This window comes from Sminthopsis crassicaudata, chromosome 2, assembly GCF_048593235.1.
Source record: "Sminthopsis crassicaudata isolate SCR6 chromosome 2, ASM4859323v1, whole genome shotgun sequence".
Taxonomy (NCBI): Eukaryota; Metazoa; Chordata; class Mammalia; order Dasyuromorphia; family Dasyuridae; genus Sminthopsis; species Sminthopsis crassicaudata.
Window position 1 is genome coordinate 448,423,251 of NC_133618.1, and position 144,179 is coordinate 448,567,429.

Below are 144,179 nucleotides of genomic sequence, written 5' to 3' on the forward strand. Positions count from 1 at the left end.
AGTTTTTTTTTGAGGGGGGGGTCTATATTTTCTTTTGCAACATGATATGGAAATATGTTTTGCATTACTACATATACATACAAAAATAAAATACTATGTAAACTTTAATTAAAAAAGAAAGATAAGACGTCTTATTCTTTCCCCTTTCCTCTCCTTTCTTTCATCCATTCTTCTTTCCTTTTCTTTGCTTATCAATATGTATGATTTAGGGTGTAGGGAGGTTGGCAAGTTCTGGTAAAGTTAGCTTTCAGATAGAACGGACTTTAGGAAAAGGCAGAGTAGATAATTTTATGTATGTGTGTATGTGTATATATGTATGATTTTCACAGACAAGCAAAAGGCCCTCATGAAAAACACACAAAAAACCCCCACCCTCTTCTCTGTTCAAGAATACTACGAAATGCCTCAAAGATTAATTCCTTTTACTCAGGGCTTGTCTCTTCTTAAAATGTAAATATGCCTTAAAAAGTTAACATGTTAAGCTTTACTATTTTCAACTTAGATTAAATGAATTTATAATTCAAAGATTTGAGTTTGTCAGGATATTTGAGTTTGTCAGGATTTGACTGAAAATAGATTTTGGTCAGGGAAAAGAAGAGAATGAAAAAGGGCAGCGGATATGGAATTGGAACAAGTAAAGAAACTGAAGCTAGAAGTGCCAAAGACAAACTTTGATGGTTTTGCCAAAAACCTTGTCCTCATTACAGGGGAGGGTGCTGGGAAAGGCAACCAATGTAATAATGTTGGCAGGAAAAATGGTGTAGTTTTTTTCTAATATATCTCAGTTTTTCTTTCTCTTTTCTTATAAACTGAATCATTTCAACGGTCTCCTAATTTATATCCCCGAGTTCAGTCTCCCTTCTCTAATACATGTTCCACACATGATATATTCACTGTTTGGATCTGATCATGCCAAATATATTGCTCAAGAGCTACTGCCTTTAAGATAGAATACAAGCTCTTCTGTTAAAACCTTTCATGGTATTGTTCCAGCTTATCCAGAAGAATACTGCCAATATGGGCAACTTGCTATTACTGTCTAACTTTTGGGTTTATATCTGTAATGTTTAGCACAATTTTTAGAACATAGTGGGTACTTAATAGACACAGGTTGTTTGCTTGCTTTTAATCTTGCAATTATGCAAAACAATTACTACTTATATAGTGATTACATTACAAAAGATTCACATAAGAGAAAAGACTATACAAAATATATGATTTAATATTAAATATTTAATGTATTACAGTATATTTCAAACAATATGTGGTATAATGTTTTGTTTAGCTCAAATCACTGAACCTGAACAAAATGAAAATTCCAGAAATTTCTGTTTAGGGAATAAAGATTTTATAAGGGGTTTATTAACTCAACTCTGGTAGGGGAAAAAAAAAACACAGTTCACCTATAAAAATAATAAAAGATTTTGAAGTAAATAGATATTTCTAAAATCTCTAATGTAATTTTATTGAATATTTCTTCAATCCTTCTAATAGCTGAATAGGAGTGTTAAGTGACCCAGTGAAAATTTCAAGTAAATTTTCTACAAAAATCATATATTGAGTTCTTTCTTTCATCTTGGGATTATATAGCCTATGGTGGAGAAAAAGGCAATATTTAGTCCTGAAATTTCAAAAGTAATACCACTTAAATATAAATGAGGGGTTCTTCTGTACTACAGAAAGTTCCTTCTTCTAACCCTTTCTCCCTGGACCAGGGAGGGCAACTTGAGTTAACTAGATTGGAATCACCCATCATTGTAACTGTTAACTTGCTATGGCTTATCTAGCTGTATTATCCAACATACAGGTTTTGAACACAGGTTCAAAAGGTAGTACTTTTTCCCATTGTTTTATTCCTAACAATCTAAAGTCTGCCCTACTCTATACTAATATTCTAACTCCTCAAAGAAGTTTCAAGAAAGATGTCCTATCATTTAAGTAGAGTAGTAAATATCCCAGATCATTCAGTGCTTTTATTAAGTAAGAAAAAGACAGGGGTTTCAAAACTTCTGTGTCTTTACATGGATCTGGGCTCTCACCTGATGTTTGTGGATTCCAATATTTCTAATAGATAAATTTGAAAAACTTCCTCATTCTGCATGCTTCAGGTGTGGGCTCTGGTTCTGCACCTGCTTTCTGGACTCTGCAAAGAGCCTGACAAGCAATGATACGCACAGAAGGCTCAGGATCTTGCAGCAGAGGTCTCAGAACTAAAGAAAGAGAAAAATGCTGATTAAAGGCTTGGTCAGAGTTAGATTCTTTGATTCAAATGTGGAGCATTGGTCCCCATACAGTATAGGAGAGAATATAATATAGGGCCTCCATGTGGTTTACCTTCTACCTGGCAGCTTTAGATCTTTTTGACTTGACCCATGAAATGCACAGAGCCCATTCCACCTTCTGCCAGTTTTATGTCTATAAATACATAGGTGTCTTGGTCAATCCCCCAGCAGTTATTTGTACCCTCCTTATATGTTAAACATTCATTCCATACTTGATTCATGAGTAATAATTACATTTTCAAGAAACACTTATATTGCTAGATAATCTATTCACATAGTCTGTCTTATTAAATTATATCCTTAAGTTTAAAACAAAAAAAAAACAATGCAATTGGGGTTGTAAAGAAATATATTCATTCACTGTTGGTGGAATTGCCAACAAACAAAATATTTCTGGAGAGCAATCCATCAAATATACTGTAAAAATTATAAAAATAATCATACCCTTATTCCAATTAAATTCTCAGGAGTTCCTGGGACTATATCTTAAAAGTTTTATAAAAACAAAAAAAAAACCTTATTTGTTCAAAGATTTTCATAGCAGCATTATATGTAATTGTAGAAACAAAAAAAAAACAACTGGAAACAATCTAAATGTCCAACAATAAAAAAATAAATTTTGATATATTAATTGGATAGTATATATATATACATATATATATATATTGACAACTATGAGGAATACAAAGAAATCCCCAAAGAACTCTATTAAATAATACAAAGCAAAAAAGAAAAGAATCAGAGAATGAAATATATAATAATATCAACCAAATAAAGAAGGAGGGTGAATGAAAATGATGGATTTAGAAGTGATTGAAAAATTGTTATGATACATTTGTTTTAATAGCTTTTTATTTTTTAAATACATGCAAAGATAATTTTCAACATTCATTTTTGCAAAACTTTGTGTTCCAAATTTTTCTCCCTCCTTCCCTCCAACTCCTCCCCTAGACAGCAGACAATCCAATATAAGTTAAACAAATAAAGTGCTTCTAAACATATTTCCATATTCATCATGCTGCACAAGAAAAATTAGATCAAAAGGTGAAAAAAAACTTAAGAAAAAAAAAGCAAACAAGCAAGAACAACAAGAAGAAAGTGAAAATACTATGATTTGATCCATATTCAGTCTTCATAATTCTGGATGTAGATAGCTCTTTCCATTACAAGTCTATTAGAATAGTCTTGAATCACCTCATTGTTGAATAGAGCCAAGTTTATCACAGTTGATCATCATATAACCTTGTTGCTGTGTACAATGTTCTCTTGGTTTTACTCACTATTAGCTATTGTAAGTCTCTCCAAGTTTTTCTGAAATCACCCTACCTGTCATTTCTTATAGGACAATAATAATCCATTACATTCATATAACTTATTCAGCCATTCTCCAACTGATGGGCCTCCACTCAATTTACAATTCTTTGACATTACAAAAAGGGTTGCTCAAAAACTTTTGCACATACAGGTCCCTTTCCCTCCTTTAAGATTTCTTTGGGATATAAGCCCAGTAGCAATGCTGATGGATCAAAGGGTATACACAGTTTGATAGTCCTTTGGGCATAGTTTCAAATTGTTCTCCAGAATGGTTGGATCAATTCACAGTTCCACCAACAATGCATTAGTATTATAGTTTTCCCACATGATACATTAATTTAAATGTTAATAGATTCTAAGACAAATTGTTTTCTTATATTCACTGTAAAGATTTTATAAAACTTTTTTTAAAATTACATATTAATGATTGCCTAAGATTGATTCAAGGACCTCTCTCAAATTTTAACTTCCTTTTTCACCTGTCATTTTTCCAGGACTCAAGGCAGATAGAAGGAATCAGTGATTAATGATTAGTGAGAATGATTCTAAATGGTTCTAGATGTTTACTTTTGAAAAAGTTTGCTGCACAGAAATTATTTCTTTTACTCTCCATTTGCTCTATTAAGATGGTTTAATAAAAGAGTTGTACTTTTAATTTATTCTCAAAGAAAAAGAATGTTTAAGGTTCTAATCTGGTTTTCAGAGAAACCTTTTAAAACCATGTACGGTCTGAACCATGAGACTATGACATCTAGTGGCAGCATATTCTAATTGCAAGAAAGGTACCTAAGATCAAAATACCCAGGCTCTTTCTTGAGTGTTGAAATTGAAAAGCTATAAAATGCCCACAAAACTTCACATTAATAACTAATTTCCCTCTCTTCTTATTGGAAAGTCACCATTAATTCAGCAGATATAACAAAGCAGTCATTTAGGTTGTGAACCATTCTTTGGAAAGTCTCATCATTTTCTTACTAGAGCTACTAAGAAATGCCTCATATCTCCTAGCAGGCAAATTCTAGAAAATCCTTGAATCAGACAACAGACTAGGTTTCAGATATGCATAGATCATGCCATTATGACTACGTAATGAATGATATGAAGACTAAGAAACTTACATCGAAATGTATAGCAGTGGATGACTGTTTAGAGTTTCATCTACTCTCCTGGTCTCAATTATCACCCATGCTAATGGTAGGTGATCATCCCCTATCAGATTATATTATCACTCTCATCTCCAGAGCTCTGGTACCATATTTCTAACTGCCCACTAGATAATTTTACCTGGATATCCTATAACTATTTCAAGTATCTTTCCCTAATATCTTTCCCTCCTCCTAATATCTATATTTCTGCTATTCAGACACTCAAATTGGTAATTTCCATGTTATTTTTGACTCTTACCCTTTATTTTTATTAACTCCTATCAATTCTACCTTTACAATCAAATCAGCCCATTCTAAGTTTAATCTTAACTGCCTAGTTAAGATCTCTTCTCATTTAAACAACTATATCCTCTTAATTAGTATTGTTTCCTCCATTATCTCCCACAACTCACTCTTAATATCACTATGTTAAGAATCTTCATGTAAGATAATGTTTATAAAATGCTTTTCAAGCCTTAAAGTACTACGTAATGTCAGATGCTGCTGTTTATATTAATGCCATTTTATTCTCATCTTTTTGCCCAGGGTCACACAGCTAGAAAGTGTTAAGTGTCTGAGACCACATTTGAACTTGGGTCCTCCTGAATTCAGGGCTAGTGCTCTATGCATTATGCCATCTAGCTGACCCTATTCTCTCTTTTTTGATAGGGATCATATAGAACTGATCCAGGGACATCATTCTCTTTCTATAATTCCTCCACAGTTGAATAAAAGTATTAGGATGCTAACTCATCTTCTGTTGTCTCACTGACAGTATCTGTGATGCAACTTGAGTAGCAAACAGAAATAATATATACCTCATTTTGTTTTCCATGTGATTTTGATATGTTTTTAAGCTGAATAACTACATTTTGAAAGCTTTTGATTCCATGAAGCTTGGAGATTTGGTATGATGATATGTAGTAAAAGGACTATTCTTAAATCTTTATGACTTATTGTTATAAACAGGCAATTGTGGGCATAGGCTATCTATGATATAATATATGTTGGATTATGGCATATTACATTACATTATGTTATATTATCTATGATAATGGTCATTTATTTTATGGCCATTTTATTACATCTTATTGATTGAGTCCTTCAGGATATTTTGAAGTTGGTATTAATAGTACAGGAATTTATCATCTGTTCTTGAACAATAATGAGCTTCTGATGTATAATTCTGGCCATCAGGTCCTTTTTTGCTAAGTGTTTGAGAGGTGCTGAATCTTTATAACCCATAATGAGATAGTACAGTTCCTACTATTCCCTTGAACACTACAAAGTGATTAATAAATCAGAGCTCTTTAATGATAATCTTTCTGTAGTTTTTAATAGCAATGACCCAATTCTGAGTCACCATCATAAGCTCATTCCTCTTTCCACAAACAAATCTGCCTGACTCAACTTGTTCTGATCACCCTCTAGTTCCACTTTGCCTTTTCAGTCTTCTGTCACCTTCCCCTCCATGTATACTATGTGGAGTTCTGTGCTCTTGCCAAACTATGTTCTAGACAAAAGGGATCCTCCTCTGCTTCCCATTCTTGTTCTATCCTCTCTTATGTCCATGCCTTTACTTTTCCTTATTCCCTAATCTTGGAATAGGTTCCCTTTCCTCCCCTATCACATTGTTAAAGTTCCTCCTTTTCAGGACCTACTAAGGTGCTATCTTTTTCAAAAAGCCTTTCCTATGCTTCCAATTGCATATGATCTTTCCCTCACTCCTCAAACTTCTCAAAGAACATTGTCTGGACCTCTCCTTGTACTGACCAAATTTATCTTACATGACAGAAATTTGTGTATTTGCTTTGCTTTTCTATATTAGACTTAAAACCTTGAGCACAGGACTTTATAACATATCTATCTTTATAGCCCTAGTAGTAAGCATAGTGCATTGCAATAGCAAGTATTTAATAATTGTTTATTGAATTGAATTGGAGGCCATCAAAATGCTGCTAAATATAGTGAGGCTTATGTTATAGGAATCAAGGTTTCTCAGCTTTACCTTGCAGAACATCTGCAGTACATTAAACCAACTATATATTTCTATCTAGTCCAAGTGTCCCAGTCATAGTCTCAATCAACTTCAAAAATATATACGAGCTCCAAACTCTCCAAAGTTATCACTTACCATCCTCTATCCACTCGGTCCCCTTCATACGGAGTTCATTGTGGTCCATGTACTTTGCTAACAACCCTAGATATAGAAAAACAAAGAAGCAAACAGAAAATCCAAAGAATCACTTATTTGGCTTTATACTCTTGGAAACGGATGGTAAAGCACTTCTCTCTTTTGGAAAACTAAACAGTTTACAGATAATGAAACTAAGCAGTTTAAGAAAACTAAGCAGGTTCTAAAAATCTGGTAGTTACCCAGGAAACCCACCTTCCTTTCTCTCAGATGTCTTTTCCATAGTGATTATCTTCAGGATAGTAATAACAGAATAACAATAGGGAAAGTTTGGGAGGATGCACTTTATCCTCATCTCTGCTTCTTAGAATTCCTAGTTCCCTTCAAAACATAGTTCAAGTGCTATTTCTTACATCAGGCCTCTCCTGATCTGCAACATCAGCAGTACTCTCCTTTCTATTCTAGTATTCTAGTCAGTATTTTATATTGACTAATGGTCGGTTTCCTTCCCAACCCCCAAGAAAATGGAAGCTCCTTGAAGTATGGAGCTATCTCATATCCCAACACCTATCATAGTGACATGTATAATGGATACTTAATAAATACTTGTTGAATTAATTGATGAATTAACTAGATAAATAAAATAATTGTCTAGTTACCTGTAAAAAGTATTGCTGCCCTTTTTAACTGGACTTGATGGTTTTTGATATAATTCATGGTCTGCATCATGATGTTACATTTCCCCCTACATTTTTGCTCCTAGAGGGCAAAAGGGAGGAGAAAAAAGATATAATAAACAGTGTCAATACAGAGTTGATCTTTGTAAACTTCATTACTGCTTCCTAAGGGCACAGAATATATATGTGATTAAAATGAGAGTATTTGATAAATAACAACAAATCCCTAAACATAAAATAACAGATCTCCACATCTTTGTTCATTTTGCTCTGGAATGCTCTCTGTACTTTTTTTCTACCTATCCTTGAAGGTCCTGCTAAAAGTTCTTCCTCTTGTACCACAAAGCCTTCCCATAATGACTACAGAAATTTCTCCCTTCTCTGAACTTCTGTAGTATTTTTGTTATTATTTCAGTTATATGGCATTTAATCATTTATTTGACATTCATATTTGTCTTTTTGTGAATAACAGGCAGAATTTGTGTCTTGTATTTCTTTGTATCCCTCACAGCTGCTCATTGCCACCATAGCTGAATGAAGTAATGAACGATAGCACATAGAAGATAGGTTAACTGTTCTTATGAAGCTTATAAATCAAATAAAACATTCAAACCAACTGTTTTGCACTTGCTACTATAAAAGTTGATTCTCTGCTACATTTAATACATTGTCATACTGATTTAACAGGTCAAAAGTACAATATTTCATCAAAGTACCCAAGCCAGGACTCTTCACCCTAAGCTTCTGAATGTGCCTTGGGATATGCCCTTTGGACTCCCTTCAGCATCTTATGATACTAAATAGACTATACTGGATCTAGAATAGGCTGATTAAGTTGAAGGAATTAGTAGGGTCAAACTAGCTCCAGGATCAGACCTCCTGGAATAATTCTGGGCAAAGCTATTAATGATCAATTTATGTATGTGGAACAGAAGAGTTAGGGGGCGAGAAGAAAAAGAATAAAATGTCAAAGTTCTACACTACTTTAAAGGGATGGGGCAGTCCAGAGAAGACCACTGCTATGACCATGTCACAGGGGGGAAAAGCACACTTTTGAGATAGTGTTGTTAATACCCCTTAAATTTCCCATAGGGAATACTCCTGATTATCCTTGAGTTTCCTTAAGGCTATCCTGGTCCAAGCTTGGATCTGACCGCTATCTCCAGAAACTTAAGTTTGTGGAGAGAAGATAAAGGTCTCCATATCAGGGCTGCAGGGGTCACAGCAGCAACAGTGATATTCATGTCAGGCTGAATAATTGAATAGTCTCACGTTGTCTCAGTGGTCCACACTGTTATAGCATCTTCTGTCAGCTAATGAAACAATCCACTTCATTAGATCCAGGGAACAGTTTAGAGCTGATTTCAAAGCTTTTTTTTTTCTTTCACATTTAATTCAAACCAACAAACTGAGCACCTATTGTGTGCTTAATAGTATAACTAGATAAACTAGTAGAATTAGAAATCTATTTCATAGTCTTTTTTACTTTATTTTTATTTTATTTTATTTTTAGGAAAAGTAGAAATTGGAAAATGGAAAATGTAAAGTGAAATTGAATTTAGTCACATTGAAACTACAGACCAGGGAGCAGCTAGGTAGCGCAATGGATAGAGCACCAGCCCTGAATTCAGGAGGACTTGAGGTCAAATCTGGTCTCAGACACTTAACACTTCCTAGCTGTGTGACCCTGGGCAAGTCATTTAACCCCAGCCTCAGTTAAAAAAAAAAAACAAAAAAAAAAACTACAGTGATTCAATGGTAATAACCAATGAAATAGAAAGGAGCAGGAAATGTCCTGCTAGCCCTATTTCCTTTAAGAAAAGTCATTACACCAAAAGAATTTACCACAGCACTCCTGTCCACTTACAAAGAATTTGCAGATTATTCCTATTCCAGAAGGATTGCTATGCCAAGGATCTTTATTGTACACTTCTCGTGGTAGCTTCCATTTTAAGAAATGGCCACATATAGTAAGAACTCTATTGCTTTCCTGTGAAGGGTTGAAATTGGGAACAAACATCTATTAAAAAATAAACAGGAACTACATTTGGCAATCCTATTAAAGCTACTACTAGCATCTATATCAGAATTCTGGGTTTTTTCTCAAGAAAGGTGCACCAAAATTTGGTGTTTTCAAGGGCTACATCATAGGTTAGGATGCATATCTTGGGGCAGAAATAAGCCCTAGTTTATGTTACTCAGCTCACTTTTGTGACATGTTTATTATTGTGCACAAACATGCTCTGAGTAGTCAACCTGCTCACCACCCTCCATTCCTTCCTGCCCCAAATGGCATATATTTGAATTACAGTCCTTGTAACAAAATTGGGCAAATATCCCTCTTCCTTATTAGCCCAATGGACCCAGAAAAGCCATCATGCACACAAACCTTAAGGATTTCACCTCAACATCTTATGTCAGCTGGAGTTTCTTTCTGGCTTTCCTTTTGTCTCATCTATCATCCTCATTTTGATTAACATTTTTTTCCCTCAAGCTCCATTTCATTTCTTCTCCTAGTTCTGATGCCCTGATTTCTGCCATAACCCTCTTCCCACTTCCAAAAATATCTCTTCTCACCTCAAAAGGCTTATCCTTAATCCCTGATTTGCTGAGAAATTAGTGGCAGGAGGTACTAGGACTGAAGTCCATATAGACAGCAAATCTGGACCCATGGCTTAAGACAAGTTTTCAAAATGAAAGCCTGACATTGAATGAAATCCCATAGAAATCTCTGTGATTTGCTTACTACATGGACAGGAGAAAATGGCAATGGGTCTTAACTTACCTCAACTATTGCATCATTTTCATCCTGTGTATGGAGAAGTAATGGAATCAAACTCTCTAGAATTTGGCCCTCTATGTCTTGCTTATCCTTATGTTTCACCATCTTAATGGAGTCTCCAAAAACATTCACAGCAAAAAGATGGATATTTGGTCTAACCTAGGAAGAAGGTACCCAAAAGGAGAATTATTGAAATGTACTCACTTGTTTTATGGCAATAATTTATTACTATCTCCTGCACAAATATCTTCAGTGGCTTCTTATTGTCTACTTAGTAAAGCTGAAAATATTCGTCTTATATCAAAAACCTTGTTAATCTTGTTATTTTTAACTCTTGATCCCATTTTGTAATACTTATCGTATACTTTACACTCCAATTAAACTTATCTACCTTCTGTCCCTTAAATGTGTCATGTTTTTTTCTCTTTACTCATAAAATTCCTTATCTCTAGAATGTCCTCATTTCTATTCTTCAACTCAATTTCTACCCCCATTCTTTATAAGCAGACTGAAATGCCATTTCCTTCATGAAGGTTTTCCTAAATTTTGCTCTCCACTCATTAGTAATGACCTTTCCCCTCAGACCTCACACAGTACTACTTTGCTTTGAGCCTCTCTGATGCACTTGTCATGTATTAATTTGCATTATTGTATGTATACTTTATTCTTCAACTGGGAAATAAGCTCTATTAGAGCAAGGCTCCTCTCTTATCTAAACTGTGTATCTATTACTTAGCACAGTGCTCTGTATATTCTACTAAACTGTTATTAAATAGTTCTTGAATTGGACTAAATTAGTTTGAATTAAACTGAATTCATATACATTTCTCACCTATAAAAATCATTCAATAATTCTACATAAACACCAACTTGAAGTTACTTGGCAGAAGGAAGAGAATCTAAAATTCCAATAAGATACATAGGCATATGTATCATATGTCTGCATATGAGCAGTAGAGGTTCATATGCAATTTCTCTTTCCCTTTTGTCTTACATCACTAAGTAGGGAGAAAAGGGATTTTTCTATCTGTTTTTGTCACTTTATAACTGACATGGAACAACACTACACAGGTACCCTGTTCATGTGATCTTTTTGTAAGCCAGCTTTAGTATATTCAAGTTCACTGATTAGTTTTTGAATGTAAACTCAATCTCCTTTTCAATATATCCTCCTTCCCCACCTTGTAAGGCAGCCTGTTACAGAGAGAGAACATTAGATAAGAGGCCAGAAGAACTAGGTTCTAGTGCTGGCTCTGTAAATGACTTACTCTGTGAAAGTGAGCAAATCCTTGGACTTTTTGGTGCCTCAATTTTCTAACAGGTGAAATGAAGATAATGTTTTTCCTAACAAGCTCATATGTTTATCTTTAGCATTAAATTTAGCTCTTACAAATGTAATAAATTAGTATCAGCAACTCTAATCACCATACCATATATATGTACACAAAATGTACATATACATACATATACATATACGTATATGTGTGTAAGAATGTATTATGTATATCTGTAAGCACCCCACACTTTGCAAAGTTTCCCTTTCCCTCTTTGTCTTACATCACTAAATAGGGAGAATAGGGCCTGCATGGTAGTTTTGAGTGTAGTAAAGTCCATGGTATCAAGGAGACTTCGAAGTATATTGATGGAAAATAAAACAATCCTTTCATTTGTTTCACTTAAATTGCTTAAGATGGCTGGTATCATGCCTTTGATAGCTTCCTCCTGCATGCCCAAAAAGAATTCAATTAGAACCTTACTTGCAAAAGTCAATATAATATTTCATCCCAGGTTGGTTTGGCTAAAATTATTTACCCAGTCTTTCTTTAGTGCCTGGTGGTTTGATTCCCAACAGGAAACAGTTGCAGGAATGAAGAAAAGAGTTAAAGACAAGAGTACCAGGACATATTTTAAGGCCCCTAAAGCTAATCCTAACCCAATTCATTATTTATAGCCAAGTCTGATGAGGATGGGATATATATTTCTGTATCTCCATCTCAGTGACATGATTTTAGGTTTCATGTGAGGTTCTAGGAAGTATTTAATGGTTGTTTATTATACCTGGTAATCAGAGGTTTGGGATATACTCTATATATGCTTTAAGATAAGCAATTCTATACTGTTTTGCTACAAAGGAAGGTTTGCTAGGGGGAATTGGGAAGTGACAGTGATATAAACACAATTTTTATTTTTTATTATAACTTTTTATTGACAGAACATATGCATTGGTAATTTTTCAACATTGTCCCTTTACTCACTTCTGTTCCAACTTATCCCTTCCTTCCCTCCACTCCCTCCCCTAGATGGCAGGCAGTCTCATACACATTAAACATTAAACACAAGTTTTAAAAAAAGTCTATCAGTAGTTCTGGGACCTTTCTCTCACCTTTCCTTGATGATAACAGAGAAGGCTGTCCATTCCTTTCAGGCTGAGAACTCTGAATTGCTGATTTTCATGATATAGCCATTCTTCTAATCGAGTGATAGTATATCTTTTAGGAATCCTCCTGGCTAGTGGACTCCGGAAAAGCTACATGTTGCGTGATAATAGCAAATTAATTGGAACACTTGCTATTCATTGGAGAAATTCACCTCCCCCCATCATACTCTGAGATTACAAGTATGAAGCTCACAAAGCTTCTATTGATAAATGATAATTTTTTTCTATGCCACCCCAGAAAATCCATGATAAGATGGAAAGCTCACCCAGCATTACTTCTGGGGCATATTCTGGCAGGGAACTTATAGTCTTACATCTTTACTGTATCCTACTTCTAAAGAATGATTCTTACCTCAACAAAGAAGGCTGCAGATGTAAGTCTATGTTTCTCATTCCCTCGATTAAGTAAAGGGATTAGCAAGTATAAGACCTTATGAGCAAGCATACCATGTTTTTCCAATAAAACACTGTAAAGAAGAGAATCAGTATGATAACCCTATGTCAGAATGGAGCTTGCCCAGGAGGCAATTGGAGCCATTATACAGGGACCCGATAGGTAATCTGAACTTTCTGCATGAGACAGAGGGCTACAGAGGGAAGGACAGTGGCCTGAATCCCTGAAAAATCTGACTTTGAATTATCATTACTTGCCCTGCCTGCTTTATGGAAGTTTTCCCACAGATTACATACCATTATTTTCTTTAGGAGACTAGGCTAATTTAAGTATCATGATAAATAGGACACATTAATGTCTTACTTGGCAAGAAGAGACACTCCATCAAGATGAAAATATTCCATTTCTAGAAGGTTCCATCCTTTTCTCTTTTCCATGATATGAAATTCATACCAGCATGATGTTCTTAAGAGGAGGGTCTTGGTAGCCTGTATGGCAAAGCTTAATGGAATGCAATACCAGAATGAATGGATACAACATTTTCTTCAAAGAAAAATAACATTTACACAAACTAAGCTCCCTGTTCTGGTCTCACCACTGAGGGATGAGTATAAGTCCTAACAATAACTGTGAATCAGAGCATACATAATTGTACTTTTCTTCATTCTAGCTCCCTTAACATTCCCTTAATATTTAAGAAATCTAAATGGGTAATATTGCCTGGGAAGATCTTCCATTCCTACTTCCTAGCATTTGGAAATTCAACACATTTTTTGGGGGGAGATATAGGGAAGAAGAGAAGATTGGTGCTCTGAAGGATGAACAACACTTACTGCTTTCTAAAACTGCTAAACTGTCCCACTTGTTATATGTGTAATAGGAACTTAAAATAAAATATCAGATTTGGAAAGGACATTAGAAATCATCTAGTCCAATGCCCTCATTTTTTTAGATGATGTAACTGAGGCCCAGAGAGAATTGATTTGAATCAGGTTAAATTGCCAAAAAGTGGGAGAGTCAGGGCTAGAAGAAATGTCTTCCACTCTGTCTGAATCTTTCTTAGTCAAGTGTGAACTCTGCATTACCATGCTGCTTCCACTCACAGCACCTTTCCTGAAAGAAGACAAAAAGATTTGGATACACAAAGAAATTTCCATCAGCCTTATAAATAAAAGGTTGAAAAGCCATGAGTTAAAAGTAAAAGAAAAAACTGCACCACTAAAGTAATACTGTCTATGTCTCAGTATTATTCTCAGTAAGTTTGTAAGATATTTTGCTAAATAAATTTAGGGTACCTCTTTTTAACCTTCAAAGGTCGTCACAGACAACCTGCTGCTATACATGTTCTGATGCTACTTTTGCTGTCCCACTTTTTTGTAGAGCGCTTGATATCTCTTGGTCAGGCCCAGCTACCAACAAAATACCATAGGAAGCCAACAAGTGTGTCTAGAGACCCCGTTATTTTCTCTTTGTTTTACTAACTATAAGCATGAGTTTTGTAACTGACTACCTCAAAGGGGTAGAGGTAGAAACAGCTTTGTTACTGGGACACACATCATCAGGGACAGTGATATCTGACATTGTAAGTCCAATGCTGTGATGAACCTGAATGAGGAGGGCCATGAGGAGTTGAGGAAAAAGTCGATACGTTGCTGCTTGCAGCTTATTTCCCACAAATATTTCATAAAGAGCCTCAGTGGCCTGAAAGAAACAGAAAAGATATTAATTGAGCATAATACCTGCCCAATTGCTGATTTTCCATTTTATTTTCTTTATACCAGCATATGTTACCTTAGTCCCTTGTCTTACTTGTTTAAGATAGCTTCATCAATATGAGCAAAAGAAATGAGAGAATTGCTTTTTGAGGAGGTGCCCTTGAATCCCTGCAAAATCCATGTGTTTTACTGATGACAGAGTTATGAGAATCTTGAAATATGCTTTGGTCTAGCCCCTCACTGCAGAGAAAACTAAAGGCCATCAAGAATAGAACTGTTCACAGTCAACCAGGTCTTTTCATTCTTAATTCAGTGCTCTTTCTGCTACACTACGACATTACCACAGAAAACCTCCAAGATTCATTGAACAAGATTGATGTTGTTGAGCTAAAAAGCCTTGAGGGAAAGTGGAAACAGAGAGAAGGGATGATGGAGAATGGAATAAAATGCAATCCCACCTGGCAACCTTTTTTGAGGGTTGAAATCTATCCCAATACTTTTTAGTAAATTTAAAGCATCCCAGGCTGGTACCTGAATCCAGATTTTTCCTCTCCTTTTTTTTCCCTCCCTTTTATACTACATGTATCTTATATATATATATATATATATATATATATATGTGTGTGTGTGTGTGTGTGTGTGTGTGTGTGTGTGTGTGTGTGTGTGTGTGGTTATTTACATGTTGTTTGAGAATGTGAACTTCTTAAGGACAGAGACTTCTTTTGCCTTTCTTTGTTTCCCTGGCACTTAGTATAATGCTTGAACTGATTGATTCAGTAGAAATATATATTATCGTGGCATGAGGATTACAGGTCTAAGATAGGAATAAAAAGAAGTCAAGAAGGTAGTTGTACCAAACGAGTGAGTCTTTCCCCAAACTAATCCTCTTCCTCTCTCTGCTTCTTCCTTGTTCTCCTTGCCTTCCCTCCCCCTCCCCCAAGCTTTAAGCACTCAGCACAGCACAGTGGACTCAATCCATGTGATGTAAAATCGATTAGAGCTATAAAAGGGAGTACCTACTCAATCTCTGTGCCCTGCCTGCCAGACATCATGAATGTAACGGAGAGAAGAACTGTACTGAAGATGGGAGAGGACATAAGATGAGTTACCGCCACAGCTATATATTCCATCTTTTCTTGATCCACATTGTGACACTTCTGTAGCTTCCGCAGCAGTCTCCACAGAATCCAGGTAGTGCTGGGCAAGTCAATATCAAGAGTCCTCCACAACTCAGCCAAATGCCTGAAAATATCCCAAAGCACTGAGACAGAGGGGAAACAGTGATTCAAGCATCCTAAAAAACTATCATGTTTACTAGGAAACTTCATTATGGCAAAAGTCACTAGTCTCAATTCAGTTCCCCAGCATATGAAAAAACCCAACTTGTTAGTATCCATGAGATATCTACCTTATTAGGCTTAGAGATTGAAGTTATTTCTTCATCCTAATAAGGATTTTATTAGATTTTCTCACAGAAGATCATATGGATTCAGCTTTTCCACCTCATCTGAATTAATATAGCCTTTTTTGTTTGTTTGTCTTTTTGAGTACTAGCAACTAGCTGTGGTGGGTGGGGGAAGGAGGGAGAAATCATGACCACCGAGGCATGGGAAGAACCAAGAAGGGAGTGGAAGATTCACCTTTGCAGTCATTTTAAAATATTTTCTGTAAATATGTGAGCATTTTTGTTTTCTTGGACTCTAGCTGTCCCAAAATTGTATTGTTCACTTGGCAGACTTGATTAATGCAAAAATCAGTGTATTCCTTGCCTAAACAATATTCTAAGCTATCTTAAATAGAACACGACCCTGACTACTAATGGGAAAATATGGAACAGATATCTCAAAGTGAAGAAATAACTATGGCAGGAAAAAATGCACTTCTAGAATGAAAGGAAGAAATCTCTGCTCATCATTAAGTACCTACAATGAATCAGCTTCTCTAAATTCTAGAACTATTTTTATACAGAATAAATATAATTCAAGCCATGAAGAAATGCCTTTTTTAAAAAGGCCTGTGGCTTGCCTGTCAATACGCTGAGAATGTTTCAGGAAGGCAATGGGGAAATCTACTGAAGCAGGGAAGCCTCCAGGGACTTAAGGAGGTACAGACCTTTTAAAAAACATGTAGATGAAAGTGGACACAACAGAGCTGCAGCTACCAAAAGGGCTAGAGATAGAGCTTGGAACCAATTAAACTGTAAGGAAAAACTGGCTATTAGTAGAGGAAAGAAAGGTCCTAGTGCTCAGCTTACCAACTGCTACTGTAAGCTGACTGAAAATCATGTGGTACCTTGTATAGTGAATGTGTACATATTAGTCTAGTCCAGATTGGTGAATTAAACTTCCTAATGTGCTTGACATTGCCAAAGGATATATAGACTTAGGAATAAGAATTAGACTATGATTTCATATATGGAATAAAAGGAACTTATGGATGAGGAAACTCCTTTTATTAATGAATTTATAGTCTTGGAGAGTTGCCTAGAGTATTACTAGATGAAATGATCTGCTAGGCTAGTATGTATAAGGCAGGGTTTGAGCAAAGGTTTTCCTGATTCCAAAGCTAGTTATTTATTTACTACACAATACTATCTCTCATAAGAATTATAATATTTCTACCCCCAGATATAGCATGCAATACCCAGACATGCTAATATTGAAAATAGTTGAGAATAGAGAGAAGTAGAATTCCAGAACTATCAATACACAACTATGTATATATGAGTATTTTATATATATTTATATATACACACACATGTGAATATAAGTATATAAAGTTTATCAAGGATATAGGCACAGCTAAGTTTCTTTAATAAATTGTTTCTGTTCCTACCACCCCTCAAAATCCTTAGGTGATCCTAAGAGGTCCTTGGAGAACTTTTTACCTGTCAAATGGAATTGGATAAAATAAAAGGTGGTTGAGCACTACATCCGTGTACTTGGGCCTGGAGATGAACAGGCTCACAATGTTTATGGCCTGTTGGCGGGCACTAGGCTGACTGATTATGGGCAGCCGGTCACAAATAGCTCTCATGATGTCCGGTACCTGAGATGAAAACAGCAAGCAACTAAAACCTTGGTACTATGTATAACTGCATCTTAGTATCATTCTTGTGGCCTCTAAAACTAAGAGAGTGACTTCCCAAGATAACAGAAAAGATCATAAAATGGCATATTCCTTTATTCTTTCTTTTATGCCCACAATAACTTATAAATGTGAGATTTTTTTTCTTCCAATGAGGCTATAAATTACTGAAGGGTAAAGCCTTTGTCTTCAATCTCTTTTGCCTTTCTCTCACTATGCACGTAGTAAATACTCAACAAATGCTTACTTACTGAATGAAATGATCCTGGGTGCTGTTAAAATCTGAGTACCTCTGGGCCACAGTCTCTTTAGCAAAAGCACGCTTATCTTGTGTCAAATGAAACTATAAACCTTATAATTAACTTAGGCAAATAAATAGGTTCCTCATCCTTGCTTCCAATACAGGAACTTAGTTCCCATTAATCTCTCACCTTCTCAAATCGTGTTTCAGCACTTTTGACTAATGTCACTAGCAACTCTCCTGCTGATTGTTGAGTACAAGGATGTTTCAGATTTTTCAGGCCATCCAAGGTAGTCACTATAAACTGAACAAGTTCATTTGGACTAAGAAAAACTTCAAAGACCTGAAACACATTAAGAGAAATAAATTCTCAGAGGTAAAAGAGTGTCAAATGTGTAAAAGAGCTCCAAACCAAGAGCTAGTACTCTGAGCCCCTAGCTCCATTTATCTCTGCCATTAACTAGCTACACAAAGTTGGGCAAGTCACTTCTCTCTGAACTTAAAGAGTCTTCATCTGGAAAAAAAAATTGTTAAAGATCTTCTAACTAACAGATAGCACTAAGAAGTTAACAAGTAGGTCTAAAGCATAGATTCTTAACCTAGGATCCATGGATCATAGAACACTATCTGCCCTGTGTACCTCACAGACTTATTGTGAAGATGAAATGAGATGATACATGCTTAAAGCATTCTGAAAAGCATAAACTGTGATGTAAATGAAAAGTAAAATATTTCTACATTGCTTACACAAATTTTACTAAGTACTTTTCTCACAATGACACTGGAGTAGGCATTTAATCATCATTATCCCATTAAAGGTGACAAAACTAAGGAATAGAGATGAAGTGACTTACTCACAAGTGTGACCTGAGACTCAAACTCAGATCTTCTGACTCTAATATTAGTGTTTTTTCTACTATATCTAGCTCTCTAACAAAATGCAATTATTGATTCCCTAGAGAAACATGAATTAAAGGCTTAGATTTAGCCGAAATACTATACTCAAATCCTTCTGAAGGTACCACCCCCTTTTTGCCTCAAATCATTCAAGACAAGTCATGCCAAGTCAATCCAAAAACTTTGAATCTCTTATCTTGAAAAAAAATGAGACTATTTATAGGCAAAAGGTGGTGGTGAAGAGCTTCTATAATATTCAAATAATTACTTTCTTTAGGTCAGGGGTTCTTAACCAAGTTTTATGTCATAGACCCTTTTAATGTTCTGATGAAATGAACAAACCTTTCTCAGAATATATTTTTTAAAATTTATTAATAATATTTTATTTTTCCAGATATTATTTTTAAATAACTAGAGGAAATGCTAAATTTCAGTTAGAGGTTAGTTAAAAGAAAGATATCATTTTTTTCCATTCAAGTTCTCAGACCCACTGAAATCTATTTATATATCCCTTTAAGGTCCAGGAATCCTAGGTTAAGAATTTCTGCTTTAGACCTATCTGTGAACTCTTTGCTATTATCTTTTAGGTAAATATTTCCAAGACTCAATAATATATCTATATCTATATCTATATCTATATCTATAAATATAGATATAGATATAGATATAGATATAGTAATGGAGCAGAACTAATAGATCATGACTCTGTTTAAGGAATATCTGTAATCTATTGGCTGGACTCAACATCATAATTACATAGCATTTATTCTCTAATATATAGCACTATACAAAGAGAAACTACTTACCTTCATAAACATGATCTACTTTTGATCTAATTTCAGTAGAACTTATTCTTAGAAAAAAATTCCAACAACAAAGAGCAGATATTTAGGATTGCTTAGGAGGGATTTTTATTTAGATACAAATTGGCCCAGATGGCCTGTGAAGTCTCTCTCAGCCCTGAGACCTGATTTTATGATTCTGTGATTATACTAAATCTTCCTGTTCTTTCATCCATTCTCCTAGTGACTCGGCCATGTTTTTGCCAATATCAATGACACAGCTGCCTGGGGAGAGGGTACAGTTTGTGAGATGTGCATGATTCATTTCCGTACAGTTATCCACAGGCAGGGATCCTACCTGGGATCCTGGGCTCCTTCCCATCAGTTCTAACCAACCAAGGAGACTAGGCCAGATATAAAAATGCAAAGAAAGACCAAGACCCTGCCTTCCAGAATCATGTCAATTACCTGGGCAATTTTGAAAGGGCTACTATAGAACTCTTTGATGTTGCTGATGTCTAGTAATTCTTTACATCTTTTCATTGTTTCTTTTATATTCTGACGACTCTTCCTATCAGCAGTGATACCTGAAAAATATATGGGAAATGCTATATTTTTCTTTTTGCTTCTTTTCTTAAGATTTTATAAATTAGTGTTCAGTAACTGAGATTCTTCATCTAATCCACAGAAACCACTACCTCCATGACCAATTTACAATATTTTAAAACTTTGATTTTATTTTCTCCTGAAATACATGTGATCATCTGTCAGATTCCCTTAGGTAGCCATAGATTGATAATTGGCTATCAATTGTTAATGGTGGACTAGGAGACAAACCATTTTAGTAGGAAGTTCTAAAGAGCAAAATATTAAAAAAAAATCAATTTGTTCTAATGAGCACAAATATCAAAGAAAAAATGGAGAGTTCCATATGTCTGGAGCAAAAGGAAGTTGATTTGGGAAATCTGGGGCAAGAGAAGCATAAGATGACAATATTTGGGAAGAGGAGAGCTTGCAGACAGGAGACTTGGTCTCATTTGGAAAGAGTGGACAGAACCTCTTCTGTTTCTGTCTATCCCAGTTTGGCCAACATAATCATCCAGGTTATCCTATTGATTAGCAGAAAGCCCCAGGATGTAGTGGTGCCTGTTGCCCTGCTGTGTCCACGTACATTTCAATGGCTCACCTATTGCCTCTTGGATAGAAAAAAAAAAAAATCAGAGCAGTTTAACCTTTAACAATCTGGTTCCAAACTATATGATTAGAATGATTTCACATTTTACTTCCCCTCAAACACTCTCTGTCTATAGGACCCTAGCTCATTTTCATCTTCTCACTTCCTGTGCCCCTTCTTTTGCACAGGCTCTCTCCTACACTTGTGCACTTCCTCTTCCAGGCACAGTTCCAATGCCACTTCCTATCCTGAGCTCTTATGGATCCTCACCCCTGGTATTGGTATTTCTTCCTGCCCAAGGACTTTGCAAAATTTTTTGTATGGAATCTCCATTTACTTTTTTCTGTATAGTGTAGACAGACCTTCTTCTCCTAAAACAAACAAGCTCCTTAAGAGATAAAGATTATTGATATTTGTCTTTTAATTTCCAATGCGCAGCACAGATCCTGACAATCATTTAATAATAACAATTAGCCTTTATTAAGTATCTACTATGCGCCTTGCAATATGCGAGATGCTAAGGTACACAAATATAAAGAATGAAATAATCTCAGAAAGAGCTTATACATATAGTAGGTGCTTAATATCAACTGAATTAACTAATAATAACCCATATTTCTAGAGCCCACTAAAGTATATAAAATACTTTTCTTAAAACAGCCCCAAGAGGCAAGTAAGAAAAATATTATTATTCCCATTTTACAGATGAAGAAACTGAGGCTCAGAAAGGCAAGATGATTTTTTGCTTAGGGTCAAGAAGTGCCTGATGTCCAAGCTGCGATTCAAATACATGTATTCTGACACTAAATCCAGCATTCTTTCCACTGTAACATACTGTCTTGTATGGATAGGTTTGGCCCATCGAACCATTCTGCTATCTGGTAAGAAGACAACAGCTTTTGGCAGCCTAGACTTTATCAGTTTGTAGCTGCCCTGCTGGCTCTCTACCCCACTGTTTGACTCTCCTGTCTCCTATTTCTTGTTAAAAAAAAAAAAAAAAAAAAAAAAAAAAAAAAAAAAAAAGAAGCTTTTTGCAATGGAAAGAATGAGGGTGGGGAGAAGTAGCTTGTTAGAAACCATGAAAGTCCAGCCAGGTTTTGGTGTTTTCTTACCCTTCAGCTTCAAGGTGATGTGGAGCAGGTAGTGGATGCCCTCTGCAGCCTCTTGGGCCACCTCCTCCACCGGGTCCCCACAAAGCAGGGCCATCAGAGCCACTAGGCTCCCCAGCTTTTGAAAGAGCAGAGGAGGCTAATGAGGAGGGAAAAGGGAAATGAATGAGTTATAGCACCACAGGCTCTCTTTCAACTTGCTTTGAGTTTTATACCAAGACTCCATCCCAACTGAAGGCGGGTTTTGTCCCCAGTATTCTGACTCCTATTGGACTATAATTAATATCTATGGACCCAGAGTCTCCTACACTCAGCAGACAGTATGAAAACAAGGACCTCTTGACCTGAGATGACCATTGAACTCCCTTACTAACATTACTTTGCAAACCACTTGGGCCTTGCTTGCTGGTCTAGGTTTATATTATTATTCTGCTCCTCAGCTAGGTTTGGTCAGGATGTTGGTCATAGTCATAAGAATATCCATAGGATTTAGAGTGAGAAAGGATCTTAGAAATCATTGAGTCTGATTTCCTCATTTTCCAGATAATGAAATTGAGATCCAGAGTAAATGAATAGCTTGTATAGGCTCACATAGCTAGTAAGCAACAGATCTTCCTCAAACTTTCCCAAGCCAGTGCTCTTTCCATTTCACTGTGCTGTCTCTCTCATCTGTCAGGTGGGCTTTGGGGGCTATGACCCCAGTTGGCTATTCCCATATTACTGCTTCCCACTTCCCAGAAATGTAATAATACCTCACAGGGGCTCATATCCAGGGCTCTTTTTGGGTGGTCATAGAAAAATGGGAAACATAGCTTTTTGAGAGCAATAGGAAAGAACCAAAAGCTTCAGCTGTATTTTATTTTAGCTGTATTTTATTCTATTCCCTTTGAGGCTAAGGTACTGGGTTCTAGTCTGTTTCCAAAATATACTCTTTGATAAGAAACTTTGTAGGTTCCATAAAATTGAATGGGATTAAGTGGATAGCAGAGTTTCAAGAAAGATGTTTTCCTTAAACTGCAGCTAAGATGAAAAGTAGAGAAGGCAACTCTATTCAGAAAACTCAAATACAGATTTATTAAGGGAGCTCAATTATTAGAGCCAGAAGATATAATCTAGTCACTTGAGTCCAAAGGGTCATTTATTTTTATGCTTTGGAATGGGGTGGAGGAGAAAGTGGTATAGTTTATGTATGATTTCAATGGGAAAATAAGAAAAATTAAAGAAGCTGATATAATTCTATTAAGAATTATTATTATTATATATAGTAGAATCGTACATATTTAATATATATTAGATTACTTGCTGTTTAGGGGAAGGATAGGGGAAAGGGAGGGAGAAAAATTTGGAACACAGGGTTTTACAAGGGTGAATTCTGAAAACTATCTTTGCATATATCTTGAAAGTAAAAAGCTAGTATTAAAAAAGATTTATTATATTTGCTATTAAGAAATTTTTCTCAAAGATAGAATGGTTTCTGACCTACTTTACTTCCTAATTCAAGGGCCGCTTACTTGCAAGTTGAGATGTCTAGATAAGCATCCCAACATTTGAGACATACTGATTGTAGCTCTCTCTCGCTCATGGTCTTTTGTTGATTGTAACCATGGCTCCATGTGCTGTAGGAAAACAGGAAAGCAAGTGTATAAATCTGATATGGGACATACAAGGGATTCCTCAAATTACCTTTACTCAAACATGAGAATCAACCACAACTCCCTTATGTTCTTCTGTAACTGGCATATTTTTAAATTGTATTATATTTTGCCAAAAACGTGCAAAGATAGTTTTCAACATTCACCTTTCCAAAACCTTATGTACAAATTTTCCCCTCTCTTCCCTCCTCCCTCTTCCTCAAGACAACAATTTGATAGATTAAATGTATGCAATTCTTCTAAAAATATTCCCATATTCATCAGTCATATTATTTTTTGAATAGAGAAGTTATGTAATAGAGTTTGAACAAGATATATAGCATAAAGAGCACAGGTCAGAAGGCAGGAGGTCTCAATTCTGCAATTAATTGACAGCATCACTTTGGGCAAATCACTGAATATTTGAGAGCTTCAACCAATAAAAGAGGAATAATAATAATCTCCACCTACTTCAAAGGGTCATTGTGAGGATTAGCTGAGATAATAGATGTATAAGTTTAAAAGTATTAAGTGCTGTATAAGCATAGGTTTGCATTACTGCTTTTTTCTATGGTAAGATCATTTTTTTACAAATTTGTAATCTGAATGGAAGCCAAAGTTCTTCAGTGCCTACGCTACAGAGTAAAAACTCCTAACCTCTTAACTCCTTACGTTTTCCCTCCCCAAATAATCATTTCATTTTAACTACAAAATTAGCACTCTAAAATCATTTTCACCCTAATTAACTTGAAAAAATAAAAGCTGATTTACACTCTGAATTATATAATGTTTTCTCTTTCATGTAAATCTCCAAATGTCTAGCAACTGATGGTAAAGCTATAATTTTGAACCTGTAACACATTGTTACTAGAAATTATTGTTGTATAATTTCTACAACAGAATCACAGAATTTTAAATTTGGAAGGGATCTCAGCAATCAACTAATCCAATCCATACATGCAAATAAATCCCAACTACACATGCCCAATAAGGAGCTAACCTATCTTTATTTGACTTCTCAAGTGATGGATAATTCACTACCTCCAGGGTGGGCCACTCCGCTCCTAGGGAGCTCTATCATTAGTTATTCCTTATATCAAACTTAATTTTGCCTTTTTTTTTTTGGCTTCTGTGTTTTGGGATCAAACAAATCTAGTCTCTTTCATGTAGCAGGCCTTTAAATACTTGACAATACTTATCATATTACCCCTTATGTTTTTTCCTTCATCAGGCTTGAATATCCCAGTTCTACCTTATCATCATGCCTTAAAATTTATTAAGCATTTTCATTTGTATCATAAAATCTGTGTCTTCCAACCATTCTTATAGATGATATAAATACATTGTATGGATATGTGTCCCAATGACGTGTTGATTCTCAGCAACACAATGATCCAAGACAAGTCCAACATCCATATCCAAATAAAGAACTGATGGACTCAATGCAGATCAAAGCATATTTTTTTCATTTTATTCTTTCTCATGGGTTTCCCCCCATTTTTCCTTTTGATCTGTTTCTTCTCTCACAACTGTGACTAATATAGAAATACATTTATATAATAGCGCATGTATAACCTATATAAAATTGCCTTTCATTTTTGGAAAAGGGGAGGGAAAGGAGAAAGGGAAAAATTCTTAATTCAATCTTGTGAAAATGAAAGCTAAAAATTATCTTGACATGTAATTGAGGGAAAAATAAAACATTATTTTTTAAAAAGGAGAGGTGCCAGTAAAAAAACAAAAACAAAAACAAAAACAAAAAAAAAGCACTGAAAAAACAGGGTAACATTCAAATCTGTATATTCTTTAGGATTCCAACATAAAGCAATAAGATAGAGAAGTGGTAAATGAAATTTAATTTCTCAAAATATGGCTAGAAGTAAGAACTGGGGACCTTTGATTTAGAAGAAGAGCAACTTAGGTTTTGCTCACTTTGGCTAGTCTTTTATGTGCCCATATGCAGGGCTATTGCCATGATTAAAAGAGCCTTAAATGTAGCCCAAAGTATGATTACCTAGATAATTTTATTCTAAAAGAAATAAAAGCATTTATTTTAGTTTTAGAGAACACACAGCTCTCCTTTTTTTTTCTTTTGATAAAGTAGTATAGACTCTCTCTCTCTGTATATATATATATATATATATATATATATATATATATATATATACCATATATATGTACAATATATATATACACAATATATATAGCATAGAGTCTATATATATATATATATACAATATATATAGCATAGAGAGTATATATATATACACACAGAGAGAGTCTATACTACTTTATCAAAAGAAAAAAAAAGGAGAGCTGTGTGTTCTCTAAAACTAAAATAAATGCTTTTATATATATATATATATATGTATATATATATATATATATATATATATATATATATATATATATATATATATATATATATATATGGAGAGAGAGAGAGAGAGAGAGAGAGAGAAAGAGAGAGAGAGAGAGAGAGAGAGAGAGAGAGAGAGAGAGAGAGAGAGAGAGAGAGAGAGACTAATGCAAATGTAATAGCATTAACAATTCTTTGATATGAGAGGATTCTCTTGGGAAAGTGGGATTCTGTTATTGGGAAGTGATGTCAATGTAAAAAATCAAAAAGCATACAAAGAACATTTTTCAAAGAACTCCTACCCTTGGTCAAGGGAATGCATGGTAGGTATAGGGGCAGAGAAGAATAGCAATTGAGTTGCTTATGGGGAAAAATTTTTCTGCGACAACTCAGTTCCATTCAACAAGCATTTATTACTTTCTTGTGCTGGGTACCACCATCCTATAGATTGGGAATACAAAAATGAAACCAAACGTCACCCCTTTCTAGAGGCCTTTCAAAGACAATGGAGGCAGTCTTTAGACAAGAATAAGGAACAAATAAGGACACTACAAAAGTTGCCATGATCTTTCTGGGTGGAGGCCACAAAGATGTGAATCTGGGAGACAAAAGCTATAGAAGTCATAAGAGCAAGGAGCAGTGAGGGAAGTGATCAGATTCTAGGGGAAGCAAGAAAACATTGAATGCAGAATAAGCCCACCAAAGTCTCCATCAATCCAACAATATGCAGAGTTCCCTTACTGCTTCCCATATTGCAATTGTAAACTTTTTGCAGAGACTAAGACCAAACCATTCTAGAGGATGGGTAATAATAAAAAGCCTTCACTAGGAAGTTGGACTGTGACTATATTTTATTCTCTTTTTAAATAAAGTCAATAAGAATTGTCTGAACTATTTCTTCCTCTGTTTTTTTTTTTTTTACTGTTTTAACTGTTCTAAGTGGAAATGCAGATTGGAAACTTTGCTTTCAGGGATTCTCAGGTGAGTCAAAACAAGCCAAACCTTAAGGTGCCCAGAGGAATATCTGGGTGAAAACAGAATTCATAGAAATTATTCATTAATAACTTTTAAAGTCAAACTTGAGTTTTGAGTTCAATTTGTCTAGTGAACCATATATTACCCTGAAATATATGAATTTGAACTTTTTCTTCCAGGTCCATTATTTAATCTGCATGTTTTTCAGTTCTTTGGATGATTCAGTGATTTCTGCTCCTGTTATTTTCCTCAATACCGCTATTTTTCAAAGAAGTAGACTGCTTTTAATTCATTCAGATTTTATATTATAGGCCCCATATTAAGCATTTTCTTCACTACTTTCTGAATTTGTTTTTGGCAACTTCTAATTTCAGCAAGGTTTTTTTTAATTTATTTTTTAATAATAATAGTTTTTATTTACCAGATATTTGCATGGGTAATTTTACAACATTGACAATTGCCAAAACTTTTGTTCCAATTTTTCCCCTTTTCCCCCCCACCCCAGGATGGCAGGTCAACCAATACATGTTAAATATGTTAGAGTATTAATTAAATACAATATATGTATACATAACCAAACAGTTATTTTCAGCAAAGTTTATTTTGCAAGATTTTAAACTTAATCCAAAGGAATTTTATTTTATTGTTTCACCCTCTCTGGATTTCCCAAAGGCCCAGGTGATTCAGAGAGGATAAGTATTAGGTGAGAAAGATTCTGGAACTTCCCTGTGTGGGGAGGTCACCTGCGTTCCATACTACCTACTATAAAGAACACTAAAAAGAGGATGGCTATAATTTATCATATTTGAAATTTCTTGATGAATCTGAAATAATAACAAAGTAGCCTGAGGAAGAGAAAAATGGGGAGAAGTCTGGGAGAAGGCCTGAAGACCACATCTTACCCTGGGTAATAAAGACTAGAGTGGTTGGTCCCTATGCAAGGAGAAGAGTGTGTTTGTTTTACTTTCATTTTTAACTTTCTTCATATTAAACTGTAGTTATATATATGTTGCCAATCTGAATTGGTTGGATAAAGGGAAGTAAAGGAATTATGGGAGAGAGATAATTATTCCAAGGAGTAGAATCTAAGCCAAGATAATTGAAGTAATTACTATTTTGTCATTTTAAGTATTCACATATATAAGCTGTGACGTACATAAAGGGAAAAGTCATTTTCAGTAGCCAAAATGAAAGGAAAATGAATTAACCATCACTGAAAAAAATTGTTCAAGCAAAATTTTACCTGGTAGCTAACTGACAGATTGTTCTCAATTGCTTCAAATCCCCTTGACTGAATTTTAAACCATTTGACAGCTATCTCCCTGTATACCAAAGGAGAAAATAAATTTGAAGTTCTTTCTGAAAATAGGTGGGAGCTGACTACTCTATGAAGTATGTTCCAAATTTTGATAAGGATCCCATCAAAAAGAAAAGAGCAGAGCAGCAGGGGTTGGTGGTTATCTGCTCAGAGATACCAAGGCAGCTATGTGGTAGCCTAATAACAATACAGATCTGTTGTCTTCCTGGGGTACTCTATCCAGAATATAACTTCTTAAGCCTGACCAAATCAGATGACTACTGTTCACATCTGTTAATTCACATACACACAAATGATACAACAAAAGGAACTTAAAATATATGGCCAAAGTATATGCGTTAGACAGGAAAGGGATATGGGTATTGTTTTTCAATGATGCCCATTTGCAAGTGATACAGAAGAGAAAATCTGATTTGAGATGTGAACTGATGATGTCTGATGAATCATTTGTATATCTTGGATGACAGCAAATAGGGCTGATTATACTGTAAACCAAAACTGCAGTGCACCTAACAAATATTGGTAAGAATGTATTAGTTTTATATCTTACAAATTTAATCAAAGTGATTATAAACTATAAAAAAAAAGATGTGGGAGAATGAAAACTTAAGAAATATATACACTAAGCTAAATACCACAGAAAATAGCTATAACAAGTAGAAAATAATACAAATTGAGCTACTTAGAAATTCATAACAAAATCCAAAAAAATCCATGAATTCAAATTTTCATATAAAAATTTGAAAAGTTTAATCAACAATTAAGAACTAGATATCCTAATGTAAAGAGGCAAATTGAATCTCAGAGGTATCAATGAGACTTGGCAGAATGTAACCTACTATTGAAATATGGTTCTGGATGGAAACACCTTACTCAAAAGAAGTGGTTGAGGTACAAGAAAAGTAGTGAAATAACACTGTATATTAAGAAGGCATATTCATATGAGGAAATGCAAAACCTGGAAGCAGGAAGCATTTGATCAAGATCAGTGGAGAGAGGGAGAACAGAAATGATTTTGTCAGTAGAATATTTATTAAATATACTAAGATGACATAGGCAGAAAGAGGAAAAGATAAGCAGTTCACAATAGAATTACTATATAGTAATGACTTGAAGCTTCCATCAGCTAAGACATTTTACTAGAAATAGTATTCTCTAGCAAAGTAGTTAATAACTTCTGGCTTTCACTTAATGATAATTTCATTCTTCAAATAATTGAGGACCAAACTAGGAGAAATTCATTCTGTATCCGATTTTTACTAAAATGGATTAGCTACCTGCAAGCATATCAATGAAGAAAACATTGAGGGGAAGTGACAACTCTCTCCTAGAGTTCATAACAGAGAATGAGAGGAAAACTGGGAACAGTCTGATATGTACCTAGATTTTAGAAAACAAATGTCAATGGTTTGGTGGAGAGGTGGGTAGGATTCCATGAATTAAAATTCTTCAAGGAAAGTTAGCCTAATAGGAATGAGAAACTCTTAAAATGAAATTCTGAAGCCACAAAGGGAAAGAATGTCAAAAAGTAGGGAAATTAGGAATTCTCTAAAGAAACTGATGTTGTTAAATCAGTTAAATCATCAATTTAGACTTAAAAGAGAAATATTGATGGAAAAAGAGGATAAACAAAAGGTCATAGCACAATCCTGTACAAATAGTGTCAGGAGTGTTAAAACTCAGAATGAACTCAGACTTGTTAAGGACCAAAAAAAAGTGATATAAGGGAAAACAGGAAGATCAAAGAAAATTGACGCTTGGGATAGATACAATGATGATAATGGATAACCAAGAAAAGACAGGACCATTTGATTTTTATTATGCTCCTGCTTCATATGCCAAGAATGATTTTTGTACTTGAAATGACAAACCAAAAATGGCTTACAGGGCACTAATATTCAAGCAATGTAAGGAGAGAATTAAGAGAGCATCTAATTGAATAAAATATATCTTCAAGTATATCCAACATGTGAATATCTAGTACTTCATTAAACTCATTTGTTATTAAGGGCTTTCATTTTGAGGGGTAGAAGAGATATTGAGAGTAGGGTGGAGAGGGTAGTGAAAATGACACACAAAAAAGAAAATGATCTCTTTGATAGACAGATCTAGTAGCAGTATTGCTGGATTAAAGATATGTACAGTTTGGTTGCCCTTTGGGCATAGTTCCAAATTGCTCTCCAGAATAGCTGGATCAGTTCACAACTCCAACACAGTATTAGTGACCCAATTTTCCCACATCCTCTCAAACATTTATCATTTTTCTTTTTTGTCATATTAGCTAATTGATAAGTATGAAGTAGCACCTCATAGTTGTTTTAATTTCTCGAAGCAAAAGTGATTTAGAATACTTCTTCATATGCATATAGATACCTTTGATTTCATCTGAAAATTGTCTATTCATATCTTTGACCCTGTATCAACTGGGGAATGGCTTGTATTCTTATCATTTGACTTAGTTCTCTACATATTTGAGACATTTGCTGTAAAGATGATTTCCTAGCTTTCTGCTTTCCTTCTAATCTTGGCCACAGTAGTTTTATTTTTACAAAGGTTTTTTAAATTTAATATAAATGAAATTATTTTGCATTTCATAATGCTATCTCATTTGGTCATGAATTCTTACTTTCCACATAGATCTGCCAGGTAGACTATTCTTTGCTTTTCTAATTTGCTTACAGTGACACACTTTATGTCTAAATCAAGTACCCATTTTGACCTTATCGTAGTACAGGGTATGAAATGTTGGTCTATACCTATTTTGTGTCCTATAGTTTTCCAATTGTCAAATAGTGAGTTCTTATTCCAAAAGCTGGAGTCTTTGGATTTATCAAACCACTAGGTTACAGTAGTCATTGACTACTGTGTCTTGGGTACCAAATCTATTCCAATGATATACCACTCAATTTTTTTAGCTAATTCCAGTGCAAAAATATTCGTAGCAGTCCTTTTTGTGGTGACAAAATAATGGAAATTTAGAGGATACCCATCAATTCCAGGGAATGATTGAACAAACTATGGTATATAAAAGTAACAGAATACTATTGTGCAATAAGAAATGAATAGGCAGATTTTAGAAAAGTCTGGAAAGATTTGTATGAACTGATACACCATGAAATGTACAGAAAAAGGAAATTATTGTACACAATATCAGCAACATTATGATAATCAACTATGAAAGATTCAGTTCTTCTCAGCAACATAATGATTCTAGACAAGTTGAAAGGATTCATGAAGGAAAATGCTATCCACCTCCAGATAAAGAACTTATGGATGTGGAATACAGATCAAAGCATTTTTTTTTACTCTGTTCTTTCTCATGGTTTTTCCTCCATTTCCCCCCTTTTGATCTGTTTCTTCTTTCACAACTGTGACTAATATGGAAATGTATTTTACATGAAAGCACATGTATAAACTGTCAAACTGCCTATCGTTTTCAGAAGAGGGGGAGGGAGGGAAGGAAACAAAAATTTGTAACTTAAAAGTCTTATAAAAATAAATATTAAAAATTTTCTTGGCATGGAACTGAGGAAAAATAAAACTATTTTAAAAAAACAAAAAATGAAGCATCATTTAATTGGAATTATTTTTAAAATATACAGAAGAGACTGGAAGAAAGTTCAGAAGGAGACACTGACAAGAAAATTTGCATTAGAACATTTTAAATAGGAAATATATATACTTTTGTTTTGAAAAATAAGCTGAAAATAGTAGAGATTCAGTTTCATATGCAATCCTCTTTTCCCCATTCTATTTTATATACTGATTTATCTATGTTTGTTAATGTTTGCCACATTTACAAAAAAAAATTTTGTTCATCAAAGATTTATTTCATATCAATGTAACAAAAGTTTTGTTTCATGATGAAGAATTTAAGAATATATATCAAATATTATGAACTCAAGGCTAAATAATGCAAAGTGATTATAGCAAAAAGATATAGTATATTATTAAAAATTATAAAATGCATAAGGATTATTATATACAATAACTTTTTTAAAAACATTTTTTAAAGAGAGTATCCAGCTGTCCTTGATGAGTTCATGTCACCCTGTTCAGATGAACTATGTTCTCAGGTCCTGAAAGAATTGGTGGATGTAATAATGCTTAGTTACTGTCAATGATTTTTTTAAGACTGAGGGAACAGAAGGGGTGTTGGAGGATTAGGGTAGGACAAAAACACAATTTTCAAAGAAAACAAGTCTCCCAACTACTGGGTCAGTGAACTTGACTTCTTGACTTCTTTCCAAGGGATTCTTCCAATTTTTATGAAAATTTTAGAATCGATAATTAAAGAAAGCAGCAGTGTAGTTTCATCAGGAACAAGTGAATCAATAAGCATTTATTAATACCATTACTATAGACCAGGCACCATGCTAGGCGCCAAGGATCCAAAGTCAAAAAATGGAAACAACCTCATTCTCAAAGAACTTATCTTCTATTGGGGAAAATAATGTGTACATATGTAACTCTCTATTAATTAAATATATAGAGAATATAAAGCAAATATAGAATAATTAAGTAGAATGTAGGGAAGGGAAGACAATATTAAAGTTGTATGTTTTGGGTGAGGAGGATCAGGAAAGTGGTGCTTGAGCTGTATCTTAAAAGGAAATTAAACATGTCATGAAGTAGTGTGGGAATGAATTCTAAATATGAGGTATAACTCATGCAAAAGTACAGAGATGAGTGACTAGCTTTATTTTCTTTTTTGAAAGGGTTACTAAACTAGATCAAAGGAATGAAGTAGTTTACTCAGATTTTTGCAAAGTATTTGGTAAAGAATTTTATTCTTGTGGAGAAGATAGAAATGTAGACTACAGTATAATGCATTTAGAAGTATTTTGAATGAGCTGAATCAATAATATATCAAGGAATAGTCATTTACTGTTCAATGTCAGGTTAGCAGGAGGTCTACATAGAGTAGCTTTGTGCTTAAGATTTTTTGTCAGTAACTTAAAAGTCATAAATACCATATTTGTTAAATGTAAATAACACAAAGCTAAGGATAGCTAATACACTGGATAGCATGGAATCAAAAGATCTTAAAAGGCTAGAATGCACATTGGGCTCAATCTAGTATGCAAAAATTAAACTAAGATAAATATAAAGTTTTATATTTAGGGTTCAGAAATCATTACAAGTACAAAATTTTAAAAAGGCATAATTTAATAGCAATTTGCCCAGAAAAAAAAAAAAACTAGGGGTTTTAGTAGACTTCAAGCTCAAGATAACTCAGCAGTGTGATATGGAAGCCAAAAATCTAATTTGATTTTGAATTCCATTAAGAGAGACATAGTTTCTGATATAAGGATGTGATAATCCCTTTGACCTCAACTACATCCAGACTACATCATGTGAAGCTTAGAGTTTAAGAAATACACTGAGGAGTTTCTCTAAAGGAGGGCAACAAGGATAGTGAAGAGCCTGAAGTCTAAATGGAGAACTATAAACAGGCCACAACCTAGAGAAGAGAAACCTGAGGTGATTGGTAGGTGGTACATTTGATACATGTTTTGAAGTATTTGAAAACCTGTCACATGGAAATGGGATTCACTTGTTTTATCTGGTCCCAAGGAAGAAATAGGAGCAATGGATAGCAGTTGAAAAGAAACAAATTTAATACTGAGGTCAAGAAAATAAACGACTTCCTACCAATTAAAGTTATCCAAAAATAGAATTGGAAGAGGGTTCCCACTCATTAGTGATCTTCAAGTATAAACTAGATAATCACTTGTCAGATATCATAGTCCTTTTGGGACATGGGATAGACCAGATGGTCATTGACATTCCTTCCAACTCTAAATTGTGATGCTGTGATTCTATAAAAAGGAGTCAGCACCAAAATCAAAGTTCATGTTCTTCTATTTGGTCTAGTAGATTTGGTTTTTTTTGGTTTCTTAGAGTGAATTTGAGCCCAATTTCTTCAAATGTATCATTTATCTATCTGAGATTGTCTATCAGGCAATTTTGCCTTCTTTTTCTTTTCTTTTTCTCCCTGCATTATTATCTGGACTTGAGTTCATAATAAATTGCTATGTTATATTTCATATTGTCAGACTCTTCACTCATTTTCTGTGTGAACAGATTTTTGAAGAACATTCGCCTTCTTGGTGCTTCTCTTGGTTGTTTCTCAAGGGATATGAGAGGAACCCTCTCTGCATACATATCATGCCCTAGCCATATTGCTGCCACGAGGAAGAAGCAAGCACCAGCCTTTTCCCCTGTATCTTTAATAGGGCTAAAGATAATTTTTGAATAGTTTTTAAAAAAAACAAACAAACACATAGGGTTATAAAAAAGGAATTCTTTTGGGAAAAATGAATTTTGTCTTTGGTGGATACTCTCTCATCTCCCCCTTCTGTGTCCCTACCTCCCAGTTAATCATCTAGTTTGTGAGGCATACTGACTGTCCAGATCTGTTCTCCCTGGGGAGTTTTCTCATTATTCAAAATCATCTTTCATTCATTCAGATAACTGATCAAATTTTTGTTAGGCTATATCCTGGTGTTAAGCATTGCAGAGGATGCAAATTTGAATAAAATCTGTTTTCTAACCTCAAGATATTTATAGTGAAGATACTGACATAAATACCTGCAATAAAGATTATTGATGTAGATTAGTGAGTGTTCATTTCTATCTGAATATTAAGGGTTCATTTCTAGAAAAGAGGGCATTTGAAATAGGTATTTAAAAATAGGTTAAAATGTCAAGAAATATGGGAGTGGGGGGTGGTGAGGATATTGCTGTTACAGATTCCAGGTGAAGGGAAAGGGAAGAGTAAGTCATCTAATTTGGTTGAAGTACGTATGGTATGACAGGATATATATTATATGAGAACAAAGGACTAAGCTAGTTTAAGCTATTTTTAGATGTCCTGAATTGCCAGTGTCCTTTGCTGCTCTCAACTAGAAGACAATTAATTAGATGCAGATAGGTTATATGTGAAATAATCCATTCAGAAGTATTTCCAATTTAAAAGAAGGCACTGGAAGAAAAAGATTTAATCTAATTAAACAAATGCCTAAAAACGGAATTTCAAATCTGCATCAAGCAGGTATAAGAAATGTTTTGGAAAGAGTAAGCTTTTAGTACTCTAAATCATATTTCTGGAACTATCTTTTTTGCTTATTCATAAAGGTAACTTTGCTATTATATTCCTGATAAAATCCCAACCATCCTAATGAGAAGTAATTAGATGTTTTATACTTCACTAAATAAGGACAATTTTCTACCATTTCCCCAAAATCATTTTTACCTCCAAAATTTGATCAAGATTTTCTAAATGTGGATCCTGTATCACCAAACACTGAAGCATTTCACAGAATGCCTGAAATGTTTGCCTGTAAAGAGACTGAAAAGTCACAAGGTAAGTATTACAACAGACACAAGAGGATTTCAATTTTTTGAATATGCAGTATGTAAGTATTATTTCAACATTAATTTATAAATCATACTTCATCTTAAATCAAGATACATATTCTTTAGCTTAATCATTTTAACAGATTTGGTTCTAAATGACATTTGATTGTTTCTGAAATATCAAATACAGGAGATGTCTCCATTGAGATTCAGAACAAAAGAGATAATTACCTCTGTGTCATATTGTACACTTGGCATGACTGTTTGAAGTATACTTAAAGTCTTGATGGAGGGAAGGGTTATTATGCTTTTAATGACATCACTGAACAGGTTTGATCTATCATCAGACCCAAGCAGTAAATTGATATCCTGGCAGCTAGGAAGAGAGAAACACCAGATCTGATAAGATACAGGAATAGGAAAGTGAGAATATACAATTTGAATATAATAAGTAATAATCAAAGTGATAAAAAAGTGGATAATTTGGTCTTTATTCTGATGGAAGAAATATAGAAGTGTGATGGTTTCTCCTAGTCCTCCTAAACATCTATTAAAAGGCTAAAAAGTTTCCAACTTTGCCTTTCAGAAAAAAAAAAAAAAGAGTAGAGCAGCATTTGGTTTCATTTCGCTCCTTTTTCTGTGTCCAACACTGCACGTTTATTGGATATGATCAACACCGATAGCACATTGGCTGGGGACATAATAAAAGGATCAGTGTTCCCAAGTGGCTTTGGAGCTCCACAGTATCTTTAAAATCCCAATTCCTTTGAATCAATACAGGGATACCTTAAAAGAAAACAAAGACCTATTACCAAATGAATCAATGTCTCTTCCTCTTTCTTCTATAAATAGCACCAAGCATTAAGATTACCAGTTCAAAATAATTGGCTATGGCTTTGATTCCCAAATGAAAATACACTATGAAGGAAATGTTTTACTGAGTCACCTCAGGTCAGTGATGGTTATAAAGAGTTCCTGTCGCACAGGACTGAAGAGAGAGTGAAGTGGTTCCTGCTGAACTAGAATCTGAAATGAGAGTGAAACAACTCAATTGATAATCACATCTTTGTTAAAAAAAAAACATACTACAGTATAAAATCAGCTGCTAAAAGACAGAGATTTAGAGTAGGCATTGAAACATAAATTTACTGTTACATTTTGACATATATTTCTCAAGAATTACCCAAACCACACATCCCCTCTTTCCTTATAACCAAGTATATTACAAAAATGTTAATTTATAAATTATTAAAAGAGGGATATGCCCTTTAATTTTGTTTTGTTTTTTTAACAATGACTTTGTATTTGACCAGAGTTTTATTCTTTCCATGTTGATATTATTTATACTATAGGCATGTATGTTGTTCCTTGAACTTTTAAATTCTTTTTTTTATTTTGCTGAGGCAATTGGGATAAAGTGACTTGCCCAGGGTCACACAGCTAGGAAGGATTAAGTTTCTAAGAGCAGATTTGAACTCGGGTCCTCCTGACTTCAGGGCCAGCACTCTATCCATTGCGCCATCTAACTGCCCCGAACTCTTAAATTCTTAAAAATGTATATTCTTACAGTATAATATTTCACCATATTTGTGTACTATAATTTATTAAATCATTTTCCAATTGTGGATCACAAATGTTGTTTCTTGTTTTTTGCTATCACAAATAATTGCATGCTTTAATATTAGTTTTTTGTTTTGTTTTGTTTTTTGTACATGTGTGTCATTTCTTGCTGTCAAAAATGATATGTAGTCATAGTAGAAGAATCTCTAGTTCAGAAGGTATTCAGGAACCTTTCTTGCTTACATAATTCCAAATTATTTCCCAAAGTTTATAGCTCCAGCATTGTTTTTAAAACAATTTTTTTGTTACTATATATGTATATATATATATATATATATATATTCTCTTGATTCTGCTCATTTTGCTTTTTGATATTTCGTACAAGTCTTCCCATCTTTTTCTAAAATCATTAAGCTTGTCATTTCTTATAGCACAACACTTTTCTATCATGATTATATAATCCAACTTGTTCAATCATTCCCCAATTGATAGGCAGCTCTGCAATTTCCAATACAATATTGGATGATATTGGCAATGGTGGATATCCTTGTTTCATACCAGATCTTACTAGGAAGGCTTCTAGTTTATCCCCATTACAAATAATACCTGCTGATGTTTTAAGGTAAATATTTTTTATCAATATAAGGAAAAATTCATTTATATACACATTTTCAAGTGCTATGAAAGAAATGAGTATTGTACTTTATAAAAATGTTTTTCTGCATCTATTGATATAACCATATTGTTTTTGTTAGTTTTATTATTAATAAATGATATTAACAATTTTTCTTATATTAAACCATCCCTGCATTCCTAGTATAAATCTCACTTGGTAACAATGTGTAATTTTTGTAATATATTGTTATAATCTCTTAGTTAAAATTTTATTTATGATTTCTTCATCCATGTTCATTAATGAAATTGATCTCTAATTTTCTTTCCGTTTTTACTCTTCCTAGTTTAGCTATCAATATCCTACTTGTTTCATAGAAGGAGCATGGTAGAACCCTGTCTTTGCCTATCATTCCAAAAATTTTCTTAGTATTGAAATTAGTTGGTATTTAAATGTTTGATAGAATACACTTGTAAATACTTTTGGTTCTGCTGGAGTTTTTTGGAGTTTTTTAGGAAACTCATTTATGGCCATTGAATTTATTTTTTCTAAAATGTATCTACTTAAATATTATATTTTTCTCTCTTTTAAGTTAGGCAGTTTATATTTTTGTAAATATTCTTCAATTTCACTTAAATTATTAAATTTATTAGTATATACTTGGACAAAATAACTTTATAATTGCTTTGACTTAATTCTGTTAGTGGTAATGTACCCTTTTCATTTTTAATATTAGTGATTTGGTTTTCTTTTTTTAAAAAATAATATTAACCAATGGTTTATTTTACTTTTTATAAAAGCAACTCCTAGTTTGATTTGTTATTCACACTCAATTTTATTAAACTCACCTTTAATTTTTAGGATTTCCAATCTAGTAGTTAATTGGGAATTTTTAGTTTGTTCTCTTTCTAGTTTTTAAAAATTACATACCCAATTCCTTGGTCTGCTTTTTTTCTATTTTATTGTTGTATACATTTATAGATATGAATTTTCCTTTGATACTGCTTTTGTTATATTTTATAGCTTTTGATATCCTGTCTCATCATTATCATTCTCTTTAATGAAATTATTGTTTCTATGATTTGTTTTATTTATTTGGCCTATCCCTCCTCATCCATCTGGTTTACTTTAAACCACAACCTTCCTAATTCACACCCCATACTGTTCTAAATAGCAATCTAAAAGTCCCTATATTTCTTTTACAATAGGTTGTTTAGCCTTCAGGTAGTTCTTATGTTTTCATTGTCTCTTATTAAATATAATTTTTATTTCATTGTAATCTGAAAAGCATGCATTTAATATTTCTGCTTTTCGCTATAAAATTTTCATACCCTAATATGTGGTCCATCTTTGTAAAAAGTATCACATATCACTAAGAAAAAAATATATTCCTTTCTACTCCCATTCAATTCTCTCTAGATAGCATATCTAATTTATTTGAAATTATATTTACTTCCATGACTTCTTTTTTTTTTTTTTGCTAAATTTATCTAGTTCTGAGAGAAGAATATTAAAGCCCCTTACTATTATAGTATTACTGTCTATTTCAGCCTGTAATTTATGTAAACTTTTTTTTTTAACAATTTAGATGATGTATCATTTGGTGCATGTACATTTCATATTCACATTATTTCATTATCTATGATACCTTTGATCATAACAACTTTAATTTTGTTTGAGATCATGATTGCTATTCTCTGCTTTATTTTTACATCAATTGAAGTACAACAAATTTTATTCCAGTCATTTATTTCAACTCTGTGTACATCTTTCATTTTTAAAGGGTTTTTTTTTTTTTTTGGTAAACAACATATTGTCAGATGCTGATTTTTAAATCCATTATGCTATCTGTTTCTGTTCTATGGGAGAAGTCATACCATTCACATTATAACACTATATACGTATTTTCCTTCATCCTATTTTTTTCTCACTATTGTCCTTCTCAGCCTTTCTTTCTGCCCTATCCCTCCTCATCCATCTGGTTTACTTTTAACCACAACCTCCCTAATTCACATCCCATACTGTTCTAAATAGCAATCTACACACCCTTCTAAAAGTCCCTATCCTCTCAACCACTTATACCTTTATAAATTTAAAACTTTTATATTTTCTAGATATCTTGTTCTTACTACACTAGATTCAATGAAAGTAAAATTCTGGCAATACCAGCCCTCCACTCCCACCTGCTTCCTTTCATGCTTTCAGTTCTTCCTTTCAAACTTCAGTTGTATAAGATAATTACTCCTTATTACTTTTTAATACCCAATTTTGTTTTTTTTAAATCACTCCATTAATCCAAACTTTTGGATTCTCCAAACTATTCAAGTGATAATGACCATCTCAAGAATATTGACAGCATTTGCACATATAATAAGAAAAACAATATAATCTTATTGAATCCCTTATATGTCTTTAATGTTTACCTTATATTTCTCCTTGATCTTATATGTTGAATTTTCTATTGAGTTCTAGTATTTTTTGTGACAAATACCTGAAAGTATTTCAGTTCATTAAATATCTATTTTTTGTCATTCAGGATTATACACAAATTTGCTAGATAAGTTATTTTTGGTCATAACCCTAGGTCTTTTGCTATTTGAAACATGTTTTAAAACTTATGGTCTTTTAGTTGTAGAAGCTGCTGTCTTGTGTGATGCTGATTGTAGCTCCACATATTTAAATTGGTTTTTCTTGTTGCGTGTAGTATTTTGTCCTTAATCTGGGAACCCTGAGACTTGACTATGATATTCCTTCAAGTTTTCATCCTTGATCTCTTTCAGGTAGTAATTAGATTTTTTTCTAGCACTTCAAACAATTCTCCTTAATGATTTCTTGTAATATTGTATCAGTATACTTCTGATTGTTAACTTTCAGGGAGTCTAACAGTTAATGATGTTGCCTTATCTTGATCTGTTCTCTAGACTAGCTGCTTTTCTAATGAGACATTTCACATTCTCTTCTATTTTTTCATTCTTTTGATTCTGGCTTATATTTCTTGGTGTCTTATAACATCATTCTCTTCTCTTTGCCCAATTCTAGTTTTCAAGGGGTTACTTTCTTCCTTAAATTCTTAGATCTTTTATTCCAATCAAAGGACTCTGTTCATAATTTTCTTGGATTGCTTTTATATTTTTCCCTAATTGTTCTTTATCTTCCTTATTGATTTTTGAAGTTATTTTTAAGTTCTTCCAAGAAATCTTTTTAAGCTTGTAACTGTGAAGTTCTGTCGTCTCTAAATTATAATCCTTCTCTGGGAAGAAGCTTCTTTTCTCTATAATCTGTTCCTCTGTGAGCAGGTTTCTTGGGAGGCTTCTGGAGCCTTCCCCTCCAAAAGTGTGGGATTGCTGGACTTGCAAATCCACAGGACTTCTTCTCTTTGATTCAATCTAGACTGCCGTCCAAACTCCCAGTCTAGACTGTTCTCCAGGCTCAATATTGCCTCTTTTTATCCTCCCAGAGAATGGACCTGTGAGTATTCCCAGGCGCTTGTGGGAACTCCTACAGCCAATGAATTTGCTTCTTTAAAGGTGTAAATTCCTTTAAATGTGCAAACTCCTTTTCAGAAGTCTAAAGGTGTAAACTCCTCCCAAAGTTGTGAACTAAAAGTGTGAACTCTGAGTCAGAGAACTGCCAAGCAACAACTTATCACCTACTAAGAACCTAACATATAATCAATGGATATTTTATCTTGAGGTAGAAGTGCCTTTTATCTTCCTCTGACAATGAACCCATATTTTCCCTATCCCCACAGCAGCTATCTAAAGTCAGGTTCTCTCTCCTTTCTTACTCATTTTTATTTTTATTTTTATTTTGTTAGTATCTTATTATAATAAGGCTCTAGCCCTTGGTATGGGAAATGATGTCCTGGGCTCTAGATCTGTCTTATTATTTTCTGAATTCTGTAGAGGTCCAACCTCAGGCACTTCTCTCCACCTCTAAGTCGGACTGCCTTATAAATATTCCCTGCTCCCTGTGGTTCCTACCGTGGTTGCAAACTTCAAGTTTCCCCTTTGCCTTATCATTGAAATCAAGGATTTTAAGTGTCCAACTGCAGCAAGATTCTGCTCCTCTGCTACTGCATTCACTTGACATTTGTTAGGTCCTTCTCATTTGCAGCTGTAACCCAGGACAGCTGGTCAGGACAGCTGTGCCTGGCATTCTAAGATAGCAGATCTTTCAATCTCCCCCTACTTAGTGCTCCTACTCCCTCACTTCTGTGAGGTAAAAGCTCACACATATACACATACATTTAAAGCAAAATTCATAATAGAGATATGAGGTTTCCTAAGTAATTTTTTTTCTGTTTTATGTATGCAGAAATGCTGGTATCAACTGACATTGGTTAAGTTCAGGATAAGAATTTTTTAAAATGAGTATGATATATTAAACTGTGCATATCTTTTGATCTAAAAGTCTCTCTACTGGCTCTGCATTCTAAAGAGATCATAAAAAAAGGGAAAAGGACCCACATGTGCAAAAATGTTTGAGGTCTGTGGAAACTGAATGTGGCATGCAACATAATTTTTTCATTTTCTTTTCTTTTTTTTTTTTTTGAGGCTGGGGTTAAGTGACTTGTCCAGGGTCACACAGCAAGGAAGTGTTAAGTGTTTGAGACCAGATTTGAACTCCGGTCCTCCTGAATTCAAGGCTGGTGCTCTATCCACTGCACTACCTAGCTGCCCCCAATTTTTTCATTTTTTTGTTATTTGTTTGCCTTTTGCTTTCTCATATTTTCTTCCTTTTTGAGCTTATTTTTCTTGTGCAGCATGCTAAACAATGGAAATATGTTTAGAAGAAGTGCACATATTTAACTCATATTGGATTGGTTACTCTCTATGGAAGAGGGTAAAAGGGAGGGAGGGAGAAAAATTCAGAGTATAAGGTTTTGCAAGAGTGAATGTTGAAAACTATTTGCATTAATTTGGAGAAAAAATCCATTAAATAAAGAATGTATCTGACCTATAAATTTATTATCAAAGCCTTTTCTAATTCTAGTACATACTGTATATGAAATCAGAAGCAGCATGAGCCTCAGCTCCATATGTTAAATCTTCATTCATCATATGAAGAAATGGGAGGAGAAAGACACAGGCTCCAGCACTGAAGCTGAGTCATGCTTCTGTATATATTTCATTCTTTTTTACAATGCTTTTGCCCACTTTATCATGCTAGCTTGATAAACCAATGCCATTCTTGTTATTTGGCTCACCTAAAAACTCCAGCAGAAGTAGCAGTACTACTAGTCTCCACACCAGCTCATCTGTAAAGCCACTATAAGATTCCATAGGAATATCTCACATTGCGTGTAGGTGCTATCAGTGCTCGCTCACACTTCTGGACAGCATGTTAGCTCATATCACTATTGTTGAAAAGGGCTTGAAGCCTATATTATGCAGAAGTCACAGCTAACATTTTAGTTATCATCTAATAATCTGACAAGAATTCCCATCCCTATTCCAGAAATGAGAGTAAAGGAAGGTAGTCTGCTGTTGGAGTGGAGGCAAAGAAGACACCCAAAACAAACTTGGCTTACTTCTCAGTTTTGCTTGAGGCAAATACTCATGCCCATTTACAGTCATGCCATTAAAAATCCATTTGTAGTTGAGAGAGGAAGGATGAAAGTATTAGTAAATATTAATGAGTGCTGAAAATTTTGATGGTGAAAAAATAAATCCTGGATAATTTATGAAATTTTAATAAGGTTAAAATACTCACAGTTATAGCATTCAAGATTTGTGAGAGATGCTCATGAATGAATGACTCAGTGGTTTCATCATAGGGTATAGCATGACTGAGAGTAGACAAAGATCGCAAGAACGCCAGCTTTTCGAGATCACCCTGAATTCATGGGGGAAAAAAGAATATGTAATAGCAAATTAATAAATGTTGTTTTTAAGGTTGTTTTTTTTCTAAATCAGAGAATATTAGAACTGAAAGAGACCCCAGAGATAACCAAGTCTAACTTTTGACAGATGTAGAAAGCAAGGCCCAGAGAATTTAAATGTATCCTGTGAGGGTCTGGAGAGGAACCTCACACAGTGCAATGAGGAAGTAAAAAGGCTCTGAAGCCTGAGGCACTTAAGATGTGATCTGCAGCAAGCAGGGATCACCTCATGAAGGAGAACTCTGGCTGCATTGAGAACACATCATCAACGGGAGATGTCTCCTCTTATTGGCTGTGTGTGTGACCTTATAGACCCAATATAAGTAGTGGGGACCAGGAAATAGGAGGAGTGCAAGAGTAGCATGAGTAGTTCAGGATATGAGCACGTGGAATAAAGACTTTTGAGCTTGCAAGCCGCTGTGTCTGGGCACTCTGCTGAATAAAGAACCATTGCTTGGTGAGGCAGTGGCTGGAGATTCCAAAGGTCTGGGATTAGACAAGACTGGCAATCAGTAATCTCTGAGGGGGAGGTTATAAGTGGCAGCCCAACACGGGGGCATCGCTTTCAGGATTGTCAGGCCCCACAAGGGAAGGTTCAACAGCCCCGTCAAGGGATGAAAAGGCAGGGAAGTGTAATGGGTCTGGATCTAAGTTTACCTATGATCATGCCTGATGACACACCATGCATGTAGCTCAAATATATAAGTTAGAGCACCAGACAGGTGATTCTCTACAAAGAACACCTCTGAGCAGGGGGCTTGCTCCTGGGCTCTGAGGCTTCTACCCTCAAGCCCATTGAGTATATAGCTCAGCAAGGAAAAAATAGGAGGATGTGAGCAAGTTGCTTAAACGGTTAGAACAAAAAATGCAAGAGTTCCACCTGCAGGTTGAGTTAGAGAAAAAACAAAAAGTTACTTCACAGCAGTTGAAACAAGAAGTAGATTAGAGCCAAAAAGGTGGAAGTTAGTGAAACAACTAACTGAATACAATGGGTTAAAATTGGCTTTATGGAATTCCACAAATTTTAAAACTAGGGGAGATTTTAACTTGGGCAACCAGACAAGGAAGTATAAGGAGAAAACCAAGCAGAGAGTTGGTGCTCATAGCCCCTGAGAGTATGGCACCTGGGGCAGAGCTAAAGAAGTCAGTTTTTTTTTTTTTTTTTTTTTTTTTTTAGCATTTTACTGATTTATTTTGCCTGTTACTGCTCTAGGAGATCTATAGGGTTTAGCCATTTAGTAGAGAAAAGAGTTAAGTACCATGGTGAGTTGGGCAGAAAAGGAATTAGGTACCTTAAGTACCTTGCTGAAGAGAAGGGATGTGGTCCTTTTCACATTCAAAGCTCATTTCACTTAGAATTATGCCTACTGCAGAGCTTGCACCTTAGGGTATTCCCCATCTCCTGACCCTCCTCCCTCAAATCCACCTTTGTGGGTGGGAGGAGAAGAAGAAACAGGGGGAGGAGGAATGGGAGGAGCAATGACACCATCAGCACCACCTATGATGCAGTTTTGCCCACTCCCTATATCCTCATTATAAGAGGTGGGGCTTGGCTCCAGGGCCCCAGTCAAAAAACACCTGGGGCTTGATGGCAGCTGTGTTAAACTCAGTCTTTAAAAGTTTAGTCTTCAACTTGATCAGTCAGCTGAGAAGCAACTGTGGGGGAAGGGAATTACAATTGGAGAGAATAGAACTATATGCCACAAGGACTACTGAGATATCTCCTGGAGAGCTCAAACTTGTCTTTGTCCAGCCTATGGATCCTTTGCCTCCACACACAGTCAGCTTGATGATTCCCCTTCCAGAGAGTGCTTACAAAACAGTGTCTCTCTATATACTGATTTGGGAAACTGGGGAATGTGTAGATAATATTCCACTCACTAATATAGATAGAAAATGTGTGACTTATCACCCAGGAGAAGTAGTAGCATCAGACTTCCTGATACACACTCCTGAAATGCAATTTGGTGATAATTATTCAGATTTTGACTCCCAACAACAGAATCCAGGAATATTCTACACTGAAGCCATTACAGCAGACCATCCTACGCTCACTATCTATGTAAATGGCATACCATTGAAAGGGTTGGTAGACAGGAGTGCAGTTTGTATAGTTAAGAGTTTTCAGAGGTAACAAACAACTAACCCAGTTATTGGCCAAAGATTAAAGTAAACACCCATGTATCTGGCATAGGAGGATCAATAGTGGCTGAAGTTAATTAGTGCCACCCCTTTGAGATGGAAATTTAAAGATAAGACACGAGTTTTTATTCCTTTTGTAGTTAAGAAAATGCCTATCAATCTGTGGGGAATAGATTGTTTCTATTCTATCCTTCTAAATAAGGAGGATATGAAAAGATTTGCTTTTTCAGTGTCCAGCGTTAACCTAGCTGAGCCTTATAAAAGATATGAATGGACAGTTTTGCCACAGGAAATGAAAAGCAGCCCTAATATGTGCCAAATGTATGTTGCTGCTGCTCTTACTCCAGTAAGAAAAGCATTTCCAAAAATTATATTATTATATTACATGGATGATATATTGGGATGTGCACCTTAGAAACACTAAGGAACTACAAATTGCACATAGCTCCAGAAAAAATTCAAAGACATGTTCCTTTTCAATATATAGGATATGAGGAATGTCCTAAGGTGCTTACAGTACAGAGACTTTGAGAATAGAGAAGCTGAACACCTTAAATGACTTTCAAAACTGATAGGAGATATCCAATGGATGTGTTCAGTATTAGACTTGACTATTAATTGCAACCATTGTATGACATTTTAAGGGGAGACAGTGCTTTATACTCACCACACCAGCTTACAAAAGAAGCTAAAGAAGCTTTGAGAAAAGTTGAACTGGCTTTATCCAATGTGGTTGAGTCACTCAAAAACCCTTGGAAATATCAGTTTTTGCTACAAAAGAGGAACCCACAGCAGTCCTTCATCAAGGAGACATTGTGATAGAGTGGGTGAACCTCCCAGCACAACCAGAACAAAGCCTTATTCCTTACCCAGTGCTTGTGGCTAGAATCTTATTAAAGGCCATTAATTGAGTAGTACAATTATCTGGGATAAGACCTGACAAGATATACACCTTTTATACCAATGCACAAATTAATGTATGCTGTGAAATTATTCCAGAGTGGCAAATTTTATTGGCCACAGCTCCCAGTTTTACACATGGGTCTCCATTAAAGATAACCTGGGTATTATACAATTGGCAATGGATTCTTGAAGAAAAGGTTTCTAAGATTCCTTTTTTAAGAGGTACTTTTAAGTACCAATTATCTTTACAGATGCATCCAAACATAACATTTGTATAACTATAAAGAGAATAGTTAGTTTTTCTTTTCTGTCCACTCAGCAGAATGAATTGTATGCAATCATTCTAGTTCTTACTTATTATCCAGGAGATATAAATATAATATCTAATTCAGCCTATTCAGTAGGTGTGGTACAAAAAATTGCCATAGTCCAAATAAAATTTGTAGCTTCTAATATATATCTCTTTAAGGAACTTCAAGAGCAAGTGAGAAAGTGTCCAGGTAAATATTATATCTTGCATGTCCATGGAAATTCAAAGGCAGATTGTCTTCTAACCATGTTGGCCAGTACTCCTTTATTTCAGGCAGCCCAAGAATCTTATTCTAAATATCATCAAGCTGCTCGAGCTTTACTTTTGCAATTTGAGATAACAAAAGAGGAACCTAGGAGCAAAGTAAAAGCCTGTATAGCTTGCATTCCTTTCCATGCTCCTATGCTCCCTCTGGGGAAGAACCCTCATGGTTTGAAAGCCAATGAAATTTGGCAAATCGACATCACTCATGTTAAGAAGCAGTGCATCCATGGATATACATTCTCAATTCCTCATGGCTTCACTCCATCCTGGGGAAGCAGTTAGGCATGTGATCAGCAGTCTTTATCATTGTCTTTCCATTGCAGGAGTCCCACGTGCACTTAAGACAGATAATAGACTGGCTTATACATCTTCTGCTTTCTACACTGAATTTTGCATTGCCCATTCCACTGGAATCCCATATAACCCTACTGGCCAAGCCATTACTGGACAGGCTAATTGTACCCTCAGGATGTTCCTGCCTAAACAAGAGTGTTGGAGTTCGCATAATCCTCCACCCGACTCACACAGGTTCATTTAGATGCTATAATATATTCATAAAATTACCTGCAATTTTCACATTCCTTGAATCTTACCCCAACAATGCACTTCTGGCACATGCAGAAAGCGCAGCTAAATAATAAACTATCCAACAAAGGCAAGAGCCCTCTTTCCACAGTGATGGGGAAGGGATTAGATGGCATCTGGAAGGGCCTGGTTAGGTCAGAGTTTGGGGACCTGGGTATGTTCTTCTTGTTCCAGATGCAGACTCAACAGCAGAGGAGTGGATTCCAACCAGGAACATCCATGACCTGGGGAATCAAGAAGAGAAGTACCAGACGATGACATTGTCTCCAATGATAGCCCAGAAGGATCAGCTGGATATCAGAAATCCTTCAGACACTGATGACAGCCATGTCTTTTCTGACCATGACACCAAAGATGGCGAACACAGCACCAGTGTTGCAGCTGAATTGGACTGTCCTGGTTGATGGGCAATGCTTAGAGGCTGACAAAACTGGACAATGGACTTGTGTGATTCTCCCATGGTCCCCCCACTATTTATATGGTGAGCTGGGGAGAGGTTTCGCTCCATTTTCCACTTGTAGTCAATGCCTCTAAATTAGTGGGTTGAACACTATGTTATCTTTTCTTGGTTTTGGATCCTCTTGGGCCTAGCTCTTACTATTTTATTTTTTGTTTGTCTTTGTCCTATTTTTATACACTTTGTATTCTCATTAATTAAGCGAGCTATTATTGATGTTAAAGTTAGTTTGATGTTATAAGCAGTTCCTGATAAACAAGAAAAGGGAGTTGTAAGGGTGTGGAGAGGAACCTCGCATAGTGCAACGAGGAGTTAAAAAGGCTTTGATGCCTGAGGTACCTGGATGTGATCTCTGCAGCTAGCAGGGACCGCCTTGTGAGCCAGAACTCTAGTTGCATTGAGAACACATCATCAATGGGAGACATCTCCTTCTTTTATTGGTTTATAGACCCTATATAAGTAGATAGAGTGATAGGGTGAAATAAATCTTGAGCTCGCAAGCCACTGTGTCCAAGAGTTCTGTTGAAGAAAGAACTACTGCTCCGTGAGGCAGTAGCCAGAGATTTCCGAAGGCCTGGGATCAGGCAAAATTGGCAATCAGTAATCTTTGAGGGGAGGTTACAGTAGCCACTGGTTTATAGAATTAAAATAATCAGAATGTACATACATAAGTGATTTCCTTAAAGTTATGAAGTTAAAACTGCAAAACTGCAAAAGTTAACACATAGTTTTTTCCATTATATCATGATGCCCTTAATACTTTACATGTATATAGTGTTTTTGTTATTTTTTAAATTTTGAGTTCTAAATTCCCTCCATCTAGCTCCATTTCCACGCACTGAGAAATCAAGCAATATAATGCTCATCATATATATGAAATCATGTAAAACATTTCCATTTTAACCAAGTTATAAAAAACAAAAACAAAAAAAGCCCAAGATGAATAAAGTGACAAAAAGTATGCTTTAATTTGTACTTAAAGTTCATCAGTTTGTTTCCTGGAAATGAATAGCATCTTTCATGTTGAGGTCTTCTGAATTATCTTGGATCATTGCATTGATCAGAGTAGCCACGTCTTTCAACTTTATAATGTTCTTGTTGGTTTTCTGGAGGTCTTGGAGCAGCCTTCATTTCAGCCAATTAATCACCACGAAAGTCCAAATTCTTTATTGTCTCATTCAAAATCTAGTTTTCCTTGCCTGGGGCCCAGGCTAGTTTTCTTGAGGCCTTTCAGACTGGCCTTGGTCTCAGTGGAGAAATGCAGGAGGATAGCCAGCCACCATGGTGTGTGAGATGAAGTGAATCAATCTGGTTCTGAGTCCCAGGGCTTGGCTTCAGCCTCCAACTACCACAAAGGTAGAAGATGTAATGAATCTGTCTCTCAGTTCCCACTGGCTGTTATATACTCTATTATAATTACATCATTGTAGGTGTGAATCTTGTAGAACTATATTAAGTACTAAGTACATGTACTCAACTAAAGAACTATTAATCATCACGCTAAACTAGATATCCATTGTCTCATTAATTCCCCTGAGTTAGCACCTTGTAAGAATCCTTGTTTCAAGATCAGAGTTCTGGACCATAAATCAAGTTGATCATCCTTATCTGCTGTAACTATATGCAATGTTCTCCTGATTCTGCTCACATCACTTTTTACCAGTTCACATAAGTTTTCCAAAGTTTTTCTGAACCCAATCTTCTCATCATTTCTTATGGCACAAGAGTATTTATTCATCATAATCCTATACCACAACCTGTTTAGCCATTCCCCAATTGATGGGCATTCCCTCAATTATTTGCCACTAAAAAAGAGCTGCTATAAATATTTTTGTACATATAAATCCTTTTTTTCCTTTGATTTTGGGTTACAAACCTAGGAATGATTTTGTTATAAACAGCTATATAATCCTTTAGGCATAGTTTCAAATTGTTCTCCAGAATGGCTGGACCAGTTCACAATTCCACCAATAGTGTATTAGTGTTTTTATCTTTCCACATGCCTTTCAGCATTTGCCATTTTCCTTTTCTGTAATGTTCCCAATCTGATAAATGTGATCAATATTGACTTACACCATTTTTTCATGTGACTACTGACAGCTTTGAATTATTCTGAAAATTGTCTGTTCATATTTGAATTGGAGAGTGGCTCTTATTTTTATAGCCTTGGTTTGGTTCCCTATATTTAGAGAAATAAAGTCTTTATCAAAGAAATTTGATGTAATCCTTACCCCCTCTACAATTTCCTTTTAATTTTGGCTGCATTTATTTTGTTTGTGCAAAACTTTTTAAATTTCATGCAATCAAAATAATCAATTTTTTCTCCTGTGATCCTCGCTATCTTTTGTTTGGTAATAAATCTCTTTATCTGCAAATCAAATTGTGAAGAAACTTTCCCAAATGTTTTAATATTGTAATTTCATTTGATCCAATATTGTCATATTAATTAATGTTGTAAATGTAGTTTGTTTTGTCCTAAGATTTCTGTGCTTAAATTTATGATTTTACATGCCCACAAATAAACAAACATATAATCATCAGTTCTCTCAGAAGATAGTGAATGTTTGAGAGGAAATTGCCCAGCAAGAAGAATTTTAGTGTTAAACTGGAAATAATGTAATCTCGAGATAAAATCACATTAACTCTAATATGTTAGAATCTATAACAGCCAAAAATGAGGAGTATTAGAACTAGTTTGATGAGGCACCCAGATGTCAGGAAAGCAAATTTTTAAAAGTTCAAAGAACAGGTGGGTATAAATAGACACCGTTAAAATGAAGAGGGTTCAAAAAGGAAAAGAAATTTCCAAAACCAATTCTGATAATACAATTATAAATTATCCCAATTACAAAGAAATGTAAAAGAAGGAAATGTCACTCACAAGAACCTTTTGGAATCATTCATATTTCCCCAAGGTCTCATACAAAAAGTACAGTAAACATAAAGAAGCCCTTCCAGTTAGTCTGTAGGATAAATATCAGAAAGGGTACACCCAAAATGAGAGCAGGTTTATGAAAAGTGTTATGGTGGATAAAAATAAGGAAAGCAGAACCATTTCACTTCTGTTTGTGTTCTTCACTAGCATGAACAAATATAGGAGGGAATTTAAGCTAAAGTATTGAGTGCTTATGGTCATAGACCAGGTCTTAGAAAATTAAGTATCTCTGAAAGAAGGACTATTAACTCTGATATAGGTGGTATCAATATTATTGTCCCATTTGCAGAATTAGAAGTTATGGTTGAGGGTAATTAAGTGACTCACATTTGATTGAGGAATCCAGGAGTTAAGCTAGGGCCTACCCCAAAGCAGAGGTTAAATAATGACTGTTGAACATGATTATCAAGAATTAAGAATTGGGCCCTCCTTCCTCTTAGCAAAGAAGAAATTATGGGTTCAGAATGTTGCATACACTCAGACATGATCTCTGCACTAGTTTTTAACTTTTTTTTCTTTGTCATTAGGGAGGTTTCAGGGGAAGAGGGTAGTGCAGTTGGGAAATGTTGGGGAATGAATATAGCATAAGAACAATAATTAATAAAGCTTAAAAGAAAAGGAAAAAAAAGGAATATGAAAGTATAGACATTATCAGAATCTGCTCATACCTTCCGATCACTCTTAAGGTATTCCCGAATGGAATGTATCAGCTTTTCTATCATAATCACACCTGGGGGTTCTTGAGGCTCTGGATGTCTGATATCTTTAAAACCTTTTCGAGAAGTTTCAGGAGTATGAGAAGTATTAGTATCTAATAAAAAGAAAAAGGAGGGAAAAGTTAAAACTGTGCTATGGCAAAATACTATGGTATAGTAAAAGAACACTTGCAACAAATCTGTATTAAGTTCTCTCTGTGAGGCAGTGGTACTCATATCCATTAATCTATGTTTAAAATAAAATTAGAATGAAACAGAGTAAATTAGCATAGTTTAAAGTCCATGTACAAAGTACAGGAGAATCTCCATCTGATTTCATATTTTCTTATACTTATATACTCCTATGCTTCTGATTTGTGCTATGTTTATTTCTGCATGTATCTTATCATCATTACTAGATTGTAAATCTAGTAAGATCTTACTTATCTCATTATCTCTCCTAGAACTTCAATGCAATGTATTATATATGCTTGAATGATTTTAACCTGTTTCCACATTTGTATAATGAAGCGTTTGAATTAGATGCTATTTAAGATTCTTTTTATCCATAATAATGCTCTGTTTCTATAATTACATGGGCTAAATATACAATGAGAGACAGAAGACCTGGGTTCAAGTTCCATCTTGGATACATTTGACTGTGTAATTCTGGACAAATGACTGAACCTTGGTGCCCACAGGCTACTCTTTAAGAGCATAAATAACACAAAAGGGGAAGCTTTCTCACTATAATTTCCTATCTCAGTGAAATCATAGGTTTGGGTTCAGTATTCAGTAGTCAGAAAAAAAATCACAATGGTACATTTCCTTTTTGGAGAAAGGAAGGAGATGGTTTTCTATGATTTCTAAACACACAGAAACTTCCAACTTCTGGTCAACAATGCTAGTTTCTTTAACAAGTCCTCATATGGCATAATTTTGAGTCCCCTTGATATCTGGCTCTCCCTTCTTGGGATTTGCTTTAGCATGACAATGTTACTTCTAACACATGGTGCATAGAGCTCAAACAAAATATTTCAGATTATTTTTGCCTAGTTTATAATTAGCAATATGCTGTATATAAATGTAATTCCTTTTTTTTTTCTGGATACTAAGCTTCTACTGATATAGCCTAATATACCATCTGTGCCCAGTTAGAAAAAATTTTAAATAGTAATTTACTTGGTCAAATACATCCCAATGATAGTTTACAATATTCATTTTTGTAACATTGTTCCAAATTTTTCTCCTTTAACATCAAGTAATATGATTTCAGTTAAATATGTGCAATTATTTTAAACATATTTCCATATTTGTCATGTTATACAAGAAAAATCAGACCAAAAGGGAAAAAAAACATGAGAAAGAAAAAAACAAACAATAAAGAAGGTGAAAATACTAGGTCGCAATCCATATTCAGTCTCCATCGTTCTCTATCTGGATGTGGATGGCATTTTCTAACCCAAGTCTAATGGAATTTAAACTCATTATTTAATAAAATTTGTCTCAGGGATACTCCAGGCCAAGAATTAGAGTAAATCATAATTACGTAATAATTAAAACTGTGAATAAAGAATTAAAACTGTGGGTTATTAATAACAGAGTAATAGAGATGTTGTAGGCATAAATAAGCTAATGTGTGTTGCCAATGTTGACCTGTAAACATGAAGTTGGAGAAAAGATAATATCCAAGAGATATAAAGCCAGCAAGAGAGGCAGATTGATCATATAATAAAAGCAAGGGATAAGGATCTCTGTACTGCAGTAATATCTACAAAATATTGAAACACCTTGAGGAAGGCCTCCTGTGCACAGAACTTAATGGAAGAGTTAAAACAAAGACAGAAAAGAAGGGGCCTGGATTGATCACAATCTAAAGCAGTACAGGAAAAAGCTCGACCTAAGAGATGAGAAATTCATCCAACCTTCTTGATTGCATTAGATTTTTTTGTTGCTATACCAAATTCCTCAATCAGGTTGAGTTTGCAGTCAGTTGTAGACAGTATATGGTCTATTAAATTTTATTTCATTTTTATCCACAGTGAAAGAAACCTTGAAAGTAATGCCTTTGAATCAGTGTTTTTGGATTTTAATTAAAATCTTCTTCACACAAATTGCTACCAAGCTATGTCCTATATAGCCAATTTTTTTTTTAATCTAAAGTACAGAAAACCTTATTTGTTACTTCATTTGCTAGCTTTTTTCTAGATTGCAGAGTAATCATCAAAAATACTAAATATGTTATACTATATTGTTATTTTCTTTTACTTATATATAGAAACAGGGCCACAAAAACACTGGATTAAAATCAGAAAGTCTGAATTCTAATTCTGTTTCTGCCACTTACTATTTACATGACATTGAGCAAGTCACAACTTTTCTTCATCTTATTTTCTCATCTGGAAAATGAAGAGATTATACTAAATAACCTCTAAATTCCCTTTCAGCTCTAAATTTTATAATCCATAGGTTTAAGGAACTCTAAATTTTGTAATCCTTCCTAATTTGGTTGCAAGTTCCCAGAGGACAGGGACCAGATTTTGCAAAGTGATAGGATAGTGCTTATAATCAGTTAAGTACTTGGTAGATTTCTTGACTTGACTTAAAAGCTCCTTTACCTATGAGATCAGGTTGATTTTTGTCTTCCCCTTCCAAGGTGTTTAGCTGTAAATCCACACTTTCAGCATCATTGTCAGAGCTATAGGGAGTCACTATCTCTTCAAGAGTGTTGAACCTAGGAATTAACAAAGTATTAAAAGAGAACAATTTATTTCCCTTAGAAGGGTAGAATTGTTGTTTTTTGTGAAAAATTAATGATTTGCAAGTCTGAACTATTCATCTGATCCAATAATGAATCCTGCTCATATTAGCTCAAGAGGAAAAAGATACAGGTAGCTGACTTGTGCTTATATTTTAGGAGGAAGAATTGAGTTCTAAATCTGGAGTCTCCAGGAAGACCTGAATTCAAATTTGTTATGGGAATTTACTAGCTTCCTGACCCTGGCCAAATCACTTAATCTGTTTCAATTTCTACAACTATAAAATAGGGATAATAACAATACCTACCTTGCAGGGTTGTTGTGAGGATAAAATGAGATCATTGAAAAGTACTTAGCAATGGTCAAAGGATATGAATGGACAATTTTCAGACGATGAAATTGAAACTATTTCCACTCATATGAAAGAGTGTTCCAAATCACTATTGATCAGAGAAATGCAAATTAAGACAACTCTGAGATACCACTACACACCTGTCAGATTGGCTAAGATGACAGGAACAAATAATGATCAATGTTGGAGGGGATGTGGGAAAACTGGGACACTGATGCATTGTTGGTGGAGTTGTGAAAGAATCCAACCATTCTGGAGAGCAATCTGGAATAATGCCCCAAAAGTTATCAAAGTGTGCATACCCTTTGACCCAGACATACTACTACTGGGCTTATATCCCAAGGAAATCCTAAAGAAGGGAAAGGGACTTGTATGTGCCAAAATGTTTGTGGCAGCTCTTTTTGTAGTGGCTAGAAACTGGAAGATGAATGGATGCCCATCAATTGGAGAATGGTTGGGTAAATTATGGTATATGAAGGTTATGGAATATTATTGTTCTGTAAGAAATGACCAGCAGGAGGAATACAGAGAGGCTTGGAGAGACTTACATCAACTGATGCTGAGTGAAACGAGCAAAACTAGGAGATCATTATACACTTCAGCAATGATACTGTATGAGGATGTATTCTGATGGAAGTGGATATCTTCACCTTAGAGAAGAGCTAATCCAATTCAGATTAATCAATGATGGACAGAATCAGCTACATCCAGAAAAGGAACACTGGGAAATGAGGGTAAACTGTGAGCATTGGTTTTTTTTTTTTTTTTTTTTTTTTTTGTTTTGTTTTGTTTTGTTTTGTTTTTCTTCCCAGATTATTTTTACCTTGCGAATCCAATTCTTCCTTTGCAACAACAACAACAACAAAATTCGGTTCTGTATATATATATTGTACCTAGGATATACTATAAGATATTGAATATGTATGGGAATGCCTGCCATCTAGGGGAGGGGTGGAGGAAAGGAGGGGAAAAACTCAGAACAGAAGGAAGTACAAGAGATAATGTTGTAAAAAAAAAAAAAAAAATTTACCTATGCATATGTACTGTCAAAGAAAATGTCATAATTATAAAAATTAATAAAAAAGAAAAGTACTTAGCAAACCCTAAAGGGATACATAAATACTATCATTACTTGGGTGACTTTGGGCAAATCACATTTCTGGATTTCAGTTTTGTCATCTTAAAAATAAGGGGGATGGATCTGGTCTCTACAGTCTTTTAAAGATAAATCTATAACTATGATTCTAATTATCTACTTTTTTCTTATCTAGCCCATAAGCAGATTCTTAGCGTTTCCCTAACTTCCTACCATGTTTCTAAAGTCATTTTGTAACCAAGTCTCATACAGGAGTGATTTAATAAACAAAATCTTTCCCTTAACTCTTCTTTCCCTCACTATCAGGACTTGTATAATTGAAGAGGAGATCCTGTTACTCTGAAGATCCTTGGAGAAACTCTTCAACCCTGCTTCAATAAGGGACACTGCCCTGAGTCTTCTTTTTCTTTAAATGAATTTAAGTTTTAACTGCTTAAGGGGAGAATGATGAGGAAACCCCAAAACTCTTTAAAAAAAGATAATCTCCTTGGATCCTGCCTGAGGGAAGGACTCCACCCTTAAACACAGTTTTCTTCTTTGTTTTCTGGCTCAGTCCAGAAACCCATTGAATTCTATTCAAATTCTAACCCTGGCTGAAGCCTAGCCCAGAGCCAACCTGGGACTCTACCCACAGGCCCTTCAGCTTGCAGCCAAAGCCCCCTATTATAAAAGAGGCAAGCTGAAGTCCTCTCTTTGCAGAGGTTCCACACATGGCAGCCCTATGCCTGCCCACTGGAACCACCCTGGCTCTGGTGTCCTTCTCTCTTTACCTAACAGCTTTTAACTTTACTTCCAAACCCCATAATGAACCTCTTTTATCAATCCAGGTTTTCGGGTAAATTCCTTTACAGGGGACTCCGCTACTAGACCTCATTTAACTCTGTATCCTTGCGCCGAATCCAAAGGGGTTGTAGGGGAGCTCTGACTCCCTGTACCCTGAACCTGCCACTAGACCTCAATTAATCCTAATTTCATTTAGGTATTCCTTATCTAGTTTTCATCACTACCACTAGGCCCTCATCAATAAGACTCACCAAAGAAATAAAGAAGAGAACAATCAACTAGCACCACAAATACACAGAAATGAAGAACAGTTTAGATAAAGAAAAGAAAAAAAATTAATGTCAAAAAACTTGAACACCACAATGCAAAAAATAGTACAAAAAAACTGCCCAGAACTTTTCTATACCCATTCAAAGAATTCGCAGATCACTTCCAGGAAAACAAACAAACAAACTATAAAAACCAAAAACACAAACTCCAAAACACCAAGTAATTAAATTTAACAATTCAATTCAGAAACAAGAAATTCTGCAAGTAACTGAGAAATAGACCTTCAAATATGGGGAAAAAAAATTTGAATATTACATATGTAATATATCAATAGGAGGCAGCCCAGTGGATAGAGCACTGGATGGGGAGTCAGAAAGACCTGAATTCAAATCCAGCCTCAGACAATTAGTAGCTGAGTGATCCTGACATGCTATTTAACCTGTTTTCCTTAATCCACTGCAGAAGGAAATGGCAAACCACTCTTTTTGATGAGAGAAATCCATGAATAATATGGCTTCATAGAATCATGAAGAAAGGGACACAGCTGAAATCAAACAATAATATAGGTAAATATATATAAAACTGAAATTTATGTAGCACTTTTACTGAGCACGATCTTATTTGAGCTTTAAAATAACCCTGGAAATCAGTGGTCTTCATTTTAGAGCTACAAACAGGAAACTGAGGATCAATGAGGTTAAATGATTTCCTTAGGATCCCACAGCCAATAAATATATTAGAAGGAATTTGTACACAGATCTACCTTAAATCTATGCTCTATTCAGTAAGCTTTCAAAGACTGATCCAGCAGCCGTTACTACTGGGCTTCTATCCCAAAGAGATCTTAAAGAAGGGAAAGGGAGTTGTATGTGCAACAATGTTTGTGGCAGCCCTCTTTGTGGTGGCCAGAAACTGGAAACTACGTGGATGCCCATCAACTGGAGATTGGCTGAATAAATTGTGGTATGTGAATGTTATGGAATATTATTGTTCTGTAAGAAATGACCAGCAGGATGATTTCAGAAAGGGCTGGAAAAACTTACATCAACTGATGCTGAGTGAAATGAGCAGGACCAGGACATCATTATACACTTCAACAACAATACTGTATGATGATCAGTTCTGATGGAAGTGGCCTCTTCAACAATGAGATGAACCAAATCAGCTCCAATAGAGCGGTAATGAACTAAACCAGCTACACCCAGCAAAAGAACTCTGGGAGATGACTGTGAACCACTACATAGAATTCCCAATCCCTCTCTTTTTGTCTGCCTGCATTCTGGATTTCCTTCACAGGCTAATTGTACACTATTTCAAAGTCCAATTCTTTTTATACAGCAAAATAACTGTATGGACAGGTATACATATATTGTATTTAATTTATACTCTAACATATTTAACATGTATTGGTTAACCTGCCATGGGGGGGGGGGGAGAAGGGGGGAAATTGGAACAAAAGATCTGTCAATTGTCAATGTTGTAAAATTACCCATGCATATATCTGGTAAATAAAAACTATTTAAAAAAAAAAAAAAAAAAGATTGAGCTTAATACCTGGATAAAGAAACAAAATTTCTCTATTTCCTGAACCCACATTGGGACACATTCTTTGAAAAAAAGAGTATTCCGGGTAAGAGTAAGCCTTTAAAAATCACATTTTCTGACTTGAAATTGGAACTGGTTTGAAACGTGTTAAAAAGAATGGGTGACATTTAGATATGGTTCCAAGCGCAGAGAGAAGCTTGAAAGCCTTCTAGGTGACAGAACGCCTGCATTCTTCAATTATGATTTTCCCTTAAATATCTCATAAAGTACTCGGTGCACAATCAAATAATGAAGAGTTAATGTATCCCATTATCTTTCATAGAAACTCCCTTCCCATTGGCCCGTTCACGCTCACTGGACAGTGTGGTGCAATGGGTAGGGCCCAGGCCTGGCAACCAGGTAGCAACAGGTGCTATGAGCTGAGCTCTGGGTCTTTTAAGAGTCAGTTTTCTAGTGTATAAAACAGTCCTTGTCCCGATTACATTCCAGTCAGTGGAGTCACAGGGGAAATGCTTATTTAATGGAATAAATGATTTACATTTCTGTTCATCTTTAAGGTTTGCAAACTGAGGAGCAAGAGAGTGGAGTGAATCAAATCATTAAAATAATGAGGATTACACAGCTATCTATCCTAAAGGAGGATACCAACATTTCCAGCCTCCTCAGGCCTCTCCCATTTCTTCCCACCCAAAGCCTACGCTCCCTTTAAAATGAGCTCTTCAAGGTGAGTGAGTGACAGGGACGTTGGCCAATCAGCACAAGCCCCGTTTCTGCTCTGGATCCCCGCCTCTTCTGGCCGTTTTCCTGAACCACTGGGAGCTTAACGGTTGCTAAGCGGACTGTTCCATGCAGGCGCTATTCCCGGGGGTGGACGGGCCTCCACGCACGAACTGTGTAGGCATTTCAGGACTCTGCCCGAAAGATTCACAGCAGAGCTTTATAAAAATGCACACGAGATTTTGATTAGGGATAAACCACCTGTTATTGGGATTCATATTCGCGGGGCGATACTTGTGCATCGCTTTTCCACCTCTGCCGCTTAATTGGAACCACTTCCTCGGGCGGAAGTCTGCGGCGCGCCAGGAGCTGGGCTGAAGCTCGGAGAAATGGCGGTCCCGGGTGAGACGTTGGGCACGGCCCTGGCTTGGTCTGGGGCAGGGGACCCGCGAGGGCCTGGTCTCCACAGAGGGGGGCGATGGAAGCCGAATGCGCCCTGCACTTGAGTTGGAGAGGCGTGTTCTCCCTCCGCTGCGGAACACGGTCATGTGCGCGTTCCGGTTTCGCGGGGGAGAGGACAGAGCAGGGGAGGGGAGGGAGGGAAAGATTCGCTGGAACTTTACGGGTCCTCGAGTGGCCCGCCGCTAGCTGGACGTTCTCCGGCCGGGGGTGGAGGGGGGGGCGGGAGTGGGGGCGGGGAAGCTCGCCGCGAGGGGGGTGGTGCTGTGAGGGGGCGCGCCGGCACTGACCTTGCAGTGGGGGATTGGTGTGCTGCGGCAAGCGAGTCTGGGGCCTCGGGAAAGTAACGTAGTGCTGGCCGAATGGGAACCGCCTTTTGAGGGCTGCGGAAGGCTTTTCTTGGAGCAGACCCTAGGAAGCCGGGAGTGCTTTGTGTTAACTCCTAGAAGGGGAAATCGAGGCCCAGAAGTGAAGTGACCTGTCCCGCAGCAGTAGCAAGGGCAGGGGTCTCAGGCGGTACTCTGGAAGCACTGGCCAGAAATGTGCGTGTTCATTCATTCATTCATTCAGCGTGTATTAAACGCTTGCTGTGTGCCAAACTCTGTGCTAAGTGTTCAGCATGTATTAAACGCTTGCTGTGTGTCAGACTCTGTGCTGTTAGGAACAAGCATCTTTCCCAACCGCAACCCTTTCCTGAAAGAAGTTTACACTCCAATGGGGAGAGTCCAAGGGACAAGCTCTGGGCTTAGCTCAGGAGAGAAGAACCCTCCCATTTAGCAGATGAGGAAACAGGCCCTTGGAGGGTCTATGATTTGCCCGTGGTCACACGGAGTATTAAGCAGTAGTCTGACGTTGATCCCCTCTTTCCGGGGTTTGTATGACCCCCCTTCTGGGGCCCATCAGACTGCTCCTTCTCAGGTCTTCATCTTGGCCATGCCCACTAAGGAGAGATAACGCCCCTCCTTCAGCAGCTCCCATAAGTTGCACCATTTCTAGCTCCAGATTGTCACTTCTGCTCACGGAATATAAGCCCGAACTCCTCTCTCTCACTCCTATCTCTCCTTACCCTCCCTCCTCTTTCTTGCCAGTCCCCAGGCTCACAAGCAAGGAGTCGGGCTCAGTGCCGCTTAGCCGATCCGCTGCCAGATCCTGTAATATCTACTTTTTTTAGCATCTCTTGTACGTGCCCTCTCTCCTCTGTCGCTGCCACTGCGCGCCTTTGTCATCGGACTATCCTAACTGTCTCCTGCCTGCCTGGCTTGTCCATCCACACTCCACTCGTCCTGACGATCTTCCTAAAGGGTGGCTCTACTCACAGCAGGCTGCTCAGTGACTTCTAATGATCACTGTCACCCTCAGGACCAGACAACAACAATGATTTAACTCTTACTGCATGCTAGCATTGTCCTAAACAAAAACAACCGGAAACAGGTGTTATTAATCCCCATTTTGTAATTGAGGAAACTGAGGTCCGATGACTTACCTAAGGTCGCACAGTACACAAAATGAGATTTGAACTAACTCCAAACCCATATTCTATCCACTGCCTCCTTTAGTTGCTTCTGGCTATATAAAAACTCGGACTGTATCCCACTCTTCCAGCCTTAAACCTTACTCCCCAGGATGCTGCACACTGGCCTTTTTGCTGTTCCTTAATTGAGACATTCCTATACCTTGAATGCTGTCTCATCTTTCCTCCTCCTCAGTCTTCTTTGCTGGATCTTTGTGTTGGCCATGCCCACTAAGGGGAGATGGTGCCGCTTTTTTTCTCAATTCCCAGCTAAGATTCCATCTTTATAAGAAATCTTCCATTCTCTTAATTCTGGTGTTTTATCTCTGTTCATTACTTCCAATTTATCCTGTATATAATTTGTTTGTATGGCGTTATTTGCATGTTGTGTATCAGATTGTGAAGTCCCTGAGAGTCTGAACCGACAATTATTGTTTCTTTGTTCAACACAATGTTCGGCACAGTGCCTAGTATACAATTAGGACTTAATGTGTGCTTGCTAACTGACCAAACGTCTGAGATGGTATTTGAATCCAAGTTTTCTAAGTTTTAAAGAGTCATTGCTTTTCTTATATACCACCCCATGAGATAAAAAGTGGAACTCCCTGCCCAAGGGAACTTACAAAGATCTATTGAAGGATATAGCATAGCTTGGAGGGGCCAGGGAAGGATGCTACAAAGCAGTCACTGTGGAGCCACCTGACAATAATGATAGCCTCAATTTGTCATGCTCTTTCTAATAGCTAATGTTGCTTTGATTTTTTTTTTTTTATTTTTTTAAGGCTGGGGTTAAGTGACTTGTCCAGGGTCACACAGTTAGGAAGTGTTAAGTGTCTGGGACCAGATTTGAACGTAGGTCCTCCTGAATTCAGGGCTGGTGCTCTATCCACTGCGCCACCTAGCTGCCCCTGTTGCTTTGATTTTTGCTAGTTTGAGCTAAGTGGTGCAGTGGATGGATCTCTAGGCCTGGAATCAGGAAGATGCATCTTCCTGAATTTAAATCTAGCTTGATCTTGAGTAAGTCATTTAGCTCTGCCTCAGTTTCCTTATGTGTAAAATGGGCTGGAGAAGAAAATGGAAAACGACTCCAGTATCTTTGTCAAGAAAACCCTAAGTAGGATCACCAAAAATCAGACATGAATGAAACAATTTGGCTAATGGTAGAATATGCAAAGAAGAGAATTGTAAAGAGTAGTGCCATATACTGGGAGAGCCTTGCGTATCAAACAAAGGAATTTCAGTTTTTGATAGACAAATAGAAAATTAGGGATAAGTTATGAGCAGGTCTGTTTACATAGAAAGTTAGTTTGGCAGCAGTGTGATAGAAAACACTGGAAGGGAAAGTGGAAGTGAGCAGTTCTGACTTTGGCCCTCTTTCAATTGTTAATTTGTGAAGTGACTAACCCGGTATCTAGTACTCTGCACAAATTATGTAGATATTGATTTCATTTTTGTTTTACTTATTCACTAATTATTTATGTAGCACTATCCAAAGGGCTTGTTGCTAGGTGCTATGGGGAATGGAGCTTGCTCTTTGGGAGCTTCTGGTCCGGTAATTGGAGTACAAGTATACCACTAATTAATCTATAAGATAGAATACTGTAAGTGATAACAAATGTTGGCATTAGAAGAGGGAATTTATGCTTCCTAATAGAGAAATTATGGAGGAGTTTTTTTTTTTTTTAATTTTATTATGGAGGAGTTCTTGAAAGATTAGAATTTCAAAAGCAATAATATATCTATAAATACTTTACATATAATATATGTATATTATATATATATATATTACTTATATTATATAATATATCTATAAATACTTTACATTTCTGATCTTTCTTCTGCAACAAGTCTATGGAGTAGGTGATAATGTAAGTTTTATCTCTGTTTTACAGGTGAGCAAATGGGCACAGAGAGGTTGAGTAATTTGCTTAACATTACAAAGCTAGTAAATGTTGGGGCCGAGGACTACAGCCTACCAGGAGAAAGTGGGACTGGGACTGTGGAAGAGGATATTGCACGTGGAGGAATCCCCATGTGCAAAGGGACAGAGGAAGGAATAATCATATTCAGGGAATGACTCTTGTGCAACGTGGGTGAACTAAGGATTCTAACAACTGAGGCAAACCGTTTTGGGAGTGAGGTCTAGAACAAAATTACTTTTGGGAGTGGTGGAAGTAGTCTAGAAATAGATCAAGGGAGTTGAGATTGAAGAAGTCAGGGATTGAAATAAAGAAGGGAGACTGATGGTATTAGATTTATTGAGGGAAGAGAATGACCTCTTCTCTTTATGAATAACAAGAAAAACAAAAATTTGGACAGAATGAAGAGAATTTTAAAGAAGTAGTTACTGAATGATGATTATAGAAAAAGGTCTCAAAATGTAGTGAGAAGTAAAGTTTATGTCAAGTCTTTTCATTAGTCGTATAAATTTGAGTGAGAGTGGAATAGCTTTGGACAGAGTGCCTAGAGATGATATTTTGTATGATACCACAGAATAGCAGGCAAGAGAGGAAGAGGCTTGTGAATAGTGGAGAAGCATTCAATAGGGTCCGGAGGAAAGGGAGGCTAAAGGCTGTAAGGGAATGGGATTAGACTACCTGGGACATATATAGTAGGTGCTTAATTAATGCTAGTTCATTGACTAAGAGATACTAGATTTTTCATCCAGACAAAAAGATGCTTTTACATCACAGGCATATTAGAAAAACAGCAAGAATTTGCTAATTGTAGTACATGGAGAATACCTTGAATAGAGATATTAAATTGGGCCCAAAACTCTAAATAAAATGATACTTCAAGATGCCTCTGCATTTCCTTGACTAAAGTGATGCTGCCTTGTTTATTCTCTAGATGGTAAGGTGTATGTGGATTGTTTGACCAGAAACATATTAGCTGTTACTATAGTCACTGATAAATAGAACTTTTTTTCAGTGTTTAATGTGAAGGAGACCAGAAAAAGGGTGTGAGGGAACTCTTGCCATTCAAGACAGCTTGGGAGATTGTGAGAACCTTCCTTGCTAATTTTGGCTGTCTTCTTGGCCAAGTTGTCTAGTCAAGACAGTATGGTAAGAGCTGGTGCCCTTATTTGATGTTATTGTTTGGTTTTTTGATAGGGGCAGTTTTCCCTCCAATAGGAAAACAGTCCCGTGTCCCAAGTCTAGGAAATATAAAAAGGGAATTTGTGAGAGGTGAGAGATGATGATAATAGAAATCTAAGATAGGAACAAACTGGAGGGCTCTGAATTCTGGTCTGATATTGAGGATCTGAGAGTAAAATAGAGAGATTAGGAAAATTTTTGTTTTTTGGGAAAAGCTACTTCCCTCCCCACAAAATTGTATACTCTCCACAAAAATTTTGCCTTACCTACTTGTATAATTATAGGAGTAAAAATATTAGCCTTTCCTGAATTGTTATCAGTAACTTTAAGTGGCATTGGGATAAGATACAACTTATTTAGTAGTTGTTAAAATAAACACATTTCCTTCCAGGTTCCAACACCATCTTACTCTTGGCCCTAACAATCACAATCATCCAAGCGCTAACACCCAGCCACTACCTCACTCAACGTGATATTGAGCGACTGAAATCCTCTTTGAATCAGCCATTCTCAGATTTGGAAACTGCTTTCTACTCCATTGTGGGACTCAGCAAGCTTGGTGCACAAGTGCCTGATGTAAAGGTGAGGTTAAGAATTTGGTTTTCCTATCAGTTACTAAAAAATATCTTTGCTATCTCCTTTTGATATTGTTGCTTTCTCCATTTGGAAGCACTAAGGCAAAGTTTGTGTTGGGTTGAGCTTGATGGCCCCTTGGGAATAGGAACAGAGTTATAATGGGAAACCTTGGCAGTTTACGATATTTGCTAGTAAGAAACTGGTATGGGCTCATTTGTTTATTTTTGTTCTTTGGTTTTTTAATATATAATTTTATAACTCTACTTCAATATAATTGTTTACTTTGAAACCAGAGTTTCTCTTCCCACCCTCTTAATAGTATTTTATTTTTTTCCAATGACATGTAAAGATATTTTTCAACATTTACTATCATAAGATTTCAAATTCAAATTTTTCTCCCTCCTTCAGTTCAAGACAGCAAGCAATTTGATGTTGATTATACATGTGCAGTCATATTAATCATATTTCCACATTAGTCATATTGTGAAGGAAGAATCAGAACAAAAGGGGAAAACCATGAAAAAGAAAAAACAAAAAAAAAGTGAAAATAGTATGCCTTAAGTTTCTTTTCTGACTGTGCATAGTATTTTCCATCACGATTCCCATGGAGTTATCTTAGATCATTGTATTGTTGAGAAGATTTAAATCTCTCATAGTCGATTATTGCACTATATTGCTGTTAGTTCTCCTGGTTCTGCTTATCTCATTCAGCATCAGTTCATGAAAATCCAGGTTTTTCTGAAATATGCTGGTTTATTGATTCTTACAACATAATAGTATTCCATTATATTTATATACCACACCATATTCAGTCAATTTGTATGGGCCCCTTTTAACAGAGTATTAGGGAAGTCTTATATTGATGGATTTTTGTACAGACCCAGGGTTCTTCTTTGGGCAAGACATCTTGTAAAAAAACCTTTGCCTCCTTTTATCAGTGTCTTACAAGTCATTCAGAATGTGTTATAAGTGGTATCTCAGAGAATTATCTTGCCATTAAATAAATCCAGTTTTCCTATTAGTATTAGACCTTATGTTCATGAGAATTGTGAGTAAAATATCTGGCCACTTAAAAGTTTCAGTATAAATTTTAGCTATCTTATTTAAATTGTCTTATCCTTCAATTATTCCTATAGAATCAGGGTAATATGGGCAAGGAAAACACTGAATCTGGAGTAGCTTCCAGATTTCTTTTGTTTGTCCTAAGAATATGTATCTTTGCCCTTATTAATAAGGGCATTAAAGTTAGAAATAAATTGTTATAAGAGTTTTTTGCTAATTATAACACTATATGGTTTTATGCAAGTATGACCTTTATACATCCTGAATACATAAATGAGCAATTCATATACCTTCATAGGAATAGTATTTAAATACTTAATAAATTAATTTGTACACTTATAAAAAGTCCCCACGGTGAGAATAAGTTGTTTTCTTTGCTCTTATAGACTTTCCCACATACTGGGTTTAGCAATAATACTTCTATTGGCAATAAATGCAGTATCGTTGGACCATATAGGAAAAATTTTAGAACCAGACAATTTTGGAAAAAATTGTTTCAATAAGTTTCTTCTTTTTGCTTATATGTACCAGATCTTAATGAATAGGAATAAGGTACAAGTTTAAACACAGCCATATGCCATAGGTCCTTGGGTTAGAGTTTGCCAGTCTCCAAGCATCTTTCTCAGTTTGAGACCTAATTTTGATAACAGTATCTTTAAGAGTACATCATAGGTGACCAGGGAGGGAAAAAACCCAGTACACTTGTAGCCTATGGTTCAAGAAGGTTATGCCTGGCAAAAAGCAGTAAAAGCCTGAATTGGGGTTTTGCCTCTGAATAGAGAAAGGAAGACATAGAGTTAGAAATGACGAAATTTGCCATCTTTGGATATTTCTGCAAAGTGAGATTGTAGGCTTATAATAAGTAAATCAATTTGTAATCCCAATAAATTCCCTCTTACATAGTAAGTTCCATTGCTTACAATTAAAGTAAGATAATAAATATGCATCTATATTTAGTAATTGTATACAGGTGTAGTATAATACATGCCAGCCATTAAGACTAATTTAGTAGGGTTCAGATTTCTAGTGAACTGCACTATTTTCAAGCTCTTCTTAAAATTGGCTGTCTTAAAAAAATCTCATCTGATTTGAATGAATTTGGTATCACATGAATGTTAATAAGTTAATAAGTTGTTCCATTTTCCCATTGGTAGGAGAGGATAAACAAGGCACAGAATCCATTAGGCATTTTATATAGAAGACATGTATGAATTATATAAGATCCATAAAATCTTTCCATAATTATTAATCTGAAGATTTAAAGCTCAAATCCAATTTTCCAACTCTTATTTCAAAAGACCTCTAAATGTTCACTTCTCATTTCAGTTGTTTTTAGGCTTTAAATTTATGACTTCAATTTTACACTTAGACTGAAAAGAGCTTTTGAGCCAGCAAAGCCTTGTTTTTGTTATTTACTTGTTTGTTTTTCAGTAGTGTCTGACTCTATGAGCCCTTTTGGGGTTTTCTTGGCATAGTTATTTCAGTGATTTGTCGAATTTCCAACTGCATCTCATTGTATAGATGAAGAAACTGAGAAAAACAGTATTGAAGTGACTTACCCATGGTCATACAGCTAGGCAGTGTGTGAGGTTAAATTTGAATTTAGGGCTTCCTTATCTCAATCCAGTGCCCTATTTATTCTGCCTTTCACATCATTAATTATTTCTGTTTTTTGTTTTTTGACTCCCTCATTTTTTAGGATATCTTGTTTTTTGTTTGTGCTCCCAAAACGATTATTATTTTTACTATGTTATATGCATCATAATTTAGGTTTCATTCCAAAATATTAATTGTACAGTTGTATAATACTTGCCAAAATTATAATATTTAAAAATCTAATTAAACAGAATTAAGACAATATTAATTACAATATGATATAACAATAATATATAATATAAAACAACTTACTGAAAATTATTCATTAATATTAATCCAGTTGAATACCATTTCCCGTTATGTGATTAAAAACCCTGGGCATGTGCTTCTTGATTTGACATTCTTTGTTGATTTCATCCAAACCCAGACAATCTAAATCAATAATGCAATAAATAGTAATTACTCCCAATTAATTTATGAAACCTAGTATAAAGCTAACTTAAACTGTTCAATTTTAAGTTTGTTTCATGATTTTTTAAACTTTTCTTCCCAGATTTACTTCAGGATAGCAGCATTGGTAATATTAAGCCTAAAAATCACTAGTAGTTTCCTTAACTTCTTGGAAAAGAATTTAGAGACATTCTCTTGACTTAATCAGTTTCTAATAGGGAGCAGCTTTTCTGTAAATCTGACTGTTTTTTTCCTCTTTTACTTTGATCTCATTCAGTTTTCTGAATTTTTAATAGATTAGAGATGGTTTTATTGCAAATTACTATATTTTTATTTGCATGCCTCTAACATTATACTTTAATATCTTACCATGTCTTAGAATAAGGTTTTTTTTTAAAATACCTTTTTATTTACAAGATATATGCATGGGTAATTTTTCAGCATTGACAATTGTAAAACCTTTTGTTCCAACTTTTCCCCTTCTTCCACCCACCCACTCCCCTAGATGGCAGGTTAGCCAATACATGTTAAATATGTTAAAAGTATAAGTTAAATACAATATATATATATGTGTATATATATATATGTGTATATATATATATATATATATATATATATATATATATATCCATACAGTTATTTTGCTGTACAAAAAGAATTGGACTTTGAAATCGTGTACAATTAACCTGTGAAGGAAATAAAAAATGCAGGTGGACAAAAATAGAGGCATTTTACCATAAGTTTTTTAACCTTAAACTTTTCTATTTACAAATCATATTTATACTTTATAGTGAATCATGGTTTCAAAAATATATTTCTCTTAACTTCTTTCTAGAAATGACATTTCCTAAATAATTGAATTCTATTAAATCATTTATTCAGACTAATTCCCATGAATTAAAATTTTTCCACAACAAAATAAAGCATTAATTTTTTTGAAATATTCTGTTGGAGAGTAAAAATTGAAGATGATAGTTACTGGGAGGAAAGAGATAACAGTATTGATTAATAATTCACATTGAACACATTTTTCTTTGAGATGACAAAACATAAAAACACCCTTTCCATTCTGGGGCTTAGTACCTCACTGGACATTTTGATCTTATGTGAAATAAATAAAATCATTTATAATGCCAGCATTTGGGGAAACTCCTTTATCCCATAATCTCCATGTGGGAAAATAAAATAGTAAGGCTGGTTGTAGGTAGTTAAATTTCTTAATTTCCAAATTAAGAGCAGCTTGGTGGCACGCTGATCCTACAATCAAATCTTGAGTTTAATAAATCTGCCCTCAAATACTTGACACTTACTAGACTGTAAGTCACTTAACCCCAATTGTCTCTCACTCTCTCTCTCTCACACATACATGCACACCAAATCTCCTCCCCCCCATTCTAAATTAACAATACTAATTCTAGAAAAGCTTCATCATAAGTTCTTTACAAATTCAGGTTTTTTCCTCTTATGCTCTGTAAGTTCATATTTGAAATATTAGACACTATTTCTGTAGAGTCATCAATTTAGCCTCCATATATCTTAAGAACAAAAGAGTCCTTTCTAAACTAATTCTGTTCTCATAATTGATATGATCATTTCCCATGTCCCTTGATTTGACCAGATCATGGAAAAATAGTATCTTCTGCTCAAATTGAGAAATTCTCATTTTCTTTTTTAAATGACTCTTAATTTTTATCCCTTTTCACGTATAAGAATTAATCTTGTAGATTAAAAGAGGTTAACTCTGCCCTATCAGCAAATTCTTGCTCTCAATCATAAACCAATGTTATTCCTTTCTGGAATCCTTTACAACTTTGCTCAGTCAGGCTCTTAATAAAAACCTAACCATTTGGGCTTTTCTTCTGGTTATAGTTTAAACTCTCATATTTTTTCCCCCTTTGAATCATCCCAGGTGTAAAACTTGCACCTTTCTGGAACTAGCAAGACCTTGGCTTCTACAGTATGTGCAGACAATAGGCCAGAGTGCTTATGGAGGAGGCAAGACAAGATTTAAAGTACTTCCCTTTTTGTTTCTACTGGATTCCATTTACCTCCCATTTAGTCTATATGTATAATAGAAATGAACACTGTAGCCAGTGTTGACAGGCACAGTAGCATATAAAATAGATATGGGTGGATTTCTTGCAGGAAGAGTCAGGGCTTACATGACACTCTTCAGCTCCCTGTGTGTCCTTTCCTATAACTATATCATAAATTGGAAGAATCAGCAATAATAAAACAGACAGACACAAATAGATAAAATTCTGGCAACCAAGACATTGGAGGGAAAAAAACCCCCAATAAATTTGTCCCCATAAAATCATCAGATAGTTTAACTTTTTCTTGGGAAGCTTGTGTTTTCTTGACAAAACTTAAAGAACCAGAATCGCAGGAATGGAGGACAACCTTACTTTGTCCCAACAGAATCTGGCAAAAATCTGGCAGTCACAGAAATGCCCTCTAGCCAGAAATACAACAGATCACGTACAGATGGCAGAAAGTCAACCAACCAGGGTTTTCTCTGAGACAGAAATGGCTAGCCTTCAATCCAGGGCAGCTACCAAAGCTCCAAAGCCATTCAGAAGAAATTAAACAAATATAATACATCCTGGGGATTCCTTCTTAGAAATATGTATTGGGTAAGCCATGAAGTCTGAGCCTTCTGTGTCTACCCTCTGTCCCTCTTAAGTTTCTCTCAATTAGAGTAAGCCCAAAGAAGAAACATAGAGAGTCAGTTCCTGTCACTGTCACCCCACAAAGCCAGCATACTGGATTCAGAGTTGCTACAACAAATAAGTTCAATGCCAGAACTGTCAGAGAAATATTCTATTAGTCCTCTGCCAAAACATATCATTTTCATGTGTCTTCATGGGGAAGACTCTCATCTAAAGAGTAACATTCTCTCATTCTTTGTACTAGTATCCCTAGTCTAGTTTCTTGCACAGTAACCAGACATTTAATAGACATTTGTTGATCCATCAAGAATTAGGCTTAGAGTGGGGGCAGTTAGATGGTGCAGTGGTTAGAGCACTAGTCCTGAAGTCAGAAGGATCTGAGTTCAAATTTGGCCTCAGACACTTAATATTTCCTGGCTGTATGACCCTGGGGAAGTCACTTAACCCCAATTGCCTCAGCCAAAAAAAAAAAAAAAAAAAAAAAAAAAAAGACTTAGAGTCCTGATTCTGCAGGACTAATCTAAAGAAAGTATTTAAATAAGTTGAGTGTGACAATTATATGCAGGGTAGCTTTTGGAAAGGAATAGAAACTGGAGCTACGGAAACCATTTAGACTAAACGGTCCAGAAACAAAGTAATAATTCCCATTTACAGATAGTTTTAGCCTTTGCAAAGTACTTTGGTCACTTGAACAAGATAGATATGGTAACAATGATAATAGAAATGAAGGGAAGCAAAAGACATTGAAAAAAGGCTTGTTGACAAGACTTAAAAGATTGATTTGGAGGGAGGGAGAAAGTTTTAAAGATATAGCCAAAATTTTAATCCTGAGTGATTTAAAGAATGATAGTACTGTTGACAGAAATAAGGAAGTCAGGAATTTTTTTTTTTTTTGAAGGACATGAATTTGGCTTTGACAGGTTATTAGATTTGATGGTTAAATATCTAAATAGAATTATTCAACAGGCAGTTGGAGAAGTGAGACATGCTGAGGAGAGCAGTAAGGATTCAAACTGGAGATGTAAGAATATGTTATTTACACAGATATGATCATTGTTGAGTTTGGTTCTGGACAGCAAGAATTACATGATGTGGTAAACATGCTAATATTTTGCAAATGGATTAGAACTTTTTATTCAGGAACTTAATATTCACATTTTTATTCATTGTCGTTACAGAATTGATAATTAGCTTAGAAAACAGCCTAAATATACTTTGGGACTATTGAGTATAGTATAGTATCGTATAGTCCAGAATTATACTTTTTTTTTTTTTTTTTTAACAAAATGTCTAGAAACTATACTATTAAATATATATGTGTAATAATAGGAATTTTATCAAGGCCTCAAAGCTACTGAGTTTACTTTTTTGCCGTTGTTTGGACTGGATTCATCAAATTGAGAGTTAGTTATATCCTATTTGCCCCCATTTCATTTCTTTTTTTTTCAACTGGTAAGAGAGATCTCCAAGCAGATTATTGTTTGCATTTTGAAAACAAGTACATGCACCTGCTTCAAAATGCTAGATACACACAAGAATTATAGGTGAATATTTTCTATGACATTTTTAATAAATGTTGGTAAGTGAATATGTGAATTAAAATAGAAAGATATTATAGAAAGAAAGAGCCTTGTAGAATTCATTCGAAATACAATGTAAAAAGACTTTTCTCTGCTTGTCTGTAACTTGACTGGAATTTTTCAAAGTTTAAGGCTTTTGTAAAATTTGATATGCACCTTTCTCACAGATTTCTGCTTTTATTATAACTTAAGAAGCAACAGCTTAAACTATAGACAATAGTATCTTACATTGTGGGAAATGGACACTGGCACATAGATGTTAAAAATTGCATTGCATTGCTCTCAAACTTAACAGATGAAGTAATTCTCATACTTCAGTTTTAATTATCTAAATAATTAGATGCTATGCTATGGCTTTTCCACAAGATGGAGACAAAGTACATATTTTTACATCAAACCTTGTACAAACAAGAATTGGCATATTGTGGTATTTTGTTTCTCTTTCTCCCTGAACTTAATTTACAATATTCTAAAAGGTTTTCTTGTTTCCTTCCTTTCCACAATTGATTTTTTTCCCTAGAAACTTACTTTATTCAGAATTCTTATGGGATTCCAGAGGGGTTTTTTTTTTTTTTTCTTCTTCAGTTTATTGTTATAATTGTATGGCCATTTAAAATTTTTGTTTTGGAATAACTAAAATATATATCTTTACAAACCAAAATATTTAGTGATTGTATTTGTGAAAGTACTGTCTTAGTATTTGTAACTTTAACTCAGTGTGGGTCATGAGGTAAAAAAGTTTTATTTCTTTCAATGAAAAAATAGTGATAGGATAGAATCATTTGTAACTTAGCTTTAAGGCATTGTAGAGATAATCAGTTGTTAAAGATACCTGAGGAATTTTCCCCATCCCTCTTAAAATCACTACTTAATCTTGATTTCTTTTTTTTCTTTAGCAAGCCTGTACCTTCATCAAATCCAACCTAAATCCCAATAGTCTTGACTCCCTTTTCTATGCTGCACAGTCCAGCCAGGTTCTTTCAGGTTGCGAGGTAAGTCAAAGCTCTTCAATCTAATATTACAATCATTGAACTAGAAAAACCTCTTTTGACATCTTTTACATTATTGAGGCTTAGAGGAGAAATTATTTGGGGTTTAAAAAAATGTGTTCTTTTTTTTTTCTGGAAGTTTTTTTTATAACATTAATGAGGATTCACATTTTTTTTTAATATGAAGCTTTATTTTTTTCTTAATTCTGACTTATTACAGCTTTGTCTGTCTTAGAAAACAAATGAACATTCCTTCTTGTAGTAATTTTTCTTCTTGCTGTTTAGCAAAACCATGGTTTTCTCTCATATCCCACTTCTTAAACCAAAAGAAAACTATAATGAATATGAAAAATCCTTCCTCACCAGATTTCTAGAATGTTTATATTCCTGAATTTAGGACAGCCATTGTGTAGAAAAAAATGACTATCAGATCTAGGCATCAGAAACATTAAAACATCAATGTGGGTGTGCTCACATGTTTTATGTCTATGTAGCATCAGTTTGCTTGTGGCTTGAGAGAAGAGATACTAGATTGCCTACTTGCCAGTGCCTGATCCGAAGTCCTTTGTGTTTCCACTATTTCATAGATTTCTATTTCCAACGAGACCAAAGATCTGCTCCATGCAGCTGTGAGTGAAGATTCATCAGTCTCTCAGATCTACCATGCAGTTGGAGCCCTCAATGGCTTTGGACTTCCTTTGGCATCTCAAGAAGCACTCAGTGCTCTAATTGCCCGTCTTAGTAAGGAGGAAACTGTGCTGGCGTAAGTCATTGTTAAGGTGTATTTCTTCAGCTCCTAATCTGCTATATTGTCCAAAGTTTTCCTTCTAGGAGGAAGAGAAATATGAAACCAAGACATGGATAGACAATGAGGATAGTCAAAAACACAGGAGGATAAATTAGTCTTATGGGTAAAGAATAAAACTAAGAATGAATATGTAATTGACAATTATATCAATTTACCAAATACTTTCTTCACAATAATCCTATGAGCTAGATATAGTTCAGCTTAATAATTATTATCCACATTTTGCAGAAAAGCTTCAGAGAGTTTAATTGATTTATCCAAAATCACACAGCCACTGGGTTTTAAACCTAAGTTTCCACTTTTAGGATTAAAATTCTCTCTGTGACATACATTACTTCTCAATGATTAGCCACAGGGGTTAGTTCTTTGTCTAGTGTGGCTATAGGGATATGCCAAAAAGAAATAAGCCAAAAGTTTAGGAATTCTTTAAGTGACAGAAAAGTTGATGGTAGAAAATAGAGAGAGGGAGGTGAGAAAGAAAGAGAAAGGGGTTCCATATGCCAAAAGGTTATTGCCTTGAAAAAACTATTTTCAGTAGTAGAGGAATGCATGTATGACAGAGATGAATCACATAGTTCATGTTCTGGTTTATTTAGTATATAAGATAATCTACCTTTTAAATAATTGTTTTAAATGGGCCACTTATCCTCCTTACAAAGTGGTTTGGGGAAAAAAAGGATTTGAAAGTTGTCATTGTTAAGTGTTATAAACAGATTGTTTTGTGTTACTTAAGACTCAAAAGGAAAGGAAACTGATGACTAAGGAGTATTTGATAAGACTAGTTGACAAAACTATTAATCTGTAGCTAAGCAGATTTATTTTTATTCTTAAAGTTCCTTTGAGAACTTGATTTATCATCACTGTGATTTATCCCAAAGAAGAGAAAAATTGTGTTTTAATTGAAAAATCATTTTTCTTACTTTTCTATCCTTTTTTGAGCTCTGCATCTATTATTGGCAAAAACTAGACTCTTATGTTTCATTCCCCAACTACCCATAATAGTGATCCTTAAAGATTATACTTCATATTGATTCTCATGTTTTTTTGTTTGTTTATTAACTATCACTTCCTTGTTTAATAATTAAAATATTTCAGTGGAGGCAAGTTTTCCAAGGAAGATTTTAGAATTGTTGTAAAGTTAATGGAGATCATCGAACACAGAAAACTCTTTTTTACCTTACATTTTCTAATATATTGATTTTATATATAGTGATTTGAGTCCTAGGCTAGTTAGAGTAATGAACTCAACCACCAGATAGCCCCATTTTTCCTTTTTCATCCAGAAGAGCACCATTTACATTTTTCAAGGTTTATACCTTCAGAGAATAGAGAAATGGACATTTAGATGTGTAAAGGAGACTTAGAAAACAACTATCTAATCTAAACTTCTAATTTTTTAGAAGAGGAAACTGAGGCTTAGAAAGAAATGGCCTATTTGTCCAAAAGAATGGTAGGACCAAGATTAGAATCAGATCTCCTGATTCGTATTTCGTTGTTTTCTCTAATGCATTCTGTTGTGTGGTAGAAGCAGTATTTGTTGACTTCATGTTTTGGGCATAGTATCATGATAGGATTTGTGTGGCATTCAAAAATGTAAGACAGTCTGTGGAAAACTAACAATATATTACAGTCTATTAAAAATTAATGTAAGAGAAGTTAAGATGTAATTAAGAGTTAGACTAAACTACAGATGAAAAATGTGAATTTAGGGGAAGGAAGAATTACTGAAATTTGGGGGGCATTTACCCTTATCTAAATATTGGGGAAATTTTCCATCTTTCTCATAGATTTTCTAACTCTGGTGAAATATGTGAACATCCTTACTAAGAATAGATTTATAGCTTGCTTTCTGTCTGTTCAGTATTTTGTTGTTAAACAAGTTAAAATATCATATTTGCTTCTTATAGGCAATTCTGATAAAATTTGTTAGAGGAAAAATTTATCTACAAGTTAGAGATTATCCATAGAGTTAGCTCATGCTCAGTTCTTCCATTTATTTGGATAATTGAAGATTAACTAGAGGAATTTAATATGAGTAGACCCATGATCTTATTGGTGTGACTGCTTTCTACTAATGCAAATAAAAATTTTCCATGATTTTAATCATATGCAGCTTTAGTCATTCAAGCATTTGTTGCACCTACAATGTGCTAGGCATTGCAGTTATGAATACAAAAGTGATGAGTCCCTGCCTTCAAGGGACTTAAGAGTCTGCTAGTAAATGCATTCTTTTCATAGATAAGTGAATACAAGATATATATAAAATAAATACAAAGTGATTTGGAAGGAACACTGCTAACAACTAGGGAAATTAGGAAATGGCTTTCACTTAGGGGGCTCTAGACTGATGGGGTGCTAATTCCAAAAAGAAGAGATAAGGAGGGAGAGCATTCCAGGCCTGAGAGTCAGCTTGAGCAAAAAGCCAGGGAGGGGTTGGTTAAGGTTTGATCAGCCTAGAAAGAGAATATGGAAGCAAGTTGTAATGTACTTTAAATGACAGATAAAAGAGTTTCTATTTTATACTAGAGGTATTTGAGATCCCCTGATGTTTGTTGGGCAGGGGAGTAACATGGTCAGAACTGTATTTACTATATGAGTTTTCCAACAAAGGATCCACCTAATGATTTGGAAGATTTGAATAAAGTAGTGGAAATGAAGTGGATGATATATTACCTCCACCTGCCTGTGGTTAGTATCTCCTTGGGTGTCACAAAGTACTGTGAGCTAGGGATCCTACAAATGTATTTGTTTGACTGTTGAGGAGGCTACAACACCAAGAGGCCAGGCTACCATCACACAAGCCCATCAAGAGTAGTTTTTGGTCTTGCTTCCTTCTGGTGCCAGTTCTGCTACTCTTACGGCTTGTTCTGCTTGGTCAGAGTGGAACAGATGGGTTATAGTGTAGTCACATCTAGTAAAAAAGGAAAATCACTGACCCTGCTTAGAAAAGGAAAGAGTGTAGAGGGTAAAAAGGCATAAAAAAAAAAACACAACTTGTTAGTTTGAATTTTGGAGGAATGGTTTTGCTAATATCTACTTGGAAGAAGCTAAGATATAATAGACATTGAAACTAGGATAGGGAAGCAGTATAATCTACTGGAAATAGCACTGAACTGGAGGTCAAGAGACTTGAGTTCTAGTCCTAGTTCTATCAACTATGTGATTTTCCCATATCTAAGCCTCACTTTACTAATTTATAAAATTAGGAAATTATACCATTTGGTTTGTAGGGGCTCTTTTAGCATCCTATGATTATGAGTTCAGTAATCACTAGCTTCTGTTTTTTAATTAGATTTGAAACTACTATTTTGTCTTTTGCTTAAATCAGATCATTTTGAATAAGAGTATGCATGTATTTTTGAATACTTACTCCAGATGTGCCTCTTTTTTTCCCCCCCCCCACTCTTACAGGACTATTCAGGCTTTACAGACGGCATCATATTTATCTCAGCAAGCTGATCTGAGTGGTATCGTAGAGGAGATTGAGGTAGGAACAGAACCTTCCAATTGGGATCCTCAACTAATACTTTTGAAAATTCTTATAGCCAGCCAGGGTAGAAGATGATTTTGTTTAGATATTTGCTTTACTATTTTATGCTTCTTCAGAAAGAGAAAAGGGGATTAATTGAACTGGCTTATACTGGTTATGTTTATATTTAAGGCTTAACTCCAGACAATTATTAAAAAAAAAATCCTCACATTGGAAGGGATCTCAGACTGGGTCATTTAGTCTAATCCTTATCTAAAGCATAAATACCTTCTAGCATCCTTGATAATATCACTTTCTGATTGAAGAGCCAGAGTTAAGGAACTCCTTGCATTGCAAGGCAGCCTGTTCTGTTGTCAAACAGCTCTCATTGTTTGGAAGTTGCTCCTGATATTGAAGTGAAATCTATTTTGCCCTGATTTCTATTTTATTTGGCCTAGTTCTTCTCTTCTGGAACCAGTTGTTTGGTGCAGGAGGTCAGAAACTGAATCGAGACTCAACAGACATATTCAAAATTCAGTTTTGTCATTTGTGATCTACATATATACCAGGCATATCTTTTTTTTCCCATTGGATTGCAGTGGTTTCCTTCTGTATAATGAGGATGTTGATCTAACTGTTTTCTAAGAACCTTTCAAAATTTAAATCCTGTGATCCTAAGTCTACTTCTTTTACCACAGGATGGGTTTTTTAATATATGAAATGTGTCTTTTGGGGGGCTTTTTAAAAAAATCTCTCCCGTGGTTTTTCCCTTTTGCTCTGATTTTTCATTATTCACAAAACAATGTGTAATAAAAAATAAATTTACTAGGAAAAAAGAAAAATAAATACATATATATATATATATGAAGTGTATAAATATATATATATATATGTATATATATGTGTGTGTGTATATATATATACACACACACATATATACACACACACATATATGCACACACACACACACACACATATATATATATGTATATATATATATATATGTAAAGTGTGTTTGTGTATACATTTCATTCCAGAAATTCTCCTTACTTGCTATCTTGTAGACAGGCAAAGGACTATCATTATTCTTTTTAAAATATGTCGTCCCCCCCAAAAACATAAGCCACCCTGTGAATTCAGACCTATTCTGAATACAATGGGATTCATTACCTTATTTACCATAGACTGTTGTTAATGCAACCAAAGTTCTTTCCTTTGTATTTTATGTAAGATGACATGGTACTCAAATAGGCTTTTATATTTGTCTCCATTCACCATCTTCTGAGATTTGGTCCATCATTTCAGTCTTAAATTTGGAGCTCTTTGGATCCTTGCTGTAGTATGATACCTCCAAATAGAACTATCTTCAGATGTTTTTCATCCTGTATCTAGGTTGTAACTCTAGGTTTTTTTTCCAGCTTTGAAGACCACATATGTATTTCACTTTTATTATCTTTTAACCCAACAAGGCAGTTTCTTCTGTCTCCCTTGCAAACTCACACTGATATCAGATTGCTGTACATTGGATTAGAAAAGTTATTTTCCATATTAATAACAGTACATGCTTATGTAACTCTTTATATATATTTTTATGTATATATAAAAATATATATCTATATAATATATAATTTTATATGTATAATTGGGATATTATCATCCCCATTTTATAAATGAGGAAACTGAGTCTCAGGAAGTGACTTCTTCAGGTGCATATAGCTCACACATGGCAAAGCCAGATTTTGGGTCTTCTTGGCTCCCGTGTTCAATATTTTTTAAATTAAAGAAATATTTAATGAGTATAATGTATGTATAGGACACTCTTATATGTAAGACACTACTACATGTTGAAGACACAAAGATGAAATAATCTATGTCCACAAGATTTTCTTCTGGGAGGTGCAACAGGTATACATAGTTAAAAGATCAGGGGCAGAAGTTCTGGGTTAACTTTGCCACTTCTCTTTGCCACTGTCTCTGTGACAGTAATCTAACTACTCTAGGCCTTAGTTTTTTCATTTGTAAAATGAGGGAGTTGGGCTAGATTATTTCTTAAGCTTCTTTTTAAATCTAAATCTATGATTCCAAGGAAATATGATCTAATTTGAGAAAGAAAGGAATACTAATAGCTGTGGAGATCAGGAGAGATTTTCTGTATGAAGTGACCCCACTTGAATCTTGGGCGAAGGTAATGGAAGAAGGGAGACAATGAATTCTAGACACAGGAACACCTATGCAAAGGTATGGGAATAGATGGGAAAAGATTGTCCCTCCCAGATTCATGATGCTGCTTGTTAGTTGTGCACTGGGGTAAAGAGTGGGGACTGTCTATATTGACAGATATCAGGTAATCCCGTAAAGAATGCTTGCTTTCTTCCTTGAGGAATACATTGTGTTTACAGAAAACTTTCTTAGATTCCTCAGAGCCCAATATGCCAGTTCTATACTCATGGAATAATGATAAACAGGTTTGTTTTAATTACATGGTTAGTTTTTTTCTTTTTACTTGATTTATATTTTGGTTGTGTCTTTTTGTGGCAGGACCTTGTTGCTCGTTTAGATGACCTGGGTGGAGTGTACCTACAATTTGAAGAAGGCTTGGAGCCCACAGCATTATTTGTTGCTGCCACCTACCAGCTGTCAGATCATGTGGGAACAGAGCCACCCTTTAAGGAGGTATTAATTAGAAAGTTAATAAAATAGAAGACAAAGAATCATTCATCTCCTGAAACCATATGGACTTTTTATAAATGAAAGCTAACTTTCATTTAGAAAAATGTGATCTTTTAAATAAAAATTTAGCCCTAGTTTAACTTAAAAGGAAGGGATGGGAAGAAAGAAAGGTAGTGGAAGTAGGAAGTAAAAGGATAAATTTTTAGTGAGCAGTATATTTCATTGTAAATTGTACTATTGTGTATGCTATCTTAAGTTAAGCATTTATTAAGCAACTTTGATGCCTGATTCTGTACTAAGCCTGTACCAGGTAGAGATAATTTACAAACAAGTACATGCAAGGGTAAATTGGAGATGATTCTAAAAGAAAAGCATTGAAGGGGGACTAAGCAAGCCTTTTGTAGAAGTCAGAATTTTAGCAGACACTTGAAAGAAATCAAATAAATGAGAGAAGTATGAGAGAAAGAGAATTTCACACCTGCCAGTAAAAATTTATTTTATCATATGTTTATTCATGGATATATTATATCTTAGAGATATAATATCTTTATACTTTTCATAAGTAGATTGATAATGTTACTAGTATACCTACACAATAGTGTATTTTTTATTTTATAAAGTATGTTATATAAAATATATAAATATACATATTAAATAGTGAACTTTTTCTTTTATAATCTGTCATCAGAGTATTTATTAATCTGCAGGAATATTTCAGCTTTCACACATAATAAAAATAAAATTAAAGGTGCCATGTATAAATCCAGAATTTTTGCTTATTTTCTTTCATTTATAAATTTCAGTTTATGACCAAAAGACCTATGAAAGAGTTGATTTAATCCCCTTTTTGAAGCTAACAAAAAGAGAGGAAGCATATTTCACATATTCTTTCTTGGGATGTTCCCCTTTTCTTCAGGATCAAGTAATCCAGCTGGTGAATGCAGTTTTCAGCAAAAAGAATTTTGACTCTCTCTCTGAAGCCTTCAGTGTTGCTGCTGCCGCTGCTGCATTTTCTCAGAATCGCTATCACCTTCCTCTTGTCATTGTTGCTGAGGGCTCAGCTTCTGTGTCTCACCAGCAGCCTGTTCTCCGGGTAAGATCTCCACAAACTTATTTAGAGTCTACATCAAGTCTTTTTTTTTTTTTTTTTTTTTTTTTTTTTTTTGGTGGCACATTCTTAGAAGATTGCTTTATTTTACAAGAACCATATAGTCAGTCACAGGCTTCATGATGGTATATGTATTATTTAGGATACCACTTAATTCACTAAGGAGGGAAATGTTGCCTGGACTTGCACTCTCTACAGAATTGTCTAATCTTTGTATTTAAGATTAATTTTTCAAAGGATTTTAAAACATCAATTAGCTTCTGTTACGTAATTTAACTGTATACACATTTCATTTCTGTGCCCATGTTATACCAAGAGGTCTGCATCTATAACAGTACATTTTTTTTTTTTATTTTTTTTTTTTTAGGCTGGGGTTAAGTGACTTGCCCAGGGTCACACAGCTAGGAGTGTTAAGTGTCTGAGACCAGATTTGAACTCGGGTCCTCCTGAATTCAGGGCTGGTGCTCTATCCACTGTGCCACCTAGCTGCCCCCACAGTACATTCTTTAAGAGCAGAAAGAAATAAAAGGGGATACAGATTAGCAAGGCAATTTTGTTACTATCATATTAAATTTAATGTACACTTACCAAACAACTGTATATCACAGAAATTCAGTTATACATAATGTTTTTTTTTTTATTTATTGAAATTATTGTGAAAAATAAACAGAAAAATAAGTCAATAAATAAATGGATGAGTGAATGAATTTAAAAAGAGACAAAAATGCATTCTCCGACTCCAAACTTTTATAAAATATATTACTTTGAAATTTAAAATTCCTAGATTAACTCCTATGTAATCTCAGAACTTACTAAATAGAATTTGCTAAAACAGATAATTGGCTCCTTTTCATTTGAGATGATGAGGGTAAAGCTATCATGTTTTCCTTAAACAGCTATTGCATCACCACAGTTTTCATTCATTAAGAATTCCTTCAAGATTCTATTATTGAATAATCTTAAAGTATATCTTTCTCAGGTAGAAGTTTTGGTGGTTATATAGTACCATGGCTAGAGCACAAGGCCTGATGTCAAGAAGACCTAAGTTCAAATCTAACTTCAGACACTTACTAGTGTGACCCTGGGCAAATCAATTAATTCTGTTTGCCTTAATTTCCACAACTGTAAAATGTGTATAAATAATACCTTTTGGCCAGGGTTCTTGTGGCAATCAAATGAGATAATGCCTAGCATAGTACCTAACACAAAGGTGTTTTAAAAAGTGCTTTTTCTCTTTGCCTTTTCCTTCCCTAAAAGTCATGTGACATTAAGTACTCCCTTTGACACCTTTTTGAATATTTATTGATTTTTTTTTGTTGTTGTTGTTGTTAATATTTTAAATGTCTGGTAGTTTCAAGAAGAATGTGTTTGATACTTAACCTTCAACTGGGTTGGTTGACTATAAGCCAGAGATAAGCTGAAACCTTCTAAAAAGTTCCTTTTGTGATATTTTAAAATTTATTTTAAACAATTTAGGAGCCATCTATGTTTGCAATTGCCTCAATATCAGACATTTTCCTAAGGCATTTTGTTTGTTAAGAGATTTTAAATACTCTGGTGTAACCTCTATTCGAGTCTTTATGCTGATGCCAGTGAAACCAACCAAGTCCTGCCACATTTGGATATGGTTCAGATAAAAGGTTTGGTAATGGAATAAATGCCTTTCATCTAAGACTGGCCCAGGTCAATTCCAGAAGACTGGATTCTTGGGAATTAATTTTTTTTCAGGTGCAGCAATCCACAAACACTTATAATCAGACAGAGGGTTTCAGAGGGTTTACATCCTATGTTGATGGAAAGAGTTTTCTTTGAAAGGAAATCAGGAGTCCTTGAAGAATAATATAAGTGAGATATAAAGACTTGTGGTGTGGTGGTAACTGTTTTTGGAGATGGGAAGCTATATACTGGTCCTTGCTCTGCCATCCAATCCACTGTGTGTCCTTTGACATATATCACTAAATCTCAGTTCTTTCATCTGTGTAAATGAAGGGATTAGACTATGTGAACTCTAAGGTACCTTCTAGTGGCCTGTAATCCAATTCATTTTTTACTATAAAATCCTATCATTCAGGTTAGCTTGATTATATTTGATTTCTGAGGTTTATCTGTAATGTAATGTAGTCAAATTTTTAAAATTCATTTGTACAGATTTCTCCTATAATTATTTGAAAGGGGAAAAGGGAAAAGGTATTACCTGTTATGTGCCAAGGACTGTACCAGGTGTTTTATAAATATTATTTCATTAGATCCTCACAACCACCCTTTAATCTCTATTTTACAGATGGAAAAGACTGAGGCAGACGGTTAAGTGACTTGCCTAAAGCCACATGGGATCTAGGAATGAACAAATAAAAAGTAATCAGATGATGCTGGCTTTACTCTACATATGATTTTGTATTTTGTTCCAGCTGCAAGTTACAAATGTTATGTCACAGCTTCTGGCTCATGCTTCTGTCACATTGGAACGTGCTAAGTCTACTTCTACCAAGAACACAGTCCTACAGCAGACTGCCTTCACTCCTTCAGGGTAAGTTCCTACACCACTCTCCTAGCCTTTTAGCACATCTTTAAAAAAAAAACAAAAACAAAAACAAAAACAAAAACAAAAAAACCAGTTAATTTCTTTCATTTGACAAACTGTTTTTGAACATACTTGGCAGAGTTCATTGATGAGCATTCAGTATTCAAAAGTGTAAGGTGTGATTCCCAGCTTTAAAGAATCCTATAATCTATTAGACATAAAATATTTGCATAATAATTGTAATACTAGGTAGAGTGATGTACTTTATCATATGAGAAGTCAAATACATTAAAGCCTTAGATTATGGCATGGAGAGAGATCCCTTAAGAGGAGAAGGGAGTAGACTCGGGGTGGAGGAATCAGAGAAAGGTACATGGAAGAATGGGCATATTATTTTTGTGCTTACTTTTAATAGTCAGCTGGAAGTTACAGTTAGCTAAAGGCAGGGATTCCTCACTGTTACAGCATGCTAAGAAAAATGACTATAAAATATTCTCTTTAAACCTGGGGGTGTGTTCTTTCACAAATACAGAAAGTATCAGTGCGAAAGATGGGCCTATACATAAAGTACATTGATAGTGAGGTGTACACAATGAAAACATGTAGCCAAGACAGCTTGCACCTCTAGCTCTTGAGGATCTTGACATCCTTTCCCTTCTTGTGGCACCACACTGGCCCTTTCTTTCCTGGGGCAAGTAAGTCAGCTCAATTCCCTAAGCCTATACTTTCCAGATCTTGACTTAGTAGGGCTAACTTGAGGAGAGGGCATTTTAGCAGGGTTGTTTTTTTTTTTTTTTTTTTTTTTTTTTAATTTCTCTCAATAGCATTTTATTTGTGTGCAAAAATTCAAATTTTACAATAATTTATTGTAATAAAATTTTACAATAATTTAAAACATTTCCATGTTAGTCATACTATAAAATAAAAATCAACAAATAGAAAAAAAAAGAAAGAAACTATGAGGAGAAAGAAAAAGCAAACCAAAAAAAAGGTGAAAATAGTATAATTTAGGCTCTGTAGTTTCCTCTCTGGGTGCAGATGGCCTTTTCCATTTAAAGTCTATTAGAATTGTCTTGGTTTTTACTGTATTGCTGAGAAGAGCTAAGTCTATCATAGTTAATTGATCATCACATAATCTTGCTGTTACTCTTTACAGTTTTTTCCTAATTCTTCTCTCTTTACTCAGTATCAGTTCAATCTTTCTAAGCTTTTCTGAAATCAACATTTTTGCAAGGTTTTGAAGAGTGCAAAGGATTTCAACAATTGGTATCTTTTTTTTTTTTTTTTTTTTACTGTGCATATTTTATGTCTGTCCAGTGAATTCACTGTTCATTTCTTAGATTCTAAATTCTGAGGGATGTGAGGCTTGATTATATGGTATGTACCATAATGCAAAAACACTAAGTCTGATTTTATTAAATTTCTCAGGAAAGGGAATGCTTTGAGCAAAAACTTAGAGGTATGGAGTTGTAGTCATTTTTGATTAATGAAATAGCTATTTATTCGTATCATGATCATAAAATGAAATGTCAGTTTATTGTTGGCTACAGAAATTCTTCGAATAAATCTTCATTCTTGTTTTATTTTCATACTTGATTTATAGATAACAAAAATCCTGAGCTGCTTTTTTTTTTTTTTTTTTTAATAGTTTTTATTTGCCAGATATTTGCATGGGTAATTTTACAACATTGACAATCGCCAAACCATTTGTTCCAATTTTTCCCCTCCTTCCCCCCTCCCCCTCCATGGCAGGTCGACCAATACATGGTAAATATGTTAGAGTATAAATTAAATGCAATATTTGTATATATGACCAATCAGTTGTTTTACTGAACAAAAAGAATCGGACTTTGAAATAGTGTACATTTAGCCTGTGAAGGAAATCCAAAATGCAGGCAGACAAAATTAGAGGGATTGGAAATTCTAGGTAGTCGTTCATAGTCATCTCCCTAAATTCTTTCACTGAGTGTAGCTGGTTCAGTTCAGTACTTCTCTATTGGGACTGATTTAGCTCATCTCATTGTTGAAGAGGGCCATGTCCATCAGAATTGATCATCATACAGTATTGTTGTTGAAGTATATAATGATCTCCTAGTCCTTGAGCTTCATTTTTAAAAAAATTATCTTACTTTAGCTTAGAGAGGTTAAAAGACTTACCTCAAATTAGCTAGTTATTGGTTGTCCTTGCTTGAAGAGGAACAAAATGATATCACTGTGTTAGAGTCAAGTTAGGGTGCCCCACTGGATCACACAGGAAGTAAGTGGCAAGAGCTTGGAACTGAATCCAGGTCCTTTAACTCCAAATTCAGATCTTTATTTACTACATTACACTGTCTCCTTAATTTCAAAAATAAATTAATTAGTATAAATAAGAACAGCTTATTATGTGTACCTAAGAATAAAGAGTTAGGAATTAGATGTGTTGATAGTTTCAGAAATTAAAAATTTTTATTATTATATTAATTTTTATTTTTAAAAATATTTCAAATAAATAAATTATTTATTAATTATTTTAATTTTAATTAGTCTTGGAAGAAGTGAGATTTCAAGAGCAGTTGAAAAAAAGCTCAGGACATAGTGTATTCCAGATAAGACATAACTTGGAAGATTTGAACAGAGCAGTTTGTTTAAGAAAAATAGAGGAGATAGGATAGAAAATGAGTAAAAGAAGTGAGATTAATTTGACAACCTTGAAGTCAGAATGTTGTTATTAAATGTAAATTGAATGTAAATTGTTATTAAAGTTAACAGTAAATAGTAGCATAGACAATGTAATATGGTAGAAAGAGAATGAGACTCAAAAATCAGAAGATTTGGGTTGTAGTGAATGCCTGGCTCTATGTCCTGTGAGAGCAGGAACAAGTCATTTACCATGTCTCTCTAAATCTCCTCTGAATAATGGAGGTTAAAATCTATTGTTTACCTTATAGGCTTTTTGAGAGAATCAAGAAAATAATGAGTATAAATCACTTAAAGTATTATGAAATGTAAATAAACAAGTTTAGTAAGGCATTGTAATTATTGATAGTCTTCTTGAATGAAAACCTTAATAACCATGCTCCAATTCACATAGAGATGGTTTTGATCTGAACTTCATGAATGCCAAGCCTGCCAGTGGTTATTATGACTTCTCTATCCGTGTTGAAGGTGATAGCCGCTACATTGCAAATGTGGTAGAGGTGAGTGCTTTTCTTGTCATCTCTGTTTCTGTGGTAGTGTTGGAAACAACATATACATAGCAATAAATCATTTTTCATCTAGAGGATTTTAACTTCATTCCCTGACCAAACCAAAGGAAGCCTTTTGAAAAAAGTTGATTATTTGGATTGTCATTTGATAGTCTGCCAATGTTCGAATTATATAAAAGACTTGAGTGGGGGCAGCTAGGTGGCACAGTAGATAGAGCACCAACCCTGAAGTCGTCAGGGGCATCAGACTTCAAATCTGGCCTCAGACACTTAACCCTTCTTAGCTATGTGACATCCTGGGCAAGTCACTTAACCCCAATTGCTTTAGGGAAGAAAAAAAAAAAAAAACTTGAGTAAATGAATGTGCTTTACAAGTATTGTGGATGAAGTGGTCTTCCCCCCCCCCCCCCCCGAGGCTGGGGTTAAGTGACTTGCCCAGGGTCACACAGCTAGGAAGTGTTAAGTGTCTGAGACCAGATTTGAACTCCGGTCCTCCTGAATTCAAGGCTGGTGCTCTATCCACTGTGCCACCTAACTGCCCCCAAGAAATATGATTCTATTATACTTGTAAAGTCATGTAAAACATTTCTACATTAGCCATGTTGTGGGAAGGGGGGAGAAACAAGAAAAATTAAAAAAGTGAAAAAAAATACGCTTCCATCTGCACTCAGCTCATCAGCTTTTTCTCTGGAGCATTTTTTATCATGAATACTTTGGGATTGGGATGGATCATTGCATTGATCAGAGTAGCTAAGTCTTTCACAGTTGATTATTGTTAAAATTTTTCTGTTATAATTGTAAAATTAATAAAATAAAATAAAAAAAATTTTTTGCTGTTATTGTGTACAATGTTTTCCTAGTTCTGCTCACTTCACTTTTCATCAGCTTATATAAGTCTTCCCAGATGCTTCTGAAGTCATCCTCTTTGTTTTTTCTTACACTACAGTAGTATTTCTTTGCAGTCAAATACACAGCTTGTTCAGCTGTTACCCAGTTTTGATGGTCATCCTCTCATTTTTCAGCTCTTTGCCACCACAAAAACAGCTGGTATAAATATTTTTGTACATATAGATTCTTTTTCTCTGATTTCTTCGCAGTAATATTGAGTTAAAGGGTATACACAGTTTTATACTCTTTGGGCATAGTTCCAAATTGTGCTCCAGAGAAATAGGACTATTTTACAGTTGTACCAAATTGTGTACCAGTGTACCTATTTTCCCACATTCCCACATCATTTTTTCTTTTCTATCCCTTTATCCAGTTTTGTAGGTAAGGTGTGAGGTAATAAAATCACAATTGTTTTACTTTGCATTTTTCTAATTAGTAGTGATTGAAAGCATTGAGTTCTTCCTCTGAAAACTGCTTGTTCATATTCTTTTGCCATTTATCATTTGGCACTTTGGTCAATTGTTGCCTTTTATTTTTATAAATTTGACTGTTTCTTACTCATTTGAGAAATAAGGCCTTTGTCAGAAAAACTTATTGTAAAAAGTTTGCGCTATTTTCTGCTTTCCTTATTATTTTGGCTACATTGGTTTTGTTTGGTGCAAGAACTTTTTAATTTTATGTATTCAAATCCATTTTACCTCTGTATATCTTATTTGTCCATAAAACTCTTCCCATATATTTGAAATGGTTTTTATATTTCCCTAATTTGTTTTATATCACCCTTTATATCTAAATCATATATCCATTTTGAGCTTATCTTGGTATAATGTGTGAGATCCACTTATGAATTTTGGTGGAAACCAAAATTTATGCTTTTTAAATAAATAGCAACACTTTAACTTTTTTATAAAAATCTTATGTTCGTACTTTATTAAAGCATAGATCCAATGCCACCATTATGATAAATCTTCAGAGTTTAAGAAATGGTTATGCAACTAGGTGTTAAACATTATGTTAAGTACTGGGGATATTAATACAATTAGCAAATATTTTTTGAAACTAATATCTCTAACCAAAAGCTATAATGTAAAGGATAATAGGGAAGCGTAAAGGAATATGTTTCTGTTTGTTGCTTGAGGACCAGCCTTGCTAAGAATGGACAGAATTATTATCAAAAAGTTAGCATCCAAATACTGACAGTTTTTTTGGATACAGCAATTCACAAAAATCATTTATTAAGGTACATAGAAACCACGATTTAAAGTGAAATCTTAAATCTTTGAACTATTGAATTAAATAAGGATTTTAGAAGTTGTCTTGCCACAAAGTAAGGTGGAAAGCCAAATGATTTCTTGGGGTCCTTTCCATCTGGTGAAAATGGTTATGGAGAAAATAGGTAGGAATGCTGTTGATAATTCCCATCTATGTTTTTAAGGAGAAAGAGTCTCTCCCCACCGCCCACTTAATAGTATTTTTATTTTTTTCTTTTCTCCCTTCCTCCCCAAACAATTTGATGTAGGTTATCTATGTATGATCAATTTAAACATTTCTATTTTAGTCATATTGTGAAAGAAAAAACAAAAGGGGAAAAAATTTTTTTTAAAGATGAAAATAGTATCCTTTGATATGTATTCAGTCTCCATAATTCTTTCTCTAGATGTGGATGGTATTTTCCACCTCAAGTCTATTGAACTTGTCTTGAGTCACTGTGTTGCTGAAAAAAACTAAGCCTGTCATAGTTGATCATCACACAGTGTTGCTGTTACTATATACAATGTTCTCCTGATTCTGCTCACTTCACTCAGTATCAGTTCATGTAAGTCTTTCCAGGCTTTTCTGGAATCAGTTTCTTATAGAAGAGTACTATTCCATTACATTAAAATACCACAACTTATTCTGCTATTCCCCAGTTGATGAGCAGCCCTCAATTTCCAATTCTTTGCCACTACAAAAAGAGCTGCTACAAACATTTTTGCACATATTTTCTCTTTTTGCACATTTTCCCTCTTTTATGATTTCTTTGGGATATAGACCCAGTAGTGGGTCTATAAATCAAAGGGTATATGTAGTTTGAAAGCCTTTGGTCATAGTTCCACATTGCTTTCCAGAATTACAGGATCAGTTCACAATTCCAACAGTGCATTAGTATCCCCATTTTCCCATGTTTCCTCTAACATTTATCTTTTTCTGTCATCTTAGCCAATTTGGTAGGTGTGAGATGGTACCCCAGAGTTGTTTAAATTTGCATTTCTCTAATCAATAATGATCATTTTTGTATGATTATAGATGGCTTTAATTTTTTCATTTGAAAATTGTTCATATCCTTTGATCATTTATCATTTGTAGTCTTATAAATTTCTATAAAATATTATTTAAATTATACATATTTTAGAAATGAAGCCTTTAGACTTATGTGTACAAAAATATTTATAACAGCTCTTTTTTCAAAAGTTTTTCAAGAGTTGGAAATTATAGGGATGTTCATAAATTGAGGAATGGTTGGATAAATTATGGTTTATGATTATAATGGAATGTATAATGGAATATAATGTGTGACATGGTGAACAGTATGCTCTCAAAAAAACTTGGTAAGTTTTTCATGAGCTCATGCAAAGTGAAATATACTATGCACAAAGTAATAGTAACTTTGTAGGATGATCAGCTGTGAATGCCTTTGTTATTCTCAGTAGCACAATGATCCAAGACTACTCTGAAGGATTTTTGATGAAAAATGCTACCCATATCCAGAGAAAGATTATATCTGAATAAAGATTGAAGATTTATTCTTTAAAAAATACTTTACTTTTCATAAGGGTTTGGGTTTTTTTGTTTTTGGTGGGGGAAAGAAATCTATATTTTCTTTTGCTACATGACTTACAGAAATGTTTGGCATTAACTTCACATGTGCCTTCTCAGTGAGGGAGGGATAAGCAGGGACAAAGGGAAATAATCTGGAACTCAAAAATTTAAAAACAAATATTAAAAAATTCTCTTACATGTAATGGGAAAACAAAATATTAAATAGATATAGTGAAGGGGGGAGAAAAAGTCTTTATCAGAAATGCTGGCAGAAAAAAATTGCTTCCCGACTATATGATTCCCTTCTTATCTTGGCTACGTTGGTTTTGTTTATGCAAAAACTTTCCAGTTTACTGTAATCAGAATTGTATCTTTTCTATTTCATAATGTCCTCTATTTCTTGTTTGGTTATAAATTCCTTCTTTCTGCAAAGATCTAATAGGTAAACTATTCCTTGCTCTCCTAATTTGCTCATGGTAATACCCTTTATGTTTAAATCATGAACCTATTTCAGTTTCTCTTGGAATAGAATATGAGATGTTGGTCTTTGTTTAGTTTTCTGCCATACTGTTTTCCAGTTTTCTCAGCAATTTTTATTAAATAGTGAGTTCTTATCACAGAATTTGGAGTCTGTGTGTTTATCAAATTGTAGATCACTGTAGTCTGTAAGAAGAATGAGTCTTAATGATAATCTCTAAGTGCTATTTCTACTTTTATGCATGATTTAGGCATGTTGTGTTTTTTACTGTTCCAATTTTTTCTCTTTAGTGAAACCTTAACACTTACAAAGTGTTTTTCAAAGACATTTACTTAGGCGTCACAGCTCTCAGAATTTCATTATAATTGCTCATGGTGTGCATTTATCTCTATGGAGAATAGTTTATTCATCATTGAATCAAGCCTAGTATTTGTAAAATTCTTTTGTAGTAGTTAAAAAAAACCTGAGAAATAGATGCACAGTAACCATAATTGCCAATAGCTGTTATTAACGTAAATACTAATGACTTCCATTTAAGTCATTGCCATCACTTTTTAAACCTGATGATGGAGTTAATATTAGCGTCCTGCCTGCTCTATTCATCAGAGTGGGACTAATTCTTATTTATAAGGGCTGACCTCCGCTGCATGTGTCAAATTTGCTTTCTAATTGCAATAATAATCGCACTTAGAGCATCAAAGCCAGCAGGCTGGTCCTGGTAATCTCTCCAGAGGTGCTTTAAGTTGGCTGGAGTGCATTAAACACTGGCAGCTTTGCACGAAGGCCCCTAATAGTACTCATTGTTATTGGGCAAGTTGTCAGGGGAGCCATGGGTTTTGGAAGCTGTCATTAGCATTAATTGCCCCTAATGCACCATCATTTTTGACAGTAATGAACTAAACAGAATGGTTATTACTCCCAGGAGAAAGGCTACATTTCCTGGCATTAAGATATTTTTGTGCTGTTAGTGCCACACACTAGAGTCAAAAAAAGGGGCAGGGTGGACCAGCCCCCAAATCACCTATTGAATGAAAAACAGTTTCCTTTTTCTCTTGTTAAGGGTGTGAAAGGACATTTTGATGGTTTTTAATTTTTTAAATTGTTTTAAGAGTAGAATTATTGTATCTTTCCCATAAAATGCATTTTCAGTTAACCATTTGTAGGTAAGTTTTGCAGACAAAGAGCTAAGGTAGTAGGAGTCTTCATTTGTTTCTAATCCTAATGTTGGTAGGTAATCTTAATCACCTATATTGGTGTTGGGCAAAGTTATAACCAAAAAATCTTTAAATAAGTACTGTTAGAATTTAAAGGATAATTTAAGTTTGATGGGATTTAACAGTCTGCTCTTGGTACATTTTTGAGTATGGCTATATTATCTAGAATTATTTATTCTGATACCACAAAATGATTATCCACAGAGTGTATTACATTATTATAACTTATTCATATTTATAAAAGGCACTTCTTTGCAGAGGTGAGAGTTCATACATGTGAAACCTTTTATATAATAATAAATTTTTTTCAGTGTGATCATTTGTTTTACTAAAAATAAAATCTTAAAAAATAATCTTTGTTATAAGTGACAATATAATGGGAATTCTTGGTGATTTGAAATTGAGATCTTAATACAATTTTTTTTTTTTAGATTATGTTATCAGAATAATGAATGAAAATCTAGAGAACTGAGTTCACCTTCCTCATCCCACTTATTTATGCCACATGTTTGTAGAACAGGTCATTAATTTGGTTTTTTTTTTTTGGTTAAAAACAGTTATGGTCTTTAAGAGTATTTTTATAATTACCAACACTCTGCCATAGTAATGATGAGAAAAATATTTGTTTCTATTAATAAAGATATGAGGATTAGGCCTACATTATACTCAATACAAGAATTTTACTTAAATGTTTCCTTTAGCTCCAGTGACCTACCCTGCTGAGGATTATGTTCTAATTGGAGAGTTGACATCAGGGTTAAGAAGCATGTTGTAGGGATTCCATGTTTCTGTCTTTGAGAGTTGTGAAATTCTTTGATTAGTAAAGTATTTGTTGCCTAGTTAAGATAGAAGGCCTGGTGAAAGCGGCTTCTATTAATTGTCTCAGTTATGATAACCAGCAAGTAGGACGCCATTTTGTGACTTTATTTTCAATTAGAAATGTGAGAATTCAGAAATTAATATTCTTTCTGATATGTCTAACAGCAGACTATTTCATATGTTTCTTTATAGCTCAAAGTCAAGGTCTCCACTGAAGTTGGTATCACAAATGTAGATCTTTCAACTGTGGATAAAGATCAGAGCATTGCACCTAAAACCACACGGTAAATATAATGGGGATATATACAAAACCCTCAGGGCTGCCTCCTAATGTTCAGCCAACTGAATTTGTGTGGTAGTATCTAGAGGGGGTTTCTGAGTACATCCTACCCCCTTATGATTTCATTGCTGCATTAATAGTCTTGTAGAATGTAGTTAACTGTATTCCAGAACATATTGCCTCAGTGCATTGTGGATCCCAGGCGGAGACACATTTTTAGCGGATCCCCTTCTACTCTAGGTGCCCTAGTATTCCTTATAGGCAATTTAAAAAAAAAAAAATCAAGAGTCCCTGAAACTTTCCCTTTGAGAATTTCCTAGTGGAAAGTACAGTTGGACTAGAAACAAAGGTAAGGGTTCTAGAGCCTGTTCAATAATTTTAACATTAATTTTAACTATGAAGCATCTACAGAAGGGAACAGAATATAACTTAGTCATCTCTTATTGTATCATTTATAGTCTGCAAGTGTACTACAAATAACTGTTGTACAAAATAAAAATTTTATGTAAGTTCCCAGGAAGTCATCTGTCATTACAAACTAAGGACTAGGTCAGGAAAAAACATTTAATTGGGAGTATTCAAATACAGTTAGGAATTCAAGAGGCAGTAAGGGGAAAAAGCATAGAAAACATTGTGAGAGTATTCCAACTTGAGGAAGACAATCCATAAGTAGTCCTATTCAGCTGTGCATAGAGAAAAATGTAAGCAAAAGCTGGAAAAGTAGGTTTAAGGGGTCAAAGATTTAGAGCTGAATGGACCTTAGATGTCATCTAGTACATGCCCTGCATTTTACAGATGAAAAAACTGAGTTCTGTGAAGATGAAGTGATATGAACAACGTCTCACAAGTGGCAGGCAGGAGAATCAACTCTACCCCAGGTCCTCTAATTACAAATCCAGCACTTGCCGTACCTGCGTTTAGGTTAGGTGGTGAACACCAGCAGAAAAAAACGTTATACAATAGACAGTAAGGAGTCAATGAGGGGTTTTGATCAGCAAAATGACATGAGTGGATTTGTGAGTTGGTTTATCTCTACTCAAATAACAAGCAATGATTAAGTGTCTGTTGGAGCTTACACCTCACTCTAATGCTTACTAATAGCTCATATTTGTGTAAAACTTTAAGATTTTCAGAGGACTTTTCTTATGAGTTAGTGGGATAAGTATTATAATCTTCATTTTATGAATAAGGAAACGGAGGTGTAGAGACATCCAGTATCTCAAGCAAGATCACAAATTTAGTAAATTTCAGAGGTATAATTTGAAGCTATGTCATTTCTTCTAGCTTCTGTTGCCTCAGCTTCCTCCTCTGTGAAATGAGAGTTGGACTAGATCAAGGTGAAGGTATCAGACTCTCCACCCCCATCAAAGAAATGTTTATTAAAGGCATCAACTAAAATACTTAGGATTACAAAACAATTGGTTATATCGAAGTAGTTCTCAGAATTTTTTTTAAATGAATATATGAACCCCTAGATTAAATGATCTATATAGTCTCTTTTTCAGATTTTTATTACCAAATGAATAAAAAGTATTAATACCCACTTTAGATACTTGGTACAGATTCTCTTAAAACTTATTCCTTGTTTTTCTCTCTTTCAGGGTGGCCTACCCAGCTAAAGGAAAGGGTTCATTCACCGTTGATAGCCATCAGAACTTTGCCTTGTCCTTTCAGCTGGTTGATGTAAACACTGGGGCTGAGCTTACTCCTCATCAGGTCAGAAAAAAACACACCAAGTTTCTGGTGTCACCTTTAAGTAGAGGTTATTTAAAAGCATTCTTAAGTTTAAAAATTAGCAATTGATAGCCTCGACAGATCTAATACAATAGCAAAAAAAAAAAAAAAAAAAAAAATCTAAAAATTCAGGCAACCTAGTTCCAAGTGTTTTCCAAGTGCCCTGAAAATCCACCATAAATTGAACCATTTGTTCTTCAGTCCTACTTTATTACTTTCTTTCACTAGAGCTTACAGGCCTTTTGCTTAGAGCATGCTTTTCTTAATAGAAGGAAAATTGCTGGGTGTTAAAGGTTAGCACATAATTGAAGCTGTCTACTTGATGGAATAAGAAAAATTGGTAGAGCATTGAAAAACAGAAAAATGAAGGGGCTGTTGGATTCATTTCAAGATGTCCAGAGTCAAGGAGATTTAGTAGTTAATGGGGATCTCTAGAGAGGAAGGTATCCTCTTAGAGGAAATTGCAGACATATACTTTGTATTCTAAACTGATGTTCCCCTCAGTCATATCTTTCTGAACTTGTTAGGTAAATCAAGTTAGGGTTCCCTTGACACCTTTTTACGGCAGTTGATTTATCCTGGCCAAACTTCCATATAAAATTATTATAATTTTTGATATTTCTCATGATCAGGTTTACATAATCACTTGTCTATTTGAGTGTCCAAGATTTGAATTGCTCCTATTTATGCCATATCTCTTTTTCCCTGTTTATCTTGCTTTTTACTTATTCTGATCTTTGTTCTGAATAGTATTGCTCTGGCTATACAGAAATGATTCAAGGATAATTGTTTTCTTGCCTCAAATAAGAAATCTTTTTCTGTTAAAATATTTCATTTTGTTTTTTGTAGTGTCATTTGGTGTTCACCAGGTCCACTGCCTACCAATTTATCAAAGAAAATATTTGTAATATAAATGCTCAAGACTTTTGTATCGTCCATATGCCTTTGTCTTTTCTCACCTCTTTGTCCTGGATGTGGTTTCCTTTATATTTCTCACTGCTTCTGCCTTTCCCCATCTTTGCATCAAAGTTATCAAATATTAGAGTGTAAGTTGACTTAGTTTGGAGGATTTTATCAAGTTCTTAGAATTTCTCTACCTTTTTTATATTTTGCAACTAAGAGTAAGGCCTAAAGCTGCAAATATTTATTTTTTTATTTTTGCAAATACTTATGGATATGAACAATATGAGATGATTCAAAATCACATGAAATAAGGTTTCATGATGCCTTTGGGCATCCAAAAAAATCACGTTTTTTAAGCCTCTCCTCATGAACAATCTTCCAGTTAGCTGCAGTTTCTTTTCTTTTGGCTTCATTTATAGTAGTAATATCTAGATTGAAGAGATTCAACTTTATTAGTAGTTTATCCTACTTTGTGGTCACTATTTCAGGCTCTCACATTTAGATCATCCTTTATCTGGATAAAAATGGAAGGGTAAGAACAGAAAAAAATGGAAAGAATCTTTAAAAATTATTATGTATAATATAAACTAATTTCATCCTTAATAACAGTGGAATTACCATACTTGAACTCTAACAAGAACCCAGATGTGCTTTCGAAGAAAGGTAGAAATGTCACTAATAAGAGTAGAGACAAAAAAGTAACCATATTGGATCCTGTGTACATAGATGACATCTTTGCTAGTGGTGGGTGACACAACTACAATTGTGAGAGTATTCAGGGAGTCTGTACTCAAAGGAGCTGAAGGAGGTACAGATGTCAAAGATGTTTAAAAAAAATGTTAGCCTTATTAATGTTAAAAAAAAAAAAAAAAAAAAAAGGCAACTGAGAGAACATCAATAACTACTAGCCAACCTTTTTACCTCATTTCCCACCTATACAAAATTAAGCCATCTCTACATGAATCAAGATTATCCTTGAAGAGGATATTAATAGGGAACAAGCATACTTTAATAATCAATATTCAACAATGGACCACATCTTTACCATCTTGCAGTTAAGTCAGAGATGAAGATAAAATGAGTCTTGATAAAATTTACCTCAAAGATGTAAAAGAAAGAAAAGTCCTATATATACACCAAAATATTCATAGTACTTTTGTGGCATCAAAGAATTTTAGCAAAGTAGTTGGCCACTAATTGAAAAATGACTAAACAATTTTGTTACATAGAGTGAAATGGAATTTTACAGGGTCATAAGAAATGAAAAGAATTCAGGGAAGTTTGGGCATACTTACATGCATTGATACTGAATAAAGTAAAATAAGAACTGGGGAAATGGTCTACATGATAATTGCATTAATATAAACATTAAGAAGCAAAATAATTAAATGCTGTGTGATTATAACAACTAAGCTTTGCACTATGAAGAGATAAGAAAATGTGCTTACCCTCCCTTCACTGCCATTGTGTGGGACTATGGATGCAAACTATTACATAGACTTTCAGATTGATTGGGGTTTTATACATGTATTTTATAATTTATTTACATTTTTCTTTCCTTTAAAGTATTTGTAACAAAGTATGGCTTGCTGAGTAGGAAAGGGCAAGGTACATATTTGCAGAAGAATATGATATGAAAAGTAACAATGAAATTAAAATTTTTTGAGAAATAAATTCAACTTAAAATGTCTTTAGCCTTAAGCAATCATATTTGATATTTTATATAAAATTACATTGGTCATGGTGACCTTATATAGTTTTCCATGATATCAGGGAATAGGATTAGCCTGGATGAATTCTATTTGTTTTAAAATAGGGTGGTGGATTTTTTTTTTTGTTTGTTTGTTTTGTTTTTAATATTGTGATCATTTTCTGATTTGTCACTTCTTCATGGAAGATTCCCTTATGCCAAGGGAATTTGTTGTTTGTATGCCAACAACAAAAAATTTAATAAAACCAGTGTTTCATTGTGATTGTGTCTAATAGAAAATCACTAAATTTAAGTCTAACAAATCTAGAAAATAAGAAATGATGAACTGATTAGTCCTGCCTCTTTTCTCTTTCTTTTCTTACCCTTCCATGAAAGTTTATTATGCAGTGAAGTAACAAAAAGACTGGAAGAAGAAAGGAAAAATTGTAGTTATCAAGAGCTTGAACAATTCTGTTTCAAATTGCTGTCAGACTGTCACCAGGATAGTCTGTATACTTGCTCCACTCTGTTAGACCTCTCTGTAACAGATCACAGACCTGTTGTTGTGATGATAAAGCAAACAATTAAGCCTTGTTGACTAGATGTCAGACTCAAGGACATTTTGGAAAATCTCAATAAAAGGTGGCTTTGTTGTTCCCCCCTAGACATTTGTCCGTCTCCACAACCAGAAAACTGGTCAAGAAGTGGTGTTCGTTGCTGAACCAGATAGCAAGAATGTGTACAAGTTTGAACTGGATACTTCTGAAAGAAAGAGTGAGTTTGACTCTGCCTCTGGTACTTACACCCTCTACTTGATCATTGGAGATGCCACCTTGGAGAATCCAATCCTCTGGAATGTGGTATGTGTCGCAGAACCCCCAAACCCAATATTATGATCCAGCCACAAGGAAATTTGCAATGAGACCATTTTTGCAGAGAGCAGTCTTATCATGCTCAGTAGAGTGAAGTTGTTCTTTCCTGGGTTATAGGTTAAAAGTGGGACTACAGGGGGAATTTTTATTCTACAAAGTGCCAAATAAGGATGATTTTTAGATAGTCTAATTAGATTAATTTATTTGCTCAATAAATATTTAGTGAATGCCAGTTATGTGTTAAGCACTGTGCTAGGCACTTTGGGGATATAAAGATGTATTAAAAAACTTGTTCTTGAGGAATTTTTAGTATGGGGTTAGCGTTAGGGGAGGAGGAATAACATGAATAATCACCTATATCATATGATAACATACATGTTAAATGCTGCATGAATGACGAAAAATGCTCAAGGAATTTGAGGAAGGAAAGATAATTTTTTTGATTGGGAGTTTTCAGGGAAAGTTTATAGAATAGAAAAATATTAATCAAGGGCTTACTATATACTAAGCCCTGGGCTAAGTGCGGGAGCTACAAATACAGAATTGAGACTGTTCTTGCCTTGGAGACCTCCCATTCTAATGAGATGGTATCTCTTAAGAGAGGGGTCAGCTGGCAAGATGATAGAAATGTCAAGTGGTCTTTAGTTCCTCAGCAGGTGAGATTACTAGGCCCCTGTGAGGGCTGCTCTTGCTGAACTCTCCAGGTTCCTTTCAATATGTAAACAGTAAATAGGTCAATGTTGGGATAGGGACTGTCCTATTGTGCAGAAGGTGACTGTTAAGTTGGATTTCAAAGCACCTAAGCTTTGAAAAACTAGAGAGGAAGGAAGATTGTGAACAAAGATGGGAAAGTACAATCCACTTTGAGAACAAGATGTCCAGTTTGGCTAAAACAGTTAAGTTCAGGTTGGAAAATAGAGGAAGGAAATAAGGCTAGAAAAGTAGATTGGGGCCTCAGTCTGGGAAGCTGTGGGTGGATAGTCATTTGTCTCTTATGGTAGACAGTATGACTGTTGTATTTTCATTTTCTATCTAGGCAGAAATTCCAAAGCATTCACTTATTTTTTTTTTCAATTAATAATTTATTTGCTGATTCTCCTGTGTTCTCTTCAGCTTAGAAAGGAGGGAAAAAGAAAAAAAACAAAACAAAACTTTTGTAATATGTGTATAATCAAGTAAAACTAATTTTTATATTGACTATGTCCAAAAATATATATATCAGTCTGGATTCATCACCTTTCAGTCGGAGGGATGCAAAGCAATGTTTGGAAAGTGATTTTGCTTTTAAAAAGATTGTCTTCATTTGTGGGCTAATCCCCTCACTACTTTTGATTTTTTTTTTTTCCCCACTATAGTGGAGAAGAGATCTGAATAGTTAATTCTATGAAAAATTTGACCTGTCATTTCTCTATCTTTATGAATGTTGTAATTGTATATATTTGTTTTGTAGGCTGATGTGGTCATTAAATTCCCTGAAGAAGATGCTCCTTCTACTATCCTTTCAAAGAACCTTTTCACTCCTAAACAGGAAATTCAGGTATGTGTTAACAAGGGAATAGGCTTAGACTTGGTGAATAAGCACTGGGGAAGAGAACCAATCCTAGCCAGTAGGCTTGAGGAGTAGAAAGGCAATAAACCACTGAACTCATTCTGCTATTAATGTTTTGTGCTATCACAGGGATCCAAGCTCTATCCTTGAGGGCTATCCATGTGTTGTAGATCTTCTTAGGATGCTCTCTTTTTACATCCCTATAGTGGAAGGTTGGGATGGCTTACAAATGAGATAGGCATGTATTAGTGGCACAAAAGCAGGATTAGGAATCAGGAGCCCTGAATTCTAGCCTTGATTCTTACAATATGTCTATATGACTTTAGGCAAATCAAATAACAACTTTAGGTCTGTTTTCTCTTCTGTCAAACAGGAGGGAATGACACCATCCCTGTTTGTTTTACATTATCAAATGAAACATTGGATGTCAAAATACTTTGAAGAGTTAAGAAAACACTTTACAAATATGAGGTCTCACATTGATGATGCATAGAGGAGAGATTAAATCTGTGAGCAGTAGTAGTGAGTATCAAGAGTAGATGATGTTTAGCACAATATAACAGAAGAGAGATTTAGGAAAGAAATACAGCAGAAGGAGCCGTGGCTGGAGGGAGCTGGAGTGCCTGGCAAGATAGAAATATAGCAGCAAATTTAAGAAATGGAAGTGTGTTAGAGTATTGTTCTCAGATATATGTAATAGCCTGACCAAAAAATTAAGAGGAAGAAAGATGTTTAATTCTGCAAGAAAGACAAGAGTGGAAGAGAAAAAATAACTTATAATTCCTGTAGAGGAATAATAAAGAGAATACCTGTGATTAGAAACTTCACTGATATTAATAGTACAATTTAGGACCGGTTCACTACAGCAAAAGGCAAAGGAAATAGACATTTAGTAGAAATTTGGTCACAACTGGTCCAGCACATCTTGGATCCAAGAGCTTTTGGGGTCGTGTATTTATGGCCACCTGCTTTTATTGTTTGTTTCCATTGACAGAATTATTGGCAGAAGGGATTATGGTCTGGGGACCATATAGTTCTTTAAGGAAGATGATCTTCAACTAGAAATTAAGCTTGGATGAAGTCAGGGTCCAGTTGATTTGTAGTTATAGTAGCTTGACACCTAAGGCACTTGACTGTGATATAACCATCTGTGGTGACATTGAAGGGATTTATAGGTCATTTAGTTTAATTCTTTCATTTTAGAGTCTAGAAAAAAGAAAGTGATTTCCTCAATATGACATAAAAAGAGCCAATATTATGTAAAATAGTCCTCTCTGTAGAAAAGGGCATGTACTAAGTTTTTGCTGTATCTTCTATTTTTAGCACTTGTTTAGAGAGCCGGAGAAAAGACCACCCACCGTAGTATCCAACACATTCACTGCCTTGATCCTTTCCCCCTTACTTTTGCTCTTCATTCTGGTAAGTAGCCACAATTAACATAATAGTTTGTGTTTAGAGGATGAGTCAAAAGCAGCGACTTTGCCAAAGTATACTTGCTTTTCTTTTATGGGGGAAAAAAAAAAGGCGGCAGCAGTGACTTACAAACATAAACAATTAATTGAATAAGAAATTATGTCTTATTATAATATACCAGGAATACAGAGGTGAAATATGACGTAATCCCTGCCCTGAAGGAGTTTATAATTTAGTAGTAATATATGGCATACACAAATAATTGTGACCCAGATTAGAATGTGATATGTGCAAAGAAAGAGTTACAGAGTGCTACAAGGGAGATATCACTTTCCAGTAAGGAGAACAAAATATCTATCTTAACTACAGTAGATATGCTTCACAGGAAGTGTGATACCTGAGTTGGACTTTGAAAAATGAAAAGGATATCAGTATGTAGAAACATGGAGTTTCTGCATATAGACCATGCTATAGTATGTGTGGAGGAGTTTGGTAAGAAATAAAGTTAGAATAATAGGTTAAAGTGAGACTGATGAGGGCTTTAAATATTTGAGAAAGGAATTAAAATTTTAAAAAATATAGGTACTAGGTAAATTGTTAGGGAGAATAGGGGCAAGTGCAGGTAGAGATTTGGGGACAAAGCTTCCATTAAATGAAAGTGGAAAAGACATAGAAATAATTTGAGAGCCAGAAGGATATAATGTTTGGAAACCAAGCCAGGGTCTAAGGTGAAATAGAGGAAAATGAAGTCATTGAATTTAGTGATAAAGGTCAGGAGTAGATGGGTGCTAAGAGGGAATGTTTAAAAAACCTTAGGAAGTTAACAAGGTTTTAAGGTTTGAGTTGGATTTTAATATAGGGGATAATTGAACAAATGTTCATCTGTAAAAGATTGGTTAAGCAAATTAGGAAGTACTTTGTAGTTATTAAAAATAGCAGGTGGACTATATTGTTGAGTTGAATATTTTATATATAAAGGAAGTGAAAAGAACAGAATTCAAAGTAATATATATAAACTGATTGAACTATATAAAAATACATCTGTACAATGACAAGGATTAGAAAAGAAAAGAATTTGAAGACCAGTATGCAATGTTCCTTACATTCTTTCTTCTGCAAAATTATATGGTCTAGATAATTTAAAAAAAAAAAAATTCTAAATGGTATGCTCTGCATTTTTAAAAACTTGAACCAGAGTGTGAAAAGCTTAGTAATGGCTCTTATTGACTTGTACATCCTGGGGAGCAAACAGCACGATTTTGATTTTGTAGCAAACCCTATCATTACTGAGTTTGCCTTTATCCAGTATTTGGAAATTTTTAGGATTGGAATCAATTGTGTGTGTGTGTGTGTTTTAATCTAAGTGATTGTCTAGCCTTTTCAGTTTTATGATTTTGTAACTTTATGTCTGAAAGTTGGGATGCCTTGCCAGCAGACATAATGAACTAGTGCCATGTCTATGATGAGATAATTTATGACCTTTTTTTTTCCCCACTGGGAGAAATTCCTTCTTTCCAGATTGACCACTGGTTTTTAAGCCCATTGGATTGTTGAAAGGATTAGTAATGGTACTGACCATATGTTACCTATATTTTAATGTCTTTTTAATGTGTGTTTTCCCAACTTGCAGTGGATTCGGCTTGGGGCCAACATTTCCAACTTCACCTTTGCTCCCAGCACTATTATTTTTCACCTGGGACATGCTGGTAAGTGCTCCAGACAGCTAATTCTGCTTCACCTTTATGACATTCATACTGCACAGGCAAAAGCCCTGTTAAGTGAACTCACAACCTATTAACTGTAATGACTTAATAGAATAACATTTCTTTCTTCCTCCTGGCCTTTTATAATGGTTAATATGGTGATAAACCTGTTTGGTCCATCAGCTTATAGCAGCCATCATTCTATAGTAGGCTTCTCTAGGCAAACCATTTACCTTCATTTTAATAGCCATGTTCATTTCAGGAGATTATTATATCTTTACATTGAACCACCTTCCTACATGAAAAGTGTTGATGGAGTTTCCCAGGGCTATCTATACTGCAGTGATCTTCTCATTTGCCAAAAGTGTCTGCCTACCTATTCAAAATAACTATTTCAGAGCCAAGTGAACTGATTTTGCAGTGGGAGTTTAGTATCCAAACCATATATAAAAACACCATTTTAACATATAGGGATTTTAAGCTAAGTTTAAATACCTTTAGTCTTTCCAGATCGGGCTACAAGGAGCCTTCATCTAAATGTTCTTAATTTTCTTTTTTTTTTTTTTAAATTTATAATTTTTTTCACAGTATATATGCATGAGTAATTTTTTTTTATTATTATATTATCCCTTGTATTCATTTTTTCCAAATTATCCCCTCTCTCCCTCTACTCCCTCCCCTTGATGACAGGCAATCCCATATATTTTACATATGTTACAATATAACCTAGATACAATATATGTGTGTAAATATCATTTTCTTGTTGCAAAAATGTTCTTAATTTTCAAAACACTTTCACATTCATTTTCTCATTTGATTCTCACAGCTCTTCTAGGAATTAGATAATACTAGAATAATTATCATCCTTTTTCATAGGAGAGAACTGAGTCTAAATGAGTTGTCTGAGGTCACACTGCTGAGTGGCAAATCCTAGGTCTGTGACATCACGCCACTCTGTTCTTTCCATGTCTTTTTGCAGTTATAGTATAGACAAGGTTACTGTTTTTATAGTCATCACTACCATAACAAGTTCTTAAAGTCCTTTGATACCTGATATTCATATCCTTTCTCTTAGCTATGCTTGGCCTTATGTATGTCTATTGGACTCAGCTCAACATGTTCCAAACCCTGAAGTACTTAGCCATCTTGGGGAGCATCACATTCCTGGCAGGCAACAGAATGCTGGCCTACAAAGCAGTAAAGAGGTAAGGTGGGGTGAGGTGGGGGGCATTCTGAAAGAGGACAAGAACCACGATGGGGATTGGTATCTCTTTATAAAATAATGTTGTTTTATAGTTTCATCGGCTCTTTAATAGCCAACCCTACTGGGGGTTTCCTGGACCTGGACCTGTACAATGACTTGTGACATTTCAAACAGACTGCACTTTGCCTATTTCTAGTGGTCAGCTATTATCAGGGTGAATCACTGTTAGTATCAATGTATGTTGGGAGGTGGGAAGCATGAAGAAAAAGACAATAAGAAAAAAAAAAGATGAAATATTCATGTATAGAGAAAATAAACTAGAGATAACTTGCTTTTTGGGTTGATTTAATAGAATTAGTTTTATTCTTAAGACTTGATGGATAAGGACTCTATATTCTGAAAAGATAGGAGATATATAGATAGATAGATAGATGTAGATATCTATATATCTACATATAATCTATCTATCTATGTAAAATCTTTACATACATAAGGTACTTGACACTTGGATCCAGCCTAGAAGTAGAAGCTATAATCACTGTCAGAAAAGCCATTTTCTTATCAGCATTAAGTATATTGAAACCTCAATAGTTTGTCTAGTGATTAGAATGAGGATGGGGAATAATTACTTTATGATGATTAAAAGGATTTAGAATAGCTGGCATGAGATTTGCTTTAATTCACTACATATAAACATTCTCTTCCCTTCCTCTGTTGAACCTGAGAGGTTTCTTATATGCAGAGTGTCAGTTATCCTGCCCTCTTAAGCCCTTTAGAATTGCCATCCTCATACCATTGAATTATAGCAGGTCATGTCCCCACTTTCACCCTTTTCATTTTTGTGAGATTCTCCCTTCAGACCTTGAGATAGTTGATAGAGCATTACTTTCTCCCTTCCAAGTAAAAGCTACATTCATTGCTTTTTTATCAAGTCCCTTTCCCAGAAGCAGCCTGCTATTCCTCAGCCCCAGGAACCTCCCATGTTCTGTAAGGAGTCCCCACAATACTGAATCAAGGTCTTCCCTCTTCTCAGGGGGTGCCACTTCTTTGTCCTGAGGCATTCCAGACTCAAATTCACCTGTTCCTTTAATTGCCAGCTCTTGTGGTGATTCCAGATAGATGGCAACTTGGATTTAAGGCAAATATAACAACAAAGATTTCTTTCTGTATGGTTTGTGTCTGTTAGAACTTGGATTATTTCAGTCAACTAAAGGCTGTCAGATAAAGGTAAAAATAATCATGTTTTTTGGGTACAGTACAGTGCTTTCCCTCTTCCCATTCACTTGGGTCTATGTATATATATATGCTAGTCTGAGGGTGGCTGGTACTTAGATTTAGTAGTGTCTCATCTAATTTGGCTACTGTTTAGCACATCAGAAAGGCTAACAAAAGGACACAAAATAGAATGTCTTATCATTGCCAAAGTTTCTATTGTAAGTCTTCCAACTGTCTTACTGTGGAGCATTGGGCAGAGAAATATATGTAGATTCCCTGTAATAGTCTGAACTCCTCCAGGGCTTCCCTTAGCTTCAACACTCAGCATTTTTTTTTCACCTTTCCAGCTCCTTCATGTAGCTTTACTTACCTTTGCCTTGCCTTTTGATGGGAGCTGAATACTCAAAGCAATTTTTGAAACAGACTAGCATTCTCTTTTGATTTACTCTGTAGAATCTCAGAGAGAGCAGGAATGCATTATTGTGTGAAAACACTGCTCTTTTGAAAGTTCCCTGGCAAAGTAAGCAGGACTGTGAAGGAGAGTGTTTCACTTGGGGGTTTGCTCTCCTTACCTCACTGTATAATCCTGGCAGAGGGCTGCTGTGCTGACTTGGGAGAGACAATTCGATTCCAACTAGAAAATGAGTGATACTAATGGAAGCTCTGGTGGATGTGGGTGTGTGTGTGTGTGTGTGTGTGTGTGTGTGTGTGTGTGTGTGTGTGTGTGCCTTTTCTTTCTTCTGCTTAATTCTCCTCCTCACTATCCTTTCTTGATTCTCAAACCCTCTTTCCTTTGGCAGGATCGCTGCAGAACAGAGCAGTAGATTGGCAAAATATAGGACACTACGGTAAACCCAAAGGGGGGGTCTTACTAATGACCAGCTCTTCCCAGAAGTAAGGGCCCTTTCTGAATTTACCTGCCTCACGCATGTTGGTTGTTCCATCTAATTCTCACCTCCCTCACTTCCTGGGCCCAAGCAGTATTTGAAATTTCTTTCCAATATGCTAGATAAGTCTGGGACTGGATCATGATGACCCCTGCCCCTCCCCAAGTTTGCCATTCTTTAGAGGTTGCCACATTACCTGTGCCAAACTGGTCCAGATATCTGATATATGAAGGATGCTATGATTCTCCTACCCTTCATTTTTTGGATGTGTTTAGTGCCTATAAAGGGGTGCCTTGCTGATCACAGTATAGTGAATTCGTCTCAGTGTAAGTGGAGTTAAACTTTGACCACCTCTTAAGGGGACCCCATTTCAATACCAAAAGGAACTCTTAAGGACTGTGTCAGAATGAGAATTAAGAGTATTTGAGGTGAATCTTTTCTGTGATTGGTGTTTGTGAAAAAGAGCATTGCATATTAATAAGGGCCAAATTTAGTTAGTGGCTCTTGCTGGTGTAGTCTTCTCCAGGCAGTGTTTTTCATACTTGTTATAAATTTTTGGCCACTTTGCAGCTGTAGATCTTGAGTCTCAGTGAATTGTATTGATAAGGTGAAGTGGACAACAGAATAAGGACTGATGACCACAAAAGCAAAGGTGACTAGATAGCAAAGCTGGAATCAAAAAATAGGTTCCCATTATTCAGAAAATGGCTAGGAGTGAGTGGCCTGGTCTATCTCCTGTGACTCCAAAACATCCAGTTAAAACCTTTTCTTCATTCTTAGGTCATTAATGGGATCCCTTTCCAAGGGCTAGAAGCAATTGTTTGACATTATATCGGTCAGTTACTTACAATAGGCCTATAACTGGAAGGAAAGGTATAATGACAGTTGAATTTTAGAGACCTGACTGTAGTTGTTGCTTGTACTGAAAGCTTTTCTCTCAGCCAGGCTGAAGCAATATGGTTTTTGGTCCCACCCTCCAGAAGAGATCAACATAGAATTTTACCCCTTATCCTATTTTATGAATCTAACCTGTTTTTCCTCAGCCCTCACTGCAAAAAGAGAGACTTCTTGGTTTTGTCATTTAGTCTGTTTCTTTTGTTTGAATGGTCTGCTAATCAAAGTACTGGAATTGAAGTCCTTGTTGTTTTTCCTGTTATATACTATAATAGCAAAAGAGGCATTAGTTTGATTCTCACATATTAATTTTGTGTAAGCTTAGATAGCTTTAGGGAGAAGGAAATTAACTTGATCATTTGTACTTGGGGAATTTTCTGAGTTGAATTTGGGATTTTAAAGAAAAGTTATTGGTCTTTATATTTGTGTCCTTTTTAGTCTGGATTGACAGTATTTTCTGTGTTTACTTGTACTCAAAGGGTAAAGGATTCTAAATTACTTTTGGGAGGGTAACAGTGCTGTTCATAGAAGGCATTCAATAAATGTTTGTTGGTTAATTAATTGATTGGAGTTAGGGTCGAGAACGTCAAAGCAAATCGTCAATCCAAGGGAACAATCAGGAGTCGGGGTCAGGTAACCAACCCGGGGTCGGAGATCCGGAGAGCAGGCTCTGGAGTGAAGCAGAGGCAGCAAACAGGAAGCGAGGACAGGAGCACAGGAGATCAGGATCAGGTCGCCAAGGCAACATCAGGAACACTGGAGAGCGGAGTCGGGTTGCTAAGCCAAGGTTAGGAACAGAGATCATAGTCAGGAGGGGTAGGGGAAGCATAGAGATAGAATTTTAACTTATAGTTTGGGGGTTGGGGGGGAATGCAGATCAGCAGCAAAATAGAGTGTACCTAGAAGCCTTCAGTACCTGGCTGAATCTAGTGGTGCCTTCTCCACTTTATCCTGGCTTGAAAAGCTAATCTTTGTATTCTCAGATTGCTTTCCTCATGGCTTTAACATGCACTGAGAGATAATAGGTGGAAGAAATTTCCTAAGATTCAAAGATAATATCTTTTTGTCCCCTTTCCTCCTCTAATCCCCTCATTTTCCCTTCTCTTGTCTCTCCCCTACCCCATTTCTGTTATTCAGGGGAAATCAATCTACCACTCTTGGTTCTTGGATAAATATTTGAGTTTCAGGCATCAGCAGACAGTTTTTAAACAGAAATTCTTAGCCAAGAAATTATTTTGTTCACATATACACTTCCCATTATCTCCCTCTTCATTGCTTATCCTATTCTCTCTTCACTTTCCCATAAACTAGCTAGAAACATTGGGATTTTTAAAATGCTTTGTTGAATAACAATGCTTTCAGATTGCATGCCCATGCTGCTGTCTGCATGCTACTTTTTATGTGAACACACTCCATCTCTTCTGATACTTGCTTTAGGAACAAGGGATGGATTAGAAGCCAAACCAAAAATGGAGCGTCTCCTAGATATATAGGATTTGGCTGTCCCTTTGGTTGCTTGTGGTTTCCTACAGAAAAAATTTTAAGTGTTCGTGCCTGCCCTTAGAATTTATTTCTGAATTAGATTCCTACCCCTTTCTGTAATTGAATCTTCATAATGTTGAATCCTCAGTGCTCTGGAGAACTACAGAGTGGAGGATGGCATTCTTCTGAGCTTTCCTTTTTCCTTGACAGAGGTGGACTGACTTAGTCTCTTGAATTTATATACCTCACTGGTAATGTGGCCATAGCCAGGGCTGGAATTGTTGCCTATTGTACTTTCCTGTTACTTTTACAAACTGGGAAAAGGGCCACAGGGAAGGAGGGATTGTGATTGCATAGTAAAATTTCGAGTATTTTTCCCATGAGATTTTGTTCAGTGAGCCAGTTTCCCTTCCTGGAAGCCAGGTTTTCCTTGGCTTGGAAGCATGACTGGTCCAGTGGCAAATTCTGGGGGATTTTGAAGCCCTTAATGCTTCCATACATAAGATATTGTTTGGCAAGTTGGAATCAACAAGATTCAGGCCAAATATTCTTTAACCTTTTCATCTGTTCTCTTGCTTTTCCTCTGGTTGAGATTCATCCTGTATTGGGGGAATGCATTGGGTGTAGTGTTACTGGTGACATCTTGTCTCTTTGTGTTTCCACATCCCATTCTTCATTTTTGTTTATCTTCTGTGTTTATGATCTTAAGAACCAGGATCTTTCAGTGTCAGAGATGCTTGGTCACCTGGTTGTCATTAAGTAGGAATTGCAACAGCAAATTAAAACCTGAGATAATTTTGCATTTCTCTCCCTCTTTTTCCAGAGCAACACAGTAGTACCAGAAGGAAGAAGGAAAATCTAAAAGCTTAAAAGAATGTTCCATGGAATAGAAACCAAGGAACAAATTGCATCCTGGAGAGTGGAACTTGGAACCAATTTTTGTTTAAAACAAACAAACAAAAAAAAAGTCTAGGATCTTATGGTTGTATTTTTTTTGCTTGTCTTTTGTTTTTTCACTCTTCTGTTGAGCAACTCTCTGTGAACCCAGATATTCAGTTCCTTTGAAATTGTGGTCATCAACTATCAAGAGGCTGTGATGAATTTCTTAAGAGTGCCCAGATGTTGAGTTTTGGAATGTTTGAAGTCTTAATTATTGTGATTTGTAATAAAGAGTCTGATGAGAGGAATGGAGACCTCTGAGAGTTTTTTCCACATATTTGTGGGGTGGTGGATTTCTATTGTGCTTATCACATAGATATGTAGTTCACTTTGCTTGACAGAAAAACTAAGCAAGTTAATTGGAGCATTACTTTGGGAATTCTGGTCTTGGATCTCATGTAAACCCTGTTATTCTCTTCTGTTAGGTTTGAGAGTTTCCTGTAAAATCTACCTTCCTTTTTTTATTACCCAAAATGATCCTCCTTCAGTGACACAGTTGTATCTTGGAGTCTGGTATCTAACTTTTGCAGCTATGATTTCTGCTTTAACAAATATAGCTTGTGGGTGAATGGGGTAGGTACTGTCCGTGATCCCAAATCAGAAGAGGCCATGTGAATTCTCTAACTGAGTCCCCTTTTGTTCTAATCAATAAAGGTGAGATCATAGGCTCATAGATTTAGAGCTTTAAGAAAGGACTTCAGAAGATATCTAGTCCAACTTCTTTATAGATAAAGGAACAAAGGCTCAGAGGGGATGTAATGTTACATAGATAGTGAGTAACAGAATCAGAATCTGAACTCCATTCTCTGATTCCTGATCAAACTCCTGATTAAATCTCAGGGTCTTTGTATTAAATCACGTTAAATCACTTTGCAATTGCAATAACCTTCCCAAGAACAGGTATCATGAAGCTTTAATTAAGCTTATCTATCTAAGCAGAGTAGTTTTTTGTATGATATGGTTTCAGATGTGTTGGAAAAGCCCCCTTTGCCCAAAAACCTTTTCCTAAGATTTAAAATTCTTCAGTTGCCTTTCCCAAAAATCCACCATATAAAAATTCATAGTATACGAATGCTGAGTGGCAGTTTGGAATTAATGCATAACGTTAACACAAATTGTTTACACCCATAAATACTACTGCAAGGTAGGGCAAAGACAAAAATAGGGAGCCCGCATATTCCAAAATATGATTTTGATATGAGAAAAAAACAATTTGAAAATTTTAGAGAAGTAAAGGAAGCCAGTGAGTGTGATAAATAGGGCACTAAAAGTCTTAGGAACTTGAATCCTGCCTCAAACATATACTAGTTCTGTGAGCTTGAGGTACAAGTGTCTTCTCTGTAAAGTGATGGGTTTGAACTTGATGGCCTCCAAAAGCTGTGATCTTAGGACTTACATGAACTAATACAAAGAATCAAGTAAATAAAAACCAGAAAAACAACATAAGCAATGACTGTCACAACATAATAAAAAAAAATAGAAATTGGACACTACATAATTAATGACCAACCAGAATCCCTGACAAGAGTAGAGAAACCTCTTACCACCTTCTCTGCAAAAGTGGAAGATTATGGATGTGTGAAATATTGCATGTTCTGTCAGACATAATTCATGTGCTTGTTTTGCTGAACTACCTTTTTTCAATCTTTGTTTTAAGGTTGACTTGCTGAGTAGGAGGAAGGAATATGCTTAGAAAAGTGGTATAAAAATAAGATTTACATATTGGATTTGTTTGGATTTTTTTAAAGAAAATGAAAAAAAAATTCCTCTTCCCCCAAATAAATTGGTATAAGTTTAAAAAAAAAAAATTAACCTCTGGATTAATCGGGCTATTAAGTCATACTTAAGAGTACATTCTTTTTGTAATCAAATGGCTTTCCTCTTAACATCAGCTTAGAGCAATTATACTAGAAACAGAAATTTTGATCTAGGGGGTGAAAGAAGCATTTTGAAACTTAATTTGGCCTGAGTAGGATAGTGGGTTGTGGGGATTAAGACAGCATGGGTATCCCCTGGTAAGTAGACAAATGGGACACTTGCAGATGAACTTTAAGATCTGTTTTATTGGATCTTGAGTTTCCCTTTCCAAAAAAAGTATTGACCTTTTACTGTTTTGTGTGGTGCTAAATTACCTTATTCCTTTAAATTACAACAGTGAAACTAATTTACATAAAAGCAGAAAGAAGCTCAGCAGGCTGTTTGGTTTTATTAAATTTAATATAGAATTAAGACAAAAGCACACTATCCAAACAGATTTATGGTTTCATATAGAGCCCTCTTCTATTCTTTGCATATTAAAATTTTTGTGGTTTTGGATATTTAAAGTTTACAATAAAAATTTTTGTTTTTAATTTTTAAAAATTCCTTGTTCTCTCTTTCTATGTTCCATATGACTTGCTATTGTCTTTTTAAAGTCTTCTAAGCTTTACCATCTGTCCTGGTTTACAGACATTCAACACTGCCATCTGATTTGCTGATATAATCTAAATAGTCTTATCCTTATCATTCTCCTTGTCAGCTCACCCTTAGGTGAGAGGTTCTTCTGGGCTTTTCTGGCAGTCCTGACCAACCAAATTCGTTGGTGATTTGTCTCTCTCTAAATGTTTGGCTTTTTCTACTCTTTTTTTCCTAGTGCTTGCATATAATAAACATGTCAAATTCTTTTATATTTCATTCATTTCCCTGGCAAAGGAAGTAGGCTTTTAGGTAAATATAGTTATTTCCAGGAGCACTAGGACTATCTGGGAACAGTATGGAAATCTTTCTGTGTTTAGCCAATTAGAAGTAGTTGTCCTTGTTCAGAGAAAAATCCATTTGTGTAACATTGCATGTTTCCTGAAGGACCAGTTCTCTCCTTGAAAGTTGCATGTTCCTTATTGTTCTATAAGAAATGATCAGCAGAATGATTTTTTTTATTAAACTTTTTTATTTTTCAAAACATGTGTAAACAATTCTTCAACATTACCTCTTGCAAAACCTTGTGTTCCAATTTTCCCTCCCTTTCCCCTAGATGACAAGTCATCCAATATATGTTAAACATGGTTAAAAAAAAAAAGGTTAAATCTATGTATGCACACATATTTATACAGTTATTGTGCTGCACAAGAAAAATCAAATCAAACCAGTAAAAAAAAAAATTTTAAGAAGCAAAATAAAATGCAAGCAAGAAAAAACAAAAAGAGTGAGAATGCTATGTTGTGGTCCACACTCAGTTCCCACAGGCTTTCTCTAGGTATAGATGGCTCTCTTCACTGAACAAGTGGAACTGGTTTGAATTATGTCATTGTTGAAGAGAGCCATATCCATCAGAATTGATCTTCATTTTTTGTAGAATAATATTCCATAACTTATTCAGCCATTCTTCAATTGATGGGCATCCACTCAGTTTCCAATTTCTTGCCACTACAAAAGGGCTGTCACAAACATTTCTGCACATGATCTCTGGGATAAAAGCCTAATAGAAACACCAGCAGGATGATTTCAGAGAGGCCTTGAGAGATATGAACTGATGCTAAGCGAAATGAGTAGAACCAGGAGATCACTGTACACGGCAACAAGAAGATTATGTGATGATCAATTCTAATGGATATGGCTCTCTTCAGTGAGATTACTTAGACCAGTTCCAATGATCTTGTAATGGAGAGAGGACTGGGAACTGAGTGTGGATCACAACATGGCATTTTCACTTCTTTTGTTGTTGTTTGCTTGAATTTTATTTTTTCTCATTTTTTTTCCTTTTTGATCTGATTTTTCTTGGGCACCAAAATAATCATATAACTATGTATGCCTATATTGGATTTACATATATATTTACCATGTTTAACATATATTGGGGGATGAGAATTGAAACATAAGATTTTGCAAGGTTAATGGTGAAAAATTGTCCTTGCTTATGTTTTGAAAATTAAAAGCTTCAATAAGCTGGTTCCTCAATGGCTATAATGATAAGATAAAAAATTTAAGAAAATTTAAAAGGAAAAGCAAACAAAAAAATGACAAGAAGAGTGACTTGAGAACTACTGGAAAGATTTATATGAGCTGATACAAAGTGAACAGAACCAAGAGAACATTGTATATAGAAACAGCAATATTACAGTGGAGAACTGTGAATTATTTAGCTATTCTCAACAATACAATGATTCAATACAATCTCAAAGAACTAATGATGAAAAATTCTATCTACCTCAAAAGAAGGAACTGATACTGTCTGAATACATACTGAAATTTTCTTTCATTTTTTTTTATTCAAGTCTTGTACAAAAATGACCAATATGAAAATGTTAAAAAAAAAACCCTACATATATATATATATGTAGAGAGAGAGAGAGAGTTGTATATTTCACAGATTTAAATTTTTTTTTTTTTTAGAAACAAATAGAAAATAGATCACTAATAAAATGGTTCCAATATCCAACAATGGGGAAAATGCCCATGTTCATAGAAAAAGGTTAAGGCTTATAAGATAGCAATTAGAATAGTTATTAATTGTAATAATTATACTTGTATAATTTTATATTGTACTATATATAGCATATGTTGCTGTTGTATTTACATATAGTATATAATGTAGCTTGCTACATTGCAATAATAATTGTATAACTATATAATTATTGTTACTATGGCATAGTAATAATTATGATTATACTTAGAATTGTTTTTGAGCTGCCACCCCTTTTTTTAAAAAATTCATTTCATGAGCTCAATAATGTGGGTTCTGGTGGCCATTGTTTCATTTGAAAAACTTAGATTGATACCTTCCATTTTTGCTCATGTAGGTACAAGCAGAGAAAAATGATTAGATAATATCTGGTATGTGTGGAGAATGAGAAAGGAGATTACAAGAGATGGACCTGTGAGCTTTGTGATTCTGACTCATTGCAGTACTTCCTCATTAAATTCTCATTCTCAACTCTCAGAAATGTCTTGCTTTCCTTCAGACTTCATGAAGTTTCTTGAGACTGCTCTCCCTTCTTGCTTTCATCACAGCCACTGAGGAACCAGCTACAGGAGGCTGAGTAACCTGTAGCACTATTGCTCCCTTAATTCTTATCTTTCACTCTGTTGTCAAGAGTGAAGCATTAAAAGGTTGTTAGTGTAATTGGTCTTTCTAATATGATCCTTCAAGTAATTCTTTAAAGGAAACAATCAAAAACTACTTCATTGGAATTCAACTTCCAAAAGAAATTTGACAAAAAAAAACAAATGTGCAAGCAAATTCATTGTTTCATAAACAGCTCTCTTCTTCATATATTAAAATGTTCATGTTTGTGGTGTTTAAAGTTCCTAATTAAAAAATTTGTCAAGTCATGGCTTAATGGTGTTTCTTTGGCAAGATATCAGATTTGGAAAAGAGACTGGGTTTGGGGATTTTGTAAATAAAATGGAAAATTGGCCAACACAAAGTTTTTTAGTAAAATTTTTATATCATGATGCTCAATTATAATATAAATTGATTGTGGTCAGTAGATCATTGGACCAATTTGGTCTTCTGAGAAGATCAGAAGAGGTTTAAAGGGAGTGGAACATTGATGAATCTATACAGGTGGAAGATTTCTCTAAATTACTTTGTTATTTTTCTCAGCAATACAGTGATCTAAGACAATCCTGAAGGACTCATGATGAAAACTGATATCTTTATTCAGAGAAAGAACTGATCATCTGAATGCAAATCAAAGCATACTATTTTTCACTTCTTTTTTCTTTTGGTCTGTTTCTTTCACAACATGACTAATGTGGAAATATGTGGTATATGATTGCACATACATAACCCATATCAAATTGATTATCATCTTAGAGAAAGGGGAGGAAAAGGAGGGAAGAAGAAAATTTGGAACTTATAGTTGAATGAGATCATAGAAGAAGCTCATAGCAAAACTGTAATGCAATCCAAGAAATCTTTTCACTTCCAATCCATTGCTGTTTCTACTACCTGTCCTTGACAGACATGCCTACTCCAGCAGATCACAATAAAAGGGCAACAAAAGTAGAAAACTCCAGATAATGGCTTGGGAACATATTATCTTCAGGAACAGCCAATGGAGGAAATTTATTTTAAAAACTAAATGTTTTAAATTCTCTTTACATCTAATAGGGAAAAAATGTTATTTAAAAGAATTTTAAATTGCCATAATCTTGTTACCTGAAGACATAGAAAAATAAAAAAACTGATAGGTCTAGGATCAAAGAGATCTTGATTTTGGTCCTGATACTACTACTATTTCTGCATACTTTGTCAAGTCAACTTTCTAGCCATCAGTTTCTTCCTTTGTGAAATAAAAGAATTTGGACTCAATGATCTCTTAAATGTCATAATGATTCTGAGATATCTTCCATTTATAGTCCTAGATACAGGAAAAGACATGTTCGTTTAGATTAAGAGTTTTGGCTTTCCCTAAAAAGATTTGGCCTTACTAATTCACACTCCAGCAAAGTATCTAATAATTTGAAATATTTTTCTCCCAAGATAAATTTCCTCCATTTACTGCAGATGAACATCTATTATGATCTGCTGGGGTAGATAGGTTCATAGGGGACAGGAAGTGGAAACATCAGTGGGTCGGGAGTGAAAAGATTTCTTGGATTGCATAAAATATATAATTTACAATTGCAAAGCCCCTTTATATGAACTTCCAGAGCTCTTGTGGGACTAAGAGATATGCAAGCACTTTGAAAAGTTTAGAAATGCTGTTGTTTTCAGCTCAACACTTAAGACTTGCAAATATTGCAACTTTGAGGGCTTATGAAAGCACATGGGATCACAGGATGGAAAGTTGGAAAGGACTTTAAAGATTGACTAATCTAACCCCTTTATTTTATTGATGAAGAAGCCAAGGGCCAAGGAGATTAAGTGATTTGACCCAAGATCTACACATAGATAGTAAGTGTCCAAATCTAGAATCAAGACTTTTGTCTCTAAAGCTGGTATTAATTTCATGTTTACAATATTTATGTTGTTAGAATCTCTAAGCCTCGTTATTGATTTGAAGTAAATATGATTCACTGTATAAGCTCAAAGAAATAAGTTAATTTTTCTGGGCCTCAGTTTCCTTATCTGTAAAAAGAGTGATAACATCTATTCTCATTTAGGGTGAAAATAGGTACTTCAAATGCTCAGGGTTGTTGGGCATGTATATAAATGTGTTTACAGTGATTATGTATGTAAAGTATTGAAAAATATCAATAACTATAAAGTTAATATATCCCCCTATCTATGCCCTTGATCCTATCCTGCTCAGTCTCTTCTAGGTTCTACCTCCCAATACTTATCCCTTGACCATGCACACTAATATCCCACGGTGAGTTCACCTATCCCTACAACTTCAATCATACTTTTTGTGTGTGTGTGCAGGGCAGGCAATTAGGGTTAAGTGATTTGTTCAGGGTCACACAACTAGTATATGTCATGCAGAATTTGAATTCAGGTCCTTCTTATTCTAGGATCAGTGTTCTATTTAGTGTACCACCTAGCTGCCTGTCGACCATACCTTTATGCTGAAGGCTCAGAATTACAAAATCTCAGATGTTGACCTCAGAGATCATTTAACCAAATATGAACAGGATTCTCTTCTTCAGTATCCCTGAAAAGTAATTTTTCGGCCTCCTCTTAAAAAATTCCTATTAGAGAATGGTTGGGTAAATTGTGGTATATGAAGGTTATGGAATATTATTGCTCGGTAAGAAATGACCAGCAGGAGGAATACAGAGAGGCCTGGAGAGACTTAAATCAACTGATGCTGAGTGAAATGAGCAGAACCAGAAGATCACTGTACACTTCAACAACGATACTGTATGAGGATGTATTCTGATGGAAGTGGAAATCTTCAACATAAAGAAGATCTAACTCACTTCCAGTTGATCAATGATGGACAGAGGTAGCTGCACCCAGAGAAGAAACACTGGGAGGGGAATGAAAATTGTTAGCACTAATATCTGTCTGCCCAGGTTGCATGTACCTTCGGATTCTAATGTTTATTGTGCAACAAGAAAATGATATTCGCACACATGTATTGTACCTAGACTATATTGTAACACATGTAAAATGTATGGTATTGCCTGTCGTCGGGGGGAGGGAATAGAGGGAGGGGGGGTAAATTGGAAAAATGAATACAAGGGATAATATTATAAAATATATATATATATATATAATAAAAAAAAAAATTCCTATTAGGAGACCCCGTTTCCCTCTAGATTCCTGTGGGGAGAAAGAATGCTCTTCTCCCAATTCAGATAGACTTTTGTAAATGTTTCACTCAGAGGAAGTAAGAATAAGACTCAACTAGCCTTTTCCTCTCATCCCACCACTTCCCCTCATCCCAATGCCTTTTCTTCCAACCTTGATCAGTTTAGAGATTCCCCAGGTTTGAAATGGTAGCTTCTCCTGTTTCCTTCCTCTCTGTGTTGTCCCTGTCTCTGTCTGTCTTTCCCTCTCTTACTCCCCCCTCCTTCCTTCTTCTCTCCTTCCCTACTTCTCCTCCTCTCTCTGTCACTCTCTGTCTCTATGTCTTTCTCCCTCCCTTTTCCTGCCTTCCTCGCCACCCCATCTCTTTTCTTCTCTCTGCTCTCCTCTGTGTATCCTCTGTCTCTCTCCTTCCCTCCCTCCTTTCGTCCTTTCTCTTTCTGTCTCTCTATCTCAGTCTCTTTTCACCTCTGTTATCTATCTTTCTGTCTTTCTGGATCTGTTTCTCTTATTGTTGCTTTGTCTGAGTTGCTTTTTAATATTACATCTGAAGTTTTAAAAAGAAAAAGAAAAAAAGAATTCCACTATCTCATGTGATAGCCCACTTCATTTTAGGAGCTCTCAGTTTGGGGAGTTTTTAAGCCTGGCTCCTCCCATTTCAGTGAGGATGAAAGTTGGAGGGACTATTCACGGCCCTGATCTTGCTTATTGATCCTGATCAACATGGACCTTTGACTTGATCTCTTTATAAACTTGAGCAGGCTATACAACCTAGTGCAGGGAGGTGGGGCAGGGGAGTGGTGGAGGCAGTACCTCCCCCCCTGGGCCTGATGACATTACTGCCAAGTTTAATATAGAGACTTGACCAGCACAATTCAATGTAGCTCAGAACTCCTGAACTCAAAACTTGCCAGCTTCTGCCTCCCTGGTAGCCGGGATTACAGACACATACCACCACTCCTAACATGGAGCTCTTATTGTTAAGCTTCCCCTTAAATTGAGCCTAAATTACTTCCTAGCACAAAGCCTTGTTATATGAAGGAGAAGTTTAATAGCTATGGAATGAATGAATAAATGGATGAATGAATGAATACACATCTCCCTCCTTTATGTAACTGTCCCCATGTACTATAATGTGTACTTTGTGCTAACTTGGACATTCAGTGATTCAAACACAGCGGAAGGAGATGAAGACTCAAATTACTATTTGATGAGTTTATTTAGAACATCCAACATCCTACTTGGTCACAGAAATGGGAGTACAAAGCCACCTTCTCTAATTTATATTTACAATTTAGCTCAAAAGCATAACTGCAACAGGAGAAACAGGATGTTTTGAGTCTGAGTAGAGTCAGTTGGCTTCATTTGTACAGAAGGTGATAGAGAGCAAAAGGGCACATTATCTTGGAATCTTAGAAGATATCTTCTCCAGGAAGGGCAAAGAGAACTTTTCTTACCTTGTTGGATTACTAAACTAAACAAACATCTCATGGTTGGTAAGCTTAGTCTTGTAATGAGAAGCCCAGAGGTAGAGGGGATTTAAAAAATCATAGTCATAATGTGCTCATTGAGGAAACTGAAACTTAGAGAATAACTTCCTCAAATTCACACAGATAGTTAGTAGCAGAGCCTAGTGCCCATGTCGACTCATTGCACAGAATGAATTTTTAAAAACCTATTACAGCATCTTTACTGCGTCAAAACCCTGCCTTCTCCCCCAAGTTTTCTTATGTAGGTTTTTGGTGGCGGAGGAGGGAGAAAGAAAAAAGTGCTGATTAATGGATTTTAAAAAATGTTTTTAAACCTTTCCAAAAAAATAAATGTTTTAAATTGTCTTTTCCTGTAACGGGGGGAGGGAGAGAGAAATATATATAATTTAAAAAAAAACAAAAACAAAAACAAAAAAACCTTTCCAAAGGAATCTCCAAAAATTTATCTGATCTAATACAGAGCTGAATTAAAAAGTACAAGCTTTACTTGGGCAGATTTTCATGGTTTCTCACCAATTTTCATTCTTTAGAGCCAGATATTATATCTTAATGCTGGGAAGCTAGTTTGGGGTCTGGTTGTGAAAGGCAAAAACAAAGGTCTATGCTAGAATGAACTTGAGAAGGTACAGTATTAGGAGGGATGGAGAGAAAGGGACAGACAGAGAAGGAAAGAGACAGAAACAGAGACAGAAAGAGACAGAGACAGAAAGGAGAGAGACAGAGACACAAAGAAACAGAGGCATCTCAACTAGTTCTGTATTGGGAAATCTGCATTTTTATGGAACAAAGAATAAGCAGGGGCCAAAAAATTTATTCTTGCATCATTTTTCAGGCCATGGTTCAGATGGAGGAGGTTGAACCAAGTGATTAACAACAGAGTTTTGGCAAGGGAGCAAGGATGGATTTCTTGTGTTGATTTAGGATTCTTCCTTAGCTCCAGGTGGAATCTGAAAGAACTGAAGTTGTTTGGGGTCTGACCTATATACATAGAGCAGAAATATTTAAACCTGACTTGTAAGAACGGCTCCATGCAAGGGTCACAAAGCGGCCTGGAAAGAAAGAGCACAAGGTTGGGACTTAGTCTGATTTCTATTCCCAGCTTTTGCAGTGATTTTGACAAGTGATTTTGCTTCTGATTTTTCTTGGATTTGTTTTGGTTCCAAGATAGAGGTGGGGGATATACGGATACAGAATGTTATCTGTGCTTTCAGATACAATCACTCTGCCAGGTGATTTTATTTAGCTATTTTCCTTCATTATTAGGTAGGACTCATGGGGTGACTATTACTGGAAATTTCTGTCATGGAAAAACAGAAAATATCAATAAAATTCATTTAAAAAAATAAAAATGGATTTGGCATAAATGGTTTCTAAGGTCTCTTGTAACTTTAAAATATACTGTGAAACTGTAGCATCTATGTTTCTGTTTCTGACTCAGAATACTCAGCAACTTTAATTAAAAACCAGATCTCACTTAATTTTCATTTGCCTACTACTAATCTTTTTGTGGATTCTGTTGCAATGTTCTTTGTAGCAGCTGGGATGAGTGGGTGTGGGGTAGGCTGTTGCCCCCAAGGAAGTGGTTTGCAAATTGGAATCCCTGGGGTGAGAAATTAAAGTCAGTGATGATTAAAAATGGGACTCGAGAGAAGAATCTCAAAAATGAACATTTTCAGCATTTGAATTCATACTGTGCCATTTATTTGGCCAATTGTCATAACCAAATTATATACAAATTGCATGCAGATTCACCCACAGGATTCCTAACTTATCATACAAGACATGGCCTCTGAGAAAATTCTAGTGTCAACAATACGGATGAATTTTACACTTTCCAAAGGAGATATGAAGAAAGGGATCCAATATCACACCTTCTTTGCTACAGGTTGAGTATTGTACAGATGGGCTTTTCATCTCTGGGAATTCCTGTGTTGCAGAAAGAAACACAAGGTTATTATAAGATACAGATGCCAAGGAAGGAGTGGAAGCAGGGGGAGTGGATGCCCTTAGAATGAGAATTTCAGGTTCTGTGGAGCTACAGCCATCCAGGAGTTAAGACCAGCCAGAGCCTTCAGTGGAGGGTAATGACATTAGATGGCAGGAGTTATCTCTCTGCAAATTCCTCTTGCACATTAATGAGGGTTGGTATTTGGAGCTAAGACTGAAACAAAAGATCTGGCTGTTTTCCCAGCCCCATACTCTGATTTGCCCTGTGACTTTTGAGCTTTTGCATGACCCTCCTAAGTATTTGACTTCTAACTTTTAGGAACAATGCACCTCTTCTTTGGCCTTGATCTTGGAAGAGGTCAGACTCTGGAAAGCCCATCATAGTGGCTGCAAAAGAGATGGCTGCTTATCTGGCCCCTGGACTAGAGTAACAGGATGAAAGAAAGCATTTTTCCCAAGTGAGGTAATTCAAATCTCCAGAGAGGTAAGCTATTCTCACGGTCTCCTTGGGAGGGCTCAGAAGAACCCTCACTTGATAAAGAGTTGAATGTTAAGACCTGGCTTTGTCAAATAATTTGGTTGAGAAACACCCTACCAAATTATCCTAGTATGTATTGCTGTTTATATTTTGGAACTGAGCTAGAACCAGTGTTAAAGCAAAGCCTCTGATGAAGGATTAAGTGCAATGCCAGTTATTTGTATTCAAGCCCTGTGATCCTAATGTGGGAGAAAGAATCCTTCACCTTACAGATCTCCAGTATTGGGACATTCAATTGCTTTCTCCCACGACAGGCCATTTGTTTTTAGAAAGCTTTCCTTATTAAGAGAGTTTTACCTTATATTGAGCCAAAATTTCTCTGTCCTGGAACTGGGACCTTGGACTATTTATTTCTGCCCTTCAGATATCAGTTTCCCCATCTGTAAAATAGACTAATTCTTGACCTCCTTCCCTTTAAATTGGGAAAAAGGAGTGTAGAGGGGGTATCAGTAAGGATTAATGAAGTTATTATAGATATAGATGAAAAGTTCTCATATAATACATTTAGTATTATTTTGCATTGAGTTGATTCTGTTGCATTATTGAGTAAGTAATCCAAAGAGTTACTGATTCAAGTTAAATAAAATAAAATTTAATTGAACAAATGGCAAAAACTGGCCCCAAAAAAGCATTACTATGTGTCATATATTGGGGAATCAAAAGCAAAAATAAAACAATGTCTGCCCTCAAGATGCTTATGTTCTATTGGGGGAAACAACATAAAAATTAACTTTACAAATTCAAAATGTGGGCAGGTATGACTAGATAACAGTTTATATGAAAAAGATGTAGCAATTTTAATGGACTAAAATCCCAATATGAGTTAACAGTGTAATATGACAACCAAAGGCATTAATGGTGTTCTGGGAAACATTAAAAGGGGTATTGGGTACAAAATTAGCGCGGTAGAAGTGCCATTGTATCAGGCTGAACCCTATCTGGAGCTCTGAATTCATTTTTGGACACCACAAGGACATAAAATTGGAGCATATCCAGAAAAGACTACATAAAGCTATGTAAAGATCATCCTTAGGAATTGAGGATACATATCACAGAAATAAAAGATAGGGACATGAGACCTCTCTTCAAGTACTTGGAAGATTGCCACATGGAAGAGAGATCAGCCTTGAAGAAAAAAAAAATCAGGCTTCAAAAGATAAAATCAGGACCAGTGGAAGGTAGATAGAGTCAGATCTATTTCAACTTTATACAAGAAAAATTTTCATAAAAATTAGAATTGTCCAAGAAGAGGAATGGACTGTTTTTGGAGTTGGTGGACTCTCTCTCATTCATGAGATTATAAATTTAGGGCCAGAATGTTCCTTAGTGACTGTTTTACAGATGAGGAAATAGAAGTTATTCAGGCTATTCAGGTTCATACAGAAAGTGTCTGAGATATTTTCCTCTTCAAATAACAATGAATGAGCATTTGTTAAGCACTTGCTATGTACTAGACATTGTATTAACCACAAGGGATATACATACCAAAAGAGAATCAGTTTCTGTCCTGAAGAAGCAGTAATAATGATGAAGATGGATGGCTATTTATTAGAGATGCCTTGGAAGGGAACGGGTCAGTTATAAGTTGAATGATGGTCTTAATGTTCTCTTTTAAATCAAGTCCTGGGATGGGATTTGAGCACTAAGAAGAATTGGGTTATAGTATAAAGAACACAAGGCCTGAAATCAAGAGACAGGTTAGAATCTCCATTTTAGGCAAGTCACTTCTGTTTCTGTGCTCTTTTTCCTCATCTGTAAAAGGGAATATTAACACATCCATCTCTTAGGGTGGTTGTGAAGAAACTCCTTTGTAAACCTAAAGACCTGTAGAAAGGCATGATTATTGTTTAACCTATATCGGAGTGTTTATTATCTGGGGGAAGTAAAAGAAGGGAAGAAGAGAAAAATTTAGAATACAAGATTTTGCAAAGCTGAATGTTGAAAACTATCTTTGCATGTATTTGGAGAAATAAAATACCATTAAAAAAAAGAAATGGATGATTATAGTGATTGTTTATTGTAGATACTCTGTCATACCTGTGTGAGCACACCAGGAATTTTCTTGACTTTCTCCAATTTTACAGATTTATGATCCTAGTGAAGATCTCAGGTATGTTCTCCAGTTTGCTGGTGATCCCCTTAGGCCTGCAAAAAATAAAAATAAAAAAGAAGCATAGAAAAGTCTTGAGCTCAATAGGAAAAATACTTTCAAGTGGGAGATAAAAATCAATTCTGCTTCTGAGATAAAGAGGATCCTCAGATGGCGGTCTAGGGTATTAACTTAGGGGCCCTTTGAAGATCCCATATATATAGCACAGTATCATCAGCTATGTATGTATACCCATACATGTCCCACAGCCTTCCTTGGCCGCCCAACCTAAGCCATGGGGATTTATTCCTGCTCTGGTCTCCGTTGTCATAGGCTCTATCTTAGCGTGTCTTGTACTGTTCTCGGACTGTTCAGCTGGATTGTAAGCCTCCTGAGGTCAAGAACTATCTACATCTCTCCTCTGTAATCTTTCATTGTGTCTGGCCCACGGCAGGCCCTTGAGGAACATGCTGACTTGGGGCACTGTCTTATGATTCTCTCCCTTCTTTCTACCCCTCACATAATTAGGCAGGGGTCAGCTCCTTGGTCCGGGTCACTTCTCCCGGGAGACCTGACCTCCGGTACCCTTAACCTACCTTTGGTTCCGCAGCGTGGCTGCCAAGAAGTTCTGTAACACCCTCTGGTTGAGGTAGCAACTGTCCACCAAGATGCTGTCCAGCTGGCGTCTAGACAGCGCTAAAGGGCCTTCTTCCTCTCGACTTCCTTGTCTGCTTCTGTGGAATAGAAAAGACCAATATCAAAATAGGGACCTCCAAGAGCACCCAGTGTAGCTCTTCTTCTCTCATCCCTCATTCTGGATCGGAGGCCCAGGACCCACGGTCTGGTGTAACGTGCTCTCTTGGCAGTTACAATTACTAGTCTGTCCTAGACCCACCAGAGTACCTTTGACCACTGTCCTTTGCAGTGTGAACTCTACCCGGCTCGCCTCCTCTGAGGCCTTCTAAGGTCTCTGGCCACAATCTCTTGAATCTAAAGCTTAATAACCGGTAGCGCACTCAAGAACAGCCATGTGTAATCTTAAAAGCCTTTATTATACATACTCACATAATGCCCTGACTGATGCCCTGACTTGTTGGTTCCCGAGTGAACACCTGGTCAGAAGACCCACGTGTTTACTACCAAACTCCTTACCTCTTTTGGCTATCCATCTTGGCTTGGCCACCCAGGCTAGGGAGCCAGGGTGAAGAGCGCCAGGTTAAAGAGAACGACTGCTGCCTGCAGTGGGCTTATAAAGGGCCTGTGAGGTCACACACACAGCCAATCAGCGAGAGAGTCACCCATTACGAAGCTATCTCAATGTGGCCAAGATCCCACCCAAGGGCAGTCCTAATATCCACAGAAATTATTTCCGGGCCTCAATCTCCCGATGCACTGTGGCGCCGCCCATTTAAAGGCCCCTTACAGTCTGGTAGTCAGCATCACGGATGGCTGGAGCCTCGGGCACCTGCTCGGACTCTCTGGTCCCTGCTCAGACTCTTGGGCCCCTGCTCAGAGCCTCAGGCCCCTGTTTCTGAGCCTCGGGCCCCTGCTCGGAGTCAGACTCTTTCCTCTGCACCACATTCCCTCCCTTTGGGAGATGCTGTCTTCACATGCGGCTTTCCAACATTTCTGACAGACTAGGAACATCAGCCCTTCCACAAAACATGCAGGAACAGGTCATGAGGAAAATCCCTGTCACTCAAGTTTGGGTCAAGGGCAGATCCTGACCCATGCTTCCAGGGATACAGCCTGTGTTGGAACCAAGAACCCTATCAGAGGATTGTCTTCTCTGTTTGGCCTGGCGCTGGCTGGGGTGGGCCCTAAGCTGTGCTCTAAGAACTTGGCCCATCTCTTCCAGGAGGGCTTTCCTAACCATCCCAGGCCACATCCTTCTCTCCCTTTGTGATCTATCACCTTTTACTCTCCTATCTTCTTCTCCCTGAGGGCTTTACCACCAAATCAGACATCAGGCCCAGAAAAAACGGCAAGGAGGAAAATGAACCGTGGTTAGAGGGCCAGTCTGGTATAATGGACTCACTAATAAGTATCTCAAAGCTCTGAGGAAGGCATTTTGGAGCTAAAAAAGATGTGCAAAACAGGCCCTGGAAAAAGCTTACAATTTAGTTGTCAGGGGAATAATTTTAACACAATAAGTTGAGAGTTTTATAAATAACATTAATTGGAATATACAAAAAATTAAACAAAAATTAAAACAAAAAAATTAAATGAATGAATGAAAGTATTTATTATGCATTTATCATATGTTAACAAGTAGGCTAAAAACTGGAGATATAAAATCAAAGTGAAGATAGTGCTTCTCTCAAAAAGCCTACATTCTAAGCAAAGTTCTGCCAAGAAGGCCTTATATTTTCTATTTTTTTTTTCAATTCTGAAATGGCCACAATGAGAGCCCTAAGGCCCTAAATGGTAAGTTCTCATATGTGATCACTCTATCAGGCAAACTGTTCCAGCCATGAAATAATAAAGAGCCTAATGAGCAGAAGTAAGAGAACATTGTATATAGTAAAAGCAATATTGTTCTAAGAACCACTCTAAGTAAATAAGTCACGTTGACTATTATAATACCCAAATTAACAATAAAAAAATGTGAAGAAAGGCTTATCTGCATCCAAAGAAAGACTGAATAAATAAATGTATAGAAAACAATTACATAGTAGAATGATATAATTATCAAAATATTTTTTAAAACAAACAAATTTCCAGACCCCCAGCTTGAGAATCCCTAATACTAAGTCTTTGCCATTCGTGACTTGGATAGTTTGTTTTGTTTTTTCCTTACAAGGCAAGAAAACTTTTCCTGAGAAAGTCCAGGAGGCTAAGGTTTTGTCACAGCAGTGTGACATCCCAATAGCCGAGAATTTAAAAGATGGCTCACAAGAAGTCAGTGCTCAGACCTGACTGATGTCTCACTGCAGTGAGTCACCACACCCATATAACCCAACACATCTGCTGAACAGATGTGTTTCCATATGGCAAGAATCCTTTCTGTTTATGGCTAAGTAAACTTCTTTTTGTTAATTGTGAGACAAACGAAGAGTATCTCATTTTATTCCAATACTGAATTTGAATCACTAGACAGAGTTAAGTCTGGTCTACCCTATAATACCCTCCATTTACTTCACCCCAACTTCTAAGGTTTGTACTTCTAACATCATAGTTAAATCATAGTTAAATCAGTTCTGACCCTGCTACTGGAAAGCATGTGTCAATCTATTCCCTGATGGTTCTTGTCATCATCCCTCAAATTTTCCAAACCAAGATATTCCTCTTTATCCATTACTCTCCTATATACATTGCCTTTTCCTATTAAAATATTGGCTTTTGGCAGAACCAGGAGATCAATATACACATCAACAGCAAGATTATATAATGATCACTTCTGATAAATGTGGCTCTCTTCAACAATGTATATCCAGAGAGTTATGTATGCCCAGAGAGGACTGTGGGAACTGACTGTGGATCACCACATAGCATTTTCACTTTTTATTGTTGTTTACTTGCATTTTGTTTTCTTATTTTTTTTCCTTTTTGATCTGTTATTTCTTGTACAATACAATAATTGTGGAAATATGTATAGAAGAATTGCACATGTTTAACATATATTGGATTACTTGCTGTCTAGGGGAGGAAATAGTGGGGAGGAGGAGAAAATTAAGAACACAAGGTTTTAGAAAGGTGACTGTTGAAGATTATCTATTATATATTTTGAAAATAAAAAGCTTTAATTAAAAAAATACAGGTTTTTGAAGGGCATGGACTATTTTCACTTTGTTTTTTATCTCTGGTGTTTAGCATAGTTCTTGGCATATAGTAAGTGTCTAATGAATCCTTTTTTTTATTCATTCATTTCACTTATCTGTATATTCCAATTAATGTTACTTACAAAATTCTTAATTTACTTAATATGTTAAAATTATTCTAGATTGTAATCAGGGCCTGTATCTATTCTATTCTTGCTCTTCCTGCTACAATAACTAGCACAGGACTGGCTATATAAAAAAATACTTATGAAACATTTACTTATTGATAGATAATGGAAGGCTTGACTCCAGAGTTCTTAGAGAAGCATATTAAGAAGAGAATAGTGAACGGCCCCTGATGTCCCAGGGTAATAGGAAGATGCCTACATTAGACCAAAATCACTCCCGTATCTTTGCCAAGATGATCCCAAATGGGGCCCAAGTAATCAAACATAACTAAAAATGACTGAACAACTACAACAAAGCTAGATCAACCTTAGATTTAAAGTGGTCCCAGGAGAGTAATTAAAATAATTAAAAACCACATTGTACAGGCTAACAACTTGGAAAGACTTAGGAACGCTGGTCAACACAAGGACCAACCACGATCCAGAAGAACTCTATGAAACGTCACCCACCCCAGATTGAGAGGAGAGGGACTCAGAGGGCCGACTGAGACCTAATTTTTTTGGTTATAGTTAATGTAGGAAATGGTTTTACTTGGCTACACACATTTGTAATGGGTTGTCAGGAATGGGGCGAGGTTGGAAAGAGAGAATTCAGAGCTGAAAATAAAATAAAATTGAATTTTAAAATGAAATGATAGACTCTGAGCTCTTCTATAAAGACAGCAGCCTCATCCAGGAGACTTGCTTACCTCGGTCGCTTGCCCATAACAGTTTGTAAAAGTTTCCTTGCTGAGATCTGAGCCAAGACTTTCCTGTAGCTATTGGTAAAGATGGCGTCTGCATGGCGTTGCATCCTATAACATAAGAGCTCAGAGTCAGAGGACAGGGGCCGTTAGCAGGCAGGGGATCAGGGCAGAAAGACCCACGTTCACCTTTTCTCCGCAGAGTCCATCGGGACGCCCTGCTCCTTTTCTTCCATGGAGAGATTGTGGCTCTGGGCTGGGCTGCTTCCTCTGGGCTGAAAGCTCATCTCCTTCCCTGAGGCAGGCAGTGGATTGTATCTGGAGGAGAAAGTGCATCTGGTGCCAGTTAGGAAGCCTGGATCCCCACACTGGCTAACTCCCTGCTCATGCTTCCGAGCATCGTGGACTTAGGGCCAGGGGGAGCCATGGAAGCTTCTGTCCAACACTCTCACTTTTCAGGTGAGGAAGCAGGGTCCCTAAGGAACTTTCACAAGTAATCTGAAAAGTTAGATTGCTTCCACATCTAGCGCATTCTCCTTCTTATGAGCTCTGGAGCCATGACAACCCCTGACAGTTGGGGCTATCCTTCCTGAGGGTGTGTTTGCATGGGCAAAAGCACAAAGAATGTCTGTGGGGGTTCAGGGGGCCGTAGTCCTGAAGAGGCAGCGGATCTCAGGTCTAAGCTGGCAGACTAGAGATTTGTTCACACGATAAGAAAGGGCTCAGGGCTAGAAGTAACAGCAATGCATAACAATTATATATATATATATATATATTCCTAACTATAATCTCATTTATATGATTTCCAGTTAAAAGAGACCTTAGAGATCATCTAATCCAAATCTCTTATTTTAGAGATGAGAAAACTGACATCCACTTAATAAAGATTATAGAATTTGTCCCAAATCTCACTGGTAACAAGTAGTTGAACTGGGATTCAAACCCGGTCTTCTGATGGATCAGCCTGGTGCTTTTTGATTCTTATAAAAATCTCATGAAGCAATGAGGAAGATAGTATCACCTGCATTTTACATGAGGGAGAGACTGAGTCCTAGTCTTTTAAGTCACATAGCAGGTAGCAAGGGCTAAACCAACAAGAGAACCTGGGTCCCCTGGCTTCCTGTCTATTTTTTCCTACTGTACCATGACATTTTTTTTAAGCACCTAAAAAGTATAGGATCATCTCTTAGAAAAATCATAAAAGAACAGTAAAGTTGAACTTTGATGCCCTCCCCACTTCTATTTGTGTATACTTCCTCTCTCATGAACCTTATCCTAAGACTTATTCTTGGTATCAGTTTGTAATTAATAAGATTAACTAATTTTGCCCAGCTATATGCCCAATAAAACATGGCTGAACATTTACAAAAACATAAATTACTCACATTAATAGAAGAAAAAATAAAATATTTAAATAACCCAATCTCAGAAAAAGAAATCGAACTCCCTAAGCTCCTTAAATAAAAATCCCTTGGACCAGATGAATTTATAAGTAAATTCTGCCAAATGTTTAAAGAATAATTAATTAACATATTACAAAATGTTTGGGGAAATATGTGATGAAGTTCTGCAAAATTCCTTCAATGACACAAATGGTTCTAATTATTAAAACAGGAAAAACAAAATCAGAAAAAGAAAACTATAGACCAATTTTCCTAAAAATATTGATGCAAAAACATTAAATTGACACTAGTAAGGAGAATGCAGCAATATATTTCAAAGATCATACACAATGGTCATGTTGTATTTACATCAGGATTTCAGGTTTGCTTCAATATCAGGAAAACTATATAATTTGTTTTAGTAATGACAAAAAAAGAAGAATCATGATTCTACTATTAGATGAAGAAAATGGTTTTGATAAATTACAACACTTCCTCTTAAAAACTGTAGAAAGCACAGGAATAAATGGAACTTTTCTTAAAATTATAATTAGTAACTATCTAAAATAAAGAGCAAACATTATCTATAATGAGGATAAACTAGAAGCTTTTCCAATAAGATCAGTGGTGAAGCAAGAATGTCCTTTATCATCATTACTATTCAATATTGTACTAGAAATGCTAGCTATAGCAATAAGATAAAAAGAAATTGAAAGAAAGAATAAGCAATGATGAAACAAATGACAAAATAATACATTAGAGAACCCTAAAGGACAACGAACAACTTTAGCAAAATTGTAAGATAGAAAATAAAATCACACAAAACACCAGCTTTTCTATTTATTACCAGTAAAAACCAGCAGAAAGAAATTTTAAAATCCACTTAAAGTAACTGCAGACGGTATAAAGTACTTGGGAGTTTACGTGCTAAAATACCCTTAGAAAGAATATGAACATGATAACAAAATACTTCTCATGCAAATAAATACGGATTTAAACAACTGGAGAAATATTCATTGTTTATGGGTAGGTCAAGTTAATATGATAATAATAATGACAATTCTACATAAGTTAATTTACTTTTTCAATGTGCTACCTATGTACTTACCAAACAATTACTTTATAGAGCTAGAAAAAAAAAAAGAAAAAATTAATCTGGTGGAACAAAAACTCAATAATATCAAGTGAATCAATGAAAAAAAAAAGTGTAGGAAAACAGCCTAGCAGTACCAGGTCTCAAACTATTTTATAAAGTAATGCTTATTAAAACAATTTGATCCTGGATAAAAAATAAAGTGCTTGATCACATATATATATATATGCCACATTAATTGAGTGTTTGATAAACCCAAAGATCCAAGCTATTGGGGCAAAACATTACTGTTCAATAAAAACTGCTGGAAAAAAAAACAACAAAACAAAACTGAAAATAGTTTGACAGAAACTAGGCAAACAACTTCTACTGTTTGCTGAGATAAGCTCAAAATGAGTGCATGATTTAGACAAAGAGTGATATAAGCAAATTAGGGGAGCATAAAAATTTTTTCCTGTCAAATCTATGGAGAGGGGAAGAGTTTATAAACAAATAAGAGATAAAGAAGATCATAGTTACATTGAATTTATAAAGGGTTTGCATGGCAAAACCAATGCAGCCAAAATTAGAAGGAAAGCAGGAAACTTATAGAAAAGTATCTAGAGCAAGTTTTTTTGATCAATAAATAGGGAATTGATTCAAATTTATAAATTCCCCAATTAACAGAAGATAAAAAGGAACAGTCAGTTTTCAGAAAAAAGAAATCAAAGCTATCAATAGTCATATTAAAATGTTCTAAATCACTAATCATTAGAAAAATGCAAATTAAAACAACTCTGAGGTATCCATCTCATACCTATCAAATTGGTTAACATGACAAAAAGGAAAAAGACAAATACTGGAAGTTTGTAGAAAAATAAGCATACTCATCAATGTTGGGGGAATTATGAACTGTTCCAACTATTCTAGAGAATAACTTGGAATTCCATACAAAGGGTTATAAAAAACTGTATATACTCTTTGATCCAACAATACCCACTACTACATCTGTACCCCAAAGAGATCAAAGGAAAAGGAAAAAAGACTTCTATGTATAAAAGTATTTATAACAGCTCTTTTTATAGTGACCAAGAATTGGAAATTGAGGAGATAACCATAAACTGAAAAATGATTGAACAAGTCATGGTATGTGACTGTGATAGAATACTATTGTACTCTAAGGAAAGAACTGATGAACTCAGTGCAAACTGGATTATATTTTCTTTCACTTTTTTTTTTCTTTCACAATATGGCTAATGAAGAAATGTGTTTACATGAATTTCATATGTATATTGATATCATATTTCTTGCTTCTCAAAGAGTTAAAGGAAGGAGAGAATTTGGTTTTGGAAATAAATATTAAAAATAAATAAAAAATTTAAAATCAATAAAAACAAAGGGACTAGTGTATAAGTTTCACATGAAATATATAATTTTTTATCACAGGTTTTTATATTTGTTTATATTCTTGGGTAATTCAAGGGTCCATAGAGTGCCCAGATTTGTTTGTGTGTGTAAGAGATGTTTTAAGAGTCAACCTGGGATATTCAGTGTAGCATATCTGAGACCAGAATGCCCCCAAATGCAGTATTTCAACATGTATAAAATTCTTTATACAATTTATAGGACTTGTTCATTTAACTCTTCATATTATACAAATAAAAATTCGTTTTTGTTGTTTCTGTGGAAGTTTGCAATAAACTTTTTAAAACCATATTTAAAAAAATAAGGAAGTTAAGAAAAGGGGAAGATTTATGGGAAAAGTTAACAATTTCCGTTTGGAGCCTAGGTTCAAATCTTCTCTTGCTATCTGTGTGATCTTGGGCAAATTGGTTGATTTTTGGGGGGCCTCAGTTTCCTCACTTGCAAAATCCAGCTCTAGATCTGTAAACCTTTCCAAAGTGAGACACAGGGGGATTAAGTGATTCATTCAAATCTACATAGGTAATAAGTTGTGGAGCTGGACTTTGAACCCAAGTCCTCTAAGAACAGAGTCAAAGCTCTTTGTCTCTTCCCAGCCCGCCTGTCTCCTTTGTACTACAGGAGACCTGTTCTTCTTCTGGAGCCAAATCTTGTCCTCTTTCTATGATCCTACCCTGTCTGGTGCTTCAAGAGTCCAGACCAAAAAAAGGCATCTGAGATAAAATTTATTCTAGGTGTCTAATACTTTGATGTAAAAACCAAGGTCAGATACAAATGAGTGTAGATGGTTTGGTTTTGTTAGTTGGGTTTGAATCCCTTCTTCACTGAGTCTCTTAACATTGCCACAGGAGCTGCTGAGAGGCTCATGCAAAAAAAAAAAAAAAAAAAAAAAAAAAGAAAGCAAGAAAGAGAGAGAGAGAGAGAGAGAGAGAGAGAGAGAAAGGAAGGAAGGAAGGAAGGAAGGAAGGAAGGAAGAAAGAAAGGAAAGAAAAGAAAGAAAGAAAGAAAGAAAGAAAGAAAGAAAGAAAGAAAGAAAGAAAGAAAGAAAGAAAGAAAGAAAGAAAGAAAGAAAGAAAGAAAGAAGAAAGGAAGGAAGGAAGGAAGGAAGGAAGGAAGGAAGGAAGGAAGGAAGGAAGGAAGGAAGGAAGGAAGGAAGGAAGGAAGGAAGGAAGGAAGGAAGGAAGGAAGGAAGGAAGGAAGGAAGGAAGGAAGGAAGGAAGGAAGAAAGGAAAAAAGGAAGGAAGAAAGGAAAAAAGGAAGGAAGGAAGGAAGGAAGGAAGGAAGGAAGGAAGGAAGGAAGGAAGGAAGGAAGGAAGGAAGGAAGGAAGGAAGGAAGGAAGGCACTACGGAGGAGTGGGAAGGAGGAAGTAGGGCTTACCTGAGTGCTGGGTAGAGGGGAGAGCAGTGGGAGCAAGTGATGAAGTGAAGAACCATAAGCAGTCCCACCCTAGTCAACATGCTTTACACTCCAGGAGGCCCTGAGAAGAAAACAAGCCATAGTTTGGACACAGGCAGCAGGAGTAACAAATGTTTTCTGATATTTGGGCTCTGTGCCATCCAGAATCTAAGGGACGACCTGATAACATTCTCAGTTCTGGAAAAATTCAGTCTGTCACATCTCACACTGGGTGCTACATTTTATTGTTTCTAGCTGAAGAAGATTGCATAAGGTCGGAACACTCTAATTTTGGTGCCCTGGGGCATTTCCTATAACTAAAATGTCCCCCTCCATCTAAATCCTCCTTTTGAATTTTCCTTCTTCAAAATCTTTGATTTTTTTCCAGACACAGCAGAAATATTAACTTCTTCATAAAGCATGTCCTACTTCCACATTTGGAAATATTTTCAATGAACTCTTTATATTTTTTATTACATTTATTATAATTCTTTTGTGTTTTTGCTATTTGTACTATATTTCTGCTACTACTTCCTTCCTTCCTTCCTTTCTTCCTTCCTTTCTTCCTTCCTTTCTTCCTTCCTTTCTTCCTTCCTTTCTTCCTTCCTTTCTTCCTTCCTTTCTTCCTTCCTTCCTTCCTTCCTTCCTTCCTTCCTTCCTTCCTTCCTTCCTTCCTTCCTTCCTTCCTTCCTTCCTTCCTTCCTTCCTTCCTTCCTTTCTTCCTTTCTTCCTTTCTTCCTTTCTTCCTTTCTTTCTTTCTTCTTCTTTCTTTCTTTCTTTCTTTCTTTCTTTCTTTCTTTCTTTCTTTCTTTCTTTCTTTCTTTCTTTCTTTCTTTCTTTCTTTCTTTCTTTCATGTTCTAGTTGCCCCACCCTACAAAGCAGTTTTTTCTCCTCTGAATGTGGTTTTCTTATAAAGGTGTAAAAGCCCAGAATTAAAGTTTGTCTTTGATGTCCTCCCAACTGCTTTTCATTCTCTGTGCCCCTAAACCTTCTCCCACTGCGCTCCCATCTATTCTAGTTCCTCAGACCCCTCACAGAATCTTGGAACTACAATAATGTTCAAGGTTATCCAATCCAGCTTCCTACACATTAATGAAATTCACTCTACAATATCCTTGGCGATTTGATCCAGTAAATATCTATTACTAAGTGCCTACTGTGGACGAGACAGCTTGCCATAATGGTTATAGAAGCTGGTCTGAAGGTCAGGAAGTTCTGGTTCCGAACCTGCCTGTGACACATACTGGTCCTGTGACTGCATCAGCCTGGGTGAGTCACCACCTTTCAGTCCCCCCAGCCAAGAGTGCTTCAGAGAGAAGCTGATCTGCATGAGCAGAGAAAGTTCCTCATTGAGAGCTTCCTGTAGCAGGGACATCTCAGGTCCTCCTAGAAAAAATGGGCAAGACCTTGCTAGACACTGGGGCCAAAAAAGGGGGGAAAAAAATGTTTCTGCCCTTAAGGAACTTATATTCTGAAGGGTGGAAACGAGTATGAATTGAGATGTCAGCACTGAAAGCTGGGGACAGAGTTCTAAGGACTGGTCACCAATCTGAGGTGAACCTGGAGGGAAGGGAAGGATGCGGAGGGGGAGAACATTTACAGACATGCCGACCACCTGTTCTCAAAGGCGGGGAAGTGGCCACCCAGCGCTGGCTGCTTGAATACCTCCACTGATGGGAGCTCATTTTCTCACAAGGAAGCCACCTCCAATAACCTTGAGTGATAGAAAAATGTCCTTCCTAATTTAAACTCCTCTGTATAACTATATATAACTCCCTATGACTTTTGGCCATGGATCTCAATTCTTTCCTCTGAGGCCATGCTGGTCAAAACCTGCTCTGTTACATTCCTGTAGAGTCTTGTTACAAGATAGGATGATCCTGAAAAACTCTGTCCAACTAATCCCCTCCAAGGCTAATGCTCCGAGTGTGGCTGCCCGCGGGGACTCTGAGAGAGAAGAAGGAATGACTCTCAAAAGCAGAATTTCAGACGCGATATGTGGTGAGCAGGGCATTTGGGGAGACAGTGTGGTCCTTGTAGTTCCCCTAAAGGCAACTATTTATCCTACTACGTGTGCAGCTGGTCTATTCCACTGAGAGAGGAGCGAATTCTCATGTCCATCTTCTGGGGGGGAAGTGGAGAGGGGAGGAGGGAAGTTTCTCTCTAGAAGTCTGCTGTTTGGAGCTAGCCCGGCAGAATGATTCAATAGATTCTATAATTACCCTTAATGTAGTTCCATTGACACTATGTGGTACCTGCTGGGTGACGACTATACCACAACATAGAAAAACGCAGCCTATAATTAGGGAAACAACAGTCATCAGGGGAATTATCCGGCCTTAGCCAATTTGCCTCCCTTCCTCTGGAGAGAAATTAGACTAAAGATTTTCTGTATGAGTTCACTGGCACTGGCCATTGTCGATAGTGTCAGCTCCTGGCTTTCACCTACCTTTAGAACCTTATCTCATCACCCTCCTCACTAATGGACTTGGAGTTTCTGCCAAACTGGACCATTCACCTCTCTTCCCATTCCCACACACGTGCAATTTCCCATTCCTTTGCTTAGGATACCCTTTCCTATAACTAAAATGTCCCCCTCCATCTAAATCCTCCTTTTGAATTTTCCTTCTTCAAAATCTTTGATTTTTTCCAGACACAGCAGAAATATTAACTTCTTCATAAAGCATGTCCTACTTCCACATTTGGAAATATTTTCAATGAACTCTTTATATTTTTTATTACATTTATTATAATTTTGTACTATATTTCTGCTACTAGAACACAAACTCCCTTAAGGACAGGTACCAGCTATTGTTTGTTTTTAGAGCTCTCCCAGCACTGAACACAGAACTCTTTGTACATAATAAACACTTAATAAAAGGATTGTTGAATTGCATTTCAGTGATCTGGAGAATGAAGGGACAGCTACAGGGGATAAAATGAAAAGATAAGACTTCTATAGTCTGGAAAGATTAGACTAGGTCGTGCAGATGGGTAGATGGAGACATGGCTATAGCTTGAAAAATCCTGAAGGGTTTATTTGGGAAGAACATAAGGCTTATTAGCTCAAGCTAGGAGAACTTATTACCCACTCATCCATGAAGCTTGAGGGAGTTAGTTTTTAGACAAATGAAATTTCACATATGAGATGTCCCAAAGCTTTACTTCAGTTTTAAGCTTTAATAGCTTTAAAGGTATGAAGTTTAAGTAAAGACATAAAGTCACCAGAAACTTTCAGAATAAAACAGTATAAAATCAGGCTTTAAAGCTAAAACTTTTGGAATATATAAATTATACATAAAATAATAATGGTTCAAAAAGTCTTAAAATTACAGGTGACAGATATATAAAAGAACTTTGTAGGGTGAAGGTAACAGGTATTAAAGGTACACTATTAACATAATTTTTATAATAATATTCTGAGAACAGAATACTGCAGTTTCTTTATGCCACTATTGGACAAAGGAGAAAAAATACCCGGCTCCCTGCTTCACATATTTTATTTCTCATTGTCTGTGGCATAATCAGGATTAAGTGAAATATTGAAGACTCATAAAGTAGCACTGAAAGCTTAAAACATAGAATGTTAGAGAGGAAAAGAATTCTGGAAATCAGAATCTAATCTAGAACATTAGAATGTCAGAGCTGGAAGGATCGTATAGGAGCAGTATTTCCAAAGCTTAGAAGGAACCTCAAAACTTATAGATCTTCTAGTTCAATCTTCTCATTTTATAAAGAAGGAAACCAGAAATCAGAGGCAGGAAGGTCCTAGTTACTGGCAAGATCAGGATTAGGACCTAGGTTTTCTGATTCCCAGTCTAATGTTCTACATCTTGCAGATTGAGAAACTGAGGCAATGAATATGAAAGTGTTTTTTTAATCAAGGATTCAAAGATTTGGTATCTCCCAGTTCCTCCTCTGCTTCCTGAAGCATGGTCTTTGATGAAATGGTTTCTGCCCTATGAATTACCTCTTCTTCAGGAACCCATTATTAATTGAAAACCTCCAGTCAACAAAACAAAACAAAACCTCTCCTTGTTCTGCTTGTACATATGTCATACCCAATGCTAAGGAAAGATACTTTCTGTCTTTAACATCCCAAAAGACATCAAGGTAAAAAAAAAAGTTTGGGATATGGGAGTGAGCCAGAGTGCACCAAACTTGTGCTTTTTGAGACATTCTATATTTGAAAATCCAGTGGGTTTGGGGGGTTGTGGGGTGGGATGGGGAGAAAATTTCCATGTCTTTCACATACTTTGATTTTGCCATGGTACAATGGGAATGAACCCACTCAGGGAATTGCCTAGAAATAGTGGGCTCTTCTGTCTTTAACTTTATTCGTCAAAACGTGTGTCTTCTTCCTTGGAAGAATTATATAGAAAATCTTCTGCATCCTGAAGATTCAAGATTCCCAGTTTCAAAGGTCCCCAGTTCCCCCAGCACAGCCCAATGTTCTGGCATCTGGTGCTGCTACAGCCCCATGATAAACTCTACCTTGACTCTGGATTAGCTGCTGTGGCAACTATGGTTGTTATTTGAAAAGCCTCCCTTATTGTCCTTACTCTGGAGCCAGAAACTATATGATAGTAAAAGTACTTAAAAGAGAGGCTATCTTGGAACAATTAGAAGAAAAGAGAAAATCAGTCATCTGAAATATCTTGTATTGGGAATATGATGCTTTTATTTATTTATTTATTTTGAGGAGAAGGCAATACTCTGAATTGGATTTCTCTATTCTTGGCAATTTAGAACTTCTGCCTCTCAAATGAGGCAGTTTCCCCTGTATCCTAGGAACTAGAAACTGGGGAAGGACCTTTTGAAATAGACAACTCCTATTTTCCAAGAATGTTCAGGGGCTGGGATACTTAGTTAATTAAATATTCTGGTCAGCTGAAGTACCATAAATAATGCTAGATTCTCTACTCTATCTTGGACCTTCAGAAGCTAAGATCTTGGATGAAAATTCCACATTCAGTTTGGTGAATATATTCCATTAAGTAATGATGTAAAATCACCAGAATCTTTCAGAGTGAGATAGTATGAGATCAAGGATTTTGTGAATAATAAATAATAAAGACTGAAAAGTTCAGTTCAACCAACACTGATTAAATAATTCTTGGGTGCATAACATATTATATACAAGAATTTTTGAGAATTCAATACATTTTTTCAAGACAAAGGTAAGATTAAACATAATTTAATCTTTCTTTTAAGATTCTAAAAGAACCTCCTGGACTTCAGCTCTTCAGGATCATCTTGAACACCATCAATTTTTTTGTTCAGTGTTTCTTCAGTAATTCTGGTCATTTAAAATCTTTTGGATTTTATATAAGTGGAACCTTATTCTATAACAATTATCAATCCAGCATAAATGGTCTCAGTGTTTCACCAACCCAGAGAGAATTCTCTAGACTAGTTTTCATCAGAATGGGTCTCCTGAAGAAGATAAACAGTCAGAACACATTCCCAGAAAGTGGGACCTACCAAGCACTGCTTTGGAACACATGAGAAGTCTTATAACTAACTCCTACTAATTTCTATAGCTCTTTAAGGTCTATCAAGCACTTCCTTCATAGTAGCCTCATGAAGTCAGAGGACCTAGATCATCCTCGAAACTGGGAATCTTGAATCTTGAGAAAGCAGATTTCGTATATTCCAAGGCAGAAGATGCATACTTTAACAAAGGTTCACTACCTTCCCTTCCCTATGTGGCATTGTGCAGGTCACATCACCTGCCTAGGTCTCAATTTCCTCAATTAGAAAGTGAAAACTATTGACTAGATAACCTCTGAATTCTCTTTCAGTTTTACATCTATGATCCCAAGTATCATTGTCCCCATTCTATAGATGAAAAAAACAGACTGATTCTGTCTCTATGAGTTGGTTTGTACTTTAAAGGTTCTGCAAATATTACATACTGATTAGTCTTATAAAATCAATGTTAACATTCAAGATTGAGGCAATTAAAATTACTAATGATGAAATAGGCACATTTAAGAGAAGTTCATTTTCTAGGTAATTAAGGGAAATTGTTGCTGAACAGATTAGCGAAAGCTACTGATTTACAAAGTCCCTTAGCTCTTCTCCTATTGTTTGGTTTTTAATCAGATTGATTTTTCTAATGTAGACACTTCTAGGGAGAACACTCCCCCTACTAAGGCAGAAAATACTTGGAGAATTATGGGGTGAATAGAGGGAGACTGGGATACTAAGTGATTTGCTCAAGGTCACACATATAGTCAGGAGGTGAATCTTGGTTTTCTGAGTTCCAAATTTGCCTCTTAATCACCATATTATGCTACCTCTCTTTCCTGTGTTGTTTTAATGGAACTTTTTAGCAGAAGAATTCAATCTTTGGGGGAACCTAATAAATTTACAATCTTTCCTACAGAACTGGCATTAGAAGAAAGAATGATGATGGAAAGAATGGAATCATTTGGAGTCAAAGGACTCAGGTTAAGTCATTTAGATTCTCTGGTCAAATCTTACCTGGAAAATGAGGGGATGGCACTAGGGGATTTCTAAGGTTCCTTCCAACTCTAAGACTAAGAGATCTGTCATCATACTCCTGGGGCAAAGGAAGTAAGTTTCCAGTTTCTTTATGAGGCCATTTGAAATGAATGCCATTACAGCTGGAGCAGTCTGACCCACTTGGGATTCATTGACATTGTCCTAGATTCAAAATGCCTTTAAGTCTTTTTGGCAGCATGTACAAAAGACCAAAAAGAAAATTATTTTTACCTAGTCAGGGCCGTGGTTGTACTCACCAGTCCCTTTGTAAAGAGATTGCAGGTTGCCTTTGAGATTTCAGATGTTTTGAGTTTTTGAAAATGGTAACTTCTCTTCCTTGCTGTTTCTTGACACCACCAGTGTCTCTGTCCCCACTCCCTTCTTCTGCACAGCTCTCACTTTTTTCTTTAGCAGACCATCACAGTCCTAGAGCCAAATGACAAGAGACAGAATGCACAACTATCTGTTTTCCCCACCTTCCTGATAATAGTGTGTTCCAACTGCTGCCCAGAGCCCTGCCAGCTTTTATACCTACATTCTCTAGGGTATGTTCAGCATCACAGAATCAATTACCCTCAAGTCCATCAAGGACTGTTTTTAGCATCCCATTTACAAACTGGAACATAGCAAGGTAATGGCTCTCCATCTTCTCTTCTCACTATTTAAAGTGCCTTACTGAATTCATTTGCTCTCTCTTTATGTTTAAGGTGGTAAACAGTGCAAAAAGCTCTCAAATGATCATTTTGCTATTATTATATTCATCCTAATTTGAGTAATATCATTACAATAATAATTATCATAATTTCAGTAGAAATAATAAGAAGCAAATGTCATATTTGCATTCCAGGATTCAGCAAGCATTCATTTCTTTGAGATAAAAACAGCCTTTCCAATATTTCAATTTCTTTTTTCAACTTTTCAGTCTAGACAAGGCAGTTAAAAGAAAATTTTTTTCTTCTTGATAGGGAATGTTTTTCCTGTCTTTGCTGTCGAAGAACTGAAGTCCTGTTCCAAAAGATTCATCCTTGTATGAAAGTGTTTTGGGGGGCTCTCAAAGGCTATGCCAATCAATGGAAGGTATTGCAGGTCCTACCAACCTAGAAAGGCTTTCAGTTTTTGGCCATGTATTATATTTCAGTCATTGAAGGATGAACCTACATTTGAAAAAACTTATCACCACTAAGTTGGTTACAGGATATTGTTTTGTTTTGTTTTTTTAAATCACAGAAATGAAATGTCTATTCAAGTATAGAAGGCTTTTGATCTTTGATCTAGTTAGCAATGGCATTTGCCCATATCCTTGAAATCATCGATTCATTAAATTTTAAAATACAACTAATTTGTTTGATACATAATTAACAAGATTTTTCTGTTCCCTATGGACTAAATGACTTTTTAGGCACCTCCTATCTTTACATATAAATAAATCTTGTAACTATAAATGCCAACTATGATTTGTACCTGCTATGGATATAGTTTAATTCCTTTAATTCCTGAGTTAGAACTTTGTAAGCATGAACCTTCTATGGTTAAGGAAACCAAATACTTAGAATGATATTGTAATGAAAGAAAAAAAAATGCAAAATGCAAAAATGCCTTACTGTTTTGTTTTTGTTTTACATTTCACTAACCCACAGGTAAGAAAGTATCCTGATGAAATATATAGATTTGAATAAAAAAGCTTGTTTGACAGAAGTAAATCAATATACTTAGCTGGCACTGAGGAGTTACCCAAATACATACATATACACACACTTATATACAAACATATATGTGTGTGTATATGTATGTATATATGTGTATGTCTGCATATACATATGTGGGTTAGATAGTATAATTAGACTAGAGAGTCTAATTTGGTTAGAGAAATATGGGTTATAAGGCTTGTGTATTAGATGGTTAGGATCTAAGTTAAAAAGTCTGATAAGCATTAGAAATATATTTAAAGAACATTTACCTCCAGACATTTTGTGATATAGTGGATAAGGTACTAGACCACAAGTCAGGTTAAATCCTGCCTCAGACAGTTATTAGCTATGTGATTTTACTTCTCAAAGTTTCTGTTTCCTCATAGATAAAATAAGGAGATAGTATGGGACTATGGTTAGAAGGCTGTCTTCAGTCAAGATCCCTGGTCCATACTGGCCATGGCATCTTTTGTTTCTCAGGAACCCCAGGCAATTCCCTAAAGAATTTGTTGCTAAGTAGTTAGAGAGAGAGAGACATTCTTTACAGAGAGATCCCTGTGTGGGTCAAATCACAGATCCAAGCCAATAAAGAAATAGATAAATGATAAATAGATGAATATATAGATATATAAGTGAATGAATGAGCAAACACATTATAGATAAAATGAATATATTTCATATATTTCCCCACAACAACTTAAAGAGCTATACAAACGTAAGCTATTTTTGACCCTGGAAGGACATGGAAACGATTTAATTCAGAACTCTCATTTGATCCATAACATAAAGGATCCAGGATAATTATAATGTGTTGCATAAGCACAGTTATTGTGCCTGAATCTCTCCTTCATTCTTCTATAGTATGTCAGGCTAATTTGTGCATATGAAATCTCCTTGAATAAATTATAAATTTGTTGAGGACAGAGACCCTATTATTGTTTATTTTTGTATCTACAGCACTGAGGATAGCATCCTGCATCCTAAATACTATGTAGATACTTCTGATTGGATGATGTAAACTTGTTTTGGAAAACACTTTCACAGACTTCATTTCATTTGATCCTCATACTTGTGTGAAAAAGAAAGAGCAAGAGAGGATTATTCCAGGTATACTATTAAGGGAAATTGAGGCTTAGAAAAGTTAAATGATTTGTTCAAGTTCAAGTTCAAATGTGGTATTCAAATCTAGGTTATTTAGCTTGAGTTCCTTTGCCATGATATCTTGTGGCCTATGGAGCTTCTTTGAATGGTAGAAATGTTTGAGGGGAAGGGCTCCTGCAAAGAGAGAGCTCCAGCTTGGCTCTTTTATACATAAAAGGGGCTTGTGGGCGCTGCCCCAAGTTCTTGGTGGGCTTTTCAGATAAGGAAGAAACTGTTTGTGGGTGGTTGGGGAAACGAGCAGATAGTGGGGGCTGAAAAACCCAAGCTAGCT

The 144,179-nt window shown here is 35.6% G+C and overlaps 3 protein-coding genes across 6 annotated transcripts in view; 1 reads left to right on the forward strand and 2 right to left on the reverse strand.

The window, feature by feature from the left end:
- Nucleotides 1-1,277: 1,277 nt before the first annotated feature.
- MROH8 (maestro heat like repeat family member 8) lies at nucleotides 1,278-60,242 on the reverse strand. Its single transcript, XM_074292675.1, has 24 exons — nucleotides 59,947-60,242; nucleotides 54,782-54,897; nucleotides 52,137-52,279; nucleotides 43,704-43,826; nucleotides 36,762-36,841; nucleotides 36,047-36,191; nucleotides 35,712-35,807; nucleotides 23,682-23,786; nucleotides 22,174-22,309; nucleotides 20,356-20,474; nucleotides 18,399-18,551; nucleotides 17,768-17,928; nucleotides 15,990-16,122; nucleotides 14,676-14,866; nucleotides 13,529-13,666; nucleotides 13,124-13,238; nucleotides 12,718-12,861; nucleotides 11,892-12,056; nucleotides 10,338-10,493; nucleotides 9,420-9,542; nucleotides 7,535-7,634; nucleotides 6,876-6,941; nucleotides 2,040-2,210; nucleotides 1,278-1,591 (listed from the first exon to the last, which is right to left on the reverse strand). The coding sequence occupies exons 1-23, from the start codon at nucleotides 60,231-60,233 to the stop codon at nucleotides 2,065-2,067; spliced, it is 3,141 nt and encodes a 1,046-aa protein (XP_074148776.1). The 5' UTR covers nucleotides 60,234-60,242; the 3' UTR covers nucleotides 1,278-1,591; nucleotides 2,040-2,064.
- On the forward strand, nucleotides 59,780-110,652 carry RPN2 (ribophorin II). 3 transcript variants are annotated; one of them, XM_074292673.1, is made up of 18 exons: nucleotides 59,780-60,087; nucleotides 65,144-65,334; nucleotides 73,585-73,680; nucleotides 74,265-74,440; nucleotides 77,897-77,972; nucleotides 80,493-80,627; nucleotides 81,541-81,717; nucleotides 84,141-84,259; nucleotides 87,327-87,432; nucleotides 93,832-93,923; nucleotides 95,521-95,635; nucleotides 98,912-99,106; nucleotides 100,569-100,655; nucleotides 101,991-102,086; nucleotides 103,711-103,786; nucleotides 104,859-104,988; nucleotides 107,003-107,096; nucleotides 110,289-110,652. In XM_074292673.1, the coding sequence occupies exons 1-17, from the start codon at nucleotides 60,075-60,077 to the stop codon at nucleotides 107,052-107,054; spliced, it is 1,932 nt and encodes a 643-aa protein (XP_074148774.1). In that variant the 5' UTR covers nucleotides 59,780-60,074; the 3' UTR covers nucleotides 107,055-107,096; nucleotides 110,289-110,652. The 3 variants fall into 3 exon arrangements, with proteins under 3 accessions (XP_074148774.1, XP_074148773.1, XP_074148775.1); XM_074292672.1 differs by lacking the exon at nucleotides 110,289-110,652 and adding an exon at nucleotides 108,559-108,829 and having other exon boundaries at nucleotides 107,003-107,050; XM_074292674.1 differs by lacking the exon at nucleotides 107,003-107,096.
- An 11,096-nt stretch (nucleotides 110,653-121,748) lies between these two features.
- Nucleotides 121,749-144,179, reverse strand: part of GHRH (growth hormone releasing hormone) — a 30,454-nt gene continuing 8,023 nt past the window's right edge. Inside the window, exons 2-7 of one of the 2 annotated variants that reach the window (XM_074292677.1) lie at nucleotides 134,531-134,630; nucleotides 129,466-129,594; nucleotides 129,283-129,387; nucleotides 125,241-125,378; nucleotides 124,593-124,700; nucleotides 121,749-121,996 (exon numbers count right to left, since the gene is read on the reverse strand). In XM_074292677.1, coding sequence (XP_074148778.1) covers nucleotides 124,634-124,700; nucleotides 125,241-125,378; nucleotides 129,283-129,387; nucleotides 129,466-129,594; nucleotides 134,531-134,610 — 519 coding nt within the window. In that variant the 5' untranslated portion in view covers nucleotides 134,611-134,630 and the 3' untranslated portion in view covers nucleotides 121,749-121,996; nucleotides 124,593-124,633. Of the gene's footprint in view, nucleotides 121,997-124,592; nucleotides 124,701-125,240; nucleotides 125,379-129,282; nucleotides 129,388-129,465; nucleotides 129,595-134,530; nucleotides 134,680-144,179 lie in introns of those variants that run through there. The other variant, XM_074292676.1, reaches the window with a different exon arrangement.

What these genes read in the sequence shown, in the direction of transcription:
- RPN2 (XM_074292672.1), top strand. An exon ending in TACTTTTGCTCTTCATTCTG is followed by an intron (nt 102,087 to 103,710) that starts GTAAGTAGCCAC and finishes CCCAACTTGCAG; the next exon opens with TGGATTCGGCTTGGGGCCAA. An exon ending in GCCTACAAAGCAGTAAAGAG is followed by an intron (nt 104,989 to 107,002) that starts GTAAGGTGGGGT and finishes TTCCTTTGGCAG; the next exon opens with GATCGCTGCAGAACAGAGCA.
- MROH8 (XM_074292675.1), bottom strand. Translation starts at nt 60,233, where the DNA reads ATGACCGTGTTCCGCAGCGGAGGGAGAACACGCCTCTCCAACTCAAGT. An exon ending in ATCTTGATCAAATTTTGGAG is followed by an intron (nt 23,787 to 35,711) that starts GTAAAAATGATT and finishes GTTTTCCTACAG; the next exon opens with CACATGGAGCCATGGTTACA. An exon ending in CTGCAGCCTTCTTTGTTGAG is followed by an intron (nt 12,862 to 13,123) that starts GTAAGAATCATT and finishes CGCAACATGTAG; the next exon opens with CTTTTCCGGAGTCCACTAGC.